At 44.7% G+C, this 144,179-nt stretch overlaps 5 protein-coding genes and 1 pseudogene across 9 annotated transcripts in view; 1 reads left to right on the top strand and 5 right to left on the bottom strand.

Moving 5' to 3' along the window:
- Window positions 1-50,778, bottom strand: part of yjefn3 (YjeF N-terminal domain containing 3) — a 76,152-nt gene extending 25,374 nt beyond the window's left edge. Inside the window, exon 1 of the mRNA XM_083647872.1 lies at window positions 50,688-50,778. Within this exon, the coding sequence (XP_083503998.1) occupies window positions 50,688-50,746 (59 nt within the window). The 5' untranslated portion in view covers window positions 50,747-50,778. The remainder of the gene's footprint in view (window positions 1-50,687) is intronic.
- Window positions 11,771-13,980, bottom strand: LOC310786624 (tripartite motif-containing protein 16-like). The gene has a single exon (XM_083647861.1). The coding sequence runs from the start codon at window positions 13,919-13,921 to the stop codon at window positions 12,542-12,544; it is 1,380 nt and encodes a 459-aa protein (XP_083503987.1). The 5' UTR covers window positions 13,922-13,980; the 3' UTR covers window positions 11,771-12,541.
- A 10,322-nt stretch (window positions 50,779-61,100) lies between the features above and the next one.
- Window positions 61,101-62,750, bottom strand: LOC310786053 (NXPE family member 3 pseudogene; annotated as a pseudogene). The gene has a single exon. The product of its transcript is annotated as an NXPE family member 3 pseudogene (transcript).
- Window positions 62,751-77,278: 14,528 nt separating this feature from the next.
- On the bottom strand, window positions 77,279-114,018 carry gatad2ab (GATA zinc finger domain containing 2Ab). Of its 2 annotated transcripts, none has more exons than XM_083647856.1 (11): window positions 113,889-114,018; window positions 87,950-88,255; window positions 83,119-83,245; window positions 82,537-82,668; window positions 82,201-82,272; window positions 81,888-82,004; window positions 80,746-80,934; window positions 80,268-80,517; window positions 79,701-80,128; window positions 79,113-79,362; window positions 77,279-77,724 (listed from the first exon to the last, which is right to left on the bottom strand). In XM_083647856.1, exons 2-11 carry the CDS (start codon window positions 88,240-88,242, stop codon window positions 77,591-77,593), a joined length of 1,992 nt encoding a protein of 663 aa, XP_083503982.1. In that variant the 5' UTR covers window positions 88,243-88,255; window positions 113,889-114,018; the 3' UTR covers window positions 77,279-77,590. The 2 variants fall into 2 exon arrangements, with proteins under 2 accessions (XP_083503982.1, XP_083503983.1); XM_083647857.1 differs by lacking the exon at window positions 113,889-114,018 and adding an exon at window positions 94,177-94,189.
- A 3,683-nt stretch (window positions 114,019-117,701) lies between these two features.
- On the bottom strand, window positions 117,702-128,934 carry LOC310786621 (MAU2 chromatid cohesion factor homolog; the record flags this gene model as incomplete). The annotated part of the gene is made up of 18 exons (XM_083647858.1): window positions 117,702-119,418; window positions 119,580-119,707; window positions 119,865-119,955; window positions 120,269-120,380; window positions 121,821-121,898; window positions 122,047-122,096; window positions 123,634-123,717; window positions 123,841-123,906; window positions 124,847-124,924; window positions 125,478-125,581; window positions 126,250-126,340; window positions 126,489-126,635; window positions 126,913-127,068; window positions 127,362-127,389; window positions 127,558-127,652; window positions 127,927-128,022; window positions 128,264-128,347; window positions 128,701-128,934. The coding sequence occupies 18 exons, from the start codon at window positions 128,932-128,934 to the stop codon at window positions 119,344-119,346; spliced, it is 1,797 nt and encodes a 598-aa protein (XP_083503984.1). The 3' UTR covers window positions 117,702-119,343.
- A 1,133-nt stretch (window positions 128,935-130,067) lies between these two features.
- On the top strand, window positions 130,068-138,121 carry LOC310786629 (mitochondrial coenzyme A transporter SLC25A42-like). Of its 3 annotated transcripts, none has more exons than XR_014553229.1 (9): window positions 130,068-130,338; window positions 130,738-130,841; window positions 132,884-132,995; window positions 133,229-133,254; window positions 133,852-134,009; window positions 134,564-134,680; window positions 135,488-135,639; window positions 136,104-136,824; window positions 136,855-138,121. XR_014553229.1 is itself a non-coding variant. In XM_083647868.1 (9 exons), exons 2-8 carry the CDS (start codon window positions 130,806-130,808, stop codon window positions 136,427-136,429), a joined length of 927 nt encoding a protein of 308 aa, XP_083503994.1. In that variant the 5' UTR covers window positions 130,068-130,338; window positions 130,738-130,805; the 3' UTR covers window positions 136,430-136,473; window positions 136,563-138,121. The 3 variants fall into 3 exon arrangements, 2 of the variants coding, with proteins under 2 accessions (XP_083503994.1, XP_083503993.1); XM_083647868.1 differs by having other exon boundaries at window positions 136,104-136,473; window positions 136,563-138,121; XM_083647867.1 differs by having other exon boundaries at window positions 136,104-138,121.
- The last annotated feature ends 6,058 nt before the right edge of the window (window positions 138,122-144,179 follow it).

Genomic DNA, 144,179 nt, shown 5'->3' with positions numbered 1-144,179 from the left:
GGATCCAGCAAAGAGCAAAGACAGCACACCACACCCTGGCATAGAGGAACCTCTGTATCTAATATACTGTACTCGGTGTACTGTATTTATCATTCTATTCAAAGGTTGCATGTCAGCATTTTGCCATGAGCCTTAACTAAATACACACTGACACAGCACAAAAGTGAACGTACAGAAAATATAATATACTGTAAGATGTACAACATTTGCTCTCTAGGCAGATTGGTTCAATCTAAATGAGTTGAGGTAGAAGTGAGAGCATCATTGTGCGTGGAATAATTGGAATCTATTTGAAGAGACAGTTAGGCGTACTAATGCTAATGGTGCATTGCATCAGTGTCTGTCTGTGAGAGCCTGCCTGTGTTTGTGTCAGCAAGCCAAACGGGGCTGCTGGCATTTACCTGTGCCAGTGGAGCAGCAGCTGTCTGTCACCCACAGCTCTCCTCAGGGTTCTTTCCTGACTCACTGTGAAGAGTTGATCTTTGGAAAGCTCTGCACGGTCCACAGGGTTTACTTTCTATTCGCTGTCTGCTCTCAGCAGCACCAGCCCTCCGTACACTTCCCCTTGACCTACATTGATTCCGCCCTGTGGATGGGCTATTTGGTTTGCTCTGCTTTAGTATGGAGAGGGGCGATTCAATAACACACACACACACACACACACACACACACACACACACACACACACACACACACACACACACACACACACACACACACACACACACACACACACACACACACACACACACACACACACACACACACACACACACACACGTACGTTCATGGTGCCATTGCCATTGATTCATTTCGTTACCTACAGAAAAGAAATTTTCTTTCCAGCTTTCCAGCTAAGAGCGAGGCGCTCTGGCCACAAGGGAGCAGCAGCGAGCATCTACAGGACAGTCAGTGAGACTGATGATAGATGGCTGCTTCATGTCACGTCATCTCTTCCCCATCGCCTGCTCTTATGATGATACTCATTCACCTTAAACTAACCTGAAGCGTCAAATAAGTTTAGAAGTACTTGGACATTTTAGAGTTGGAAAAACCCAGAGAATCCTCCAGAGCACCAAAGGAAGCAGTCGTCCCTGACACTTGTGTATGTCGGCGTGCAATGCTGTTTGCATCTACTGTGTGTGTGTGTGTGTGTGTGTGTGTGTGTGTGTGTGTGTGCATGCGTGTTCAGGCTAAAGCCGGTCTTGAACACCACCCAGCCGCTCAGATGAGACAGTAGCAGGCTGCTGGGGTCCCTGAAGACAGAGCCAGTTCATTTGTCTGTGCTGTGTTCTGCGTGTGCCTGCCATGTGTCACCTCTGCTGCAGTGCTGCTCAACTGTGATCACATCTCCCTTAATGAGTCTGTTCACCTTTACACTCCACACAAGACAAGAAGAAGGTTTAATGACCCCTGTGGGGAGACTGGCCCACTGCAGAAGCAAATTGGAAAATGATACAGCAGAGAAACAAAGAATAACAATAACAATGGAGAAAATGGTGGTTATGGAAAAAAAAATCACAAACAATTGTCACAAGCACTAGAGGAGAGCGCATAAGTCACACCCTCTTGCGGGTTCACCATGCGGCCTAGGGAGTGTCATTTCCCATTCATTCTTCTGTAGACGTTGCGTAAAAAGAGTTTTACTTGGACAAACGAAGCAATTCAGCTATATCCAGAATCACGAGAGACCATAGAACATTTCACTCAGAACCCCCCCCCCACCCCCACAAACAAACAGAGGGACATGCTCTATGTTCTCTTGTGATTCTGGATATAACGGAATCACTCATTTGTCCAAGGAAAACTCTTTTCTTTTTTCTTTTTCAGGATTTTCCCAAACATCAATGGAAAAATGAATGGGGAATTCACTCCTTTAGGCCCCATGGGCAACCTCGTGATGGTGTGCCATTAAATAGATATTTAGGGAGGGAAGTGTGACAGTTGAGATTATAGCAGGAAGAGGGTGTGCAGACTAGCAGCAGTAGTCACTACTGGGACATCAACATGAAATATGTCCCGTGTGAAAGCACAAAAATGACATTTAAATGACGAAAAAACATCAATATAAGTGTATGGATGCAGAAAATGTACCAATGTTGTTGGTATTTTGTATAGTTCGTATAGACAGTGCCAGCGACCTGATGTCTAAACATTTGAGTTAAATTCTCTCTCTCTCTCACTCACACACACACACACACACACACACACACACACACACACACACACACACACACACACACACACACACACACACACACAACAAGGGCAAACAATCCCATAAATAGAACGTACAACTACTCGGGTTATGATTGCTGATTATGATTATGATTGTGATTACTGATTATTATTATATGCTCATACAGTTATACATGCACACACACTTTGAGGAGATGAACAAAATCAAAGGCACACACACATAAATGCAACATACACACACACAACAGCGCTCTCCTACAACATCAGTAGGACACTGTCAGATACAGCTGTACCCACACAGAATATTAAAATACCCGAATGGCACACAAGCACCTCAATCACTACATGACTCACACACACACACACACACACACACACACACACACACACACACACACACACACACACACACACACACACACACACACAATCCTGCTAAGGAACATTGTCGCCAAACACTGTAAGGAGCATCAATATGTTCAAGTGACTACTACCCAACCCAGTCACCAAGACAAGAGCTGTCAAAAGGGAACAAAGCCTCAGTCCTGAGTCCTGGCCAATCGCGGTGTTTGACTGAGCTGCGTAGGCGGGCGTAGGGCGTGGTCTGACCAAAACTGCAGTGGGTTCCGTAATAACGCGTCTCGCGTTCTCAGTCTGGAGCATTGTGAAAGAGGTTTGTGGAAGAAACTGCCCATACCTGTTGAGACCCTCCCCCATGGTTTCCCCACGGTGGGCGTGACTTTTGAATGTCGTTTTTTTTTCATATATTCTTTATTGTACAAAAGTTCAAATACAAAGGTCGAGCAGGATTCGAGGTGGGAGCCGTCGAGCAGCGAGGGAGGTCCGGTCGGCGTGGTGGCACGAGCACGAGGGCCAAGAGGTCGGGGAACACGTCGGTCGAAGAGAGGAACATTGAGGAGGGGGCGGAGCCCCGAGTCTGGAATCTGTGTAATATTCTGTGAGAGGCAGCAATGTGCCGCACGGCATCCAGTCTGCAGGAAAGCTATTAGAGGAAGAAGAAGCAGCCACCAGGACTCATACGTAGGGTTGCCAACCGTCCCTTAAAATACGGAATTGTCCCGTATTTGTAAACAAAAAGACGTGTTCCGTATTGAACTGATACGGGACGCGCTTTGTCCCGTATTGGAGAAACAATGCAGTGCAAAGAGTGATGGGCTATTTGTATTGAGTGAGAAACTCCGTAGCCGCTGCAGCTGCTCTGCCCCTCAGCCTGTGTGGTGTCATGTTACGTTCAACTACCCTAGAATGGCTTCTCATTGATTGTTGTGAGTCACGACCAATGAAGCGCTGTCAGCGTTGCTAGATTCAACTAAACTCTGACGACAGCACATTGAGTAAGCTTACAGCTGTTTTAGCCTATTAAGAATAAGAAACTTCTGTTTTGTGACGCCCAAATACAATTCTTGAATGATAATCTAGCAAGAGGCTACGTGCAAAAATGCAAAAACTGATCAAATTCAGGTTTGCTTGTCTTAATAATAATGGGTAGGCTAAATGGTTGAAGTTGAAGCAATTGCAGTTATGTGATTGTTAATAATTCCACTACTGACTGCCCCCCCGACCGTTCCTTATTTCCATTTCAAGAGGTTGGCAACCCTACTCATTAGGGCTGTCAATCTCCCTCTATAATCAAATTCGAATTTCAGTGCTTTATACATTTTAATATTCGAATTATATTCGAATATTTTAATTAATTTTTAATTGAATTTAAAAAAAAAAAAAAATTTTTTTTTTGGTCTGAGTGAATTGTTGTCTTCTCTTATGTTATGTTCTGATTCTAAATATAGCTGAATCTTTGGGTTTGACCAAGTAAAACTTTTTCTAAGCATTTTACCAAATGTAGATGGAAAAGTGAATGGTGGATGAATATTCAAAATAATATTAGGCTTATCACAAATAGTCCAGCAATGATGTTTATTTAAGAAAACATGTTCCTTGTACAATGTACATACATTCATTGCATTAGAAAATAGGTCAGATAACCAGAGCTTAGTTAATATTCATCAGTGATGTATTGGTGCTGTCTGAAATGCTAAAATAAAATAATTGATAATAAAAAAAGACACAGCCTTTGTTTGAGCTCCTTATCAATAAACAAATAAGTAAACTTTGCCAAAACAACAATGAGCCATGAACAAAAAAAAATCAGTCACGTATTGCACTTAAGAGCTACATGTTTACATTCAGTATAGCAGCTTCAACAGTCAACTTCAGTTAACAATGAATTAACATACATTTTAAGAGCTACAGGTAGGTTTACATCAGTATAGCAGCTTCAACAGTCAACTTCAGTTAACACTCTTTTCTTCAAGTATGTTGTCAGAACTTGTCACTGTTCTAGTGTTCTAAAAAAATAAAAATAAAAATTAAAAAATTAAAAAATAAAAAATTAAATATTCGTTTTAAAAAAATAATAATTATCGAATTTCGTTCATAATTATTAAATTCGAATAATATTCGAATATCAAAATTCGTTTCAACAGCCCTACTACTCATACGCCTTCAGCTTCCCACCTGCAGACATGGCCGATTGTGTCTGTAGGAACATCTGATCTGACCAATCCGAGAATTGAACCCTCGTCTCTGCAGTGTTAGGCGACTGCTTTTACCTCTACACTACCCAGACGCACAGCTCAGAAATGTTCATATCCTACATATCCATGGATTGCAGAAGCCTACAATGCCGGCATTTTATTCTGGCAACCAGGCTGCTAATATAGCCCACGTACGTAGTCTGGAGTCTGGAGCATCCCTGTGTCTCAATCCTCTATTTATGGAGAGACGAGGAATAATACTTCCACAACAGTCAGAGCTGAAGATAATAGATTTCTGTCTTTCTAACAATAAAAGGCAAAAAGAGCTATCTATCAACTTTCCCTCCTTCCGCCTATCCAGCAGGATCTGCTCCAAAGATAAGACAAGAAATAAGTGCACGTGTCACACGCTCATTTCTAGGGTGGAGACTCTGGAGACGATGCGCCATGGGCAAATCTTTTGAGGGTGTGACCAAACTCATGCCGAAATTCGGCACTGCACTCTGTTGGGTCCACAGCAGCGCACCCCCAATTCTGAAGTGGATCGGACGAATGGTTCTCCAGATACATGAAAGCCATGTTTTGATTGGTCGAATTGCACAAAATTCCACACTGCACTACCTTGGGTCCCCAGCAGCGCACCTACAAGTTTGGGGTCACTCAGACAAACGTTCCCAAAGATAAGGAGCTGGAAGGGATTGAATTGCTTGAATCAACTTGACGTTCTTTGCACTTGTCATGCAGACCTCTTGTTAGTGGAACTAAATCAGATCAGTGGGGAAACAAGGAAGCGCGGAAATCTGATTGGCTGATGGCTGCGGGTTCAGCCGGGGCCAACTTTTGTCAGCCGACTTTTGTTGGCCGACCAGATTGATCACTTAGAGCTTTTTGAAGCAGTGTTGCTCCCAGGTGAATATAGACTGTACTGTCCTGTCCTGTCCTGTACTGTACAATTGTTGACTTCAATCAATATTTTGCCATTTGTGGTGATGCCAGTAGGATATTAGACTAGTGACTTGCTAAACAATGCAGTCTCTTCTTCTTTTTTCTTCGTCTTCTTTCATTTGCTTAGACTGCCATGTGGGTGCCTGAGTAGGAGGTGGGAACTGTTTGTTTTTGTTTCCCCCTGTGTCAAACTACTGAAATAAAACATCCAAAAATAAAGGACTATTCCCTAAGAATGGTTTTATTGGCATGTTTCTTCCTACCTCCCATCCTCACGGTCTGCCCCTTTGTTCTTTTGTTCTGTCCTTCCTTCCTTCCTATTAGCCGTTGCAGATTTACTGCTGCGTGTGTGTGATTAACTAACCCATTCCCAAAAGGGTAAGAAGCCCATATGTTTGTGAGTGGAACTTGTCTGTTAAAGTGCTGGTTGGCAACAGCTAGGCAGGCTCCTGCCAGGGAGAGGACAGAAAAATAACAGCGTATCCACCACTTATCAGGTCCTCAGCCATCCTCTCTGCTCCTCTCCTTCAGTCCTCTCTGCCATTCACTCTCTCTCCAAACATCCCTCCACTTCTCTCTCTCTCTATTCTATGTCTCTCTCTGAGTGCCTCTGACTGTTAATGATTCAGCTACATGAAGGAAATGAAGAACCACCTCATATACATAACACACTGCAAAGGAAGAAGCCATTATTTTTGTTTCTCTCCATTTTCATATCTAAATGGCCGGCCTTCCTGCCACTGACATCCGTCCGCTTCAGCTCATTCAGAACGCTGCAGCCCGTCTGGGTTTTCAAACAACCCAAATTCTCTCATGTCACTCCCCTCTTCCGTGACCTTCACTGGCTTCCCATCTCGGCACGCATTAAATTCAAAACACTGGTTCTGGCCTACAGGGCAGTACACCAGACAGCCCCTCTGTACTTACAATGTATGGTCAGGCTCCAAATCTCTCACCGTTCCCGCCGCTCCTCCACCAGTGCAGGACGCCTCGCCCCTCCTCCGCTACGGGGGCTCAAACGAACCTAAACTAAACTTTACCATTATTCCTTCAGAAGTTGTAGTTGTCATAGACTGTGTTGCATAGTTGATTGCTCTATTGCTGATAAAAATATGTTATTGTAAGTCGCTTTGGATAAAAGCGTCTGCCAAATGACGTAATGTAATGTTAATAAAGTAACAATCTGCATCATTTCCATGAAAATGGAAATGTCTAATTTTGTTACTCTCTATTATCAATTGATAGAAGAGGTTGTTAGGGTTAGGGTTAGCCATTCATGAATGACTAGAAATCCTGCGCGCTTCTTTCTAGCTGCACGCTCACACATGCGCAGTTAAGCAATGTCAAAATCTAAAAAGCAGATCACTGTTCCAGCTGTTAGGTTATTACAGCATAGGCCCAACCCACACCCTCCTTGAACATGCGTACCAAATTTCACGCAATTTCGTCAGTATAGACTATAGAGGTTTTCTTGGGGGATTTGAAGCACCCCCTACTGGTCAATCAAACAGCTATGCAGACATGGTCGTTGATGATATTTGAACATGTTCACAAAGTTTTGTGATGACCGGATAATTGGTCATGAAGTTATGATAATTTAGCTAACAGGCCACGCCCTCTCACAAATAAAAAAAAATATATTTTCAAAACGACAGTACAGTAGTAGATATCAACGACCTTTTAACAAATTGTAATCAGATAGGTCTGTCGTGGTGATCGGTCAAACATGTAGGAGATGTTAAAAAAGGTGTTTCTCAAAACTTCCAAAATGTCTCAAAAAACTTCCAGGTGGACCTTGAGGCAAATTTGTAGAGCAAGGTCAGCTGAACATCTATAAAACATTTCATGAAAATCAGACTTAGGAAGTTATGGCCTTTCAAAGTCGGGAATTTTAACCTTTACCTCTAGCGCCCGCATCAGGCCGATTGGGGAAATATGAGCTACAGTAGTAATGGTTACAATATCTGTCATTGGGGCAAATTTGATGTCTCTGTGATATACCAACTCATGGGGATTTGCTCCAATGTGGACACCTCAGTAACTGTTCGGGACTGACTGAGTGACTGACTGACTGAGTGACTGACTGACTGACTGAGTGACTGAGTGACTGACTGAGTGACTGACTGACTGAGTGACTGACTCACCCGATAAACATTCTAAATGTGCCAAATGTATTTCCTGTTGCAGTGTTTGCTAATGCATTAGCTGACAGTGACAGGAAATAAACTAGGGTCCAAATTGTTCCCTAGCGACAGAATTCGTGTGAAACAGTCTATAACCACGGCTTCGCTACTGGGCCGCCGTGGTAGAAATCAAGGAAAGAGACATCACAGTATATGACCACCCTACAGTATGTGACTGCAACGTGATCAGTGTTGTGCAAAAACACTAGAGCAATGACCGCTTATCACCAAAGGTGTCACCAAAATCTCATAGACAACCACTTTAAATGTCTCGTATATCAAGAATACCTTCCACTGTGCATCACATTATTGAGGTTGTGGCTTGTGGAGGCTGGCATGACCTACTGGCAGGGACACTCCAGGCCGTGCTACGCCACTTCAGCTGACGGCTGCCATACCTGTCACATGTCACACCACTGATTCGCTCGTCTATTTAAAGGCCTTCACAGTTCACACACTTCGCTGATGAGTGCGTTGCTGATAAGTACGTCGGTGATGTGTGAAGCACATGCAAAATGAGTGTTATGATGTCTGTCTTTACTGCGTTGAAAGCATGAGTTAGTTTGGAGATGTGTCAAATGTCAAACTCTGACTGGCAAATTGGTGTTCAAGTTCAAATGTGTTTTTCACAGCGCAAAGTTGCCATAAGGTACAAAATGGCAGTAGGGGACCCTGCACGCATTTTTCAATCTACTTTCCTCTGTTCCTTTGTCCCCTCTACATCACCCAACCCAACCCGCTATGCTTTCCCTCTATCTTTCATCTCTACTTCAAGTTCAACTTACAGAACTATAGGCTACACAATGCATATAGACTACAGTGCACTCAGTGCATATACGATATACAGTTATGATCTACAGCACAATACACAAAAACAACACAATATACACATGATAACATTACATGTTATATAGTAACAAAGTGCGGTGCATATGGTTCAGCTGTTCTGCCTGGGGGAAGAAACTATTTCCGAGATGGGTGGTGTGTGATTTGATGCTACTTTGATCGATCTCACCTTATTTCTCGCCTGATTTTACCTCTTCTATGCTCTCTTTCGATCGACCACCCTCTCATTCGCACCATCATTTCTCATATCAAACCTTACTTTCATTATTAGCTTGAACATAATCCCATTATGGGCACTCAGCCCAGCTAAAAGGCTCTTGGTCATAATTCTGCTGTCTCACTGCTGAAATAGAATATTACAATTGGGCATCACTTAGAGAGGAGATGAGGTGGTCTTTCCTCCATTAAATCTGTATGATTGTAAAGGCAGCATCTAAGAGCACCGCCTCGCTCTACCTGGCTCATGTTCTATTAGCATTATGGCTCATAGTTGCTGATGGTTAGCTTCCTCCTGCCACTTTAACCACATTAGCCAGCAGCACCGTGGTTCCTGCATTACATTGCTGGCTTGCTGGGGAAGCTAAGCAGGTCAGGGGGATCAGTCCTTGGATGGGAGACCGTCTGGTGCTGGAAGTGGTGTTGGAGGACCAGTAGGAGGCGCTCTTCCCTCTGGTCTCATGAATAATATCCCTCCCCAAGGCCCCAGGGCCTGTGAGTGAGAACCATCCTTTGGATGAGACGTTAAACTGAGGTCCTGACTCTCTGTGGTCAATAAAGATCCCATCGGCACTTATGGCACGAGTAGGGGTGTAACCCTGGTGCCCTGGCTAAATTCACACACAGGCCTTCTTTCCATCATGGCCACCTAATCATCCCTTGATATCTAATTGGTAGAGATGCACAATATATATCGATCCGATAAATTACCGGCCGATATGGGCTATTTTATGCTATTGTTAATTTTTCCGATGATTACATTTTAGCCAATAAATAGAGCCGATAATACAAAGCCAACTTTGCTTTGCCTTAGCAGCGCAGCTTGTTGTCACGCTCATGACGTCAAACAGCTGGGCCTGCAGTTACAGCCTAGAGGCAAAACATGTTGCCGCCATGTTGCCGGTGTGGCTGTTTTTCACACTTTTCAGTTGATGACAACGCTATCGCATGTTCCGCAAAGGTTTCGAGATGAGGGGAAAAGTCTGAGCTGGCATTACTGTACGTCGTTAAACCAAACTTGGCGGGGAGGCAGCGGGGTTGGTTCGCGTTAATGTTAGCTGTTAGCTAAAGTTAGCCTTTATAAGGCCCAGTCCAGCAGGATGCCATTGTAGCACTCCCCACTCCTCGGGCAAACAAATCGCTTGTTGTGACTTAACATACTGTTTGTTGTGACTTAACATACTGTTTGTTGTGACTTAACATACTGTTTGTTGTGACTTAACATACTGTTTGTTGTGACTTAACATACTGTTTGTTGTGACATAACATACTGTTTGTTGTGAATATTAGTAGTAGTAGTAGTAGGTAATATTAGTAGTAGTAGTAGTAGTAGGTAATAGTAGTAGTAGTAGTAGTAGGTAATAGTAGTAGTAGTAGTAGTAGTAGTGTTTTCAGGCATGTGAGTGTGTAAATTAGGCATGCATGAATCCATGTCATCTCAGGACACCTTTCATCATTTGCTGGAGTGGAATTTGACAAGGAGAGAGTGCAGAGTGGGTGGTAAGAGGGTGAGGGATGTGGGTGTAGAAACAGTTCAAAGTATAGAGAACAGATATATCCAGCTTTGTGTCTGTGGCTGTGCCTGAGACATGCCTCAAATGTATTTACATTTCAAACAAACTAAATTAAACTACTGCTGCTCAGAAAGTAACTACAACTAATTCTGCCAGCACCAAACATAAATCTAAATGAGTTTGCCACTCTGAGAGGCACCGCACATTTGGAACATGTACAGAGAGAAATCAGCATCAATGAAGGACTTTCTGAAAGACTCACTATTTTTGTCTTAAAGATCTGAGATCCGCCTCCAGTCCACTTTGCAATCTTCTAAAACATGTTTGGGTTTTGCCAAGACCTTTTAAGAAATCTAGGGCAATAACACTCATCTGCACTGTCTGTAATATTTCTTTATTCATATCTCTTTATTTTCTTTGCACTTCTCTTTATTTTCTTTTAGATGTGATTTTGGCCTTCTTCAGTGTTGTGACAACACTGAAGAAGGCCTTCACTCCTCAGTGTTGTCACAACACTGAAGAAGGCCTACGCGCCGAAACTTGTTTGTTGCTGTGCTGCTGCCCCAGACTAAGGTATTAAAACCTCTAAAAGGACTTTTTTTGTGTGCTGGCTTTTCTGTTGTGACTTGATATTACATGTGCCCTGCACCGAAGTTGCATAATATTTTGGAGTGTGCTCGCTTTTCACTTTTTTCCTTAGATTAATAACCATAGCACTGGGAGCGAATTTTTATGTCGGGGCCCCCCATTATATTCTCGGCCAACTCAACTGATCTGGGAAGATGCTCTTCATCTAGAAAATGTAACATGACCAGATGGCAGATCATATTTATCCATCGTGGATGAAAGAGGCTTTGACTGGACACTACTAAGGTGCGTCTGCAAGTAGCAGTGAGAACTGATATGCTTATTTGATCAATAGTAGCCAGTATTGGGGAAAGTGAGTTTAGACAAGATATAATTATTGAGAGAAAATGCATATGAATTCACTCACAAAAGTGCGATTGGAAGAGGAAACCTTGGCCGAGCTAGGGGGGATAAGTTTCTTCAAAAAAATTAGGTGGGTAAAGATATCTTTGACTATCCTCCTTCAGTCTCTCCATGTAAAGAATCACTTCATTCATACATTTAACCAGATACATTAACAACAGGATTGTCAATCATCACTTTCAATCTTCACTAGTGGACACTGCTAACTGCTAACCCTGCTGCTTCTTTTGACTTTTGGTTCAATTATTATAGCAGCTTTGATAGACTTCCCGAAGTGAATAGAATACTTTTTCATTCTTGGAATGACAAACTTTATTGGTCTTTGCAAACATTCACTTTGATCACACATCAAATCACTAAATCCTGGTTAAAAAAACAACAACTCTCGTTCAATATTCCCATCTACATATTCACTTCATCCACACAAGTTAAAGCAGTATGTCAGCAATGTGGAGGAAAACTATGAATCATCTCCCCAATGATTACAATAATAATGATTCCATTTGTAGTTCAATTTTCTTAACAAAGTTACAAGTGCTGGGAACAAAATCAACATAATTAACTAACTATTCAGCTATAGCCTAAAAGGAAGACGTCTAGTGATCTCTCCATTAAGGCCCATGCAGTGGAACAGAAACAGCAGAAAATATGACAGCAACAATGCAATAAAGCTATGAACTATATAGACCACAACACTTTACATTTTCAAATGAATAAATGACATGTCTGTTTGGATACTTTCTATTACTGACTGATATAACACACAAGTTATTCAACCTATATCCAGTTGATGAAATATTTTTATTATTTTTCCTCTGCAGCACAGGAAGTGATGCATTTTACATTCCCGGTTTGTTTGGAATAAACAGAAGAAGAAGAACTGGGTAGGTATGATGAGCAGCACCACGGCTGAACAAACAGAGAAGAGAAATTCAAACTGCATCAACAGAAAATCCAAGCTCCATAACTCCACCCACACTGTTTGATTGACAGGTGATCTCTGGGAAGGGCAATGCATAGTGAGACTAAGCAACAAAGATGGAGACCCCCCCCCCCCCCACACACACACACACAGACACACACATTGTTGGAGCTAACACAACACAGCAGTGGCTCCAATAAAACCATAAAGCCAAAATCCAGCATAGAGAGGCTGAGTGAAGGTGGTCTGGACTCTGTGGAGGAGAGTCATGGTTTTAGAGATGCTGTAGAAGGACAGAATACCTCCTCTGTGATCCAGGTACACTCCTACTCTGGAGGACAGAGGGCCTGAGATGGGAGTATTGACGTTGTTATGGCTGAACTGGCAACTATTGTTGTAACAATATAATGCCCAAGACGTGTCATTGTATCCAAATACACATTCATTAAAAGTCCCTGATCTGCTGATATTCTTATATGAGACTGCTATTGAAACTCCGCCCCCGCTCCACTCCACCTCCCAGTAACAACATCCAGTCAGACCCTCTCTACTCAGGACCTGATGCCTGTCGCCAGTGAATCTGTCTGGGTGAGTAGAATAGGACCTTCCCCTTATATATGTTGCTTTTCTGTTCCCCTCAGATAACGACACGCACGCGTTTGCCGTGTTTGGATCCAGTGTGATTTGATGTGAATATTGCAAGAATTCAGCTCTGGTCTTGGGCTCTGGTTGTGGCAGTAAAACATCCACTTCAGTCACTGTCAGTGAGATCTTAGGCCATTCCTCTGTCAGAATGCCCTGTAGTTTATCTCTGACCTCTGACATGGCCGCAGTCACGTCCTCAAAATGGCGCAGAGCGCGGGTATTGCTGCTGGGTGAGTCTGTAGATTCACTGAGACGTGCCAGCGAGGGGTAACTGTGTAGAAAGTAGATGTGATCTTCTGTGTGTGAGAGCTGCTCCAGCTCAGCGTCTTTCCTCCTCAGCTCAGAGATCTCCTGCTTCAGCTTCTCCTGAAGTTCTTCAACCCGACTCGCTTGCGCTTTCTGCTGGGATCTGATCTGCTCCTTCACCTCAGAGCTCCTTTTCTCAATGAGACAGACCAGCTCTGTGAAGATCTTCTCGCTGTCCTCCACTGCTTTATCAGCAGAGAGATTGATAGCCTCCACCTCCTGTTGAAGCACCTTCACGTCTTTCTCTCTGTCCTGGATTCTCTGCTGGATTTTTTGCCGACTCACCCCGAGCTCTTCCTGCCTCTTGGCCCTTTCTGCTGCAGCTGAGATTGCGTCGTGGACAGGAGGAGCAGCTTGGAGTCTGGTCTTCATCAGGTCCTCCACCAACTCTGCTAACATGGTACTTTTCACCAGGGCAGGCCTTGGTGTGAAGGTCTGTCTGCACTGGGGGCAGCGGATATCATCTTCATCCCAGTATCTTTTAATACAGCTCATGCAGTAGCTGTGCCCACAGGGAATAGTCACCGGATCCCTCAGTAGATCCAGACAGATCGAACAGCACAATTTTCCTCCGTCCAGCTGAATTCCTCGCTGCGCCATTTCACTTCTCGTGACAGTGACTATCAGATCGTTTCATTTGCTCTCAACAGAAGAAACAAAAGTTGTGCTCCGATCCAAACCAAAACACTGTTTCCTTGTCTTCATGCTCATTTGCTGATAGTGAATGGGCTTGTCAGCTCTTGTTGCACTTCACAACATGTTGGTCACACCCATCTTTACACTGGCAGATCTGTGACAGGAGAGGGAACAGGAAATATCTGGACAGAATGGAACCGGCTGTGTGCTGTATGAGACCAGGAGGAGAGGGAGGGGCTTATCAGGCTTTGTTTCATTCCAGGAAGAGGAGCGGTGTTAAAGAGGCAGTGTGTGCTTAGCTCTACAATATGAATATTACAATATGAAGTGAAGAACATGACAAATACAGAAGGAATGGTTCAACTTAGGATCAGTCTCTCTCCCTTTATTCGCGCTCACCTTTTTTAAAGGGATAGGCCAACTTTTTGGGAGTTTAGGCCATTTGCCATATTGCCTATATTAAAACTAGAATACATGGCTTTATTCTCAATCTGTGTGCAGTACAAAGTAACTCTGTGCGAGAGCCCTCACTGCTAATAGCTTAGTGCTACAATGGCAGTCTATGGGATTTTTGCCTACTCCCGTTCAGTCGCCCAAAATGCACATTTCCAACAGCGCCAAAAACACTCACATGTACATGTTGCAGTCATCAGTAGAGTGCATGCGCTGTGTGCAGTCATCAGTAGAGTGCATGCGCTGTGTGCAGTCATCAGTAGAGTGCATGCGCTGTGTGCAGTCATCAGTAGAGTGCATCCGCTGTGTGCACTGTGCAGTGTGTGGCATGCAGGGCAGTGCAAGTGTTTTTGGCGCTGTTGGAAATCTGCATTTTGGGCGAGTGAACGGGAGTAGGCGAAAATCCCATAGACTGCCATTGTAGCGCTAAGCTATTAGCAGTGAGGGCTCTCACAGAGAGTTTGTACTGCGCGCAGATTGAAAATAAAGCCCATGTACGTTCTAGTTTTAATATAGGCAATATGGCAAATGGCCTAAACTCCCAAAAAGTTGGCCTATCCCTTTAAGTGCAACTTTAAAATAAAGTTCCAAAACCTTCTAAGGGCGCTTTCACACCTACCTCGTTTGGTCCGGACTTTCAGACTTTCCAGTTTGATCCGAACCAAAATGACAGGTGTGAAACCTCCCACGGACCATGGTGCGGACCAAAGACAGAGTCTTTGATCCGACCAAAAGAGGTGGTCTCGGTCCGGACCAAGCTGGACCAAGGTTCGCTGCCTGTGCAGTGTGAAAGAATTTTATTGGAAGGTTCGCACTATCGGACCAATTACAGGAAGCTACAGCTGACTTGTCACTCGTCACGTTGCCAGAACAGGAAAACAGTGGGAAAAACGAAGATGAGCTGCGGCAGCACATGGGGTGAGGAGGAGACCAGATTTCTAATCGAAATATGGTCGGACGACTCGATCAAAAGTGAACTGGAAAAAATGCATAAGAATAGCGAGACTTTCCAGGTGGTTTCGGAGAGGATGAGCGAGGGGGGTTGTGAGAGGACGGGAGAACAATGCCACCTGAAGATGAAGAAGCTGCGTCAGCAGTACAACAAGGTGCGCGATGCCATAATAATGCTATTATAATGACAACAAAGTGGATCTGTTCATTCATTGTGGTGTGTAAACCTGGTGTAAACAAGGAGCAAATTCCTTGGAGCAGTTCCGGGACGCTGATGTCAGACACACGCTCATCCACAAGCCAATCAGTGGAGACGCAGCCCACGCAGGTGATGACGACAGGACGTAGGTCTGTCATGTTAAAGTCCGCTGGTCCGCTGGGATCATTGCAGTGTGAAAGCGAACCTTACTGGACCAAATGTATACAATGTAACAACAACATGAGTTTGGTTCGGAGTCGGACCTTGGTCCGGACTTTTAGGTGTGAAAGGGCCCTAAGTGGCTTGTGGAAAATTGAACAGTAAAACTATTTAGAATGGTGTGCGTGCGTGCGTGTTTGTTTGTGTGTGTGTGTGTGTGTGTGTGTGTGTGTGTGTGTGCGTGTGCGTGCGTGTAACGTTATGGCTTCGGTAGCAGGAGCAGGCGCTGAAGCAGCAGGAGTGTCTCATAAACAGTCACAGCTGGCAGGTAGGGGCTGGCCTAGTGGCTCCATATGCTCCTATTCTAACTGGCCAGCATGGGCTTCCTCATGCTGCTCAATTCTTATCTAATCATAATGACACGATTGACTTTGTGTCATGTCTCCTTGGGCTGTAAATTAGGATGACGCCCGCGCGCGCGTGTGTGTGTGTGTGTGTGTGTGTGTGTGTGTGTGTGTGTGTGTGTGTGAGAGAGAGAGAGAGCGAGATCCACAATCACATCCATACGATTGTCTCCCGTAACATCCTTCTTTCAAGTCAGGCTTGATTCATTTAGCCATCTCCTCATGTTCCCCCATATCCGGTACGATGAGACAGACCTCCTATAGATGCTCCCATCCGGTGCTAACTGCAGTTCACTTTGATAAATCATCTCATCATACACCTGGAACACCTGTAAATGATGGACACGGATCTCATTTACCTTAGGCCACAGCTGCTGGCAAGCTCATTTCCTGGTTTATTAGCCGTGTGTGTGTGTGTGTTCAGATGAGCCAATAAATAATGTTCAGTCAGTGAGTCAGGTCTACTTATCTGCGTATAGAGGCCACGCGGCCACTCAGCCTAAAAATACACCCATTGCCCGCCTGCTCACGTGCCTAACGCAACATAGAAGGTCTACACAGATCAGTCTAATTTATGTGCAAATCATAACACAAACAAGACATAGACACAGGTGATATCAACCCAGTGCCCCCTCATTGGGCTTGAATCATTTCACCAAGTGATCCAGATCATCCACTGATAGCCTCTTTCAGCACCCTGCTTTAAGCCCACGGCTCAGCCTGAAGCCAGGAGCCATCAGTAAAACAAATGACAGGCGTGTCTTGTCGCAACCCATTCATTTCCACTGAGCCAGGTCCCGTCCTCCAGGAGAGCTAACGCAATTTATATGGCCACTGTTCTGGACACAGCAGACTGATGACCTGAAGCTTAATAACAGCAATATATCAGCTGGCCTCTGGGTGAGGAGGAGCAGCTTGTCTTTGGAGAGGGCTTCTGTCCGGATCTGGCTTTGATATGAGGCCAGCCTCTCTGTGCCTCTTGACTTCTCTCTCATTCTCTTTCCACTTTCCAGCAGTCGGGCTCTAAGGATGGCAATGTCGGCTGTTCAGTCGGTTGCTCTGTTCACCACATTTGATCAGAATACTGTATTATGCTTTTCACATAGTAATGATATGACTATCACTTGAAACTTTTTAAATATTATAGTCACTTCATAGGGAGTCGAGTATCAACATTGGACTACAGTATCTAAACAAAGTGGTACCAAACTGAATTGTCCACTTCTATAGACCCTTTTCCACGGGGGCCATTTTGTGTCGAAAAGGCAGGGTAAACACAGGTGCCAGCAAAACTCTAATGAGGGTTTCCAACGTCCATGATTGTAAGTTTGAAACACTCATTACTGTTTTGCTTGCACCTGTGTTGTTTACCCTGCCTTTTCGACACAAAATGAAAATGGTCTATTCCATTTCAGCCATTCCGCATGAATGGTTACAGACGCAGCCTTGTGAGCAGTCCAATTCCCCAAACCAAGAGTGGAAATCTCTGTGGGAAACATGAGGAAACCCCCCAGTTTCCTCCTTCAAAAGTGACTGTCAAGGCACTCGATCCCCAACTGTTCAAGTGAAGGTGCTTAGTGCTTAGTGGCCAAGATTATAGACTGTTATTCCTTCATTGTGTCACATTTTTGGGGAGCTGCATGCTGGCAGCGCAACCCGTGAGGGCTTTGACACGCAACCGTTAGTTCTGCACAATGACTCACAAGATGGCTGCTCAGTGCTCACTATTACACATATGAAGCCTGCGTTAGTTCATTCAAGACATGATGTCATAGGCTACGCCCCAGCTGTACCAGCTGACAGCCTCTGTTTGGTTCACCGTTTAACCAATTCTCCAATCACAGTCATTCTCACAACAAGGCGGTCCGTTTAAATATGGCAGCCTCTCACTCACTGATCTGTTCCCCACCTTGCTGATCGTTGCGGCTGCTGGCAAACGCTTTGCCCCCTCCACCCCAGCCTCCACCTTTTAGATCAAATGCTATCATGTATTGTAGCTCTGGAGTCTGCATGGCTCAAAAAATGAACATGTTCCCATGTCTTGCTTTTAGGCTCCCTCCTTTTACTTCTATGGTTTAAATGTATCTGGAATATTTTATTCCCATGGGGGATTCTGCTTGCTCTCCCTGCTCGGCGTAGCATGCTGCTGAGCCGAGTTCAGGGAGAATTAAATTAATTAAATATTAAATTAAATATTAAATTAATTCTAAGAGCGGAGCCTTCAACGCCAAACATAATTGTATGCATTGTATTCATAATACAATAAATGGTTAATTCTATGACTTGAGTGTTCTTGAATGAACTAATGACTCTCACAAGATGGCTGCTCAGTGCTCACTATTACACATCTAATGACTCTAACAAGATGGCTGCTCAGTGCTCACTATTACACATCTAATGACTCTAACAAGATGGCTGCTCAGTGCTCACTATTACAGATCTACATAATGACTCTCACTAGATGGCTGCTCAGTGCTCACTATTACAGATCTACATAATGACTCTCACTAGATGGCTGCTCAGTGCTCACTATTACAGTACACATCTAATGACTCTCACAAGATGGCTGCTCAGTGCTCACTATTACACATCTAATGACTCTAACAAGATGGCTGCTCAGTGCTCACTATTACAGATCTACATAATGACTCTCACTAGATGGCTGCTCAGTGCTCACTATTACAGATCTACATAATGACTCTCACTAGATGGCTGCTCAGTGCTCACTATTACAGTACACATCTAATGACTCTCACAAGATGGCTGCTCAGTGCTCACTATTACACATCTAATGACTCTAACAAGATGGCTGCTCAGTGCTCACTATTACAGATCTACATAATGACTATCACAAGATGGTTGTTCACTGCTCACTATTACAGATCTACATAATGACTCTCACAAGATGGCTGCTCAGTGCTCACTATTCCAGATCTACATAATGACTCTCACAAGATGGCTGCTCAGTGCTCACTATTACATATCTACATAATGGCTCTCACAAGATGGCTGCTCAGTCCTCACTATTCCAGATCTACTGCTATGTCCAACCGCTGCAACAGATAGATCCTTTGTCTTTGTCAAAATATACCGTAAACACACCCTAGAGAAAAGGGTAAAACAGGATGAATCAGACCATAATTACTCTTTTCTTTTTCTCAGAGGACCAGGTTTGATGCTGCTTACATCATGTTATGTGTCTTTGTCAACAACTGAGAACAGAGAAGATAAATGAATTGTTGGCAGGTTTGAGGAAATAATGCGTTTCTAGTTGTAACCGAGCGGTCAGTGATGCAGCTGTGAAAGCTAGCTACCTTAGTACTTGTTTACACAAAAACGAAACAGGAAATTGTGGAGGTGTTGTTATTTATGGCTTATTATGTCATGATTTTCTTTGTCTAGTCCACTTGAGAGACCAAATTGGGTCACATGTGGCCCATGAACTACAATGAGTTTTGATGCCCTGCCTTAGACACACGCGTTTCCAAATGGCAGCCCTGCCATAAACACAAGCTTTGTGAAGCTTTGTCAGAGAATACAATTGAATAGAATACAGCAGACAGAGAGCGTTATTCAATTCTATGGTAATTCGAGGCTGTCGTTCTCTGGCATTTAGCAACCCCTCACCCTATTGGTGAGCTTACTGATGCAGTATGCCCGTGTTTGGCATGGCCAATGCTGGCATACTTTTTCAGACTGTTCTCCTTTCCACATCAGCAGGTTTTGTGACTGAGGTATCCGTTATTCAGCCAACAAACAATTTGCCATCATTGTGACTCTCTGTTAGTTGCTTCATACTTGCTTTGAAAACTCATATAAAAGATGATTGCCAGACCTCTTTTAAAGCCGGCGCATGCAGCTTATTGCCATTCAATTTAATATGACTCACCTGTGTGTGTAGTTGCCTTTATCAAAAGGATTTAGTTGCTACAAAGCAAAAGTCACTTTTATTGTTTCTGTGTAGGTGTGTGGCACTGCGATAAAGGCGAAGAGTGAGAAAGACGTCTGGCTGGCGAGCGAGCGAGCGAGAGAGAGAGAGAGAGGCCTGCATTACCATGGTAATCTAAGAAACTAATTGAAGGATGGAGGAGGATGTGGAGATGCAGCGGAGCAGAGAAGAAAGTGACACAAACAACACCTCAAGCGTAATTAACACCTCTCTGCAGACTCCAGGGGAGACAGAAAGACACAAATTCCGCTAATAGAAGCTTGTTGTTATGAAGCCGACTCAGAGCTCTCCTCAGTCCACGCTGCTATATGGAGCTCAACAAATACTGTGATCCCATTGGCTACAAACTAATAGCACCATAATTGGATACCAGTATGTCTGTGAGAGATGGTGTTTTCATCAGTGTGCGAGAGCTAACATTACACAGCCATGTGGCTAATGTTAGCTGGGGGCTGAGAACTCATCACCAGTGAAACCAATTAAAAGTGAATCCCATGGTGTTTGCTGTGTTTCACACTGGCCTGTACTCCCATGACGCTGCTTCTACTCACTTGGCTCCAGATGTCATGGCTGCTTAACTCAGTCATGAGGCAACAGACTGCTGGGGAAGATATCAGATGGAAACATTGTCAAGGAAGAAAGAAAATTGAAAATAAGAGGAAGGCACAGAATACGCAGAGCATAAAAAATTTAGTTGATAGCATAGACTCTGTGAAAAAATTGACTTGATAGCATAGACTTTTTCATTCAGATTTTTCATGAAGGAGTCAGATTCAACTCACGTAGTCAGACCCACCGTCAAAGTCAGCAAGCTTCTAAGCGACGGAGGGTCTGAATCACAAGTCTCTGAATCACACGAGACTTCCGGCGGCTCCTAGCAGATGCTGCAGGCGAAATCTGGTTGGCTGGGCTGTGACGGAAGTTATGTCATACACCGCGTCATACACCGCGCCTCCCATATTACAGTCCGACAAGGAAACAGGATACATTATGATAATCGTAGTTTATCTCTATTGTCCGCACTGAATGATTTGGAGCAAAGAAGACAGCCAAAGTTTGCAGTTTTAGTTGGCGTGGTGGTGGTTTGAGCCATTTCAATCAAGTTGATGTTTTCACCCGGGGTCTATTTAGCTGTTGCACACATTCTGAATGCACCACCCACGAGGTCCGTGGTCGGTCAATTCATATGTTGTCTTGTCATGTTTGTCTTGGGGCGCGGACGTTAACCACTTTTGAGAGTTGTGCTCCAGAGGTAGCTGGCACTGCGAGACTAGGTTCAACTTGTGTCTACAAAGATACGTTGTCACTATTCTTCATCACTGTTGTCTCTCTTACATAATGCATCATGTCTTCACAAACACATGTAGGCTGATAACTAGTTACTGACCCAGATGTACAGACATGATGCAGATTATTGCAGAATCTGTTTGTCAAGAAAATGCCTGTGCATAGGAATAATTCTGTTAAATAATCATAAATAATCTTGTTAAAACTATACTTTTACAACTTGAAATGTTTTGCATGTAACATAAACTATGTGCTGTATAAAATCTGGTTTGAGTAATTGATTGTGTGATTTAAATAACATTCATTCACCTGCTGACCAAGCTAAACACCTGGCATTTCCAGAGAGACCAATGCCTTTAACATATAACATATAAGACATTTTTCCCCATAGTGGAAGAGGTCTTCGGAGGTCCAAAATGACAGACCCAGACCTGAATGGACCCGGGAAATTTGTGCCCGGGCCCGAATGGACCCGTCTATTATTAGAAATCTGAGAGCCGGACCTGGACAGACCTGGACGGAGTCACTTCTTTTTAATGGACCCGAGAACCATCCGGATCCGGGTCGGGTCCTCGGGTATCCGGGGTTCCTGGCATACCAGAAGACCTCTAGTAGGTTCAAGTGCTAATTTTTCTGATAAGTTTGTTTTTAATTAGTTATTTAATGATATAAAAAGGGGTGATTTGACAGCTGTGACAGCCATTCACTGGGTCCACTGTCAGAGACCCGAGACCCGTGGCAAACTGACCCGGACCAGACACGGAGTCACTTCTTTTGAATGGATCCGGGTCTCGGGTCCTCGGGTATTCAGGCACACCCGAAGACATGGAAGCCATTGCAATTTACTGCTATGTGTGGGTTTTGCTGATAGTTTTGCGTTTAATTCTTACCAGTCATTTCATAAGAAGTAACTACTGTAGGGTTTAGACAGGACAGTTCAAATTCAAATAACATTCATAGGGAACATATTCTGGTGAGCAGGATTTCAAATTACCTCTGTTGAAGTTACGTTTTTGTCTGTCAGCAGGATATCTCAAAAAAGTATGAATGGATTTGTAATTGGGTGGAGAGACAGACTTCGGGCAAAAGCTGATTTTCTGCAGGAGTCCCAGAGGATCTTCAAGTTTAAAAGTGAAAATTTTTGCTTCAGGTTAATGCGACCGCTAAAAGCTTTCAAATTGCAAATTTGCATGCATTGCATTCACACACCATGGCATCCATCAATCCAATTAACGTTACATAATTAAAAAGTGGTTTTACACTGCTGTCAGTCTCACCGGTCTCTCCCGTAGGAACACTCATTAAAAATCTACATTCTACCTTCAGAAGTCAGTGAAAGTCAGTCAGAAGTCATTTTCCATCCACGGAGCTTTGCCATCTCACCTCTGTCTTCACACACAGCTCTCACTGCTCCATCTCCTGACTTGAGCTGAAGGTCGTGCTCCAGGACCTCTTCATTCAACCAATAAGGTGCTTCTACGCTTGGCAGCTCACTCAGAGTGTGTGTGTGTGTGTGTTCCTGTCTAGTCACTAGACGTTAGACTTTAGACTAGACTCTAGTGTGTGTGCACATAGACGCCCAAGAAAATAAATAGAACCAATTTTATGACTACAGAACAGGAACATGACTAATTCAACTGTCCCAAGATGAAACACACATTTCTTTCTACTGAGGCAAAAACAAAATAAGTGTCTGTTTTTTCTAAACCTGAAAACGCTGGAGGGACGGATGACGTTATGAAACGACAAGGCACATGATATCTCTTGTAACTCTTGCATCTCTCTCTCTCTCTCAGCTGTGGCAGCTTCTTCTTCCCTGCCAGCCTCTCCCACAGGGGAGCAGTGAAGCAGGTTCAGCAGCTGTCACATGGAAGACTTATAGAGAGCCCTCCAACTAGGTCTATGAATCACCAGAGTCTCCACAATACGATATTATCACAATACCACAATACAATATTATTGTGATTTTTTTTTAAATATTGAGATATATTTCATTTCAAAGGGGGGGGGGGAACATGAGTTCCAGTCTGTTCATATCACTTCAATCATTTGTATTGTTTAAAATGGGATTGTCAAGTAGACAGACTGACCAACACTGTCATAAAAACCTGTCATAAATGTTGCATGTACTTGACAATTTATTGTTCTTAGTTGTTAAAATGATTATCGCTTCAGCGAGTGTCCTCATCGCAGGCTCCCAGGTCCCTGCAGGAGAGGGCGGGGCCTCATCACAGCTAGCTTCCTCCCCCGCACAGCTGATCTCTTTCATTTGTAGCGATCTCTCCTGCTTTATCTCTTTCATTTGTAGCGATCTCCAATAAAGTCTGTCTTTCACACACACACACGCACGCACACACACGCACGCACGCACACACACACACACACACACAGACACAGACACGCACGCACACACACACACACACACAACACACACACACACACACACGGTTCACTCCCACTGCACAAAATAAATATAGCCTCCGTGCAAGTCAAGTCTGAGGTCTCTGTCTGTCTCTCTCTCACACACACACACACACACACAGCGCACTGTGTGCACCGTGTGCGTCGTTACGGATTTGGTGGAAGCGAAAACAGGCTATTTGAAAGAGACTATTACATCCCCATGATCATCACTTGACCATTAATATGACAAATAAATAAAATAAAAAGGGGGAGAGCACAATAACCCATTTGTTTGTATATGCACATTTGCAAAAGGCAGTGCCTGTATGTGTGTGTGTGTGAGAGCAGGACACAGTCCTAACTCTCTCATCATGAGTCAGACAGTTGTCTTTCTCTGGCCACTCTTTGGAATGCTCCATTAAGGAAGGCTAACTGGGTCAGTACAGAACATAAAGCCCACTAACAGCCAAGAGCATATTAATGAGTAACACCACACCACACACCACAACGCCACAGTCTCCCTGCATCTCCCACCCTCTGCCTCTGCCAAAAGTCTCCACACCCAGGGGGGCTTTCTCTGACACAATGCATCCACATCCCACGCACATGCATACATGAATGCACACACGCGCGTGCGCACGCACACACACACACACACACACACACACACACACACACACACAGAGTGTATAATTGATGAGTGCAGCAGTAGGGGGGGGGCATGAGAGAGACCAGGGACCGATCGCATCTAAACTGGCATTCGGCCCACCTTTCACAGCTACTGTGTGTATATGGATGCATGCCAGTGTGTGTGTGTCTGTGTCCTTCTATTCTCTCTCTCACACGCACACACACGCACACACACACACACACACACACACACACACACACACACACACACACACACACACACACACACACACACACACACACACACACACACACACACACACACACACACACACACACACAGACACAAACTCATACATATACTGGTAGGGTAGCACTGCAGGTTGCAGGGACAAATCAGACAGAGATGAGAAAGAGAGTATATCTCCAGAGACACTTGATGTAAAAACAATGAAGATACAAAGAGTAAAAAAAGGGAGGGGGGTAGAGAGAAGAGTCTGATAGTTATGTTAAACCTTAATGAAGATGAGACAGAAAAGACTCAACAGAGGCTTGAAATGTTGAGTGTAAGTCAATCACACAGACAGCAACTATTCCCAAAGTGCTAAAAACCCAGCCACAAAGGCACAGGTGTTTATCACTGTATTAATGTGCATTCCTTTATAACTGGGAACTGGTAATCTTATGACTTCAAAGGTCATGAGCTGGGACGGTGACGTCACCAGAGCTGGTATTTCCCATTCCAAACACGTAGGAGCCTCAGCAGGCCGGACCTCAAAAATCCAAGATGGTTGCGCCGTGCAACAACAGTAGTTATAATCGTAGTAATGTTGTTTAGCACTTCTGTTTTGTTTGTGTTTCACTAAATCAGCTGTACACACAGCACTGCCTAACATCTATCTGCATGGACAATGTTGCTGCAGTGTTTGTATGCTCAAAATGCCGTGAAATGCCATGTTATCAACTGTTATTGCTAACAATGGCTAGCCTGGCTAGCGACTGGATCTGACCAATGAACAGTGAACTTCCCAGCTCAAGTTTTCTGCAAATGGAACGCTAACAAACGGATATGACGTCATTTAGCCTCCACATCCAACTTATTTTGAGATAAAGGAACACACGATAACTCCTCCTACTTGTAACAGCCTCAGGATTTCAGAAATGTGGGTTAAATGCCAGCATGTGTTCAGCCTCAGCTTCCTTCCTGTGACAGAAGAGTTTGTCTGCTGGAGGTCCTTGTGTTCAACCTTAACCTCCAGCTAGCGCTGGCTTTTACACAGCCTGCCTGTACTCCCGCTAACAGACTGCTAACTGCACTCACACAACCAGCTTGACAGGCTTAGCTATAATGTATGCACAAGTGGCATTTCCCATGCATTAAGATGTCACAAGCTTGGGGGGAAGGGACGGGGGGGGGGGGGGGGGGGGCAAGGCAGAATGTATGTGAGGGTTGTTGGCTTTCAGAGGTGAAACAGCTGGAGGGGGGGGGTGGGATCTCGATGGAGAGACCCCCCACGAAGAGCCTGGCTGCGACGCACTTCCCTCCCAGCTCAGACCCATGTGACTCGTGAACCACCACGATCCTCTGTTTCCCCCACAGGCTTGATTCACTACTCGTCAAGCTGTTGTTTGTCTGCCGTGCACTTTCCACAGGTGAAGAGGTGCGTGAGGACCATCCTTTGAGCCTTTAATGAAAGCCAACTTTCCACAAAGACAGCGCTGACCCCTCCGATGACATCACAAGTGGTTTTTCTATACCCCCGATCATTTTCGCACCCACACGGAAACGAATAGAAACAAACGCAAGGACAGCGCCGTGTATTTTGAATATTTGTATGCATAACGAAGCATGTGATCACCGCTACGCTATTAAATCCCACTCATGTCTGACTCATCCTATTACAGCGACCTTCAGCGTGACCCTGGAGGGGAGAATGTTAACGGCAGAGGAAGTGACCTGTGCTTCTCCTTTATTGCTCTTATTTTTATTTATTTTTCCTGCTACGTCTTTTTATGTGTCTAACTGCACTCTTTATTATTGGTTGCTATTGGTGTTCTACTCTAGTGTCAGAATGTTAACTAGTGGTGGTGCATAGAAGCCCCTGATCGCAGAGGGAAATCTAGACACAGAATGAGGACGGTGAATGACAGTTTGTTGATAAAGCAGCATCATCCTGGAAAAAACTATGTCTGGCTCCAGGCACCAGCTGTGAGCAATGCATACCGGATGAACTCTACTGCTTAAGGTGTGGTGTGTGTGATGTTTATTCACGGAGATATGCCAGCTGAAATCAAATAAATGGGTCACCATCAAAGGGCCCTACTCCTCATGTGACTGTTATAGCCAAATATGTGCCAATCCCCTGGCTCAAGCAAATTGCAATGCAATCCCCCCCCTTCCCACACACACACACACACACACACACACACACACACACACACACACACACACACACACACACACACACACACACACACACACACACACACACACACACACACACACACACACACACACACACACACACACACACACACTTCCAACCCCCTTGCTCGGACCACACACCCATCTTCGAACTCGGCCTTCATTAATCTCCTCAGGGGAAAAAAGACTAGGCTACACTAAAAATGTAAATGTAAAACTAGTTTTTTACATCATCTCTGAATTGAAAAAGCAGGTTGTGTTTCAACAATTCAAGATTCAAGATTCAAGATTCAAGATTCAATTATTTATATATTGTGTGTGAATATTATTCAATTATGAGAAGGTACATATCTCAAATTTCCAAGTGAAGAGGGATGAAATATTAACATTTTACTTGTTTATTTGGTTCACATCACAATAGAAAAACAGAAATACCACCTCGCGGTTGTATTTCTCCGTCAACAAGTCAGCAGTCTACATGCATGTCTGTCCGGACTCGTACAAACACAAATACCTGCTGGAAGCCCACAGCACAGTGGTGTGGCCATTCAGCCTTATGGCACTTTACCATAACAACATGGCTAACCATTTTCAACATGGAAAATGTTCCTACCCCTACCCACGAAAATCATCCACATCCCCCCAACCACTCCCTCTACCCACCCCTCGAACCCTGACTCTCTATGACCTTCCTATCCAAAGCTATGGCCCCTTTGCCATAGCCCCACCCCTTCCTTCACCACAGTCCTTCCCACCACCCAGAGCCCCCATCCACTCCTTCTACCCACCCCTCGAACCCTGACTCTCTACGACCTTCCTATCACTAGCTATGGTCTATTTTCCCTAACCCCGCCCTTTACTGATCACGCCTCCCTCCCACCACCCACCATTGCCTGTAAAAAGAATGGACATGGTTTGGAGTTCTCTAGAAGTGAAGATTACATAACATAAATACATGGTTATCAGGTTTTTCCCTTTCTCTCACATGTCTACCTACCCTCTTACTCCCACTCCAATGTCTCCTGCACCCAAAACATCCAAAAGTCCATCTGGTCTGCGTTACATAAAACCTGACTATTTTAGTGCCATCACACATTCATCTCTTTAGTCTCCCATAAGCTGTGGAAACCCCTGGGCTTCATATTGACTCATTATTACCTTCAGTGAGTTGACAGAAAAGCAAAGGCTAAGAGCTGGAGAGCCTCATGTTGAGTGCATCTCTCTCTCTCTCTCACTACTCCCTCCATCCCTCTCCCCCTCTCTCTCTATTCACTCTCTCTCTCTCTCTGGTTATGATTACATTGGTTGTTTTCAATGATTCGTAATGCCAGGATGCATTGAATGACAAGCTTGGATGCGTAAAAATTAAATTCTGCACGGGGGAGAGCAAGCAATGCATACACATACCGGTAGCCATTTAAATAAACACAGCGACAAGAGGCTCCATTTTCAGACCAAGACTTTCAGATGTGAGCTCATACAATGCAAACTTTAGAGTCAGATCTCAAACATTACACTGAATGAGAGCTGTATATCTTCTGTTTTTCTGGCTGGCTCTGACATTTTCTCTCTCCCCAGGCTTATGATTGGCTCTCTCTGACCAAAGATTTCTTTTCAATTGATTGTTCATATTCTGTCTGGCTCGCCAGTTCGAAGTCTGCACCGCCCGCCCCACTGCCTCACTGCAGGGGGATCCAGCCTCAGCAACTGTCCATCAAGGAGGAAAGACCTTGCCAGCAGCAGGTTTAAAGCTGAGACCAGTAGCCTGTACTACGAAGCTAGTTTAATGCCTTATCCGAGTAAGTTTGAGTTTAAACCTGGTTTAGCCGTACCACAAAGCAAGCGACCAGGTTAGCTTCAGAGGATAAGATCAAAATCCATGAGAGACCCATATAATATCGGCTCTCTGGAGTCACTCACCATTCATAAGATCGCCATATGAAAAATAGATTGCAGTCAACTGAGAATAGAACAAGCAAAACATTCGTGGCTCTGTAGGCTACATAATTAAATTAAGCCTACTTACCACTTTATGTCTTAACAGCTCAACGATGCGTGGAGAAATATGATCACTATTAATCACCGCGGCGCATATCATGAACGGACCCTCAAATGGAGTGAGGGTGATATTCTCCTACATGCCAGAAAAGCCTATACATATAATATAGATATTAGTTTAAATATGGGATAGCCCCAATACTAAATATGCAGGCTATTCTTGCATCTTTCAGCTGGAACTGTGTCCTGTAGGCTGTATGCCAATATATGAGCAAAAATAGGCTAGTTTTTATCAATGATAACTATGCCCGCATCGTCTCAATTCAGTTCAGCAGTTTTCTCTTTTATAGTAGGCTATTAGGCTTTATACTAGGCTATTTTATATATGAATTATTCGATCAGTGCAACCACACACATGAGTGATAGAGATCATTATTCATTGAGCATGCGTTTCTAAATCTATGGTCTAAATAGGCTTACAGATTGTGGAAATGTATAGACTGAGATTACACTTTTACATTTGTTGCTGCTGCCTGTATCAATGCAGCTGTATCAGACAGAAATCGCTGATCAAAGTAAATCAAATGACTGATGTGAATACAAGCTGCTGCTTTAGACAGCCCTTCAGCAGACTATCCAACGCGGATTTTCATTCTGACATTAAATCGCGGATACATTAAATATCCGCAAAAATCTCTGATCACACTGTGGCTGCGCTGAATGAGGAAATGGGTGTGGAAATGGGTGTGGGCGTGGATCAACTCAGCTGTTCATAATGTGATTGGCTAGCGCACCTCTTTCGCGTGGACGCGCGCCTGTGCACGAGCGAAAAACGTGCGCGTGCACAGGCAGATCCCAGGTCCACTTACCTAGTAGAAAACCAGCGTCGTAGTATCAGTTAACTAGATAGCTTTGATCCTGTTCAGTCAAACCAGATCAAAGGGACTTATCGCGGATCTGTTAAACTAGCTTCGTAGTACAGGGTACAGGTACTTTAGTATGGTGGGTAGAACAGAATATAAAGTGTTGGGTAGAATTTCAATTCAATGCTACAGTATGTGCTTTAGTGGAGTGACTGTTTACAAGAACAAGAACAATCATCAATTAACCAACATTTCAGAAAATGAATCCCCTCCCATGTGTGTGTGTGTGTGTGTGTGTGTGTGTGTGTGTGTGTGTGTGTGTGTATGTGTGTGTGTCTGTGTGTGTGTGTGTGTGTGTGTGTGTGTGAGAGAGAGAGAGTGAGTGAGTTAGTGAGTGAGAAAATGACTAAAGATGACGAACATATAACATTAATCCTGTACTTATTTACATTTTAAATTAAGTCCTGCATCCACTTCAAGGGGCAGACAGTTGTCTCTATGGGCTGAAAGCTTGTTTACTGTATCCACAACTTTTGCCACACCTCATCAGTGATGTCATGGCCTCATCATCAGTGATGTCACGGCCTCATCATCAGTGATGTCACGGCCTCATCATCAGTGATGTCACGGCCTCATCATCAGTGATGTCACGGCCTCATCATCAGTGATGTCATGGCCTCATCATCAGTGATGTCATGGCCTCATCATCAGTGATGTCAAGGCCTCATCAGTCACGGCAGGTATTTGTCTTCTGCAGCAACTTTGGAATCAGCCGCCAAACAGAGATGAGTGATCTGTTATCAGAGACACACCCCTCTATTCGCTCTTGTTCCCCACCCCACTTTTTCACGTCTTTCAAAATTGTTTGCTATAAGCAGAGACTGGCAGAGACTGGCTGGAAAAGGCGTGTTTACACACTGTTTACGCATGTGTTCGGCTGGGCTATTAAAATGAAGCTCAGATGTGATATCAGTAATTGTGTAATCCACCAGTGAACAGATAGGAGGTGTATTTAACAGAGTTGGCAGCCAGGGTGATCTCCGTCAAACAACAACAGAGTATATAAGAGACTAGTAATTTACATAATGAAAAAATCAGTGACAGTATTCCCCCGTATGGGAACAGAACAGAACAGAACCACAATCACGAATCAGTAGAGCGTGCGCGTGAACCCAATTATCAAAAATTGGGAAAGCCTTCCAGACTGCCTCTAGCGGCACGCACGCACTCAGACACACACACACACACACACACACACACACACACACACACACACACACACGGCCTGCCTGCCAACACATATCCACATAGACACAGTCACACTCAATTTCGATTCTAAAATACAAATACACTGACACAAATGCAGACACACGCAAATACAAAAATACACAAAGATAAAGTTGAGATAGTGAGAAGATAAGCAGCGAAGCGAGACAAGTAAATTGAGGGCATGCAAGTCAACTCCAATTTATATTATAGTCCTATACGCTTTTATATTATCTTTCTTCAATCTCCCACTGCCAACTAAATTTCATTTTCAATTATTTATTGGCAATTCCACAGACAAAAAAACTTTTTCTCTGGCACAGATGAACACCATATATTGCGATAGAGGTTATTCTATTAACTACAGTATAGATCAATCTGAATAAATCCCATCTACTCCAATCAGTGTCACATCCATAACACATCAACTTCAACTTACTAACTGGAGCACGGCAGGGTTGTGTGAGCTCACCTCTACACTTTACTCTTTACAATATTAACACAGGCTAGTATTCATCAGTATTGTACTTTCAGATGATACTAGCGTTGTCTTGGTTAGGCACCGAAGAGGATCCTAGTATTCATCAGTATTGTACGGATAGATTAGTGGAGTGGTGTGAAGAGAATTCACTTATACTTACTTAATCCAATGAAGACACGGCGTCCAGGTAGTGCAGTGGTAGATTGCCTCCCTACCAACATGAGGTTCACAGGTTTAAGCCCCCGTGTTACCTCTGGCTTGGTCGGGCGTCCATACAGGCACAATTGGCCGTGTCTGTGGGTGGGAAGCCGGATTAAGCGTATGTGTCCTTGGTCGCTGCACTAGTGCCTCCTCTGGACGATCGTCCCCACCGCCTGTTAAATTGCGCGATCCTCCCACACGCTACGTGCTGCCAGTGAAATTCCTCGCTGTCAGGTGAAAAGATACGCCTGGCAACTGGCTGCACATGTATCGAAGGAAGCATGTCCTAGTCTACAGCTCTCCCCAGATCAGGAGAAATCCATAAAAACTTAAAAAATCCAAAGAAGACTCAAGAAAAAAATTTTGGTCTTCCAGTGAACTTGTATCCTCTACTGTCCATAACACACAGATTGATCAATTTTCCTCCTATAAATATTTGGGCATCTATGTGGACACTGGTTTATTCTGGACTGGAGTACACAGATTATATCTATAGCAAGGTACAACACATTTACTTTCTTAGGAGACTAAGGTCATTTCCTGTTATTGTTTTTCCAATCTATAATACAGAGTGTTATGCAGTATGGAATCAGTGCATGGTCCAGTTCAGCTTAAAGCTCGACTGGTTACGTATCTGCTCAAAGACTGCGGGGTCAAACGCTTGAGTCATGTTTTCAAGCTGCATTTACTAAAAGAATGTTGTCTAGCGGGTAATATTACATCCAACCCCTCTCATATTTTATTTAAGGAATATCAGTTTTTGCCATCAAACAGAAGATTGAGAGTCCCACAGGCTCGACTGAACAGACGGCTAAAGTCTTTTGTTGCTCAGTCTGTCAAACTGTTAAATTTGAGTGTGATCTCAAGGCCTCACTGGCTACGTTCACACAGCCATCCTTAGTGCTTGAATCTAATCTTTTGCCCCTAGTGTTCCAGCACTGAATGTTGAAGGGAGTGATTACATTGATGCACTGCAGCCACTTATTCATAATGTCAGAATCAGAATCAGAATCACTTTTATTGCCACAGTATGCAAGTTACATACGAGGAATTTGTCTTAGTGTCTGTATGCAGCGCAGCGGTCACATCAATATACAGCGATAAGAAGTAGGAAGATAACTAAAGACAATCACAAAGTTGCAAGTGCAATCAAATCGAGTAAATCAAGTAAATATATACAATATGTACATGACTGGTGAAGTGTTCTGTGGATGATAAATATGAAAAAGAGATGAGAATTACAGACTGAGTTAAATAGACGTTAAATAGGCAGTGGATTTACATGAATTTACAGTCTAAGTTAAATAGGCATTAAATGTGCAGGGAATTTACATGAATTTACAGTCCCAGTTAAACAGGCATTAAATTAGATACGAGTTCCAGTTTTATGTGTGGGGGGGGGGGGGGAGTTCAGTTGAGTTTAGGAGGAGGTAGTGAGTTTGCGTGTGGGGTTGTTGGTGAGGTCCTTGGCAGAAGGGGTTTCCGGGCCTTGTTGGTGAGGCTGATGGCGGTTGGGAAGAAGCTGGTCTTGTGGCGGGTGGTTCTGGTCTTGGCAGACCTCAGTCTCTTGCCGTGGGGGAGTGTCTTAAAGAGTTTGTGGCCAGGGTGGGAGGGGTCAGCCATGATCTTGCGAGACCGCTTCAGTGTCCTGGCTGCATGCAGGTCCTGGAGGGATGGCAGGTTGCATCCGATTATCTTCTCAGCGCAGCGGATGATGCGCTGAAGTCTGTTAATGTCTTTGAGAGTGGCAGCAGCATACCAGACGGTGATGGAGGAGGTGAGGATCGACTCAACGATGGAGGTGTAGAAGTGCACCATCGTGGCCTTTGAATTTATTCAGTTGCCGCACAAAGTACATCCTCTGCTGTGGGGGAAGGACTCCACAATGTTGACTGGGGAGTCACCCAGGGTGATGGGGGAAGGTGGGGCTTTGTTCCTCCTGTAATCCACAATCATCTCCATTGTTTTTGAGCATTTAACACCAGGTTGTTTTGAATGCACCAAGTCACCAGATGGTCAACTTCCTGTCTGTATTCCGACTCATCTCCGTCTGTGATGAGCTGTATGATCACCAAATATTGCACTTTCTTGTCCTGTTGTTCCACTGTATTTGCCTCGTTTTGCACTGTCCCTTTTATGTGAAAAAAGTTTAAGCACTTTAATGCCAAAACAAGTTCCTATATGTTACATAACATAATGGTGAATAAATGATATCTGATTCTGATTCTGATTCCTATGAGGGTGGTATCGTCTGCGAACTTCAGGAGCTTGACGGACTGGTGACTGGAGGTGCAGCTGTTGGTGTACAGACCGAAGAAGTAGGGAGAGAGGACACCGCCCTGGGCAGTCCTGGTGCTGATGGACCGAAAGTCAGTGATGTGCTTACCCAGCCTCACGTGCTGCTTCCTGTCAGTCAGGAAGTCTGTGGTCCATCTGCAGATGGGGTCGGGCACGCCCAGCTGGGAGAGTTTCTCCTGTAGCAGGGCTGGGAGGATCGTGTCAAACGCAGAGCTGAAATCTACGAACAGGATCCTGGCATAGGTTCCTGCATTGTCCAGGTGTGTGAGGATGTGGTGGAGGGCCATGTTTATTGCATCGTCTACAGACCTATAATTGGCTCTGTAGGTAAACTGTAGGGGGTCCAGGAATGGGTCTGTGATGGATTTGAGGTAGGACAGGACAAGGCGCTCAAAGGACTTCATGACCACAGAGCGATGGGTCTGTAGTCTTTAAGTGCCGAGGGCCTTGCCTTTTTAGGGAGGGGGATTATGGTTGAGGTTTTGAAGCATGCTGGTATGTGGCAGGTCTCCAGTGAGGAGTTAAAATGTCTGTGAATACTGGAGCCAGCTGGTCAGCACAGTGCTTCAGGGCAGAGGGTGATACGGCATATCACCCTCTGCCCGTGATATGTCTGATGTAATAATGTTGTAGTATTTGTTCTGTTTTTTGGTTACATGTTTTGTTACTTATGTGGAACATAAAACAAGAAGAATATTTTGATAGTAAATTGAAATCAAATCAAAATCACATAACACGCATTACAGTCAGTCGGCATGCCATGCCGGGGTATGGTTTCTATGGCGACTCATGTCTACAAAAAAGATGCAAGTACTGAGCTCCCACCCCCTCTGGATCTTATGCTTTTACTGGTTCCCACCGCCTCCTCTCTTCCTGCTGAATAGAGGCCCTCTCTCACTCTCTCTCTCTCTCTGTCTGTCTCTCAGTTGATGTCTTTCTATCTGCATCTTTCTCTCTATCGCTCTCTCTCTCTCCACATCGATTTCTCATTTTCTTTGCGGCGGAGACGTACTCAGGCAAGTGGCTGATGGACATCGCTCCCATTCTGTCAGCAGGAGATGACTTCATTCCGGTGGCGTTTCCTCCACATGGCTTTGACCCCTGCTGTCAGCGAGGTCGCACGTGTCGCCCACAGCACCGGGCTGCAGCTGCGGGCGTCATTTGGACAGGGAGAATTCAAGAGCTTCAGTGAGACTGTTGTAGGCTAGGCTGAGATATAGCTATATTTTGGTGGCAAGATTCAAGATTCGATTAATTAAGTAATTAGATTACAAATGAGGAATTTGACTTCGTGCAAGTACACGGCACAGCAGTCACATCAATAGTAGAAGATGAAACAATGGAGACAGTCGGCATGTGTGGGAACGCCCACCAAATGTTATACGGCTGGCGCGCGAGTGGGGTAAAACCGCCCATATATCTCAATGGGCTGACTCACTAAAGGAAGGTGCTGCGGCTCTAAACTACAGGTTTGGGGATTCTAAAGCAGAACACAAGACGTCTGTTCAGATGTGCGTTTACTGCGGTGGTCAAATCGCCGATCGTGTCTGCCTGGGCTGGGCTAGCAGCTAAATTCTAACTTTGTTGAATGGATAGAACGGGGGATTTACCCCACCCTGACCACGCCCCCAGCCAGGCTGAGCCAGCTAACCCAGCGTCTATGACGAGACATCGCCTCAACCTATACAGAAAAATAATCTCAAATGATAAAATGCAAAGTAAAAAGTCCTTTAAAGTCACATATAATGTGGAGAGGCTGTGGTCGTATTCCAGGTGTTGCTGCATTACGACCTCATGGAGCGTATGAGTTGGAGGACTTGTTGCCCATGGGATAATGTCCGGGTAGGGGGAGGGAGGGGTGGTGGACCTCAGCACGTTAATGAGCGGATTGTGCTCAGGGGCACCTCTGGTGGGGGCTGGGCGCGAGTGATAAAGTCTGATTTGTGGGGACTTTTAGGTCTCGAAGAAGTGGATGGCAGTTGGGAAGAAACTGTCCCTGTGTTAAAGGGGAGTGATAAAGTCTCATTTGTGGGGACTTTTAGGTCTCGAAGAAGTGGATGGCAGTTGGGAAGAAACTGTCCCTGTGTGGAGAGTTTCTGGTACTGCCGGACATCAGTCTTCTTCCAATGGCGACGAGGACCTTAAAGAATGTATGACCTGGATGGGAGGGGTCTGCCAGGAATTTCCAAGAGCGCTTTAGCGTCCTGGCAGTGTGTAGGTCCTGAATGGATGGCAGGCTGCATCCAACCACCTTTCCAGCACAGTGGATGATGTGCTGCAGTCTTTAGACGTCCTGCAGCAGCAGCAGCAGCATACCGGGTGATGGAGGAGGTGAGGATGGACTCGACGGTGGAGGTGTAGAAAATCACGTTTTCAAACCACATCTTTGGCATTTTGAACTTCTTACATAAGGGACATAAGGGAATAAAGCGGCAGTGAGGACATTATTTAAGCCTTTCTCTTTCCTTATCCGTCACTATTCACTGATGGGACCATTGCAAGAATGTGTAAATACATAAACCTTTAAGCCACATCAATCTCCCTGATTGAGTATTCTGTCAGTATTCTCTGGAGATTTAATGGATCATTGCTGTGTGTTAAAACCACTATTGAAAACAAGCTTACTGATTTACTGAAGTCCCACGGGTACAAATCACAGCCAGGGCTTGAGAGCAAAGCCAATAGACAATTACAACAATCAATTTCTCACCCACGCCAACACGTTATGCAAATCAATAATGCGAGACTAGACTGGAGCTCATGCTGTCTTTAGAGAAGCAATGAAAAAAAACAAAATTATTTTCCCTCCAGCAGCAACACAATAAACAGCAGCCAGTGGTATGAAATGGCAAGCTGTGTGCCGTCTCTGCAGCTAAATTCCACTAAAAGTTGTTCATCAGTCAAGCACAAAGGTTTTTGGGACGACAAGCAGAGCTTACAGATGTTGAGCCAGAATTATTGGCTGCGATAAATCCAAGGTCTAAATATTTTAGAGAGCCGCCCCAAAAAGGACTGGGAAGCGTTGTGTGTTCCTCAGCTGTCCATGTTGAAACTTGGCCCTCACTGTTGTCATGGAAATAGAAGAGCGAGGGAGGGCGGACAGGGGGCAATCATAAGAGCTACTCATTAACCCCCAACTGTGTGTAACCACCCTCATCACACACACACACACACACACACACACACACACACACACACACACACACACACACACACACACACACACACACAGAGGGATACAGTAATGTGTGGGTCATCGTGGTTTTCACACTATAGAGAGGCAAAGTGGAACGTCACTTCCTGCTTCTGTACCAGAGATTTTCATCCGCCATTTATTTTCCCATAGACATTTCGTAAAATGCTTATAAAATAGTTTTACTTCGTCGAACGGTTCAGCTAACGCTATAATCGGGAGAGACCATAGAACATTTCACTCGGACCAAAACTTTAAAAAACAACATTGAAAAAATATTTTCTTTAAACCCGCATTTTTTTTACGTTTTGGTCCCAGTGAAATGTTATGTGGTCTCCTGTTTCTAAATATATCTGTACCGTTTGGTTTGAACCAGTGAAACTATTTTTATACGCATTTTACGAAATGTGTATGGGAAAATAAATGGCGGATGAAAATCTCTGGTACAGTGGTGAAGCAGAAAGTAGGCGGTCACTTTGCCTCTCTATATGACTGAGCTGCGACACATTAGAAAATATTACACCAGGAGAATCCACGACGAGTCCACAAACGCAGTCGCACACCGGCTTTATTCTTTCTAAACACATGCTCACACAACAACATGAGTCATTTATTTTACGCAATCCCCCTTTTTTGCAGCAGCCATTTTGTGTCTAAAAGGCAGGAAGTAACATAGGTGCAAGCATAACCTTAATGAGGGCCCCAGCACTGGAACACCTCAATGGATTGGAAGTTGGAAACCCTCATTAAGGTTCTTCTTGCACCTGTGTTACTTCCTGCCTTTTAGACACAAAATGGCTGCTGTGAAAAAGGTCAATCGGCAGAGTTTTCTGCTATCTCAAATATTATTTCGGGTTTCAATAGATAATAGAATGATCTTAGTAAACATCTAAGATTTGCATAGCTACTTAATGCTTTTTAAATGTGTTTTTTGGTTGTGGGGCAGCAGAAGCACACACTCCTTCTCTCTCTCAGTCTCTCTCTCTCTCTCTCTCTCTCTCTCTCTCTCTCTAACAGTGCTCCACGGACAGACGGGCAGCTGTCTTTGAAAATGAATGGAAGTGAACGCAGACGGCATACGGACAGACAACACGGATCAGTTTGTCTACAGCCACGTCGTTTTGTCTCTCCCTCCCTCGTGCCTCTCACCTTTCCAAATTTGGCTCGGTGTCGGTGGCAACATTTCAAACAAACACACACATAATGACACTGTATCCTCTTTGCAGAAAATAAAGACTGTAAATAAGCACGCGCACACACACACACACACACACACACACACACACACACACACACACATATATATACGGTGATTAAGATAATCAGATGTCTTTGCCTGGGGTAGTCTGTCTAACGCAGTGATCTTGCTGCTAGTGTGTGTGTGTGTGTGTGTGTGCACCCGTGCGCATCACCATACAGTATCTCTTTGATGAGCATTTACCAGAGTGAGTGGCCTGAAGGCAGGGAAAATAAAAAGTGAGGGTTTTCAAGAGATCCTAAGCTCCCACAGCGCATTCAGCCGCCATCAAAGAGACAGCATCGATATTCTGCTCACCCCAATCCTGCCAAATCAATCACACACACACACACACACACACACACACACACACACACACACACACACACACACACACACATTTCCAGTGTAGAAGAAACCACACCACTGTACCACCTTGGTTCTCATTCTGGCAACAAAATAAATGTCTCATCTCAGCGTAATAATGTTGAAGTTATTTTTAGCACCACCCTCAGTTGCTGCCGGTGGGTGAGGAGGAGCCTGACAAAAAGAATGCATCATGGCTACTGCTTTGGTTCAGAGATGCCTCATAGGAGTGCAGAGCCCACAGAGCGTTCCTCCACCCTAACCTCCATCTGTTCCCTTTGTTGTTGTTGTTGTTTTTTCATATTTTATTTTATAATTTTCAGAACATAGAAAAGAAAAAACAGACTCAGACAAAAAACAAAAACAAACAAAACATACATATACCAACATTAATATTACAACATGGAGCTACCAGCTGCATCAAGTTCCTATGTGCTTGTAAGAAATGTGCGTGGAATCCCATGCAAGGAGTCCATGAGAAGTCAGCTGAGCAAGTTACTTGTCGCTCTTAACCTCATCTAAGTAGGCTAGAAATGGGTCCCAGATGATTGTGAATTTCCTAAATGAATTGGTCCTCAGGAACCGGAGTCTCTCCATATGTATAACCGAGACCATGTCCGTCAGCCACAGCTGAAAAGGAGGTGGAGAGGGGGACTTCCACTCCTTCAAAATGAGTCTCTTGGCGATAGTCGTCCACTGCGTCAGAGTGTTCCCTTTGTTGTTAATAGGAGAAGGCCTGATGAGGAGCCCCGTGTTCCAGAGGGGAGAGGAGAGTGCAGACGAGGAGGGGGCCACGTGTTCCAGAGGGGAGAGGAGAGTGCAGATGAGGAGGGGGCCACGTGTTCCAGAGGGGAGAGGAGAGTGCAGACGAGGAGGGGGCCACGTGTTCCAGAGGGGAGAGGAGAGTGCAGATGAGGAGGGGGCCACGTGTTCCAGAGGGGAGAGGAGAGTGCAGATGAGGAGGGGGCCCCGTGTTCCAGAGGGGAGAGGAGAGTGCAGACGAGGAGGGGGCCACGTGTTCCAGAGGGGAGAGGAGAGTGCAGACGAGAGGAGGGGGCCACGTGTTCCAGAGGGGAGAGGAGAGTGCCGATGAGGAGGGGGCCACGTGTTCCAGAGGGGAGAGGAGAGTGCAGACGAGGAGGGGGGCCACGTGTTCCAGAGGGGAGAGGAGAGTGCAGACGAGGAGGGGGGCCACGTGTTCCAGAGGGGAGAGGAGAGTGCAGACGAGGAGGGGGCCACGTGTTCCAGAGGGGAGAGGAGAGTGCAGATGAGGAGGGGGCCCCGTGTTCCAGAGGGGAGAGGAGAGTGCAGACGAGGAGGGGGCCACGTGTTCCAGAGGGGAGAGGAGAGTGCAGATGAGGAGGGGGCCCCGTGTTCCAGAGGGGAGAGGAGAGTGCAGATGAGGAGGGGGCCCCGTGTTCCAGAGGGGAGAGGAGAGTGCAGATGAGGAGGGGGCCACGTGTTCCAGAGGGGAGAGGAGAGTGCAGACGAGGAGGGGGGCCACGTGTTCCAGAGGGGAGAGGAGAGTGCAGACGAGGAGGGGGGCCACGTGTTCCAGAGGGGAGAGGAGAGTGCAGACGAGGAGGGGGGCCACGTGTTCCAGAGGGGAGAGGAGAGTGCAGATGAGGAGGGGGCCACGTGTTCCAGAGGGGAGAGGAGAGTGCAGACGAGGAGGGGGGCCACGTGTTCCAGAGGGGAGAGGAGAGTGCAGACGAGGAGGGGGGCCACGTGTTCCAGAGGGGAGAGGAGAGTGCAGACGAGGAGGGGGGCCACGTGTTCCAGAGGGGAGAGGAGAGTGCAGACGAGGAGGGGGCCACGTGTTCCAGAGGGGAGAGGAGAGTGCAGACGAGGAGGGGGGCCACGTGTTCCAGAGGGGAGAGGAGAGTGCAGATGAGGAGGGGGGCCACGTGTTCCAGAGGGGAGAGGAGAGTGCAGACGAGGAGGGGGCCACGTGTTCCAGAGGGGAGAGGAGAGTGCAGACGAGGAGGGGGCCACGTGTTCCAGAGGGGAGAGGAGAGTGCAGACGAGGAGGGGGCCACGTGTTCCAGAGGGGAGAGGAGAGTGCAGACGAGGAGGGGGGCCACGTGTTCCAGAGGGGAGAGGAGAGTGCAGATGAGGAGGGGGGCCACGTGTTCCAGAGGGGAGAGGAGAGTGCAGACGAGGAGGGGGCCACGTGTTCCAGAGGGGAGAGGAGAGTGCAGACGAGGAGGGGGCCACGTGTTCCAGAGGGGAGAGGAGAGTGCAGATGAGGAGGGGGCCACGTGTTCCAGAGGGGAGAGGAGAGTGCAGATGAGGAGGGGGCCACGTGTTCCAGAGGGGAGAGGAGAGTGCAGATGAGGAGGGGGCCACGTGTTCCAGAGGGGAGAGGAGAGTGCCGATGAGGAGGGGGCCACGTGTTCCAGAGGGGAGAGGAGAGTGCAGACGAGGAGGGGGGCCACGTGTTCCAGAGGGGAGAGGAGAGTGCAGACGAGGAGGGGGGCCACGTGTTCCAGAGGGGAGAGGAGAGTGCAGATGAGGAGGGGGGCCACGTGTTCCAGAGGGGAGAGGAGAGTGCAGACGAGGAGGGGGCCACGTGTTCCAGAGGGGAGAGGAGAGTGCAGACGAGGAGGGGGCCACGTGTTCCAGAGGGGAGAGGAGAGTGCAGACGAGGAGGGGGCCACGTGTTCCAGAGGGGAGAGGAGAGTGCAGACGAGGAGGGGGGCCACGTGTTCCAGAGGGGAGAGGAGAGTGCAGATGAGGAGGGGGGCCACGTGTTCCAGAGGGGAGAGGAGAGTGCAGACGAGGAGGGGGCCACGTGTTCCAGAGGGGAGAGGAGAGTGCAGACGAGGAGGGGGCCACGTGTTCCAGAGGGGAGAGGAGAGTGCAGATGAGGAGGGGGCCACGTGTTCCAGAGGGGAGAGGAGAGTGCAGATGAGGAGGGGGCCACGTGTTCCAGAGGGGAGAGGAGAGTGCAGACGAGGAGGGGGGCCACGTGTTCCAGAGGGGAGAGGAGAGTGCAGACGAGGAGGGGGCCACGTGTTCCAGAGGGGAGAGGAGAGTGCAGACGAGGAGGGGGCCACGTGTTCCAGAGGGGAGAGGAGAGTGCAGACGAGGAGGGGGCCCCGTGTTCCAGAGGGGAGAGGAGAGTGCAGACGAGGAGGGGGCCCCGTGTTCCAGAGGGGAGAGGAGAGTGCAGACGAGGAGGGGGCCCCGTGTTCCAGAGGGGAGAGGAGAGTGCAGACGAGGAGGGGGCCACGTGTTCCAGAGGGGAGAGGAGAGTGCAGAAGAGAGGAGAGGGCCACGTGTTCCAGAGGGGAGAGGAGAGTGCAGAAGAGAGGAGAGGGCATTTTCTGAAGGTCATCTCAATCACATTCAATTTCCAATGACAAGTATCTAGCTGCTATTTCTTCATGAAACTCTAATCAAAGCCTGCCTGCAAGCCCAACATACATGCGCATGTGTGCGTGCACTTACACACACTAATGCCCTCTCTCTCTCTCTCTCTCTCTCTGTGTGTGTGTGTGTGTAAAGCTAACAGTCAGAGGCGTGAAGGATGAAAAGCGGATTAGACTCCAGTCCACACATAATAAATAGGTGAGAATCAATGAAAGAAAATCCAAGAAAAATCAAACAACCTTGGTTTACGTCAAACAAAATATCATTACCATAAAACACACACACACACACACAAACAAACAAACACGCGCACACCCACACGCACACACATACTCAGTGTGATGGACAGGTGAAATAACAGTGTGAAGGACAGGTGAAATAAAACAACATAAATAATTGATGTTTTCGGTCCCAATTTCAGCTGTCAAATATTCAGCACACAATCTATTACATCAGACGTAGGCACAGGCTGCTCGCTCTCTCTCTCTCTCTCTCTCTCTCTCTCTCTAGCCTCTATCTCTCTCTCTCAATACACACACACACACACACACACACACACACACACACACACACACACACACACACACATCACACACACACACACACATACACATATTGTGCTTCTGGTGTTGTGTTGGTCATCAAGTTGAAAGGGATTAGGGTTAATTCCAGGCCTTCAGTTTGTCATAACAAAATCTTACTGTAATATGCTGGGTAAAGACTCACCTACTGTACTGTAATCCATCCCACAATAAGCCTGCCTGCATGCGTGCTCATATAGTAAACCTCCCTCCCCCCCCCCCAAGACCTCAAGAGAGGCTCTGGCAACAGACACTAGAGCCCATGGGTTTGAGCCTCCCTGCTAGAGCGCCCGCCTCCCCTGCCAGAGGCTCCCAGTTGGATCCCAGCTGCAGGTGACATTTTATCTGCCACCTCACAACCATACCATGCCAAACAAGGATCACACTCCGCATTCTTCACCCACCTCACCTCAACACCCTCACCCCCCTCTCCCTCACACACACACACCCCCCACACACACACACACACACACACACACACACACACACACACACACTCACTCCACCCCCCCCCCCCCCCACACACACACACACGCTGCCCTTTCAAACATAGCAAAGGGAGAGCTCTCACGGCTAATCGGACTTTAATGGCGGAGGTAAATTATGGGCAAACCATTTCCTGGTAGCAAATCATCTCGCTCCTTGTCCTGGTTCTCCTCCCTGTTTGCTTCTCTACCTCTCTGTGCCTCCATCGTTAATTTGGCCCTATAAATAAATGCCTCAGTTGTCACACAAATGTAAATGGAGCTGCCAACATGGGAATTGGTGGCAGCGGAGCTGGAAGGAGGGAGACGAGCCCAGAGCATAACAATAAGCCCCACGCATCACAGCCAGGGACGGACAAACATGCAGACAAAGCAGAAAGAGTCCGACAGCTCAACAGGCTGGTGGGCCGGACAGACAGACAGACAGACAGACAGACAGACAGACAGACAGACAGACAGACAGACAGAGAGACAGACAGACAGACAGACAGACAGACAGACAGACAGACAGACAGACAGACAGAGAGACAGACAGACAGACAGACAGACAGACAGACAGACAGACAGACAGAGCAGCAAATGGATAGACAGGCAGGAGGCGGAACAGTGATGGGCAAATAAGGGGTGGGAGGTGGAGAAAAGAGACAGGACAGCCATCAGCGTTGGCAGAGGCGGACGGAGGGAATAAATGAGATAGGATTCAGATCAAAAAGGAGGAAGGGTGGTGTCTCACTGAGGTTAATTAAACTTAGCAGAGCATCAAGTGTGAAATCGACATGACATATTGTGCTAGTAGATGTTCCAGCATTATATGATCTGGGTCCAAAATTCAAGGTAGCTGTCAAAAAATGATGACAATGAGCCCATAGAAAGATACAATACAATACAATACAATACAATACAATACAATACAATGTTTTTTTATGTACCAAGGTATTTTTCATCAAGCCCCCATTAGGAGACCATGAAGGTTAGTTGACACAACAAAGACTAGGGACAACACAGCACAGCCAGTGATGGTGAGAGAGGAGCACGTCTCTGGTCACAGAGTGTTAACAGCAGAGACTGTAAAGACCATTGACCTTTAGCTGTGAACCGCTGCTGACATTTAGAGCTTATCTCCTCCTTACAGTACGCAGGTAAGCAGCCCTCACGACACGAGGCACGCCGCTGGAGTGGCTGGGCGGGGTCTGCACTTCAAATACACACAGGAAAAATAAAGGTGCAAAGTGAAAATGGTTATGCCAAGTGATGCCATGGAAGAACCATTTCCAGTTCCACAAAGAACCTTTTCTTGTTCTTCTTTGGGATATTATGGCTCTCAATTATGGCTCTTAATTTTTTGTAATTGGATGTTGGGTGATGGCATACATAACCAATCAGGGAGCGGACTTTGTTTCCTTTTGTTTAATTGATCTCAGAGGTATAATTGAGCATAAATGCTCTGTAATTAAGTACAGTTATTGTATGCTAATGCTTTTCCATCAAAAACACTGGGTTAAAAACAAACAAGTAGCATTTGTAAAGTAATGCAATCTCTATGTCATGCAATCAAAATGCTTCTTTCAAGGGTTTTGCTGCCCCACAAACACATTTCTGGGACAAGCACTGTCCGTAGCTATTGTCCTATCAGTGTGCTGCTCTCATTCATCCTATCAGTGTGCTGCACTCACTCATTTCATTCAGAAGAAAAAGCTGTGAAAAACCAGCGTATGAGAAGAGAGAAGGGCCAGATGGGGAAAGGGGCGAGATAACAAGCTAGTCCAACCATCAGATCCATTTTGTGGTATCTGAAATTACTATTTATAAATTATGCCGGTGGCGTTTTCTGTCCCTTCTTATCGTGCACTTCATCCAGCAATCTGTCAGTGCTTTGTCTGTTTCTGTCTGCTCTGCACAGAGGCCATCCACAATTTGGTGACACAAACATCCTAGTGACTAACGCAACAAGACAGTAGATCCAGACCAGCAACAGGCCCAACGACTCATCTCATCCCAATCAGCAGGGCAAGCAAAGTTCACAACATCCGAGCGGAAACCACTGTGTGTATGTGTGTGTGTGTGTGTGTGTGTGTGTGTGTGTGTGTGTGTGTGTGTGTGTGTGTGCGTGTGTGTGTGTGTGTGTGTGTGTGTGTGTGTGTGTGTGTGTGTGGAGACAGACAGCAGTGTTAATAAGTGTGTGGTGTATGGGATGGGTTTGGACCCTGCTACAGTCAGATCCACACAGCCTGCACATTATCAAGCTCAGCCAGCAGGGGTGCCACCACCTATTGTGAATTTCATGCATTAGCTAAATTGGATTCTGCTTGCTTCTGGCAAATGCATTTTTCACACAAGTTCTATAATAATTGTCTATGGGATCCCTGAGCAGCTTTATCAAAGCGGTTTCTAGCAGCCAATGTTAGCTCTCATAAATACATGTCTTTAGCTCACGCGTCACGGTGCAAGAATCAGAATGATCTTCATCTAATCTTTCCATGTTGGCAGTCTTCACACCATGCTCTTGGTTACCTGTTGCTATGACGATTGCATGTGAGCTGACAAGTACATTGGTGTAAAGTAAACCATGGCTACAAATTAATGAATGGATTTACTGTATCTAAGACAGTTGTTAAAAAATACAAATTAAATGAACAGATAAAATCCATACACCGGTATTCAAATTGTTGAGGAATAAAACACAATAAAGTCCATGCATTGTTTCCATTGTGGTCCTCGTTGTATACATCGGTTCATTTTCAGTCAATTATTGCTTAAAAAATGAACCATTATGGTAATAAATTGAAGGAATCAGCTGAACACATACACCAGCATGTGCATGTGGCGACGCAAGTCTAGTGGTGAGAGAAGCTCTATAATCTGTTATCCCTGTGTGTATGTGTATGTGTATGTAGCCCTGATAGAAGCTCTATAATCTGTTATCCCTGTGTGTGTGTGTATGTGTATGTGTATGTAGCCCTGATATAAACTCTATAATCTGTTATCCCTGTGTGTACATATATGTGTATGTAGCCCTGATATAAACTCTATAATCTGTTATCCCTGTGGTATGTGTATGTAGCCCTGATAGAAGCTCTATAATCTGTTATCCCTGTGGTATGTAGCGCTGATAGAAGCTCTATAATCTGTTATCCCTGTGGTAATTAGCCCTGATAGAAGCTCTATAATCTGTTATCCCTATGGTATGTGTATGTAGCCCTGATAGAAGCTCTATAATCTGTTATCCCTGTGTGTATGTAGCCCTGATAGAAGCTCTATAATCTGTTATCCCTGTGTGTATGTAGCCCTGATAGAAGCTCTATAATCTGTTATCCCTGTGTGTATGTAGCCCTGATAGAAGCTCTATAATCTGTTATCCCTGTTTGTATGTTGCCCTGATAGAAGCTCTATAATCTGTTATCCCTGTGTGTATGTAGCCCTGATAGAAGCTCTATAATCTGTTATCCCTGTTTGTATGTTGCCCTGATAGAAGCTCTATAATCTGTTATCCCTGTGGTATGTAGCGCTGATAGAAGCTCTATAATCTGTTATCCCTGTGGTAATTAGCCCTGATAGAAGCTCTATAATCTGTTATACCTGTGTGTATGTAGCCCTGATAGAAGCTCTATAATCTGTTATACCTGTGTGTATGTAGCCCTGATAGAAGCTCTGTAATCTGTTATCCCTGTGGTATGTAGCCCTGATAGAAGCTCTATAATCTGTTATACCTGTGTGTATGTAGGCCTGATAGAAGCTCTATAATCTGTTATCCCTGTGGTATGTAGCCCTGATAGAAGCTCTATAATCTGTTATACCTGTGTGTATGTAGCCCTGATAGAAGCTCTATAATCTGTTATCCCTGTGGTATGTGTATGTAGCCCTGATAGAAGCTCTATAATCTGTTATCCCTGTGGTATGTGTATGTAGCCCTGATAGAAGCTCTATAATCTGTTATCCCTGTGTGTATGAAGCCCTGATAGAAGCTCTATAATCTGTTATCCCTGTGTGTATGTAGCGCTGATAGAAGCTCTGTAATCTGTTATCCCTGTGGTAATTAGCCCTGATAGAAGCTCTATAATCTGTTATCCCTGTGGTATGTAGCGCTGATAGAAGCTCTATAATCTGTTATCCCTGTTTGTATGTAGCCCTGATAGAAGCTCTATAATCTGGTATCCCTGTTTGTATGTAGCGCTGATAGAAGCTCTATAATCTGTTATCCCTGTGGTATGTAGCCCTGATAGAAGCTATATAATCTGTTATCCCTGTGTGTATGTAGCCCTGATAGAAGCTCTGTAATCTGTTATCCCTGTGTGTATGTAGCCCTGATAGAAGCTCTGTAATCTGTTATCCCTGTGGTATGTAGCCCTGATAGAAGCTATATAATCTGTTATCCCTGTGTGTATGTAGCCCTCATAGAAGCTCTATAATCTGTTATCCCTGTGTGTATGTAGCCCTGATAGAAGCTCTATAATCTGTTATCCCTGTGGTATGTGTATGTAGCCCTGATAGAAGCTCTATAATCTGTTATCCCTGTGTGTATGTAGCCCTGATAGAAGCTCTATAATCTGTTATCCCTGTGTGTATGTAGCCCTGATAGAAGCTCTATAATCTGTTATACCTGTGTGTATGTAGCCCTGATAGAAGCTCTATAATCTGTTATCCCTGTGGTATGTGTATGTAGCCATGTGCCTTAATTGACTGCCAGGGTTATTCTATTTAATAGCCGGCCCCAATCAAGCTGTGGAGATCACAGAGCTTGGAGACCGGGGCGAAGCCTCTCGGGTGACAGTTAATCTGCTGCTCAGACATGGAGCGCATGGAGAGGAATGTAAAAGCAGTCTGTGTAATGAGTGTAATGATGTACTGTATTAAGAGCACAAAAAGGAGCGTCTGGGATAGAGTTAATACATTAGGTACATACACAGAATGAACATGGCAATGACACACAGACAATGATGGGCATCGGGAGATTGGCATGGTTAAATGACGAAGCACGACTGTGAGCTGTAAATAGACGAGGGACAGCTAAGGCTCTTCATGGGAGCAACTGATATGATTCACAGAAACATTGTGGTATGAACAATGCAAAATTCATCCAATAGGCCTTACAGAATCAGTTATACATTTAAATGACCAACCAGAGAATTGGCTACATGCTGAACATTTTAAGCACATCGTTCGATTTGGCGCCGTGCACTGAAGGAACTAAACTACTCATCAACGCTGCTTCCTGTGAGTGACAAGACGTCCCTTCCCATTTGGATTAATAAAGACAGGAAGAGAAATTCCCTGTGTCCTCCAGACTAAAGCTGTAATCTTACCATTGTCTGACAGCTCACACTATATCATTTAACATTCCTCTCTCTCTCTCTCTCTCTCTCTCTCTCTCTCTCTCTCTCTCTCTCTCTCTCTCTCTCTCTCTCAATTCAATTCAAAGGGCTTTATTGGCATGATAAGGTGCATCTTACATTGCCAAAGCATACATTGGCAGTTACAAAGAATCAAAAACAGAAAACAAGACATTTTGTTACCCAGTAACATAAATCACAAAATCTGAAGATATTCAAAGAGGAAGACAAAAGAAAATTAAATGGAATGTGATAGTATAGAATATAATATATATATATAATAATCTCTCTCTCTCTCTCTCTCTGTCCCCCCTCTGTCTGAGCCGTGTGGTGCTCCTCAGGCAGCCAGGAGCAGGTACACTACACTCACCCTGGCACACGTAACAAACTGATTCAACATCTGATCTGAAGATAGTCAGATGAGGCGAGGGCTGTAATCAGCAGCCTGGGTCCTGATAATGCCAAATTAAACATGGGCCTTGCTGATTCAATAAGCCAGCCTATATTAATATTTGTAATTCAATTTTCAGCTTCACTGGGGAAAAGGAGCAGCGGGAGACTTCGTAAACTGACAAAGAATGGTAGGAATTCCTGGGCCTGGGGGGCCTGGGGGTAGACAAAGGCATTTCTATGACCATCATCATCATCATCATCATACCACCATCATCAACATTGCCAATTGGGTAGATCTGTCTTCTCTCTTTCATCCACAAACCTGCTCAGGTTAAACAGACAGATGTGACTAAGCTGCTCAGGTTAAACAGACAGATGTGACTAAGCTGCTCAGGTTAAACAGACAGATGTGACTAAGCTGCTCAGGTTAAACAGACAGGTGTGACTAACCTGCTCAGGTTAAACAGACAGATGTGACTAAGCTGCTCAGGTTAAACAGACAGATGTGACTAAGCTGCTCAGGTTAAACAGACAGGTGTGACTAAGCTGCTCAGGTTAAACAGACAGGTGTGACTAACCTGCTCAGGTTAAACAGACAGATGTGACTAAGCTGCTCAGGTTAAACAGACAGGTGTGACTAAGCTGCTCAGGTTAAACAGACAGATGTGACTAACCTGCTCAGGTTAAACAGACAGGTGTGACTAAGCTGCTCAGGTTAAACAGACAGGTGTGACTAACCTGCTCAGGTTAAACAGACAGGTGTGACTAAGCTGCTCAGGTTAAACAGACAGGTGTGACTAAGCTGCTCAGGTTAAACAGACAGGTGTGACTAACCTGCTCAGGTTAAAGAGACAGGTGTGACTAACCTGCTCAGGTTAAACAGACAGGTGTGACTAAGCTGCTCAGGTTAAACAGACAGATGTGACTAAGCTGCTCAGGTTAAACAGACAGGTGTGACTAAGCTGCTCAGGTTAAACAGACAGATGTGACTAAGCTGCTCAGGTTAAACAGACAGGTGTGACTAAGCTGCTCAGGTTAAACAGACAGATGTGACTAACCTGCTCAGGTTAAACAGACAGGTGTGACTAAGCTGCTCAGGTTAAACAGACAGGTGTGACTAACCTGCTCAGGTTAAAGAGACAGGTGTGACTAAGCTGCTCAGGTTAAACAGACAGGTGTGACTAAGCTGCTCAGGTTAAACAGACAGGTGTGACTAAGCTGCTCAGGTTAAACAGACAGGTGTGACTAACCTGCTCAGGTTAAACAGACAGGTGTGACTAAGCTGCTCAGGTTAAACAGACAGGTGTGACTAAGCTGCTCAGGTTAAACAGACAGATGTGACTAAGCTGCTCAGGTTAAACAGACAGGTGTGACTAAGCTGCTCAGGTTAAACAGACAGGTGTGGTGATGGAATAGAGGAGGCAGAGGTCACTCACTGAGTTACACTCCACAGGTTATGATGCACAGAAAGTACAACTTATGTATGTGCAGTACGCTGCCTGAAGAGTCTGCTCATTGTCACTGTGGGTCTCACACGGGCGCACAACCTCCAGCGAGAAGAGCGCTGCGTGCCCCTCTGTCTCTCCCTGCCGCCACCTCTCTCTCTCTCTCTCTCTCTCCGAGATTAATTGATTTGTGTGGAGTCTTGTGAACTAGTATGATTTTATATCCACAGAACGGAACAGAAATAGAATAGAATAGAATAGAACTGAGAGCATGAGAGAGAGAGACAGAGAGAGAGAGAGAGATGCAACAGGAAGCCATCACAAGTAGTGTAGATGCGAGGTCCTGCTCTCAGGTGCCTACCTGAGGTAACGCAGTGGTTCAGTGGTCTCAGAGTGGGCTTGAGCTGAGCTGTGGTTCATCTTGTCCGTCTCTTTTCACCCAGCAGGAGTCTGCAAACAGGAGAAGGATGAGCAGCAGCGCTCCACAGAAAACACTCCCGGTGCCTCTCTCTGACTCTGACTCAAACACTGTCTATTATCTCTCTGCTCAGGAACAGACTGGCAATCTAAATGGGCTTTTGTCCTCTTTCTTCCTCTCTCTCTGGCTCTTGATTGGTTCAGAACACTGGAAGGTAATTACTGGCTGTAATTGCTGGCTCTGTAAGTCTGTATCTCTTCTTCTCCCCTCCTCTCTCGCTCCGTCTCTGTCTGTCTGTCTCTTTCTCACCGTGGTCCCAGCTCATTCTCTGATAAAACCAGCTGGCTCTGTGTATCAGCTGCGCGAGCTCGCCGGGGCAGCCAGCCAATTAAGAATCGAGGAGGCATGGGGCTAGCCTGCCGATTGGCTCAGGCTGCCGTGATCACCGCCGCTCATCAGTCAGGGTGCACCCACCCCCCCCCCCCCCCCCCCCCCCCTTCCTCCCCCACCTCCCTTCAAACACACACACACACACACACACACACACACACACACACACGCAAGCACACGTACTCCCTCCCCCCTTGGTGGCTAAAGGATCTCTTGATGGGGAATCTAGAGCAAAGCACCAGAGTGAGGAAACACTTGACTGCTCGCTGGATCACAAACACGACAGCGACACCTTTCATCTGATGGAGGAAAGGTCAATGTGAAGCACATGAGCAAGCTGACATGACGACCCTCTGGAACACCTGAGCCTGTGTAGTGATCTGCAGTGCTGCTGTGCAACACAAAGAATGAAAGATGAGCGATATTAATGGGATTTGATGAATAGACTTTGATGCATGAAGACTGATGAGATGGATTTGGGGCAGCTGAGAAAAACTGTACTACTGTATCATGAATACACACTAACTTACAAATACATGCAGAAACACACACACACACACACACACACACACGCACACACACACACACACACACAGCACACGCACACACACACACACACACACACACACACACAAATATAACATCACAGAGAGAACCGGTGGCTGCCAAGTGCTAAGGAATTAAAGGGACAGCTCACCCTAAAATCCAAAATAGATATTTTTCCTCTCACCTGTAGTGCTATTTATCCATCTATATCGTTTTGGGATAGTTGCCTGAGTTTTGGAGATATTGGCTGCAGAGATGTCTGCCTTCTCTTCAATACAATGGAACTGGATGGCACTCGGCTTGTAGTGCTCGAAGCACCAAAAAAATACATTTGAAAAACTCAGCAGCATTGTCTCTTTCCAGAAATCATGACCTGGTTACTCAAGATAATGCACAGACTTTGTTGTGATCAGTTTCATGTAGAAACTATTTTCTTTTGCAGTCTCATGTAGGAACTAGCTAGCAGCTAGTGGGTGTAGTTCGGTCAAAAGAAAAAAAGTTCCTCCATGAAACTGCTCATAACAAGGTCTGTGGATTATCTGGAGTAACGGGGTCATGATTTCTGAAAAGAAACAATGCTGTTGAGTTTATCAAATGTATTTCTTTGGCACTTTGAGCACCACAAGCCGACTGCCATCCAGTTCCATTGTATTGGAGAGAAGGCAGAAACTCTGCGGCCGATATCTCCAAAATTCAGGCAAATAACACAAAACGATATAGATTATAGATGGATAAATAGCACTACAGGCGAGAGGGAATATATGTTTTGGGGATTTTAGGGTGAGCTGTCCCTTTAAGGTCATAAGTGGGTCATGGCAAAACACAATAGCCCCTGTCTGTCTCTGTCTGTCTGTCTGTCTGTCTGTCTGTCTCCCTCTCTCTGCCTGTCTGTCTCTCTCTCTCTGCCTGTCTCTCTCTCTGTCTGTCTGTCTGTCTGTCTCTCTCTGCCTGTCTGTCTGTCTGTCTCTCTCTCTCTCTCTCTCTCTGTCTGTCTGTCTGTCTGTCTCTCTCTCTGTCTGTCTCTAGGTGGGTTTCCATCATTATATATATGAAGAGTTCATTTGCAAAAACAGGTAAACGCCATTCTTAAAATGAACAAACAACATCTGTTTGATACTCCCTGGAGTGCACATAGAAAACATTATTGAGGTGATTTATGTGGAAATTATCAGATGAATATGTTATCTGATTGATAATAAACATTTCCCAAAAATAAATTAATTACAGTATCAATACATCAATATATGAAATAAAATGATAAAAAATCCAAACGGAGATACCTGTTTTTGCAAATGAACTCTTCATATATATATATATATATATATATATATATATATATATTAGGCTGCACAATTAATCGTATTTTCATCATCATCGCAATATGAACATGCGCAATAAACACATCGCAAAGACTGCCTGAAATGCAATGAATAACAAAAGTGGTTTTATTTACATGCGTCATGCATTCCCACTCAGCATCTGATCATTTTGTGTTGTGTTGTAAATCCAGCATACACCTTTCCCTTGCAACAGTGCGCGCCGCACTGGGGTCTATGTTAGCATTATTAAAGCAGAAAGACATAGGAACTGTAGCTAATATGCATACTTTAATATTTGTTTATTTATCGCAAGTCGTATCATCATCGATATATTGAACAATGTTATCGCACATCGCAGATTTTCCTCATATCGACGTGCAGGCCTAATATACTCTCTCTCTCTCTCTCTCTCTCTCTCTCTCTCTATATATATATATATATATATATATATATATATATTAGGGGTGGGGGAAAAAATCGATTCACCTAAGTATCGCGATTTTTAATGTCACGATTTTTTGGATCGATCTTTTATTCCAGAATCGATAATCGCAAATTTAAAAAAAAAAAAAAAAAAATTTGGGTGCTTGCAGTCAGGCCACTCACTGAACAGCAGGCCAGGCGCCGCCTACTGGTTTACTAGTGGTTTTATTACTTTATTAGTTAGTCTGAAGTAATAATTACACTTCAGGGTTAAAGTGGGTGCATCTCATTGTAAAATTGGACTTCAAACGGCCCAAATCTGGCTTCAAACGGCCCAAATTTCACGCGCGTTGGCCCATATCGGCCTGGCCTGCTTGGTATCTAATGCCCGGCCTGAATTATGATCCCAGTCCGCCCCTGTTTTTAACTATATCGCCCAGCCCTACTCATGATATATAATATACAGTCTCTAGTGTATGATTCAACTTTTCCCATGTTCTAATCTAGTGTAAAAAAGCAAACAAACTGAAAAAAGAAAAGAAAAAAATAAACAAAAATCGCAATAAATCGTAATATCGAATCGCAATAATCGTAGAATCGCAATACTTAAGAATCGCAATATAAATCGAATCGGCACCCAAGAATCGTGATAGTATCGAATCGGGAGATAAGTGAATCGCCACAGCCCTAATATATATACCGGTATATATATATAGCATTTGTGATTTTAATATTGTTGTTAGTCTGTCTCTGCCTCCACTAGCCACACAAAAGGACACACACCCCTCACCCCTCACCGCTGCCCACAGCCCCTCCTCTCACTAGCCACTATAGCATTGAGCTGGGTTGTTGCTTCAGTCAGCAAACAATGCTAAAGTAAGGCTGGCAGTGGCTTTACATGGTGAAACTTTCACGCAACTTTAGTTGGTTGAAACTGAGGTGAAACTAAGTTGGAAATGATTTAATAATAAATAATAATACATTTATTTTATAAGGCGCCTTTCACGGCACTCAAGGTCGCCGTACAACAAGTAAAAACAGTTACAAAAATACAATCAAAACAGTTAAATTACATGACAGAAAAAGCACAGAGCTTGCAGCAGAGCAACCAACGGGAAATGTGTCTCAGACATACGCCTGCCTAAACAGGTGTGTTTTGAGGTTTGTTTTGAATGAGTTGATGGCGTCGATGTTCCTGATGTCGGGGGGAAGGGAGTTCCAGAGGCGAGGGGCAGAGCAGCTGAATGCTCTTGCCCCCATGGTGGACAGACGGGCAGGAGGGACAGTGAGGTTGATGGAGGAGGCAGACCTGAGGGACCGGGTGGGAATGTTGAGGTGGAGGAGGTCGGACAGGTATGGGGGGGCGAGGTTGTGGATGGTTCAAATGATTTGCATGGTCTAAAGCCCTCTGCAACGCACTTGAAACTTGTCTGAAACTCAGTTGTAACAGTTGGAAAACTCTCAACTTTGTGAAACTAGTTTCATGCAACAGCCAATCAAAACGCTGATAAGTAGGCACTGATGGCTCTCTTCCTATTCTCCAGGACAGCCATAATGAACTAAAGTAGCCAGCCAGTGGCAGAAGAAAACCTGATACAACACATCTGAATTGATATTATGTCCACCTAGAAAACGATACAAAATAAGATACAAGGATGCAAGTTACAATGAATGACACTCCCCACTTGATACAGTAATCTATTGTAGCAAGAGAGAGAAAAGGAAAAACAATAATATGACAGATGAAACATTACCAATCTAGTCTCGACACCAGACCCATGAGAGTTCTTACGCTGATACACTACGTTACTGCATGCTGCAGAGCTCTCTCTGGGTCTGGGACACTTTCCCTCAGAGGGCTGGTTATGGGAGGGAACCGTTCACTTGGCCAGTCATATGCCAGTGATGGCTTCAGTCCTCTCCAATCAGTAATGACTTTGTGATCAGACAACACGGGAGGCGCAGCCCATTTGCTCTCTCATCGGTGCCACGACCTGTCACTCCTTCAATTTCAACCCGCCTTCACAACCCGTTCTCACTCCGAGCGCGTAGCATATTGACGCTTTGTCCCGTCACTTGTGCGTCGCTTGTTACTAACATGGTACCCTTGAGCGACACATGAAACGACTTGGGCTTTCCGACTAAACTCAATGCAAACCCATGGAAGTAATCTTTGACACTTATGGCAACTGCTCCCTCATTAGCCTAACTGCTCTCCCATTAGCCTAAACCTAACCTCTCCCACCCCCCATGCCTAAACCTAACCTCCCCCAGACCCTAACCCTAACCCTAACCTCTCCCACCCCCATGCCTAAACCTAACCTCCCCCAGACCCTAAACCTAACCTCTCCCACCCCCCACGCCTAAACCTAACCTCCCCCCAGACGCTAATGGGCGAGCAGTTGACTAATGGGCGAGCAGTTAGGATGATGGGGGAGCAGTTGCCATAAGCGTCAAAGATGACTTCTATGGGTTTGCATTGAGTTTAGTCGGAAAGCCCAAGTCGTTTCATGGGTCGCTCAAGGGTACCATGTTAGTAACAAGTGGCGCATAAGGGATGGGACAAAGCGTCAATATGCTACGTGGTCGGAGTGAGAACGTGTTGGCCTTCAAAACCAGCAGTGGCTGTTAACTGGCACAGACTGCGTTGTGGAGCGCAGCGATTCAATGTAATAATATTTGAGTCTGGGGAGAGACTATTACCAATCTAGCTAGCTGTTTTAGTGAAACAACCGTTGCATGAGACTTGATTCTTTTTTAATTGCTTTGGGTAAATGTCAAGTTGCATAAAAATAATGTTTCATACAACCAGCAACTAGTTACCTGAAAGTTTCACCGTGTAAAGCCAGCAACTGCCAACATCCTCAGACAACTGCCTGCTGGTGTTTGTCCGTGTTTGTTGGAGAATGTTTGATTGGTGTGCCTTGGGCTTCACGTCAAACTTGGGTATTGTATTGAAGTTTCTAGTATCGTGACAACCCTAATTTAGGCAAATACTGTTAGTTTTATGAAGAAATATGCATAGCCTAGCCTATTGCCTCTGCTATGGCTGGGGACTTTATTTACTTCAATAACATCTTCTACATCTGAACATCTTCATTATTAAGTTGATGTATAACTGCATAGTACCTTAATTACTCAAAATAAGTTGACTAAAAATGGCAACCATATTTTCAGTTTCGGCACCCAAAAGCTGATGCCATGGTTGCCAGCCTGGCAACTACTTTTAAAGCCCTGTCGAATTAACCTGTTGGGTGTGGGATGCTGATACATAGTCACATAGAGTTGCAGTGGGCTTGGAGGACTGTTGGTGAACTCTGCCACCCAGTGGACTTAAATTGTCATTTCAGCTAAAACCTAGTGCCTACCTTTCAAAAAAATGGTAGAAAGGATTGAAGGCTTCTGAATGGGACCTAATAAACTAACAATATCTGTTGACTGAAAAATATGATTTGGTTAATGTGATAGCAGGCCACACTGTAAGACTTACAGGGACAATTCTACCTTACATGGATGCTTTCCTAATGTGTATTTCCCACATAGGCTAAGAACGCAAAGTCAAATAAGTAAGTCATATTACTCTGAACTCCTTAAACCAAAGACAATTGTCATTGTGTTTATATAGTTTACTGCACAGTATCTTTAGCGTTGTGCTGATATTTTACTATATACAATTATGTCATTATTATGTCAGGGGCGAGGGAGTTCCAGAACCTTGTACCAGGCCCAGCATGCAAGAGGTGGCTCAACACTGCTGGCTGTAAAAGGCCTGTGATCATAAAGCTGTGACACTCAATCAAACTGAAGGTGCAATCAAAACATCCTACTGTTTGTGAAATGCTTGGTAGGCTACATGACATGAATGGAGGTACCAGAGACCGGTTATTAGATTGTTTGTGAGAGTTGGTGTATTCAAGGCCAGATTAGTACCCTCGGGGGCAGGGGCGTCGCTAGCCCTGGGCTTCCGGGTCTAGAGCCCCGGATGTTTTTTTCCCAGCCCCGGAGGTTATGAACAGCCTCTCAAGTCAGTGCTTGCAGCGAAACCCCCCTCTTTCCCCCGTCGAGTTGGTTTTTCCCATGATGACGCATCATGGAAGAAACCAACTCAGTCAGAGTGTACGAACCCCCCCAGTAACTCCTGTGAAGGTATTTTATTAAGGTACACGCTTCCTGTAAACCTAAATTCTGATGGTGCCGTTTTTGTATCATATGGTACTTTTATTTTGAAACTTAGAGCGGACGTAGTGATGTTATATCTACGCTACTTGACGCATGGGCCGCGGAGCCCGGGCTTGAGCCCGACCTACTTTTGGGGAGTTGGACCATCGTTGTGCAGAGAGACTTGCATGTGGCAGCTGCCCTGGAGCGCCTGATTCTGTCTGCAGCTGAAGGGGAAAAGGTCGGTTTCCCGTCTGCTATTCTGTGGCTCTACGAGAAGGATTTTAATGTTGACTCTCTCGGCACACAGCTTGATATGTTGCCAGACACAATCAAGCTTTTCGAGGAGGGCGAGGAGGAAGGAGGCAAACCCCTAACCGTGTCATCTGTTGTGTCAGCAATGAACAATAAACCTGTGGCACAAACACTCCTGCCAGATGTACACAAACTGTTAAAGTTGTTTTATACAATCCCCGTGTCGTCTGCCAGCGCCGAGAGGTCTTTCTCGTCCCTCCGTCGTTTAAAGACCTATTGATTGATATATATTATGTGATCAACGACCTATATGCGATCAACAATGACACAAAAAATACTTAATAGCCTGATGTGCGGCCATACACACAAGGACTATTTGGACAAAGTGGATGTTTCGGTGATTGCAAGGGAGTTCGTCCAGAGCAACGACAAGAGGACGCAGTTCTTCGGCAGAATGTAAAGAGATAGAGAGAGAAAGATATGGGCATCATTTCATCTTCCGCTCAATAACAAGCACAATATTGTTCTTTATTATTGTCTATTTGCTACACAGCATTTCAATAGATGTCTGCAAGATCCGATTCCTCACTCAATTTGGTTGCACCTTTGGTGCTCAGCCATTGCTGTGATGATTTTGCTCTGCATCTTTTCCATGTTTTTTTTCTGTCGATGACGTTTCATTTTCTTTTGTTAATATTTCCTTTGTCTGTTCTTCCATGGTGGCTATCGCTGCTCATGCCAACTAGGTTACTCAGTTCTAGGCTACGCAATTCTTCTTCTCCAAAGAAACGGCTGTGAAACAGCTGGGAACAAAACACATCACTATCTAGGTGTGCAAGAGGAGTTAGCATCTCAGAGCTACTTGACACCGACTGTTTAGAGGTGTGTTGTATCTTGTGAAGAACAGTCTGTCTACAACATCCTATACTTTGGAACACTTTAATGAACCATTTGGTGTGGCATACCCTCCCTCACCTGTGAGGGTGCGAGGCCCTAATTGTTCCTGGGAGCTGATTCGACAAGCAAGGCTCCAGCGATGAAAAGGCATGATCGCAGTAATTATTGATGACAGCAATAAATATAAATGATCGGGTATTATGTTAAAACTAGGTGTAGGCCAGTATTGTCTAGTTGTGATTTAGTGTTCAGGGGGATGGGGGCTGTTCTGAGCTGCCGTGGGTCCTGACCACCTGACCGACCACACACGGGGTCCGGACCATGGTCGGTGCGTCTGTACACTGATCATAAGACGAGGAGGAACACTGATGGACCACGTATGTGACAGACCACATGACCGACCACACACTGAAGTGGTCGTGACCATGGTCAGTGCGTCTGTACGCTGTCGCTGACTGCGATGCAAGGTTTCTACAAAGCTGTCATGGCATTATTTTCCAACTGAGCTGAGCGGCCTGGCAGAATGAGTTTGTCTTCGTGGCTGAGCTGACTGAGGAAATGTGTTAAATCAATTTAAAAAACTCTATTCAAAATTATTTATCTCCCATGCATATCTAAAAATTAATGTGTCTAAGTTCTAGCTCTTTCCTCCTGTCGTTCGTTCAGGGTGCCCTAGATTAACTTACATGGTATTTTGTTGGCTTTGTTGTGGCACAGGGGAATTCTTGCATCCATGTAATCACACAGACTTATTCCTGTTAATTCTTTTATTCTCTTCACTGGAATTTTCCCATGTCTCCTTTATGTGCATCATTTTCCCATGGTGCAGCCGAGGGCAACACAAGCACTGATCATAAGACGAGGAGGAACACTGAGTCAAAGAGGTGTGCCTGGCAGCATAACCCGTCTCCTGGCATACTGGTATGCCAACCAGAATATGCAGGTCAGATGGGACAATAGAGTATCCACCCCCTTTGGTGTTGGTAATGGGGTGAGGCAGGGGGGGTTACTCTCCCCAGCTCTATTCAATCTATACATGGATGATTTATCTGACCAGCTAAATCACTGTAGGACTGGTTGTATGATTGGTAATACCTTAGTCAACCACCTTATGTATGCGGACGATTTGGCCATCGTCTCGCCTAGCAGTGCTGGGTTTCAACAACTATTGAATATCTGCTCCATCTATGGTGTCAAATTGGATGTAAAGTACAATGCCAAAAAAAGTGTGGTTATGATCTGTAGAACTAAAGGGGACAGGGATCTCACTTTTCCTGCTTTTTATTTGTCTGATAATGTTTTGTCTGTCTGTGTTAAAACTAAATATCTGGGTCATTTTATGACAGACCAAATGTCTGATGATGACGACATGTACAGACAGCGCCGTATGTTATATGCCCAGGCTAACATGTTGGTTAGGAAATTCCACTTTTGTTCTGAGGAGGTAAAGATAAGTCTCTTTAGGGCCTACTGTACCCCTTTGTACACTGCCCCCCTGTGGGTTAAGTATAAAAAAGCTAGCCTCCACAAACTCCAGGTTGCATACAATGACTGTATGAGGATTTTGCTGAGAAAACCCAGGTGGACTAGTGCAAGTGAACTGTTCTGCCATGCAGGTGTCAGCACTTTTCAGGCACTTTTAAGAACCTTGATGTACAAATTTATTGGGCGTCTAAATGTCTCTCAGAACTTGAATATCATGCTACTAACCAACCCTGGTATTAGTTCTGTCAGATACCAATCACATATGTGGAAGTTTTGGTATAAGTGCCTTTTATAGATATACTGTGTATTTGTGTGTTCTCTGAATTGTTGTCTGTTGTTATATCTGGACCCTGTGTCTGCAAATAAAGTTGATGATGATGATGACTGACGGACCACGTATGTGACAGACCACATGACCGACCACACACTGAAGTGGTCGTGACCATGGTCAGTGCGTCTGTACGCTGACTGCGATGCATTAAGAGGAGAAGGAACACTGACGGACCACATAGCCTACGTGACTGACCACCTGACCGACCACACACTAAATGGTCCGGACCATGGTCAGAGCGTCTGTACGCTGACTGACGATGTGAGGAGAATGAACACTGACGGACCACACTGACCACCTGACCGACCACACACTAAGTGGTCCGGACCATGGTCAGAGCGTCTGTACACTGACTGATGCATTTTGACGAGAAGGAACACTGACGGACCACGTGACAGACCACACTGACCAGCTGACGGACCACACACTAAGTGGTCCGGACCATACACACACACGCACGCACGCACGCACGCACGCACACACACACACGCACACACACACACACACACACACACACACACACACACACAAACTCACTACCTCCTCCTAAACTCAACTGACCCCCCCCCCCCGTGGACAGATGTAGGACAAGATAACGTCTATCATGTTCTTGATGATGGGGGGCTGTGGGTGCAGGTTATGGGGCAGGTGGTGGGCGAGCACCATGTCCCAGGCATCCACCAGGTGGACATTCAGACATTTGAACACGGCCCGGAGCACCTTGTCATGCTGTAGTGCATACCAGTCACTGGTGAACAGCGCACTGATAAGCGAATAGTCCCTTGGATTTGCGGTCCGAATGACCACCAGCGTGTCGGGAGCCCTGTGCAGCAGCCGTTGCACTGCCCTGCGGATGCCCTGCAGCCGTCTGAGGTACACCTGGATGGGGAGAGAGCTGAAGTGGGCCCAGATGCTGATGACCACAACAGAGTGGCTGCCTCCAACCAGGCTGTCCAGCTCGTTGGCGATGTAGCGCACCTCACTGATCTGGATGTTATTCCATTGGAGTGGAAGGCCGTGTACGCGCCACTTCACCGTGATGTTGCGCGCGCTGTCGATGGCCATGAGTGGTCCGAAGTCCTTCAAGGTGTGCAGGTCAACCTGTTTCAGGTCTGGCAGCACAGAGTCGAGGTGTTCAAACCACTGTCTGATGGTGGAGTCTCCATACATGTGGACCACCTTGTCTCTCAAACACTCGCTGATGACAGCAGCGTTGTTGAACTGGTGAACTGTGATGTCACCTAGGGCTCGCCACATGCCCTGGTAATAATATCCAGAAGGTTCAGGCTTCAAAACACTGCTCTGCATCTCTGGATGAGCTTCCTCCTTTGGCAACACAGTGACAGTGTCAGACCCTGAAGCACGAATGAAGACTTTCATGTTGACTTTACTTTGGAACAGTTTCTCCTCGTTGGCCATAAGATATTGAGTCATTTTGTCGGTTCTTCCTTTGTAGTGGCTGATCCTGTCGTCGCAGTTCAGGTTCTTGGGCTTGTAGCAGAACCACGGCTCCCCAGTGTGCAGGTCGGTGTAGTTGCACAGCGGCTCCTGGGTCGAAGGCAGGTAGACATTACAAACCGTGGTTTCAGAGACAGATCCTGAGCGGAAGATGCTCTGAAAGAAATTCCGGTAAGGGTGGTCCCTGGTCAGCCTGCGCAGCACTGTGACGGCCTCACTGGGGTGTTCCAGCATCACCTCGACCTGCGCTCGTCCCTCCCACAGTAACGGGAACACGGCGGTGTAGGAGCCATCCAGGTGGTCCACCACTCGCCCGGCCACGCCCGCGTCGACAACCCGGTCGTGCAGACGGGTGACTAGGAAGTCTCCACCGAAACTCTTGGGATGCCCCTGGACGTCCCGCATCAGGATCCGAGCCTCCAGGTGATCGCCCACACGCCACTGCACCCCCAACCCACTTGCTGGCAGGAGGGTGAAGGTGCTGTGGGTGGCATCGCTGACTCGCTTCAGGGAAACGGGTGCAGCCAAGAGTGGCGCGTCAGGCCAAGCAATGGACTCCAGCAGGAGGCGCTCCTCCAGAACATCCTCAGGCATATGGCACTGGTAGCAGGAGCCTGCAGTAGTCCAGGACGTGGAAACTATGTTGATTTGATTATGAAACGTTAGGCAACCAGTCCTAAGCAGGATAGTGATCAGCAGGCTGGACAGCACCAGTAGGATGAAGAAGGCGACATTGGTCTTCATGATCACCGACAAGCTGGAGGTTGAAGCAGGCCAACAAACTATATTCAGGGTCAGAATCAACAGGGTAAAGTCAGTGTAATCTTATAGGCTTATATATTATAAGTCTCTCCTAGGGGTGTCATGATATTTCGTCGCACGATATATCGCGATATCGAAACGTCACGATATCGATATCGTCAGAAAAAAATTATATCGTAAATATATTGCTCCTGAATAATAATAGAACAAATTTAGCAGAATCAAGATGCATGAGTGAGGGGGTAGACTACTACTGGCATGGCAAAACAGGTCAAGGGGTACATAAGATTACATAAGTTTAGGGACCATTGAGCATGAGTTATTTATGAAATAGATTGTATACTTTATTTTTCTTTCACCATGCAACAAACATTTAGTTTGTGACAGTGTGACACATTCTATTGCAAGAGAAGCATTAACGAAGTACAACTATTTTATAAGCATTTTATGACATCACTGATGATGTCACAACTTGTGACTAAAAGACACTGCAAATTGTGATTAACACCGCCCGCCCTTTTAACATCTTTTTTTTAGCCCTGCTTTTTCCCGTTTTTGATTGATTGGTCACAAAAAGTGACAATGATTTGATTAATTCATGCTTGCAGTGAAGCCAGGGCCCCACTGAAAAACTGCAGAACTTTACAATTCACATGATAAGCATTCATGATAAGCAGTGCTCTTCTCTTTCTACTTGAGGCACCCAGAGCGCTCCGTCCAAAAACACTCGTCTTTGCAGAAAGGTAGACAGCTCAAAAACATTCCGTGTGGACACGGCCCTACTCTTGCTTGCCAGACTATCTCTGTACCAGCGCAGGAGAGTCTGGCTCCTCTTACTCTCACTCTGGTATAGCGCTTTGCAATCATCCGCTGAAAGAAAGCAGGCTGGCTTTACTGCACAATCTAAATCTGGATGGATTGTAATAAAAGCGGAGCTAAAATCCACAAACAGAAGCCTTGCATATGTTTTATCATCTTCAAGGTGTTTCAATAACCGGTGGGTCAGTGTAGAAATCGCGTCACTAGTTCCACGATTCCTTGCATAAGCAAATTGATAGGGATCTAGTGATTGCTCTGTTTCTTTCCGGAGCTCCTCGGTTAAAATTCTCTCCAGGGATTTAACCACATTGGAGGTTAATGCAACTGGCCTATAATCATTATTCTCTAATGGACAGGACTTTTTGGGAACTGGCACTATAATTGATCTCTTCCAGATATCTGGCACCGTATGGGTGTCGATTGACATCTGGAAGAGACGATGGCATGCTGGAGTTAGTTCCTCCGCACATGTTTTTAGGAGGAATGCACCACAATTACATGGTAAAGCATTCATTACATTATAGCATTCTTTTGAGAGCATTTGAGAGCGGACACGTAAGGAGCAGAAATTTCAGGCCCTGCCCTCTGGCTCCAGGTATAGATTAGGTAAAGACTAACATGTATAAGCACTCCTTTACCCCCACAGCCATTTCCATCCTGAACTCAGGTCGGGGGAGGAGATAGCTCTTCCTAAGTTAGTTGCTGTTGCTGTGGCTGTTTTTAGGATGCATTATATGCCCTTTACTTCTTGTCAGGTCGCCATTGTAAATAAGAATTTATTCTTAATAACTTGCCTGGTTAAATAAAGGTTAAATAAATAAAAATAAATAAACTTCTGGTCCCAAATGGTCATTTTTAGCACTGTCCTTTCATTTTTTTATTAATTTTTTTATTCTTTTATGCTTTTATACTTTTTATCGTTTCTGATCCTTTATCTTCTATTTTGGTCTTAAATCCTATTGTTTTTATCGCTGTAGCAGATGCTACCGAGTTCAGCGTATATTGTGATTTTGCACATACAGGTTGGTCAGTGAAGACTTCTTGTTGTTTGGCCTTCTAGCCCTCTGTACTCAGGTCACCACCCTTGTATTGTATTGTATACGTCAATTGCACTTTTTGTATGTATGGCTTATGCTGCAAAACCAATTGCCCTTCGGGGACATAATAAAGTCAACTTGAACTTGAACTTGAAATGGATTTCCTTTCGCTCTGACTGAAATGGTCTGCGCCATTGGGGGAGCTTATACCCGCAGCGGTGCAGCCTGCTTCCAGTGAGTCAGACTAACACGGCCCCCCTATGGCTACAATCAATCAATCAATCAATCAATCAATCAATCTATTCTGTCCTGGCTGATACATCTATCGTTAGACAGATAGCGAGCATAAGACTATCGGCACTCCAAGTTGAGTGTGATTTACTGAAATCTCGTTTGTAAAACTGCAACACCAATATGAGTGTGTATACATGCACACAATAAACGGATAACTGAGAATAATCAGGTAACTGGCAATAATCTGATTTCTGCGTTTACATGCACTTAGTAAATAGAGGGAACTCACCTCAAAGTGTATGAGTGGTCATTGACGGCAATGAATAAAATCAAATAACAAACTCAGCAAGACCGACGGCTTCTCAGTTACAGTGGGTGACAATATTGTCACAAGGAAAGATAAAATTACATACCTGGGTTCCATCCTAGAGGCAAATCTTTCCTGTGACAAAATGGCATCCAATGTAATCAAAAAAGTCAACCAATGAACTAGATTCTTGTACCGGATCTCTTCTCTGGTAAACAAGAATACCCTGAAGACTCTGGCAGGAGCACTCATTCAAGGGTACTACGACTATGCTTGCACCTCATGGTACCAAAGCACATCAAAGGCGCTAAAAACAAGATTACAAACATCACAAAACAAACTGGTCAGACTACTACTTGACCTTACTCCTAGAACCCACCTCACCCCTGCCCACTTTGACTACCTAGGATGGCTTAGAGTAGACGACAGAGTAGAGCAACTTGCAATGGGCCTGGTCTACAAGATACACTACACCACACAGGTACCCATGTACATGTCGAATTACTTCCCAAAGGTCAGTGAGTACCACGCCCACAACACCAGAGGGAGTTCCACAAACCATGTGCAACCCAGATTCGGCAATCGGCACAAACAAGGGACTAAACACATTTTGCAATTATGCCACAACAATGTGGAACGCCCTACCCACAGCCGTAAAAAGATGTGCATCCCTACCCACATTCAAAACCGCTCTTAAAGAGCACCTACGGGAGGCTGCAATTCGAAACTGGCCACCGTAAATGTCCAAACCTAAACCCCCCCCCCCCTCTCCTAATAGACAGTCTCCTCCCCACCTTATGTATTATATTTTCTCCCCACCGTATGTATATTTTTTCTCCCACCCACCCACCCCCTCCTAATGTACAGTCTCCTCCCCATCATATGTATATATTCTCTGTTAGGATCTATGGGTAACAGTACTGTATGGAGCAGCTCGGATCCAATGATGCCTTTTATTTAAGGTGCAAAATGGTCAGACAACGTTTCGACGTACATACGTCTTCATCAGGTCTAGACCTGATGAAGACGTATGTACGTCGAAACGTTGTCTGACCATTTTGCACCTTAAATAAAAGGCATCATTGGATCCGAGCTGCTCCAGACTTATTCTTTTAAGTATTATTGCGTCCCTCCTGTGATGCACCGGACCTGCCAGTTCCTACAGCTGAAGCGCAGTTGGATCCTTCACTTTTAACAGTACTGTATATTTGCATATCGTATATGTCACAAATGTAACAGTACTATATACCTGTATGTCATGTAGGTCATGCTGTATGTCATGTATGTATTGTATTAGGGCCCTATGCCATAAATGTCATGATGTCATGTATGTTGTGTATGTCATAAATGTCACTATGAATTGAAAATGGGGGACCCTGATGTAAACAAGACAAACGTCTTTCTCTGGTCTGCATCCCCTTGACAATTGTGTGTATTGAGCCGTACTGTATTGTACCCAATCTGCAATCTGTTAAATAAAGTTTTCATTCATTCATTCATTCACCTGATGACTCAGCAGTAACCTAGGTGTGTTTATGGGTTTCCTCATAAACTGATAACGGCTTAAAGTTAGCAAAACTCTCTCCCATTGTAATTGAAATGGCATGTGTGCTATGGATCATATTTGAGTATTGTCAGGATGCAGGTGGTAGTTTAGGCCTTGGTTGTGCATAATTTGTTTTCCTTAATGTGTTTGTGTCTTTCAATCTTACCTCCAGATGTCCTGCAGCTGTTGATCTGTAAAGAACAGGTGCCCCCTGAGCAGCAGGACCAGGAGCCCCCACACATTAAAGAGGAGGAGGAACTCTGGACCAGTCAGGAGGGAGACCCATCGCAGACCCACTCCTGGACCCCCTACAGTTTGCCTACAGAGCCAACAGGTCTGTAGACGATGCAATAAACATGGCCCTCCACCACATCCTCACACACCTGGACAATGCAGGAACCTATGCCAGGATCCTGCCAGATTTCAGCTCGGCGTTTGACACGATCCTCCCAGCCCTGCTACAGGAGAAACTCTCCCAGCTGGGCGTGCCCGACCCCATCTGCAGATGGACCACAGACTTCCTGACTGACAGGAAGCAGCACGTGAGGCTGGGTAAGCACATCACTGACTTTGGGTCCATCAGCCCCGGCGCTGCCCAGGGCGGTGTCCTCTCTCCAGCAGGGGTTGTAGCCATTTCAGTGGTCTGTACAGACCATTGGTCTGTACCACTAGGGGGCGCTAAAGCGAATGGTCCGGACCAGTTGGTGTGGTCCGTCACTGTACCACGGACCACTGGTGTGTGGTCGGTCAGGTGGTCAGTGTAGTCTGTCACGTGGTCCGTCAGTGTTCCTTCTCATTTTAATGCATGGTCAGTCAGCACAGACGCTCTGACCATGGTCCGGACCACTTAGTGTGTGGTCGGTCACCTGGTCAGTGTGGTCTGTCACGTAGGCTATGTGGTCTGTCAGTGTTCCTTCTTGTCACAATGCATCAGTCAGCGTACAGACGCTCTGACCATGGTCCAGACCACTTAGTGTGTGGTCGATCAGGTGGTCAGTGTGGTCTGTCACGTGGTCCGTCAGTGTTCCTTCTCGTCAAAATGCATCAGTCAGCGTACAGACGCTCTGACCATGGTCCGGTCGATTTAGTGGGTGGTCGGTCAGCTGGTCAGTGTGGTCTGTCACGTAGGCTACGTGGTCCGTCCGTGTTCCTTGTCATCTTAAGGCATCGTCAGTCAGTGTACAACATCGTCAGTCAGTGTACAGTGGTCGTGACCATGGTCACGACCACTTGCCTTGATGTGTGGTCGGTCATGTGTGCCTGTGGTCTGTCACATAGCCTACGTGGTCCGTGTTCCTTCTCGTCTTAATGCATGTCAATGACCATCATTGTTGGGCAGTTACTAAAGAGCACTGCAGGAAGATAAGCTATAGAGGGAACACTGACCACACAAGGCGGAGGACCACGTAACGTACGTGACAGACCACACTGACCTGACCACCTGACCGACCACACACGGCGTCCGGACCATGGTCGGTGCGTCTGTACAATGATCATAAGACGAGGAGGAACACTGACGGACCACGTATGTGACAGACCACATGACCGACCACACACTGAAGTGGTCGTGACCATGGTCAGTGCGTCTGTACGCTGACTGCGATGCGAGGTTTCTACAAAGCTGTCATGGCATTATTTTCCAACTGAGCTGAGCGGCCTGGCAGAATGAGTTTGTCATGGCTGAGCTGACTGAGGAAATGTGTTAAATCAATTTAAAAAACTCTATTCAAAATTATTTATCTCCCATGCATATCTAAAAAATAATGTGTCTAAGTTCTAGCTCTTTCCTCCTGTCGTTCGTTCAGGGTGCCCTAGATTAACTTACATGGTATTTTGTTGGCTTTGTTGTGGCACAGGGGAATTCTTGCATCCATGTAATCACACAGACTTATTCCTGTTAATTCTTTTATTCTCTTCACTGGAATTTTCCCATGTCTCCTTTATGTGCATCATTTTCCCATGGTGCAGCCGAGGGCAACACAAGCACTGATCATAAGACGAGGAGGAACACTGAGTCAAAGAGGTGTGCCTGGCAGCATAACCCGTCTCCTGGCATACTGGTATGCCAACCAGAATATGCAGGTCAGATGGGACAATAGAGTATCCACCCCCTTTGGTGTTGGTAATGGGGTGAGGCAGGGGGGGTTACTCTCCCCAGCTCTATTCAATCTATACATGGATGATTTATCTGACCAGCTAAATCACTGTAGGACTGGTTGTATGATTGGTAATACCTTAGTCAACCACCTTATGTATGCGGACGATTTGGCCATCGTCTCCCCTAGCAGTGCTGGGTTTCAACAACTATTGAATATCTGCTCCATCTATGGTGTCAAATTCGATGTAAAGTACAATGCCAAAAAAAGTGTGGTTATGATCTGTAGAACTAAAGGGGACAGGGATCTCACTTTTCCTGCTTTTTATTTGTCTGATAATGTTTTATCTGTCTGTGTTAAAACTAAATATCTGGGTCATTTTATGACAGACCAAATGTCTGATGATGACGACATGTACAGACAGCGCCGTATGTTATATGCCCAGGCTAACATGTTGGTTAGGAAATTCCACTTTTGTTCTGAGGAGGTAAAGATAAGTCTCTTTAGGGCCTACTGTACCCCTTTGTACACTGCCCCCCTGTGGGTTAAGCATGCGCGTAGCCACGGGTGCGCTAGGGTGTGCAAATGCCACCCAGACAGGCCACTGGCGCACCCAAAAAAATGGGGTAAAAAAAGTGTTTTGTTTTGTCTGCAAAACACATGTCAACGCTGTCATGCACTGTGTCCAACTGTCCGCTGCCCTATGTGCCCCGGAGCATCATGGGAAACTAGTTAAGCTGTCGTCCACGTAAAGTAAACAAATGCACGCACAGCAGCAGCAGCAGCAGCAGCAGCGCCAAATCAAGAAGACATGAAACAAAGCTCGCTTTTAAGCTTTTTCGGCAAAGGCAAGAAACGACGAGGAAGAAGATGACTCGTCGTCACCCTCCCCCTCAACAAGTGCGGATTGTAGTGCACCCGACCCGTTCCCGCACCTGTATTGGTGGTGTACAGTGGAGAACAGACAGATGATGATGAAGAAGATGATGCAGCCGAAACAATGACGTTAACAGCGGGGAACGCAGCCAACAACACACCGGAGGTTTGGGGCCAGAGGACACTGACGCTACAGATCTCTCTGCAGTAGACGAACATGCCAACCACATTTGCGTTCTTTCCCGACTAGAACACTCATTGGAAAAAGTAGGTGAGACTTTTTTGAGATACTAAACAAAGTGGTTTTACATGTTGCCAAAAAATACAATTTAATTGACTGCTTCTACCTGCTAATAATGAGTGCGAAAAGGAGCAAACAACACACAAATATTCCTCTAAATCTGGTTTGAAAAGACCCAAAAAAAAATTTGGCGGCGGCCACCAAATGGTCCGCCCCCTGGCACACCCTGGCTTTCTGTGGCACACCCAATGAGCCGAGTCTGGCTACGCTACTGGGGTTAAGTATAAAAAAGCTAGCCTCCACAAACTCCAGGTTGCATGACTGTATGAGGATTTTGCTGAGAAAACCCAGGTGGACTAGTGCAAGTGAACTGTTCTGCCATGCAGGTGTCAGCACTTTTCAGGCACTTTTAAGAACCTTGATGTACAAATTTATTGGGCGTCTAAATGTCTCTCAGAACTCGAATATCATGCTACTAACCAACCCTGGTATTAGTTCTGTCAGATATCAATCACATATGTGGAAGTTTTGGTATAAGTGCCTTTTATAGATATACTGTGTATTTGTGTGTTCTCTGAATTGTTGTCTGTTTGTTATATCTGGACCCTGTGTCTGCAAATAAAGTTGATGATGATGATGACTGACGGACCACGTATGTGACAGACCACATGCCCGACCACACACTGAAGTGGTCGTGACCATGGTCAGTGCGTCTGTACGCTGACTGCGATGCATTAAGAGGAGAAGGAACACTGACGGACCACATAGCCTACGTGACTGACCACCTGACCGACCACACACTAAATGGTCCGGACCATGGTCAGAGCGTCTGTACGCTGACTGACGATGCGAGGAGAATGAACACTGACGGACCACACTGACCACCTGACCGACCACACACTAAGTGGTCCGGACCATGGTCAGAGCGTCTGTACACTGACTGATGCATTTTGACGAGAAGGAACACTGACGGACCACGTGACAGACCACACTGACCAGCTGACCGACCACACACTAAGTGGTCCGGACCATGGTCAGAGCGTCTGTACGCTGACTGACGATGCGAGGAGAATGAACACTGATGGACCACACTGACCACCTGACCGACCACACACTAAGTGGTCCGGACCATGGTCAGAGCGTCTGTACACTGACTGATGCATTTTGACGAGAAGGAACACTGACGGACCACGTGACAGACCACACTGACCAGCTGACCGACCACACACTAAGTGGTCCGGACCATGGTCAGAGCGTCTGTACGCTGACTGATGCATTAAGAGGAGAAGGAACACTGACGGACCACGTGACAGACCACACTGACCACCTGACCGACCACACACTAAGTGGTCCGGACCATGGTCAAAGCGTCTGTGCTGACTGACCATGCATTAACTCATTCACCGCCAATGACGTCTTTGACGTGTTATCAGAAATAGCCCTCCCCGCCAATGACGTGTTTGACGTGTTTTTGTTTTTATTACTGCAGGGCGTAGTTTAAACACTTCCCCAGCCTGTCACATGGTATCAGGTCCCTAGCATCTAAGACAACACGTGAACAAACACATACCGCAGCTGTTGTTTTGAAATTGAGCAAGAGGAAAAGCAGAAAACTGGTAACGCTTCCTTGTGCAGACAGGAGAAACGCCATTGAAACGCGCCTCGGCGCGCTGCACGAGCTGGAGTCGCCTTCCTCTGTGCCAGCCGGGAGAAAGTAATCAAGAGATGTGTTTGATCATCGGAGGAATGAGGAAATGATCGATCAGTTTGCGAGGGCGGTGAGGACGTGTTGAATAGCCGAGGGGAAAACGGGAACGATCAGATAGCAGCAGGGAGGATATGACAGGGAGACATGGACGAGGACGGGTGCAAAATAAACACACAACAGCAAGGCACAAGGCAGAAGCGGCATTCACAGCAGCCCGCTGTCCTTTCTCAAGAGCTATTCAGTTCATGAAATCGCTGGGCTGCGTGCCCTCCAGTGTTGCTCCTGGCCAATCCCAGCGCCACAGGGCGTGGTTATTGCTTATCCTATGTGGGGTTAGAAATCTAAAAGGGGGATCGGGGATCGTGTGTGTGTGTGTGTGTGTGTGTGTGTGTGTGTGTGTGTGTGTGTGTGTGTGTGTGTCTGTCTGTCTGTCTGTCTGTCTGTCTGTCTGTCGGTGTGTCTGTCTGTCTGTCTGTCTGTCTGCACACTCACACCGAGTAAACTGTATTGTTGAATGTAAAAAAAAAGCACTTCATGTGTATATATATATATATATATATATTTTTTTTTTGTCATTTGTGTCCTAACGAATAATATTTACATGTCTGATGTCAATACAGTTCAAAATAAAAGAATTGAGAGTGAGTTCTTCCTGAGATTGTGCCCTTTTACAAAAATTGCCTTTTCTCCTGTTTATTTTCTCAGGGAGAACTTTTGGGGGAAAACAGGGTGTATATAAATGGCTATAAGTAGAGTACAGAACATGCTAAAAGCTCACTTTTTTTTTCCTGGTGAACCCAGAGACGTACATCTTCATTTTGAGGTATTGCAAATCACTCTGGTGCTAATAGATAATTTACTGTGGGTCTTGAAAGATGACCAACAATTATGAAAATCTTTGGCCTGTGCTAAATATTGGCAGTCCTAAACTGGCGGTGAATGAGTTAAAATGAGAAGGAACACTGACGGACCACGTGACAGACCACACTGACCTAGCCTAGGTAAACCCAGCCACCACGTGACCTGCTCTCTCAGTTCCCAGTCACTATCACACATAGTGACTGAGAACAGGTCTGAGAGCAGGTCACGTGGGGGATGGGTTTACCCAGGCTAACACTGACCACCTGACCGACCACACACCAGTGGTCCGTGGTACAGTGACGGACCACACCAACTGGTCTGGACCATTCGCTTTAGCGCCCCCTAGTGGTACAGACCAATGGTCTGTACAGACCACTGAAATGGCTACAACCCCCTCTGTGTTCACTGAAAACCACGGGAGGAGACATCACATCACCAGGCAGGATACTGATACATAATGTGACTGACAAGGAATGGGTTAACTGTAGGCCTACAACAATGTAATCCTATGGTCCCAGGTTTGCAAAAGCCAACATAAACTCAACCCGACTTCAACAAAGCAGCAGCATCACACACACCAGTGATGCCCATATAGTACCGCATTGGCAAGTGGGCCTCGTGGTGATGCAATACACATATTATGCAAACAGTATATAACTCATTCACAAAATATAAAGCAAAACACAAACAACAGATAAGTGCTGCTCAATGCACACGCACAGTCAGCATAATCAAAAAGTTCTTACCTTTAATGTTAGCAGTTCTTATTTCTTGACTTTTTGTTAGAAAAATCTGTGAGCAGGTCCTCATACTCCATCTTCTAGCGTTAGCTAACCTTAATGCTGCTAGCTGAGGCTGTGCAATGCTGCTGCCTACCAAGAAAGATGTTTCTTCCAGGTTCTCTTCTGCGCGGGTACAGCGCGAAACCAATTGTGAAGTCTGGCAAGCGAGACTACTTCTTAAATTTGTTTAGCATTTTTGCAAAAAAGCTAACGTTAATTTAGTCTAGTCAGTGGGACTTTTATTATTATTATCGTTGTGGCCGCTTCTTTCCTTTCTTTTCTCCTGCCTCGCGCACGCTCGCGCACACTTGACCTGACCTCCTCATCCTGACGACCTGATGATGCTCCGTTCAAGTGTTGTCTGAATAATCGGAAAAAGGAATGTCCCAATTGTGAAAATCAATCAGACAGTGCATTGCCGTTTGCTCACCAGTCACCACTTGCACAGACCAATAACAATAAATCATGAGAATCTTCTTGGAAAGCATTTTTATTTCATTCTGATTAGCCCGGTTAAAACCATCCGTGAACTCGGGGGTTGGGTGTATTTATCTTTGGATTGTATGCATCAACTTAAATGGCAACCAGTAGAATGAAAATCACCTGATTAACTAACTTTGTGATCTTGACTTATGAGTTAAACAAGGTACCATTTTGGATGTGTGTCAAGCGGCAAGTATCCACCAAATCATGTAAATTGTCCAACAGTCCCTGTGAACATGTCATGACCATGTTTATTCTCTGTAGCACTAGTGAAATATGAAGATGGGTATTTCAATATTTCACCCTATTTTTCCAACAGAAATGGACTTGCTAAAGTTTTTCTGTATTTTGTAGAATTAACTGATTCATCAGATAAACATCAGATAAACAAAGTGATTTAATTGGGTATGAAGTATAGATTCTCACTAGTTTTGTCTTCACAGTAGAAAGGGCTGAACCTCATGATCAGTTATAGTGTGCACTGCACACTATAACTGATCATGAGGTTCAGCCTCACACCTGCACACTGTGCAGATGCGTGTGTAATATTCCAATGTGACTAGATGTAGAAAAGTGAGCATGTGTTCACTTCCAGACTCTCAAGATTGTCTTCACCAGCCGGTTGTGATGTAATTGCTACAAATGGCTACAAATAGACGAAGGTCACAAATTGTAAAACGATATGTGGAATCATTAGAGCTGAACAAAAAAAAAAAAAATTGAACTTCATAATTTCCAAATTGCTGATGCTGCAATTGACCAAAATTGGGGTCTCCAAAATGGTTTTCTGAACAAGTTATTATATAGTATTGGTGAAAACCTTTCATCATAGTCAAACTCAGTCAATTCTGCAGTGACATCCTTTTCTTTTTTCAAAATCCCTTTCCTTTAAAATGTCAAGTTATTAAAGAAAATGCATGACAACAAAAAAACCTGTGATATGAATTTCAGTTTAAATTGTCAATACCGTTCAGCCCTATCAAACATCATGAATAAATACAAACATGCATGAGGGGTTAAAATTAGTTTTATTATTACTTGATAGAGCAGGGGGGGGGGAAATCCAAACAAACAATTATGTCTTGTACATCGTTTTCTATTCCACTTGGGATGCAATGCATTCAAAAGAGTGCTTCTATCCCAGGGAATGGGAATGGTGTTTTTGTTGTCAAACAGCAGCAGCAGGCAGTAGTCAGGACAGCACAGGGTTACATTGAGCAGGGCACAACATTGTGGGCTCATTCCAGGCTGTTGCATCCACGAGAGAATGTACAGACAACCTGGAATCTTCCCACTGCTACTTTCAAACAGAAATACAGAACATCTTGAGCATTTCAAATTAATCGAAACTTTGTTTATAGTCTCGTATTTCCATCGGTAGTGCTGCGCCATCCTGAATGTAACCCAGGTGTATTGCTATACACCCCAGGCCAGGACTTGGAAAACGAATAGGGGGCTAAACCTCAAATGGCACCCAATTGCCTAATGCAGTGCACTACCTTTTGGTACAGAGCCTGATCACAATGGCCTGATCGCACTCTGTGAGCTCTGGTCTGAAGGTGCGCAATACAGTTCAACAAGGTCTCAAATCTTTGTAAAATTCCATTGGTTTAGATGATCACATTATGAACATATTATGGAATCAAGAATGGGGTGATAAAAAAGCAAGACTGCAAGTTCTGGTTACAAACCCGGGGATAATCGACAATATTGCTTGAATATAAAGGGATGAAGCCGGGATTGGTGTAATGAGAAATTAATTGTTGACGGGTGGTTGGCCTCATCTGTACCATGTAGGTTCTGTAAGAACAGACAACATCCTACGTTAGTTAGTATGACTGATTTTATCTGTTGAGTGAGTTTGCATTATTATGCATATTGCTGGCAAAACAGAATTTTGAGAAGAAAACATTTTTAAAAAGCATCTGCATAAGAACTTGATTTACCACTTAAACTCAATACATTAAGATTTGATCCTTTCCAATTTGCCTCATTTTTATCTCTACTAGGCCACAGACACATTGCGGGTATGATCGGAGTGAAACTGGTTGATAAAGCAACTGGACCACCTCACTGGCATCAGAACTCATATTAGAACACATGACTTAGTTCTTAAATAAGGAAGTTCCATACACAATATACATGGGGCCTGTCACCGTTTCACATAGGACATACTGTATTTCACCACTAGCTTATCCTGTGCTGCTGCAATCTGTTAAAAATGCACTATGGCTCACATGAAAGGCATATCGCTCATTTCAAGGACCTGACATCGATCATACACACTTCAATGTAAAAGAAAGACTAAGAGATCCATGTCCTGTGTTGCTATAGGGGTTTTTGCATAACTACATTCTGAAAGCTGTCCAGCTTGTTTTAGACCAATTAAAGGGTGCGTAGGAGCCACTGGACACACAAGAAAAACTTAAGTGAAGATCCATTCAAACTTAGGGCATAAGCATATATCTTAACTAACATGACCCTATAAATAAACCCAGAGACAGAGTTTTTCTATAGAAGAAAAATAATGCACCACAATCTATGACTAAAAGCAAAACAATGTCATAAAATATGACATTCCTTACACCCCCTCTGCTTAGCGTGAATTCATCTTTATATCCAGAGAGGGTTCAAATAAACTAGAAACCTTCCAGCAGAAGGGATTCCATTTGGGCTCCACTAGTTCTTTGGAAGGTTTTTTACAATATTCAAGAAGAATAGTCCTCCAAAACATATGGTCCGTGTTTTTTTTAGATTAGTCAGTGAGTGAAACCACAATCTTGTTTTATTCCTCTTCATTTTAGAAAAAAACAAAGTCTTTAAAAGTAGGCCACAACACGGAACCCAGCAGATGTAAAACCACCTCAACAGTAACATTAGCCTGTAAATTCAGGCCTCGACAAGAGGCCACTTCCAAAATATCAGGGAGCACAATATCTCAAACACAGTATATGACTTACAGAAGAAAGAAGACAAAATCCTAACATTCAGCCGTACAAAATAATCCAACACACCACATCCACTTCTCTACTTTACACGCTTGTAGGTTAGCGAGAAGAGGCAGTCCCTGTGTGCGGATAGAGATATTTTTTTACAGTTCTTTTTTTTATTATATTCAATTTTGCAAAGCTGAAGCAGTTCTTAGTATTTAGTGGATGGTCCCTCGACGCTCAACCACAATCCCTGCAATGAGGTCTTCAGTTAAGTTGGGTTCTGCCACCACATGTGCCTGAGTCTGACTGTCTCAGACCGGAGAGGGGGAGGAAGTAAGGCCAATCTTTTATGGTGTACGATTTGACTTTCTCCCTGCCTAAAACCAGAGCAGGGTAGCTCCGTGACTTTGTGACGACTCCCTCTCGGTGCAAACAGGAAGTTCCCGCTGACATACTGGGAGGCAGAGGCGATGTCGCTGGAGGGGTTTTAAATTGTATGCATCCATGTCAGCACCCACCCCCCCCCCCCCCCCCCCCCCTCCCCCCCCCCCCCCCCCCCCCCCCCCCCCCATCCCAAGTTGCCCAGATTCTAGAGGAAATATTCCTTGTATCCCAGAAACCCAGGCGGTCGCAGCACAACTCCAAACTGGGATGAAGGGCTCAGGCGAGGAAAGGAAGATGGCGGCAGAAAGAGCAAAAAGAGGTTGAGAGGCTTTTTTTCTTTCATTTTTTTTTCTTTTCTTTTTTGCCCCAAACATTGGTCAGAAATTATTCTCCCCGGCATCATTTTGGCAGGAGGCAGAGTCCATTGTTAGATTGATAATGAGAATGTCTATGATTGATATTATTAATAATGACAGGGGTGATGGTTACTGTGGGAATAGGGGAACAAGGTTGTATTATTTCCATGTGTTGGCTGTCTGGGAGATGGAGCGGGAGGGAATCATGTCCAGCAGGTACTCTCGCTGACGCTCGACAGCAGAGGTGGTCTTATGGGCAGACAGGCTGGGGTTCACATAGGCCATGGTCACACCTGTCAGGAAGGAAAGAAAGAGACCAGCGGTCAACACGCGGGAGACCTCAACATCAAGCTCTGCTTTTGCATTTAAATGGATCAAAGATTCACTCTAACAGGAAATATACTCTTTGACCAACATACAATATCAAGAAGAGCCATCATCATCAAGTGAAGGAAGGAGGCAGAGATGGAAGAAGGAGAGCAGGGGAGCCCAATACATCGATCACGATCGACCGGTAGATCGCAAAGGCCGTGCTAGTAGATCATGTGCCATTCATAAAAACAAACCAGCATTTTAGCCCAGAGAGACATGCCTGCAGCTATCAGGCTGCCCTGTGATGATGACTGTCAGGGAGACAGACAGAAAACTCTGCCTCGCGCTGCAACAACAAACTTCACGGTACTTTGGTGAACCTGACGGTTTTCTGACAGAATTATGTCGACTTTGCCAACTCTGAATACAGAACGAACAGCGACGGACGGTGTTAACTTGCCCCTACCTGTAGCATTAGTATCCAGCAGCACTGTTCAACACAGTCCACAGAACATAACGTTAACTTGTTTCATAATCCTTGAAACGGGAGTGATTCCAGACTCGATGAGGAAAACGTTTTGTCAATGAAAATAAGCCTCAGTAAAGAAATAATGCTGCTTTGCTCTGTCCCTGCAGCAACATTTTTTTTTTGTCTTTTAAGTCGAGCCAGTGACGTGTGCAATGTATTCTGGGTGTTGTAGTACGATGATCCCCCTTAGAGTGATATGGGGAAAACTACAGCTGTTTTCTCTGTTCACAATTAAAAAATAATAATTGGACATTTCTACTACATAGGTGACCTAATTTAAAAAATCATCACATTCACAATGACGAAATAGGCCTTCTCAGGAATTTTACTTATTTATGCAAAAAGTAATAAAATAACTTTTCACATCTTTCATGGCATGCCTTTAGTGTTGCACCAGATTATGGAGTAGTATCGATCGATACCCATCCCTATGTAAGGTACATTTGTTAATGTATTTTCATCTTCTTCTTTTTTGCCAGGAAGGGGGGCATATTGAGCTGGTCATTTGAAAAGTAGCTCGCGTGGGCACCCCTGGTGTAGAGCGAGATGTACTAACTCCATGGAAAACCATTTCACCACTCAATCTGCAAAAACTGCACCTCTTTAGGGTTTCATTTCTGGAACGGATCAAAGAGACAGAAAGATACAAGGAGAAGCAGAAAGGAATAGTACAAAGACAAAGCCCAGCCCGAGGGAATGGGAAGAAAGAAGGAGAAGTGAGGAGTTGAGTGTAGGGAGAGAGGAATCCCCCTTAGGAGAAAGTGACAGACTCCAAGAGGAACGGAAGGGAAGAACGGGCGGAGTGCGTTCTCAGGCTAGCCTGGTCTCAGGTTTATCTACCTGTGTGACTGTGCCCAGCGCTCTGCTTCCTCCAGGCAGCCATGTTGCCCTGGTTACTGCTGCTGCCGGCGGCCACGGCGCTGACCTTTGCCCCCTGCTGCAGCGGGCGTGCTGCAGCGTGCTTACCTGGCCTGCTGACCAGCGCGGCTGCTGTCACCGCACTCTGCAGCTGAGAGGAGGAGGGGAAGGAGTGGGCCACACCCCGAGAGCTCATTGATGACTGGATGCTACGGGACAGCTGACCAGGACTCTGCAGAGAGAGCAAGGCAGGGGGATACAGGGTGCAATTTGGACACGTTAAATTATGAATACATTTTGACTAAACACAGACACAGGAACTGATCAGGCAGAGCCCTGACAGGTGGATGGAGGGGTAAAGACAGAGTGAAGATTCTGGGGGGGGGGGGGGGGGGGGGGGGGGGGGTGAATGGAGTGGGAGAGCAAATGGGAGTGTGTGTGTGTGTGTGTGTGTGGGGGGGGGGGGGGGGTAGTAATAGCAGGGCGAACCGGTACTGCACTAGTATTTCATTTTAATAAATTATATTATTTTATTAATATTGGTCCAGTAGCTTGAAGGTAAATGCTAACCTGCTTAATGGTGGAGTGGTGGCGAGCCATAGGCGTCCCTCTGTGTTGCTGCAGTTGCATGGCAGCCCTGACCTGTTTGTACTGATGGGACACCAGCACATGCTGCTCACTTTTGGACAGCGAGGGAGAGTGAGAGGTGGGGGTTTTGGAGACGGGGGAAGAGGATGATGAAGAGGCGGCGGCCTGCTGGAGGATACGCTGTTCAATCTCCTGCTCCTGTTGAAGCGCTTTAACAAAGGCTGCCTTCAGCCGATTGGTGTGTTCAGCCTTCAGGGCCTTCTTCTGATTGGATGACATACATTGGTCACAGAGGACGGTCCCAGCCTTCTCCAGTCGCCAACGGGAGGTAAAGTCTGTCTTACACTGGGCGCAGGTGTACGGCTCTTTGGGAATAGAGTTGGCCATTGCCGCAGCGGGGCCCAGATTACCTGTGTGATGAGAACAGGAAAGAGAACTTTCAGACAAAAGGTATACCGTTACTTAAGGCGATAAAAGCTTCACTCGCTCGAGTTTGGCCGCACGGATTATCCTGCAGAATAGCTTACCAGAGCGCAAAGATCTACCTACCTCTGCCGTGCATCTCTAGAAGTTTTTGCACCACCTCCTCTAGCCCCAACAAGTAGATAAACTCATTATTGGCTGCTGAAGGCAGGAAGTTGAACTCGGGGGCAGGTGGTTTGGGTGGAGGGATCTCTAACAGGGTCTTCTCCAGCTGCTTACGCAGCGCAAGCTTGGCGGCCGCCTGCCGAGCGGCGGGGGACTCATTGATGCTGGAGTTGGACGACACTGAAGAGCCCTTTAGGTTGGTCGGAGAGGCCTGGACACAAGCACAGAAAAGATGAGCAGGCGGTATAGTGAGAAGCAGCTTCACTGCCTACACCTTTGATAAGGCTGACCATACAGAGATACATTCATTAATAATACATTCATAATACAGATATGAATCGCTCGACTACATATCTATTCTGAGAGTTGGCAACTATGAAGATGGTGCTCCAGATGGGCGTGCACTGTGCAGCGTGTTTACGTGCATGCTGTGTCTCACCTGAGAGATGTTGACCATGACGTTGCTATTAGCCACCCGGATGAGTCCCTGCTGGATGATCCTCTGGCCCTGCACCTGGACATTGGGCACCGAGGCCCTGGGAGCCAGCAGCAGCGGAGGGGGGCCCGAACCGCTGTGCTGCTGATGCTGGCGCAAACTGGCTATCTGCTGGGGAGTCACCGCAATGGGCTGATAGCAGGCAGCACACAGGCAGGCCAGAGCAGAAAAACAGACATCACAGAGGACAAAGAGCCAGAGGCATGAGGAGATCAAGCGTGGAAAGTGAAAAGTGAGGAAGGGAGAAGCAACAGATAGAAGGAGAGTGGTGATATAGAAGAGATGGTGTGAATTAGTCGAAATTCATTATCACTGCAAAACTGGGACATGTAAGCCTACTCTATAAAACAGTTCAGTGAGCCTTCTTTAAAATCAAGAAGGTTTATCAAGAAAAAATAACATTTGCCAATTTAAAAGTATTTGAAATTAAAATACTTTCTCATTAGCAACGATTTAAATTAGTGGGTAATTCATTGTCATGATGTCAGCAGTATCTTCAATTAGGGATGTCACCGTGTACACGTGTAACTGGATAGTAAATCATATCCGTTTAGAAAAATCAATAACCGACTACCCGTCTTTTTTTTTGTCCTTTTAAATAACGCTTTTAAATAAAGTTTTGACAATGATTTTACTGTGTTTTGGACTCGCAATCATTAATTTCTTATCAAAAATAAACTGTTTAGAAGTTTTCTAACTTTAACGTTAGACTAATTAGTGCAGTAACGTTGCACGTAATGGACACATGGCCCATGTGACCGCGGCGGTCACAATGTAACGTTAATAAAGCGGCAGGGAAACCAACGAGGGACAATTTTGTGACTCGAAAACTCACAACATTGTTCCAGACACACAGAGAACATCGCTGCCGTCTATGGGTTTGGGAGGTATTTGAATGGCGACAGTGCCCTCTAGCGATTATATAGTGCAAATGCGGTAAAAAAAAAAAAAAAAAAAAAAAAGAACGACAACAGGTTAACCGGTTAAACGCTGCCAAAAGGTCCCGTGTACACGTTTAGAACATGTTGTAACCGTTGACACCCCTATCTTCAATCATACAAATGGTTGGGAAGTCCGGCACTGACCTGGGCTCCTCTGACCAGGGGTGGCATGACCACCTGGGAGTTGTGTTTGGACGGGACATGTTGTCCACCCCGCACCAGTGGAGGAGGGATCACAGTGCCGGAGCTACGGCTCGACACCTGTAAACACAACAATATTAGCAAATATAAAGGACACGTATAAAGAACATTCAACATCATTATGCTACTAAGTGCAGTTGAATTTGTATTTGTCATTGCCACAGAAAGGACACCTCAACTGGCCCCCGACTTGTGTTACACAGTACAGGAGAGTTTGCAGAGACGCTGGGTGCTTGTAGTTAAACGCAGTAGCTACCTGGAGGGGTCCTTTGCCTGATGGGATGCTACCTCTCACCAAAGGAGGCGGCGTAGCCACAGAGCCAGTGGACTGGAAAATAAGAGTGTATATAGTCAATACGTTTTCCTGCGCTTGAGGGGGATGAGCAAGCAGCATGCATTCATGTTTTAATGTTTCCATTAAGGATGTCATCAGGACAACAACAAAAAAGGGGAGAAAATCAAGAAAACGTGGATCCTTGAGAGTTGTGGCCATAAAACCTGAAATCACATCTGTGTTGCACCGATGGGTTCCCATAGCGTACATCTCCAACTCACTCATAGCATACATGTGTAAGGTTTATCTGTGCTGTACCTTTTGTACAGTGCTCTCCTTCTGGATCTGGCTCTGTCGTAGTTTCTTCAGCAGCACCAGCTTGGCCTCTTGGAGCCGCAGTTCCTCCTTCAGCTGTTTAATGAGGCGCTCCCTCTCCTCAGGGCTGCTCTTCTACACACATCACAACAAAGAGAGGGGGTTTAGGAGGCTCTTCTACACACGTCACAACAAAGAGAGGAGCTTTAGGAGGCCTCATATTTTAACTCCCGCCCCCCAAACGGGATGGTCTGTTTATCAGACAGAGCTGACGTGACAAGGCTGACCAGGTTGGTTTGTGACAGATGGATCTCACCAATCCAGCTGAGGACAGATCAGAGTGCAAAATGCAGGCACAATTCTACTCAATGTCAGGAGTGAACTGGTCCAAACATTATGCCTTCATAATGAATCCGTCAACAAACGTCTGCATGGCAGTAGGGAGCATTTGAGTGTGACAGACAGCCATCAATTTATTCTGTTTTGTCTGCCTGCCTGGCAGCACCCATCATAACGTGGGGATAAAGACTGGATAAGAGATCAGATTGTGTTGTGTGCAGCAGCGTGCAGATTCAGTTCTCTTACCATGAGTTTATCTGTGTCCGTCTTTGTGAAGCAGTGGCCATTCATGAGGGGACTGGACGGCTCATTGTCCGACAGCACGATCACATCATCCGGCGACGATGGGGGCTGGCACTCTCTCTTTATGTCACTGAGGGGGGCAAGCAATCAAAGAAAAAGCCAACTTTATTAGGAATACAACTTATTAATCAACCCCATTGTGAGACTACTCTATTTCGAGCTAGATGTATCACAACAAGCGTCACCAGACACACACTTGTAGTTTTGTCTTATATCCAGTAGATGGCGATGTGCAACAATGATTTTCCCTTGACCGTCACAGGGCAAATGTGTAATGGGACACACAAGACGACGAGATCCAAGAGATCAATAGTGGTGTAATGGCGGCAGGGGATGTGGGAGTGAGGCGAGCTCGCTTCACCGCCTCATCTCCACTGAGGGGCAACACAGACGTAGACCTCCTACTCCCTCCTTTCCACCAGAGGTGGCAAAAACTGAGTTCAAACTACATGCCAAGGGCAAATCAATCATAATGGATTTTTTTTTTAGGACAAGAAGGGGCTTCCAAGCCTAAGTTAAGATAAGGAATCATAACTTATTTTATGAATTCCTACACACTGAGGAGAACACAAATGAGCACCGGTAAGCTATGTAACCATCAATCTGGGGAGATGGTGAAGACTGAAGCACTAGAAGAGAGAAGTCTCAGTAGTAAGGAGGACCAGGTACAGGGTGGAAAATGAGGTAAAGTGAGGGAGGTGATATGTGATGGTATGCAACAGGAAGCGCTTTGAGGGTTAATACCATGTGCTGGCTTTGGTGGGGTGGGGTTGAATCAATTCAGGTCCCTAACATTTGGCGTTACGCAATGAAGTAATGTAGGTGAAGTTAGTTATATAATTGCTCAGGAACCGTCGAGCAAGAGGCTTCAGGCCAGGGTTGGGTTGGGCTTAGGCCCAGTTCAGCACCCAGGCAGGGCCTCAACCCTCTCCCTACCTCCCTGGCGAGGCCTATAAGGCCTATAAGGCCTAGCCAGATGGGCACAGCCTGGGCCTCCGCTCTCCCCTCCCTCCCAGCTGCGGACACCAGAGTCGCAGAGCTGAGCGGAGCAGAGGTCCGCTGGAGACACTGGAGAGGGTGACAGTGTGGGGGAGGGGAATAAATGGCCAGGAGCCAACCTATTGTGTACACTCACTCACTCACTCACTCACTCACTCACTCTGTCACTACTTCACTCACCCCTCCCCCACCCTTACTTACTCGTTCATTCTTTATTCTCCAACTCACTCAAGTCAATTCTTCACACCATTCTTCCCTTTACACACTCACGTCTTCAAACACTGTTCTGCCCTATCCTCTCCTTCCAGACACCATTGCTTTATGACTTGTGCAGAGACGGAGCAACAGAACGGCCAACAACTAACTCTACGTGCAAACCTAGCATGGGCAGCTCCAAAGCTATGTGACTATGTGATAATAACCATGTCTTTACATTTGCCAGAATTGTCTCATTATGCAAGATGACAACATACCACAACATACATCTAGCTAGCATCACAATGTTGATACTTTCCCCACCTGTAGTTAAAAATAAAACACACACACACACACACACACACACACACACACACACACACACACACACACAAACAATATCAATTCCTGGAACACTACAATCATGCTTCTACTTCCTGGGAGGGACTTCCCTGATGCCTCTTCATTCAAATATAGAACCAAGCCTAATGTCCACTAGGCATTGTTTGAACACTCAGTGCCATTAGAGAAATATGACTTTGAAACCACAGCTGATGCCTGAGGAGGGCAGCAGCTTTTTTTCATGCCTGGCTCTGAGTCTGTTTACATTCTGCCAATAATATTACAAACGACATCTGACACAGCAGTGGCAATAGGAGGGGATCAATAGCTTTCTTATCATCATCATCACTCATCGTTCATAAAGTTAAAATGCTAATCATGCAGATCCCAGCCTCTCTGACAAACTCAGATGGACTGACTTTAGTGGCTTATCAAGATGTGGTGTTTGCTACTAACAGCTTACACAAGCGTCACAACAACAACCCGCACCAGCTTGGTTACGTAAGGTCCAGTGCGTCTGCATGCCTCGGCTTCACACTGACTCTACTACAGTCGTGATGAATCAGACATTATTGGCCGCAGTGGGCTACTCCATTGACAATACGGCTCCGTCAATGGCGTACAGTCCTACGAAGCATCACCAAGCATCGCAACTCATAGGGAAGAGGAGTTGGGGGTCAAACAACACATGCTGGGGGCTACACGGGAGCCAAAGGTGACATTTGAGTGAACTGGTGATTATATCAACACAGATCAAACACACAGCAACGCACCCGACCATTTGAGTAACCTCTCCCTTTCCTTCTCAATGCCATCACCTCTCAGTGGGTGTATTTATCACTCTACCAAACACATCACATGACATCAGGCATTTCTCTGCGTGGTCATGTGACACACCCACCACCCCCCCCTGCTAGCCCCTCCTTCCTCTAACTGCTCCTTCCAATGTGGAAACCATGGCAACGGCCAGTTGGAACCAGTTTGTGACACATAGCCTTCATTTTGTGTGAAGTGTGAGGCAGAGTTCAGGTGCTGCCGAGGGAGAAAATGGAGCCCGGGCCTCGGGAGCCTCAAACTTTCCAAAATGGGGGCAGGCCACCGACAAGCACACATCCACTTCCTGTGTGACTCCTGTCAGACCACTAGCTAGTGCAAAAGTAGTAGTGGTGAGAAAACTCCAGCAGACACAACTCCACGCACACTCCACGCATGCTGCACGAATCCAAACACAAACAAGTATTCACATTAATCCATATACTTTTTTTTTTTTTACACACAAATGCTCTGCTTCAGTTGTCAGCTTGTCTCAAGTTTTGTCTGCCATCCAAAAATCCTCCCACTACACCCAAATAAGGAATCGACACAAATTTAAGCATCACCAAATGTATTGCTCCAGGCAGCACACTGATGCTGCCATATCTTTATTTTCACATATACAAACTATAGGTGTTAAGTGCTTCAACGCTGAGAATGGTGGATTTTGTCCAGTTGGACATACTTTTATGACTATAAAGGGTATAATTTGTGGACAACGTTGTCTGGCTTCCACTACTAAGACCCATGGTAAAGGAAGATGCGAGGACAAACTAGGGATGCCGAAGACTAGTCATCCCTAGTCAGTTAAACATTTAAACGCCCACTCCCTCACTAGTCGGCACGAGAAATACTCGTCGGTTAAACGATAATTAAATGATCATAATAATGAACAATGCGGGCGGGAGCTGTTGCATCTTTACCAGCCACTACTGTAGCCCGCCTCCTCATGCCCGGATGTAAACAAACCAGACGTGTGTTAGAGGGAGTGGAGCAGCATTGGCTGTAATGTAGTGGAAAGGACCGGAAGGGAGAAGGCATCTCATAAAACCAGCACAGTTTGGCAGTATTTTGATGAAGTAAATGAAAATATGGTTGTATGTAGGCTGTGTCAGATAAAACTGGCTTATAACGTTAACCACTCAACCGACATTCAGCACAGGCATGTGGACGCGCAAGGACATGTGGACACTATGGCATTGCGAACGTGTTAGCCAGACAAGCTCACCCATTAGCCACACAAGATAACACAGCTCATAGGCAATGAATGGGCCATTCCTTGACTGCACAAGATGCTTCCACTCAACTTTGTTTAACGCAGAGGCTTCCGAAAGTGAAATGGACTATATTTAGCCTGAATACACGGTACAGGGGTGAGTTGTTGATGTTTTCTGATGTGCAATGTTCATAACAGTGCAAAATGTTGTGAATATTGACGATTATGACGAACGTAATTAACGTTTTAAATGGCTCACCATTAAAATTTCCGTTTAAACGTCTGGAAAATTAGTCGCCACCGGCATCCCCAGTACAAATTCCCTTTCCATGCAAACTTTACATAAATGTCATGTCTCTCTTCTGAGCAACAAGACGCCTGCCTCAACACAGGAACATCCCAAGACATTTCCTAGTATTAACTCAAAAGCTCAATATAGACGGATTCAACTCGACAATATAAACATTATAAATTGCCCCCAGCTCACTTCCTGTTGCAATGTTTGCTAGCACAACAACTCAGTGGTGCCCAATGTGGGGGTCGCAGGAAGGTGGGTCGCCAGATGATTTCCAGATTGTGTGAAAGAGATCTAAATAATGTGTGAAGTACAGAATGTGTGAAATACAATGCAAAAACTATTTAAATAGCACATTTTAACTATAATAGTTAGGTTTTGTTTACTCTATTTAGTGCATATGTGCACAAACTTTTGTATACTTCAACAACCACCTCCGGGGATAGTGGGGGCCTCTGGTACCGTTTATTTTGTGGGTCGGGGGCTGAAAAGTTTGGGAATGCAATAACCTTGCAATAACTGACAATAAGCTAGCTTCCAAACTGTTCCACAATTGCATGAAAACCGTCATATATATGGTCTATCATTATTACTCCATAGAACAACAAGGACAAACAGAACATTCATCCCCACATCCATTGGACTAATAAACGGACTCTGACACCCCCCCCCCCCAAGCACCACCCACCCAACCCCCTCCCCTAGCCCAATCTTGTGATGTGTTGACGTTGCCAATAACTGTTGTTGTCTTGTCTTGTGCTGTTGTCTTGTCTGATGCTCTTGATGTCCTTTTTGCCAACAACCATGATGTACAAACCAATTTTCCTAACGGACAAATAAATACTTCATTCATTCATCACCATCTTGGTGAATAATGGCTAAATCAAACCCTGTGACATTTCTCCTCATCTTACCTCTTGGATGTGCTCATGTCGACAGGCTCGTCTCCAGTCTGCACCTCCACCTTGATGGTGGCCTTGACCTCCCCAGCCTTCAGCATGCTGGCTGCCACTTTCACAGCCTGCTCACTCTTCACCTTCACGCCCTCCTCTCCAGATGCCACCAGGGACAGGGGACCTCCAGCTGGGTCGCCCTTCTCCAACTTCACCCGTTTACTGTCCATGTCCTCCGGGGACCCAGGGGGAGCTGTATCCCTCTCCAGGGCCCGTTTCTGGCTGCGTGTCTGACGCACTGCCTCCTCCGACATGGCTGCTCTCTCCCTAGAGGAAGACAGAGTTAAGAATACATTAAGTTTACAGAAAAAGAAACCGCACAAAATAAACCACTCACTTAAACTCATGACTATATGCATACACAAAGACAGAGCTGGATACACAGTTTGGGTCAGAGATAGTCAAGATGTTTAAAAATAAATCTGTTATTGAGATGATCACTGGATCTCATTGCATAACATCCATCTCTGAGGGACGTAACCCAGCTACCAAATAAATCCGTGTAAACCCAGGTTTTTGAGGGAAATGGCCTATTTCAAATCATGCAAACACTTTAATTGAACCACCACCATAATTGGATCATTCACAGTGATTGGGTAGATGAACATGTAGCCAGTGTTCCATTTAGTTGGCATTTCGAGCTGTAAAAGGGACAGCCCCGAGGCTGAGGTGTTCAGGCGTCTCCTGTCTACTGCCAGTGTCCCAGATGCTGACCCAAATCTCAGTCCTTACAGTAATAGCACAGGATGTTGAGACCCACTTGGCTTTCTGGGAAAACCTATTACACAGCATAATAATAATAATAATAATAATAATAATAATAATAATAATAATAATAATAGAATTAAAAAGGGGGGGCAAAATCACACAAACATTGAGCAAACATTTGCACGTAGAAGTACAACAACGTGGGATTCGTATTCGGATGGGTGTGTGGTGGGGTTACCGTTATCAGATGAATGGATAATGAGTCATTGGCAACATTTTTAGGCCTATCTCCCAATTTAGCTGAATGGTTTTGCTCCTTCAGATAGTGAATCATCATAGCCGTTTATAATTATGTATGTTGTATTATGATTATTTTATATTTTTACATGTTGTTTGTGTTTCTGCTGTTCTGTTTTAAAACATTTTGAAAAATGCTGAATGAAGCTTGCCTTGACGCCTAAACTTCAGAATAGGCAAGATGTGTTATCTAAGTGGCTTTAAAGGGCCTATATTTTGCTAATATAATGTATTATTTTATTGATGGCCTCCACTAGAGTAGCTTTGCATGATTCATAGATTAAAAAAAACTCGTTTATCTTGTACTGGCTCTCACGCGCCCCCCTTCAGTTCACCCTCTGTCTGAAACGGACGGACGGACAGATGGACAAGAAGTACCCCCTGTAGTAGTACCTCCACGTACCCCTAGGGGTACGCATACCCCAGTTTGGGAACCCCTGATTTAGGGTGTCAGTACAAGATTCAAGAACCACACAACACTAAAATACATTTTTGTAGGCAGATCTTAAAGTTTTGGATTTCAGACACTGTCTTACGTGTGCGTGCGTGCATGCGCGCGCGTGCACAGTAAACCTCAGCACCTCTGCAAAACACATGCACACTACACTGCTGGGGGAAATGCTCCCAGGGGAAACAGTGTGGTGATGCTGTAATGGTGTGGGGAATGTTTCCTTGGCACACATGAGGTCCTGCAGTAGCAAATGACTGCTGACCAGGTGCACGCTTTCTTTCATGGCCACAGTGTATCTATTTTTCAAATGGATACTTCAGGCAGGATAACATGCCATCCATGTCACATTGTGTCTCAAGATGGTTCCAGGAATATCAGAGACTTTAGATCGCTCGCATGGCCTGAGCGAACTCCAGGACTCAACCCAATACAGCACATAGGGGTGAGGCGCCGTGGGACGGGATGTTCGCAGTAGGAATGTGCCACTGAAAAATCTGCAGGAACTGTGTTATGCTATTGAGTCAACATGGAGCAAAATCAGTGTGGAATGCTTCCAGCTCCTTGGTGGATCTCTGCCTCGAAGAATTCATGCTCTTGTGTTGGCAAAATGGAGCCCCATAAAAGAAAAACAGACATCAAAGCCTAATTGATCGTCCATTCCGGGCTGAATTGGACCGTCTATTCAAGAGAGATGGACGCCACAAACACACCATCTTGTCTTTCCGACGCCGACTCAAGGTCTTTCTAGTCCGCTGGACCGCTGTGACGTCATCACAGCAGCTCCACATGACCCTTCCCAAGATTCCACGAGAGACACAAAGCACTTCCCTGAAAACCGGTTCAAACTGGTGTGCGGCTGAGAGGAGGCTGGGGCAGGTTTAACCCCTGGAGAGACACAGACTGGCAGAGGGAAGGGAAGGGAGGCGAGACGGGGAGGCCACAGACGCCTCAACAACACACGGAGGAGGGAAGGAGGAGGAGGGAGGAGGAGCAAATGATGCCATCGCCGGGCGGACATTCCAAAACACGTGTCTGCCAGACGACAGGAGACTGGAAGCATCATTGACACGACTGACTTCTATGGAGGTCAAACCACACCACACACTGAGAGACTTCAAAAGCCAGCCAGTCATCCAAATCCCCCCCCTTCATGATATCCGATACTCTTAAACGAAGATGAACGTTCTTTCAATATTCTTTGAATACGATAACATTGTAAAACATCTGCTCTGCCACCCATTAGGGCTCGCGAGATTGATCGGCCTCCCTAATCTAGTACAGTAGTTCACCGCCGGGATAACAATCTACACAAAAACAGATCAAGGGCAGATCGTGGAAATCGCAATTCAGCATTTTTCGCCAAATCCGTATCTGCAGTACGGCTGCAGAATGAATCAGTCCTCCTGATCATCCACATGTGTTCATTCAGCCTAGGCCAAGGTTTATTTTTACTCCAGCTAGTGCACACGCCACAAACCCTGAGCCTTTGCAAGATGTAGAGCATAGCAATAACTAAAGCAACCAAATCATCCAAAACAAAACAACCGCTACAAAGCCAAAACATCCAGTATTGCGTGTGTGTGTGTGTGTATGTGTGTGCTGATGGTACAGTAAGGATGCCCAGTGCGTGTGTGTGGGCCTCCGAGACAGCCTGCACTGGCAACAAGGACAGAGGTGCCCTGCTGTACCATCCCTAGACACAAAGGCCATCTATCTGCATGAGATGACAGCTTGTGTCTTGGTGTGTGTGTGTGTGTGTGTGTGTGTGTGTGTGTGTGTGTGTGTGTGTGTGTGTGTGTGTGTGAGCGTACCATCGGCCATATTGTGTGCGCGCATTCTCCACGGTGCTTCAGAAACCACAGTTTACCTGCGAGCATGACCGTGGGAACGGTGGCTGCAGACAGAGTGCTCTAACTGTAACAATGCTGCGGTGAACTCTGTCAGGGTACAAAAATGACTGTCAGCCTATGGGACAGTGCAGCGTCAGATCTGTATGTCACTACAGAGCTGCGATAGCTGGCAGATAACACCTAGCACAGCCCTCTCCAAGGGACCTCTCCTCGGTGAGGTGCTACCGGTGTTGTGTGTGTACATGCAGGTCTCCAGGCGCATGGCTAGTGTTGTCCCAGGAGAGATGGATGGCATCATGAATGCAACGCTCAATGTGCTGCTGCTGCTAAGCAACAGTGAGGTGGAAACCTAATGGAATTGGGGTGTGTGTGTGTGTGTGTGTGTGTGTGTGTGTGTGTGTGTGTGTGTGTGTGTGCGCGCACATGCGTGTGTTTTCCCATAGAATTCGAATCTGTTTGTGGTGGTGGTAGCCAGGTGGGTTGTGTGTGTGGGGGGGGGGGGGGGGGGGGGGGCTTGAGTGTCCTATTACTATTGTATCAGGGTAGGGTTGCACAATTTAATTGAATATTAATCATGATCAGGATTTTGGCTTCGCACAATCATGAAAACAAGAAAATCAAACTCGAGATAGAAAGTGCCACATTCCGTTTAGCAATGTTGCTCTGGTTTTGTCTTGTGTTGTAAATGCAGCACACACCTTTCCCTCACAGTGGTGCGCTCTCTGCTCTGCCCCTCCTCCGAAGCCCAAACACAATGTGGTGACTTCGTTGTCCTTTCAGCCCGAGGCCACACGTTTATTTTTCAAACATCCTTGGTCGACTTTTTTCTTTTAGTTCAATAAATCCATGAAGCCAAAGTCAAGTAATGGTGTTCAATAATCGTGATGTCGATCAAAACAATCGTGATTGTTATGCCGAGTTCTGCGTCCCCGCCACCAAATGCACCTCATCTCGCAGGAGCACGTTGTAATGATTTCTACAGCAACGTACCGTTTAAAAAATGATATCATCTTCTTTGTGGGTGTTCATCATCAATGATGAGAAATGATCGCCTTATGTAGCCACGCCCACTTGACCCACTGTGTCACCACTTCCTGTTCAAAACGCCGGCTGTTTTTCACATTATGAGTCAGACTAGGTTTATGAGTCACAGGACGTGTCAACACAATCACAACTTCCGATTGTGTTTGTTTACACTTCCTGTTGGTCTCTCAAGACAGACTGTCTCTTCTACATAAGGTGATTATAGTTTATGAAAGTTTTTTCACCATATTTTGGGCGGTTTTGTCTTAAATCTGAGGAGTAGAAGTGAGCTGGAGGATGGGGGTCTTCACCTGTGAAGTGAAGCACCACCACTCATTGGAGGCCATTTTATCATCGGCACCACAAGAGCACCAGAGTGTGTGTGATGATCTGGGCTCATTCACAACCACCGGGCTAAGAGATGTCAGAGGCTCACACACACCGACAGGTGGAAGTGAAACGCATGCAGGAGAGGAGACTCAACTGGAGAAGGCATCTTAGCTACATGGAAGTCTATCTGAGCAGCATAGCCATCTCAACACAGGAGTCTATTCCAGCCCTGCCACTCAGACTGACACATGAGAGGGATGGATGGCAGAAGAAACATGGCGTCAATGCTTCAAGCTGTCAGAAGCAGAGATAGTGAGAGACAGCTCAGAGGTGATGGCAGGAGACAGAGGGGGGACAAGCAGATATAACACAGGTGCAAATAACCTGCAAATAAAACATGCGAAGTCTGAGGGCTATTCTTTCTCTGCCTAAATACAGTCCTGAGAACTCAAGTCTATGATCGTTGCCTCAAACCAAAATGACTGAAATGGGCATACTTTTCAGTGTTTCCCCCTAGAACATTTTTCAGGCCTGGAGGGATTTCTAAACGTACCCCGACCGCAACGGTGAATGCCCTCGCTGGCGACATTAAACTTTTAGCTAACCTGTTCGCATTAGGGATGCACCGATATGTAAATTTTGGCCGATGCCGATAACCGATATTAACATTGCTGTTATGGCCGATAACCGATATTTACCGATGTCGATATGATCTGTATAAAACCACATTTTTATGATCATCACATTTTGTACATACTGAAAAACACATGTTAACACTGAATTTGAAAAAGTTATGCATTTCTTTATTTGCAAAGCCTTTGGAAAAGCCCATAAATCATAGATTTACTGCATTATTTCATATCAATGTGAAGAATTTGGCTGATAATGATAACCGATATTAACATTGCAACATCTGACCGATACCGATATGACCGATATGTTAAAAAATGACCAACATCGGCCGATACCGATATGATTGCCGATATATCGTGCATCCCTAGTTCGCATCTACAGTATGTTCGCAATGGTATCCCAAGTATCATCGATGCGATGCGAACAGTTATATTATGGGATGTGCGTTTCCCAGGCAACGACACACGTTAACACGTTTTGGAACAGCGCCGCACGCTGGCACGATGCTCCTGAAGGCAAAATGCTTATTGTTTGTAATAATATGCCATAAAGGTTTATTGAAATTTTGGGGAGAGCAGGAAAAAAAGAAAAGAAAAAAGGGGCGGGGGCATTGTTGGCCTGGCGGGCCCGCCAGGCCTGTAGAATGGTAGGGGAAACATTGCTTTTTCTCCAGTAGCATTTAGTCAGGCTCAAATAAAAACCTATCTTGTTTTGAAAGAGCAGGAAACGACGAGTCTAGGACAGCATCGGGAATATGTATTTGAGGTGCAGGCAGTCGAGCGAGAAAAGGACCGTGAATCAATCAGTGACAGTGGCATTCCTGACAGAGCCGATGCTGCTGCAGCTCCATCCATCCAGCCTGTAATGACCTACTGAGACTGACACAACAATCTCACCAAGAAGCCTGGCGTGTCCATCAGCAGCACCAGCTCGTCCACCGGGGGGACGCCTCGGAGGAGGTGCTGGCCCAAACTCGGCAGTAGGGATGGGCATTGTAAGGGATTTAAATACTCGAGTACTCTCCTTCTGTTATGAAAGAGTACTCGAGTACTCCCCCCCCCTCCCGGGGAACGACACACACACATGAAAGATCCTAAGTTTGGCTATGTTAAGCAGTTACCATTAGCATTCGCCAAATGCCTGTGATGAGAGCAGGGGTGATCTGCTTTGTATGGGGCTGTTCACAGCAACTTCACACACATTACCAATTTTGCATGGAAAAAGCGCTGCCTGGTGCACTTTTTAGTTTTTACAGATTGACTGTGATAAGGTGATCCGGTGTTAGCCGTTAGCCTACCTCAGTAAAAGTAACTCCCAATACATGTCGGTAATCATTCCATACTGCTTCTTGATCACTGTTAAGTAAATCCACTTATTAAAAACTCTGGTGTTCTGCCAAAAAGTGATAACTGCAAACATGATAACTGCAAACAGTAATAATGTTCGCTAACGTTAACCGCAAAAACCACCAACAACATCCGAGTGATGGTCCCCGCCCGTGGTGAAACACGGAACGTTTGGCTATGGTAAACAAAGTTACTGTCAGGGGTCCGTTAGTCAAAGTGGTCCGTCCGAGTAAAAAACATCTAACGTTACCATCTTTGCTTGCACATCTATATATAAATTGGCCATGAACGGAAAACAACTGCAATCAAATCTTGTTTATTTTACATCTGCTGAATATAGATTGCGTTAATATACATGGACGTCTGTGTTGCTGGCGATTCGCCAGACGCTGTTAACGTTAGATCGGCCATTTTTATAGGGGAGGGGGGTGGGGCGAGTACCCGGACAGCGGAAACGGTACTCGAGTACTCTCGTTACAAACGAGTACTCGAGTACCCGAGTACTCTCCCCCATCCCTACTCGGCAGCCCCTGGTATTGAGCAACCATCTCAAGAGTAGCCCAGTGCTGTTCTAGGATCAGTTTTGCCCTTCACTTAATAATGACAAATGACGAAAGGGGAGCCATTCCATGATCCTGGATCAGCGCTCCATGCTCAACGAGGCTTGGCAGGCCAGGCACTGATCCCAGTCCTGTATCCATGTCAGAGCAACAAGCCTGCCAGCCTTGTCACGTTACAGCTCTCTGATTCACACTACCCCCCGCGCACACACAGCCCACGCTGGAGTCAACGAGGAGGGTGACAATCCACCTCAGAGTTGACAGTCAGCTCCATTTCACATGGAGAGGGGGGGGGGGGGGGTGTTGACACTTGTCAGGTTTGCAAAAGGTGACATACAGAAAGTGGCAAACTGTATTAGAACAAGAATCACTTCTACAATGGATCTAAAAGACGAGCTTGTTTGACACACCTCTCATCTTACTGGATGGATAGCAGTGACACAATGCTACACGTGTATACACAGACATTTACATCCATTTGCATCATGCTGGTGACATACTGAACAAGCAAGTTCTACATTATAGAGCTTATTGTGCGCCATTGTAGTTATTCAGCCTCACAAACAGGGTCCAACATTAACTTTTTTGTCTAACGGCCAAATGGCTAGTGAATGTTCAAATATGGGCGCTTCTTCCAGTGTAATCCTCCCAGCCCCCTCCCCCCCGTTACGTTGCTGACACGGACACAACATAGCCCGTCTGCGTCTGTAAACCATGTGTCAAAGCTGCAGGCAAAGGGAGGAAATGCGCCGAGTACGAGCGCCACAGACCCTCTGCCAACAAGTAACGTTAACAACCAAGGTAAGTCAATACAATCTAGCAGCTACTTGCATATTTGACCAGCATTTGGCTGGTGGATGCCAGAAGGTGCCAGTTTTGGATCATGCTCACAAAGCTACAGCACATCACTTTTTTACATACTATCCAACAGATAGGAAAATGAGAAGAGGGTGATAGAGACAGCAACAGACAGCTTGTTATTACTGATCTGTGCACGTTCTCCAGAGACTATGGAGGAGGAGGAGATACATGTTGTTATTACTGATCTGTGCATGTTCTCCAGAGACTATGGAGGAGGAGAAGATACATGTTGTTATTACTGATCTGTGCATGTTCTCCAGAGACTATGGAGGAGGAGGAGATACATGTTGTTATTACTGATCTGTGCATGTTCTCCAGAGACTATGGAGGAGGAGGAGATACATGTTGTTATTACTGATCTGTGCATGTTCTCCAGAGACTATGGAGGAGGAGGAGATACATGTTGTTATTACTGATCTGTGCATGTTCTCCAGAGACTATGGAGGAGGAGGAGATACATGTTGTTATTACTGATCTGTGCATGTTCTCCAGAGACTATGGAGGAGGAGGAGATACATGTTGTTATTACTGATCTGTGCATGTTCTCCAGAGACTATGGAGGAGGAGAAGATACATGTTGTTATTACTGATCTGTGCATGTTCTCCAGAGACTATGGAGGAGGAGGAGATACATGCCCCCCTGCTGTTCCTCAGAATAATAAGGCCGAAGGGCAGAGAAGATCTTTGCTAGAAAGAGGAAGGGCGACGAGTGAGGGAAGTTATCATCTATTGCCTAATTGAAATCGATGTCAAAACTCAAAATGTACAATGTCTCATTGATATATAATAAACCTCTTCAATTTCTAAATCATAGATGTTCACTTTCCCTGCACTGAAACACCTTCATAGCAGGCTTGCAGAGATCAATACATTTAACACATTTGCATTCCTTGTCTGGTTTGTGTCTGAAATGAAAGCAGAAAAAACCCTCCATCCATGTTGATAGTATTACAGGAGCAGATGGACTTGCCTGAAAGCAGATGTAAATGCTGTGAGTGTGACCTGGACTGACACTACAGGTCTTGGTCTGTCTGTCCATTGTGGTCCCTGTAGTTCATAGAGAGCAGCAGATCAATGCAGAAGGCTCATCCCCTCGGGTATAGAGGGCTAGCCTCTCTTCTGCAGCAGCACTGTAATGACGTCACCTCACCACCGGGACTGGACCCAGCCAGCTAACGCATTAACAGCCATTTAAAACACACTGAGACCTCGGGGTTCAATGTGGGGGGAAACGACAATTATATTGTCCAATAAACGCAATACAACTATGGATTATTATTGCCCAATAAAAAAAAACAAGGGAGCAACAAATCCTGTGGACTGGACCTTTTGATATTGAATGAATCGCTCAAACTGCCAAATTCCTTAATGGCAGATTATATGACTAGATGATGACTGTAACTGAAAGTCCAGTTGATACCTACTCTTAATCATAAACGCTTCCTCCTACAGCTCTGTTTATATTAGGGGTGACATCATCTCCTACGCACAAACAACTGAAATGTTCAGGCGATCCAAGAGTACACTCCTCCAAACGCCTTCCCTTTGGGATCTCATCTAGATGAAAAAATAGACTACCTACCCTAATCTGTGCTCACCAGGCTAAAGAGTGGGGGCAGGGACCAGCTGAGGAGGTGGCACGGTTGGGGGAGGGAAATGGGCTCAGAGCGTGTGCGTGTGTGTGTGTGTGTGCGCGTGTGTGTGTGTGTGTGTGTGTGTGTGTGTGTGTGTGTTGCTAGCTGTGCCATAATCCAACTGTACCCAACTGAAAAATACTCTTCCTTGTCTTCTCCCTCTCTCTCTCTCTCTCTCTCTCTCTGTATCTCTCTCTCTCGCTCACTCTTCCTCCTTCCCTCTACCCCTCCCTCATTCTTCTGCTGTCCGCTGGGCCAGCCTTGTGAGTGTGCCCCTACTGGCTGTGTCCTGAACGCCAAGGGTTAAGCCCCTGCCATTTTAACGCCACTGACAGATCAGACCATTAGGGTGTTACCTAACAAAATGGAAGCCTTTAACCCTGAATGTGCCAGACTGCCTGTGCGCGCGCGTGTGTGTGTGTGTGTGTGTGTGTGTGTGTGTGTGTGTGTGTGTGCCTGCGTGCATGTGTGTGTGTGCGTGCATGTGTGTGTGTGTGTGTGCGTGCGTGTGTGTGAGTGTGTGTGTGTGTGTGTGTGCGTATGTGTGTGAGTGTATGTGTGTGTGTGACTGTATGTGTGGCTCCACCTGGATTCTCCCTCAGCAACGTGACAACGACAACAGCAGTAGCCCAGGAAGTGCAAGCCAGACTTTTGCACGTGATACATACAGGAATGTATATTACACACACACACACACACACACACACACACACACACACACACACACACAAAGCCAGACGGTCACATTAAAAAAAGAACTGGGAAAAAAATGGAAACAAACACACAGACAGCGACATGCTTGCTAATGTATAGTCCACATACCGCCACGTAGTCCACATACCAAAGCAGCATACAAACTATAAGCACAGGGATTTGTCTCACCCCACATTTCCTCTGGCTTACACTTACAAACACACACGCACACACACACACACACACACGCACGCACGCACGCACACACGCACACACACAAGAAAAGACCTAAGCTACTTAATGCTTTTTTGAGGAATCAATTTATACAACACACCACTAACAACAGAATCATCATCATTTGCTGACCCTCATCAAATGACAGAATAGCTACATTAAAAAGGTGCTTAAACACTGAGCAGCCGAGTCAAGTCAACCTCCTCCAGTTGTTTTCCTGAGCCTCTAATTACAAATATCTTTGGCTATGTTTTCAACCACAAAAGCTTACTTGCTATAAAAAAGCAATAGCTCAATTGTTTAAAATATCCTCGACAGGGATAATCTCCAATTTCAGACAAATTGCTTCCAAATGTCTATTATTGCATGGGCTAAATCCTGTTTAAGCAGAAGCCCGTTCCCACATATAGACTTGAGGCTCAGGACACACGCAGACTCAGATCACATTACATTTCTTGGAAATGGTAGCAGGAAGTGACCCGGGTGCAAGGGGGAACGAGAGCCCAAAGGGTGGAGAGGAGCACAGTGTATACCACACCAGACAAGACATACATTACATCATGACACTTTTGTCCAAAGCCACTTACTTGTCAACAGTAGTGAAACCGACTGTGCATGACGTAGGGCTGTAACGAAACGATATACCGTTTGAAGGTGTGCCGTGATATCAAGCAACCACGCTTATCGTAGCGTCAGCTTTCCCTGTAATACCGTGACCACGATATGTTGCACAATATGCATGGTGCCGCACAAAACTACAAATAAGTTCATAATTAATAATAGAGTACCACAGGGAGGGATGACGTATTTTTGTAGGCTTACCCAGAAGTCCCAGCGCTGACTTTTGGAGCGTTTTCTGAAAATCGCGTTTAAAAAACCACATTTAGGTTTCAAAAGTCAGAAAAGTGCTCCTCATTTGTGAAGATTATCTTGCTGAAGACAAACCTCGCTGTTTCATAAACTTTGGTTAACCACAGACCTTATTTTATGCATAACTGAAATTCCCATACAAAAATCCCATTGACTTTTACACCGAGCCAGAAGTGTTAGCAGTAGACATGTTTTCTGGACTCAAACATGTGTAAACCATCTCATATTAGTTTCAGTTTCACTTCAATAAAGCCAGGTTTGGAGTATGAGCAAAGATTGCAAATAGGGAGGAGCAGTCTGGTGTAGTGCCCTCCCTGTAGGAGAGGTACCAGAGTCTTGAATTTGATGCGTGCAGAGATGGGAAGCCAGTGAAGCGACCAGAAGAGGGGAGTGACGACGTGAGAGAATTTCGGTTGACAGGCAGCATTCTGATTGAGCTGTAAAGGTCTGATGGCAGAAGCAGGCAGCCCGGCCAGAACAGAAGAACGTTGCAGTAGTCCAGACTCCAGGCAGGAGATAACGAGTTCCTGGACCAGGAGTTGTGTCGCTTCCCTCATTTAAAAAAACGGTTGAATTTTGCGGATGTTGTACAGGGAGAACCTACAGGAGCGGGTAGCGGCTGCGGTGTAGGCAGAGCAGGACAGCTGGTTGTCAAGCACATCACAGCTGAAGAACACAACACAGGGTGAACTAGGTCAGTCACCTTTTATTTTGAGCTCGGGTCAGCAATCACAACTTTCATGAAAACTTCAGCAGGGTAGAGTTTGATCTAGGCCAGCCAAGCCATTGTGCTTATGACCTCAAAGTACATAAGAGGCGTTTAAAATGGAGGTAGGTGCACTCAGAAAATGCATAAGACAAAACGCCATCAGCAAACAAAGGCAACAAGAACAGCTGTAGATGCAAGGAACTAAACTGTTTTAAGAATATAATGTTGCAAGCACTTGTTCTGCTCCCTAATGATAATGACAATTCAATGCCAATTAAGTTGTGGACCAGTGATGTCATTCATGCACAAATGACATCACTGGTCCACAACTGAACTCAGATCAACTCTCACCAACTGTCAAATTAAAAGAATGCCTGCAAAACTGTTTACAGTATACTACTGATTTTGTAATGATACAAAGCTGGTTGAAAATCAGCGGAGTGTTCCTCCTTTCATTGGGCTAAGTTGAGTGGCTCCTCCTCCTCATCTCAGCTGCCTGCCTGTCTCAACCCACCATGAGCACGAGGAAGAGCTGCGACGCACAGTTTCAACTTTAAGTGAGTTGTAGCCACATGTATATGCAGCGCCCGCGGCTTAAAGCAGACACAAAAGTGTTTATATATCTAGGCTTCTACGTTTTTATACGTTAGGGGAATATGGGAATATGCAATATCTTGCTGCTGTGGAAATAAAGCATTTGATTGAGCAAAAAATGCATTTGGTATTGTTTGGTAAATTTGGCATTTGAATTACAATTAATCGATTGATTGATTGTTAACGTTACCGATGATCGATTCAGGAACGAGCTTAAAATTGACATCTCTAGTGCATGACAAATACTGCCACGCAACACACACATTTACACTTAGAGTTGCCGTGGTTACAGTGTCACTGAGGTTACGCGATCACGTCACACACACCGCAGAGTCAAACTGATCACTGCATGCAAATGAGCAGAGGCGCAGATAAATGATTAGAAACGCGACTGCGCTAATACAAGGGCCAGGCAATGTGCAATGTGCACATTAGCCCATTAACTGAAAACAGCAACAAAGAAGCGCAAATGTCTGTCGTGTCCAGTGGAGCTGAAAGTGTTGGTGGCAGGGGAAATCCCAACGAGAGAAGAGTTTTGTGGAACTGTGGAACAACTTAAAGTGCATACAGTCGGGCAGCACAGGCGCGATTTAGTGGAGGTAAAAGCGCTGGTATATGAGGAGGTGAGCCAAAATGCTTACCACAAATAATGCCAATGAGGAGCCTCAACTCCTTTTGAAGAGAGAGTGAGGAGAGCCTGGCTGATGCAGGTACCAGGTGTGGGAGAGATGGAGAAAGAAGCCGCGCACACACGCCTCTCTCCACTGTCCTAAGAGTTATTAATCAAGAAGGAAGTGAGAGTTAATATTACCGACACATGTTTTAGCTGCAATGTTTTTTTTTTCACTGCAATGTCACGGACATATTGGCTCATGAGTGTCAGCAAATGCAGAGAGGAGCGTGCATGTTGTCTGTGTTTCAATAACGAATGCGTCCTTGAATGACTTGCAACTAACGATTATTTTCATTATCGATTAATCTGTTGATTATTTTCTCGGTTAATCGATGAGTTGTTTGGTCTATAAAATGTCAGAAAATGGTGAAAAATGTCATTCAGTGTTTGCCAAAGCCCAAGATGACGTCCTAAAATCTCTTGTGTTGTCCACAACCCAAAGATATTCAGTTTACTGTCATAGAGGAGTAAAGAAACTAGAAAATATGCACATTTTAGAATCTGGAATTAGAGAACTTAAGCTTAATTTATACTTAGAAAGTGTCGCTCAGCACATGGTCGCAGACGAAAAAGAAAGTGTCGCTCATGGTGTTGCATTGATACTTCAGTGAACGTTCGCCTCAGTTCAACGGTCACGTGACACTCGAACGCTATAAGTGCAGACAGCCAAGAGAAGAGAGGGAATGCACAGTGAAACCACGTCGGAGGGCAAGATGTAACGTACTTGGCTGCAGCCACGTATAACGATACACCAGCTCAGTGGCCTTGTGGTTTGAGTGTCCGCCCTGAGACTGGGAGGTTGTGAGTTCGATCCCCGGCTGAGTCATACCAAATGGCTCATTTCCACCACATATAACAGCACAGTAAAGCTCTACTCGACCTGGTCTTACTCATCTCTACTTGATATAGACTGTTTCCATAGCAAGTTTACTCGCCTCCGCCCACACCTGGTCATCATAGCGACCGCATATCTGCCCTCCGCCCATAGCCGAAGTAGGCTATAATGTATAACGTTAAAATTAAATCCATACACAGAACGTTTAAACTGTTTATGAAATACTGGTGCCTCTAAATGACCTACAGTGTACATGGGCAAATGTGACAATCGGCTAGGAGAATGGATATCACTTTGTTGTTACTCAAACTCACATGCATGCGCAGCGCGGGGGACGGGAGTTGCGCTACAGGGAGAAGGGAAGCCTCTACCCTGGCGGCCTCTCACCAGGCAAGACCGCGGCTTCACTAAACCCCCGCCACCGGCCTAGCGGAGCCAACGCATCACACAACTACAAAGGGCTTCCCGAGGAGCGGACTTTTTCTCTCTCGAAACAATTGAAAACCACAGTCACGTTAAAGCTGAGCAAGGAGATCGATTTTATTTCACCAGAGCCGAAGGCAGCAACACAAAAGACTGATGGAAATAACATTAACAGAAGAGAAGGTAAGCCCCACTAAACTGGTATCCAGCATTGACAGTCAGTAGATACAGTAAACACAATTCTGCCTGACCAATCAGGAGAATGTGGAGAACAAATTTCACACACTCAGGTATGTGACAATCAGTGGGACTTTACCTTTACCTTTACAACCACACAACTCACCTCTTCTCTCTCTGGGAAATTGGTCACGATGTGATTTTCACAAAGTCATACATCAAGGACAGGCTGATAAAAATAGCGGGGACACGTTCATTCATTTCAATCGAGCGAAAACCAAAACAAGGAGGTCAAGCGCGTGCCGTCTATAAAGCCAATCAGACTTGCGCGACACTATGTGACGTAGTCAGCGACACTAGAAAATTGCACTAGGTAGCAGACACCTCTCGGTGACACTTGAAAGTGTCGACTCAAGTCCTCATTTCTGTCGCCAACGGTTTCAAAAGTGTCGGCAGACAAAGCATAAATTGGGCTTTAGACTTTTCTTTTCTTTTTACGGCTGCACGATATGTCAAAAAGATCATATTGCGATTATACTAACAGATATTGCGAGTGCGACTGTAGTAGTAGTAGTAGTAGTAGTAGTACTTTATTGGCATATAGCAGTCCGTAGGCTGAATTAATTACCAATTTACAGGTTAAAATGCAGACATCGGCACAAGTTAAAATTCAAAACAGCACATAACTAAAATAGGACTTCAGGCATAGACAAGAGCAAACTAAATCAACAGGACATGTTATGGGATAATATGTTGGTTCAGGAGTCTAGTCAGATATGGTATGGGAGAGTTCTGATGGCGGCGTGTTTTTGTGAGGGGATTGTTCAGTTTATGACAGTTCCGGGTTATACGGCCAGAGATCTGCAGACTGTGATATACGATACGATTTTAGTGGGAATGGTAATTTTTTTCATTTTTACTGAATTAAAAAAAACTTTTACTGGGGTCTACTCTGTACCAAACAAGCATGTTCCCGTCCATCTAGAGAATATGATTTGTAGGCCAGGGCATCTCTGTAGCACCAGCAGCACCAACATGCTTCATTTAATGCTGTGTTGTTGTGACACATTTTATCTTGATCAAATAAGTGCAGGCTCCTGTGATTTGGATATTGCACATGGCCATATTGCGATTTCGATTGCGACTCGATTAATTTTAAGGCTTCGCTAATTTGTGCGGTAAGTAAAAAATCAATAAAGGGAAGCTGTATTTACACTGCAGCCGTGTGGCATGGAGGCAGGCAGGATTTACACTGCAGCCGTGTGGCATGGAGGCAGGCAGCCGTGTGGCATGGAGGCAGGCAGCCGTGTGGCATGGAGGCAGGCAGGGGACAGTTAGTTCCCCCCTTGGATACATGCCTTGATGCTGCATCCATCCAAGTGGCTGTCCTGCCTGCCGCACTGAGAGCTGCAGAGTTGCCATGTCAGCAGCACTGCCAGTTAAAACACTGTGGAGGCCATTGTCATTCACTGACTGGAAAAACACAACAATAGATGATCACATTCTAAAGGTGTGCTATATATAAGTGGCTGCCAACATAACAGTATATGATTACTGTAATAACCAAGTTATAAAGGCTTACACAATATGTGTGTGTCAATTTGCAATTGATCTCACGGGGTTCAACAGCTTTCACGCAGATAAGCCTTGGCTTTATGACGTCAGGCCGTCATTATTAGTGACCAATCTCAACCGCACAGCTCATAAAACAAGAAGCAAAACTTGTTTTGCGTGAGAGGGAGAATTCACTCTTTAATTTATCTACCTCATAAAAAGTCATGAGTCCATATTAGGGCACTCGCCAAACACGACACAGTTTCTGACTTATTCATCAACATTGTTAGCCATATGGCCTACCAGGTGGCTATTTCCCTCAGGAATACCATGCACACCTATACAATGACGCATGGTCAGTCTCACATCTCCATGTTGAAAGAGACAACAGCGTTTCATTGGGCGTGAGCCACACTATAGCTACACAGTCAGTAACGTGTTTCAATTAAGCTTTTATTAATTAATTAAGATTAATTAAGATTTTTCGTGTTATTTTTTATTTTTGCTCCAACTGAAAATTTTTATGGTCACTCACGATTCAATAGGTCACGGTTTGGTTCCAGTTTTAAAACTCGTTATATAAGGATTTTTCCAAAATGTCTATGGAGAAATGAATGGGGAACTCTCTTCCGGGGCAGGAAATGTCACGTGACTGCTAAGCCCTATAGTGTTGATTAGTTTGTGCAGTTGAAACCTTCGAAGAGGTTAGCTTTGTTGAACCAGATACCCAACTCATCCATACATGCATCTCAAACTGTGTTAACAGACAAACTGTAAACTTGGTACACATAGTTGAGTCAATATGAGGTCCAACAGGGTAAACAAGAAATGGTTCAGTCAATTAAACACTGGAGGATTCCTCTCCCTCTCACCTTTGAGAATTGCCCGAGGGCGTAGGGTGGGACCCCACGGCCAGTACAACTACTACAGTCCTCAGGTATTTAGCACACTACAAACAGAAACTGACACACAAACGTTTGCGCAGAAATGTTCACATTCTGAACATAACTAATACGGTCTTCTCTGTGGACACAAGACTACATGATTTGTCAAACAAACATCATCCTGTTACTTGGCTGCCTTCAGAAGCAGGTAAAAGGCCTCGTTCAACGGTGGCAGCCAGTATGCAGCAATCAGTGTCTGTCTGTTCAGTTGTTGTTCAACTATCCAAAAATGTCCCATGAATTAAAACAAGAACAGGGGAAACTGACCCTACTGTATATCATGTTCTTTCATCAAACATTATGCAAACTGAAAAGCACAATATTGTTTACCAGTCATTGAAGAAGGTAAGATGAAAACTAATTTGCAAATTGCAATTTAGCTAGGCCTTTTCACTTGCTGCTGTGGCTTTCACTTTTGCATCTAGTTTGACAATCAAGTAGCTATTGAAGGCAATTGCTCTACTACCTCCAACATACAAAATGCCTGACTGAGCCTAAACCAAGATGCTACAAACAGTGTTCTTGAGGACACTGCAGTGGCAATAGGGCTGTGCATTAGTGGGCAATTATTATCGATATCATGAGACTAAATATAGTGGTGGGCCGTGGAGGTACTGCAGGTGGGATGTCTGGGGGGGAAGGGGGGGGTAAATAGGCGGACGTTCTTGGACGAATACAAACTACCACTCTTATGACATCACTGATATCACAATGCACAATTGCCCAAGTGACATCACTGATGACATCACTTCCAGTTGAGTGACATCACTTCCGGGACAAAATTGAAACAGAGAGAGAGATGCCCACTTGCCCCTTACAGTATATATACAGTATACTAGGCTCGATTCCTAGTCACCCTGCAGCTCGCCGAGCTTGCCCTGCAGCTCGGACACTGCATGGCCTCGCCCGCAGCTCGGCTGCTGTGTGGCCTCACCCTCTCTCTCCCCCTCAGTCTCTCTCCCCATCTCAGTCTCTCTCCCCCTCTCAGTCTCTGCCTCTCCCGGGCTAGCTAGCACTCGCCCGCCCTGCAGCTCGCATACGCAGCTCGTACGCTGCGTGGCCTCACCCGCAGCTCGGCTGCTGCGTGGTCTTGCCTGCCCTATTGGCACATGCAATGTCTCCCTCTCTCTCCCTTAGTCTCTCACCCCCTTTCTCAGTCTCTCCCCCCTCTCGCTCTTTCTCAGTCTCTCTCCCTCTCCTCTGTTTCGTGTGCGGGCGTGTGTGTGTTTTCTCACTACGCAAGTTTGTTCTGCTGGCCTGACGCTTGGCGTGCGAGCAAACTGCTCAGGGAGGAGGGAGGGGAAAGAGCAGCTGAACGGGTTGGAGGTGATGTGTACGTGTCAATGGCTTAATTTTAATGCTTACCACATGCCGTTTAGCTGTTTAAAAAAAACTGCATAAGCGGCAATTTTGATTTAAAAACAGGAAAGTGATGTAATTTTCTGAACTTACTGAACCACTGTTATATTACCGTATTTGCCTTTACCCACTTAAAAGTCATTATATCCACCTTACTGATGATTATTTATAAAAAAAAATCTGATTGCGTAAATATTTTATGAAAACACCAATAGCGTAGTAGTCATCCCTAAAATATTGTCGCAATATCAATAAACGTATTTGGTCAAAAATATTGTGATATTTGATTTGAAAACAACAAATTCGAGCCGCCCCGGTGGCTCACCTGGTAGAGCGCGTACCATTAAGGCAGTGACCCAGGTTAGAATCTGACCTGCAGTCATTTGCTGCATATCCTCTCTCTCTCCCTGCTTTAATGTATATATATATATACGATATACTGTCCAATCGAATAATGTCAAAAATGCCCCCCCCCCTCCACTGACTCTAGCCCAGCTCAGTGTCAGGAAACCCAGCGAGGCGACTTGTTGTGCGGTAAGTGAAACCTCATTATTTCCTGTTAACCTGTTGACAATGACGGTGTACAACAAGCAGCCCAACCAGGGAATCAGAAGCTAGCAGGCTGTCATAAATCACACCTAGACTTAATATGACCTGTTTGTTGGATTAGTTTGACACTGCTAATTGAAAACACTTGAAAACACTTGAATCAGAATCACAGGGCGTCCAGTTAGCGCAGCGGTAGATTCCCTGCCTACCAACACAAGGTTCACAGGTTCGAGCCCCCCGTGTTACCTCCGGCTTGGTCAGGCGTCCATACAAGCACAGAAACCGGATTAAGGAGTATGTGTCTTGTGTCCTGTTAGGGGGGAGGGGAACTGGGGGGAATAGCGTGATCATCCTCCCACGCGCTACGTCCTGCCGGCGAAACTCCTCGCTCTCAGATGAATAGTGGCTGGCGAGGAAGCGTGCTAGTCTACAACTTTTCAAAGATCAGCAGAGGGAGTGGAGCCATGCCCGGGACACCCTAACAGGGAATTGGCCAAGTGCAATTGGGGAGAAAATGGGGGGAAATCTGAAAAAACGGCCAGAGCGTGTTTTAGAAGATGTCATCGTTTTCAAGATGACTCCCTCCTTGTCTCATCCACCGAAACTACTAGCACAATTACTCAGACTTTAGTGTTCCCCCTCGTTTTTGTTTTTTAATCTTACAACACGCACACAGCATTTATTATCCTATATTAAATGACTCAGTGATTATAGAATAGGTAGCCGGCAAAACATAATAAATCTATAGAGGAGAGGCTTTACACAAAATATGGAGAAACCTACATTTATACACCGCATTCATTTACTGATCCAATATGTGCCTCGTTTTAGATTTTGCATAGGCTATTTGTGTAATATATCAACATTACAAATCCGGGGCGTCCCAGTGGCTCACCTGGTACCACAAAGGCTTAGTCCTTCGCGCGGCCGACCCGGGTTCAGATCCAACCCGTGGTCCTTTGCCGCATGTCATACCCTCTCTCTCCCCACCTTTCCTGTCTGCCTACTGTCCTATCAATGGTCCTATCCAATAAAGGCAACATGGCAACAACAACAAAAAAGTCCATATGTGAAGGAAAACAACCAAATCTAAAGGAAACCACACTGTTATATAAATCACCAAAATTACGGTAGTGTTTTTTCTCTCTCTCTCTCGTTATTTTCATTTTTTGGCTGCCGGACCAGTGATAATATAGAAGGGGACAGTAAAACTCTGATCTACTGGCCAGGTAGGCCAGTGAGGAAAAGATGTGATGTTGAACCCTGGCTTGTCCACTGCTTGACTGCCCATAGATTTATAAAGATATGGTTGCTGAGACAGAGGATGCATTCACCACTAGCTCTCTCACTAAATCACAGGATAAATGACACATTTATTTTTGGAGACGAGAATAAAAACACTAGTAAGTCTCTCTCCCTCTGTAGCTCCTCATCTGGACAACTACATTTCTTACTCGACCACTTTTAGCTGACCACTACAGCAACGCAGTGACTGATCTGCCAAAGCCTGCTCAAATCTTGTCCAATGGAGGAATTTCAGAGCGAAAGACTGGTCTTGAGTCAATGCTTTCTGTCCCTTTGGGAAACAAGGCACACTGTGCAATAGAGCAAAGATGAGGTGTTGGCTACACACACATGAAGATGCACTCATCTTCATGTCAATCCATTTTGGACGCTACAGTTAACTTAGGTTACAAATGTTTTCTGTGACATTATTATAAGGATAACTAAACACTGATGACAAATTCTTTATGAGACTTGAATTGATTCACGCATGTTGCCATCTTATACCATTTTATATGAGATTTATTTCTCAAAATAAAACGGTATCACAAATCATCTAGAGTGGAGCAAGTTGACTCGGGAATCTCTACTACGGATGAGAAGAATCTACACCAGTGGGAGGAGTTGTTGTTGTCGTTTCTGTTAGAAGTGGCTTCTCTACCAGTTCATTCTTTTCTCTTCCCCCTTGAGCACAACTCTCATTGGTTGTTGCCAGGATCACTTTCAGATTTGAGTCCTGGCGAGTCTCAAACGGCATCACATGACATGAGCCTGGCCAAACTAGGCTTGATGAAATGAAAAACGTTGAAATAAAATCTTGTCAGGCTCCCTCCCGCTCAGGAGTGGTCAGGAGAGCCACAGCAGACGCACGTTCACACTACAGCACATTCTTGACCACCGGGGCGGGCGGTCTGGAGTGGACGGTCCACTTGGCCTCAGAATCTGCATTAGAATCAGCTACTGTGACTGTGACCGAGCCTTGACACGGCTTGGTACCGTTTGGATTTTATCGATACCGGTTCCGGTACTGCTTATCGATACCGATACTTTTCGACTTTTCGATGCAAAAAATAAAGCCATGATGACATGATGCGAATAGATTCAACAATTATTTTGTTATTACTTATTACAAGTTCAATTCCTGAGAAGGCCTACTTCACCGCTGTGAATATGATTTATTAAACCTAATCCACCTATGTAGTAGAAATATGCAATTCTTTTTTTAATTGGCGCCCTTTGACCAGAGAAAACGACTGTAGTTTTCCCCATGTCACTCTTAAGGGGGAATCATACGACAACACCCAGAATGCATTGCACACGTCACTGACTGCCTGAAAACTCAACAAAGTTGTCTGCAATACATCTCTTTAGTGGGGCATATTTTTCATTTACAAAATGTTTTCTTCATCGAGTCTGGATAAATCACACCCGTTTTGAAAGGATTATGAAACAAACCAGCGCGCTGGAGTTAAGTGGAGTTTGTGGACCAACTTTATCTGAATGGCTCAGTCTGGATGCCTCCTATCATAAAACGAGTTTTCTTCCAAATATACCACTGATGTTTTAAATCTTTGTTTTAAACCTGCCGCAAGCATAGTGACAAGACAGAAGTGTGTAAACACGCAACATCAAACGCCTGGTGCCATTTTGTCAATATTAGGGAATGGTAAAAAAAAGAAAATACCGATAGCAGCACCGAACATCCAGGACCTTATCAATAATACTCCTGCTACCGACCAATCAGGAACCGGTACCAAATAATACCGGTGCTCGATACTCATCCCCAGAGCCGTATAATAGAAGAGTCCCGACATCTCCATTCACTCCAATGGACCCGTTTTTTTCCAGGAAGTAAGGTACTGGAACTCTTGAGTAAAAAAAAGCAGCACTGTCGAGTTGCAGCAAAATAGACAGTTTGTGTTGTACTTTGAAAGGGTTTTTCATCCCTTGACTCAAATTGTATCTTATCAGCTTTATTTTAGCATGCAAAAGTAGCGCGAGACCCATTCCTGGCTGTTCATTGGCTAATGAGTCTCGCATTTTGGTCCTCCGCTGACGCCACTCTCTCTCTAGAGGACACTACTCATCCCTACTCTGCTTGGGCTCACAGTCTACCACAGACCACTGACTACAGTGCTGAATGGTGCCCCACAGTGCGTTACACAGATGCCATTATGATAACGCCTCAGCCACACATGTGGATGGATGAAACAATAAGAGCAAGCAAGCTATAATACTACTCTGCAGAGAACTGTGGCCTGTGTGTTAGGTCTTCACTGTGAAGCATTAGAGCAGGTGAGCATGAAAAGACTGATCCATGAAATCCTTTAATATCGTTTCTCATAGGGCTGCCCTCAACCAAACATTTTCTCAGTTGTTATTTCAAGCAATTCATCTGTGTTAGTTGATTAGTCGTTACATATCCTTGGTTCTCCAGCATGTAGATCGGACAAATGGTTGTCAAGATATGCATTGTTCGCACACACGAAAACAAGGACACACACGCGCATGCACGCACACACACACACACACACACACACACACACACACACACACACACACACACACACACACACACACACACACACACACACAAAGCTTCCTTGCTTTGTAGTTGGTTTGATTGCATCAGAATCTCAGTCCAGCCAGGTAGCCACCCTGGTCTAATAACTGTTTCTTTGTTTTTTTTCAATTTTTATAGAATGACATACGAAGAACAAGACAAACAGGCTCAGACATAGGAAAAGAAAAAAAAATAGATACATCATTGACATTCATCTTTACAACGTGGTGCTGAGCCGCATAAGGTGCTGTGCTTGCAAGAGACAATGTGCATGAGATACCACGCAAGGGGTCCACGAGACACCACCCCTGACCTCAGTCACTTGTCATTCTTAACCTGGTCAAAGTAGGCCAAAAACAGCTCCCAGATAGTTGAGAACCTTTTGAGCGAGTTTGTTCTCAGGGACCTGAGTCTCTCCATCTGTATAACAGAGATCATGTCCATCATCAGCCACACCTACGCAAACCTGCACCGCTTACTTCAACACCTGGGTGTGATTTTTCTTCTTCCTGTGACTAACAGACTAATGAAAACATGGTTGACTAAGACTCTTCTCATCGACTAATTCCCTAGTTTCTCAGGGAAAAGCATATCTTAGTAAAATTAGTTATATGGCCCATGTTATGTGTCAAAGCAGTAAGAAATAAATGGGATCTCCACTTTAATATCTATCAGATCCATACATGGTGTTTAATGGATATACACAGTAACCTAGATAATATATATTAGATGAACAAAATGCAATTACGAAAGGGGGTCTGAAGCCTCTTAATTGTGCAGTAGGAGGATACTTTCATTATTCCACAACATCATGATTACACTACTATTGCCAAATACCTGCAACTGCAGCACAACTTGGGGGCAGGAGGTAACCCTATATATATATATATATATATATATATATATATATATATATATATATATATATATATATATATGTGTGTGTGTGTGTGTGCTATACATAGACAACATCCCATAAAGAGGGACCTACAAAAACAAAAACAACCACAACAAACTTCTCAATGGCTCTCCCTTTGTGGTGACAGCGCGCAAATGTACTACATACGTACTTTTTCAACCTTATTTATGACAGGGGTGGGGATCTAGCGGGTGGCAGAAAATACAGATGTATCGTTGAAAAAAGTTGCAACCCTGATGCAGCAGAACAAGAGCGGATCTCAAGTCAGTAGAGTCATGCCTGTCTGGTCACATCTCAGGAGGGTTTTTCACAAGAGGCACCACTCTTCCGGCAACTCCATGGCCCATCATAAAATGCAAAGCGACATGTGTCCCCCATCACTATCTGAGGGTGTTTGCTCTCAATGGGGGGCACTTGCATGGCAGAGAAAGGGATATACTAACACCGCTGTTCAGCCTAAATACACCTGGAAGACAGGTGTATGCAGCCCTATCAAGGTGTCCCCAAGTTCAGTCAATTTGATGTTAAGCTAGAAGAAGGGTTTATAAGATAAGGAACATTTTTCCTCTATTCCATCATTAAAAGGTTAATGATTCAGGCATAGCTCACAATGAGGCAGAGCACATGTACATTTGAATGCCATATATATATCACAGGGGTGTCTTCAATAATAGTCGCAGAGCATGCCTCGAGATTTGAGGGTAACTAACATTATATTATATAGAAATGAACTGGTACTAACGTTACCATTACCGGAGGCATAATATTATGGGAGATAAAGTCGTCGCTGAGTTGTCTGGCTTTGAGTGGGTGATACGGTTCGTGGACGGACAGACACACCGTGACGGAGGCACCACCGTCCACCATTACGCCTCCATAAAAAGGCTTTTCATGGCTGAGCTAATCTGTCAAAGTTATGACATCAAGCGCTCATTAAGCTATAATCATATCCATCCATAGTCAAGGAGAAACAGTCGGCTTTACCATATCCGGTAGTAAGACGTTTATATCATATTCATAAACTTTAGTGATGCAACTTTGCCCAATAGAATACCTCTATCCAACTACCATCAACAACAACAAGCTAACTTGGCTTGCCAACAACAACCTGTCCATCTGTCCAGTTACAAAACCAAGAGCTAATGCTAGCTAACAGTCATTCATGGTTATCAGCGGTGACGTTATATAGATAATACAAAAACCATTGAACGTTGGAACATACACACCTTGAACTACAATGATGATATTTAGCTAGAATCCCAATACTTGTCCAAATAGCGATACACGACAGACAATGAAACCGACCCCATGTCGGAGAGCCGCTTGTGTTAACAGGCTAGCTAGGTAGCTAAGTTAGCCTGCTAACGTTAACTCCCTGGACACTAGTCTGGCCAGACAGTCGCTTCAGATCCACAAATAATCACACTTAATGATATAACAGTTAACGTTACACAATCTGAAAGTTTTGTCTAAGAGCTTCGTAGATTATTATGGACAAGTAAAATGAAGAATTGTCATCTGATTGAAGCATCATGGAACAAGTTATACTTGTGAAGTTAGAGTTAACGTTATATTGCTCGACTTTCTGAGGCGGGTTGTTCTTGCCTTGGCAGTCGGTGCTCGGTAGTGTGTGTGTGCGTTAGCTGAGGGCGACACACAAACCGTACCTTGCACATTACGTTAGCTGTTAGCCCAAGCAGATCAAGCTATGCTAGCTTTAGCTGGGCTAACGTTAACGTCTGGAGAGAGAGGAAAAAAAACTTCCCCTCGTCGTCTTAATTACATTGATTTGATTAGTTTATATGTTAATTGAATATGTGAACTTACAGATTATAGGAGCAGCCTGGCCGACTTCACCCAAGTTTTTAATTGTTTTGACGTAGTATTTCAGATAGCTACACCCGTAATTCGCTGAAAAAATCCCGGGGATCCCCTCTCTTGTGTCCGCTGCCACTCCGGTTGCCAGATAATGTAATGAGCCACCACATGCGGCGTCATGCTGCGTTCAACATACCTCGGAACTGTGGATTTTCCGTCTGCTGCTAAACTCGAACGAAAATGCTGCGTTCAAAAACATTCGAAACTATAATAACAGGGAAAATTATAAACAAGGAGAGGACAACTAGTTCAGGAAACAAAAACATGCCAACTGAAATTGTTCAATGCAAACTTCATCATTTAATCAGACAGCCTCTGTTCACATTACACATACATGGCTTGCAGGCTGTCAAACAAACAAGAGCAGAACGTTACATCCCGCCCCCTTTTGTGCAATATAAATAGCACATTGTTGGATGACATCACAATTCAGTCTAGACATCACTGAAGATGTCACAATGTCTGACAGCATTGGTTATGGCATCAGTGATTTATGACATCACTGATGATGTCACAATTAGCCATCACTGATGTCACAATGTCTACGATGACATCACTGGGTGACATGATGTCATCATCAGTCAGTGTGGGTATGACTGTAACTGAATGAATCTGAGTCCTCGTGAGTCGTGAGTGGTAGCGAGTAGGTTGGTTAAACTCACTCCCCCATATAAAGGCCCGTTAATCAGCTCCGCCAATGGAGCTGGCTGTCTTGGTGCAGTGGTTAGCATGTCCTCCCGACAAGCTGAAGGTCGGCAGTTCGAATCCACCCCTGGGCAAGCCCTTAACATGGGTTGCTGCAATTACCACCAACACAATGCCGTTACATGACATCATCAGTGCGTAAGTCTGCTATGACATCAGTCACCACTGGCCACACACAATTCATGTCACCATGTCTAAGTCACCACTGGCCAGCAGGCTGGGCACCACTTGACGATTGTGGGGCATGACGTCATCAGTGGGTAAGACATCTTCAGTCACCAATGGCCACCACTCGATGTTCTGAGAATGCTCAGTGGGTATGACATCATCAGACAGTCACCACTGGCCACCACTTAATGATGATGCCACCACTCAATGATTGTAGGGCCTGACATCATCAGTGGGATGACATCACTCAACATGGGGCATTACATCATCATTTGGTATGACATCACTCAACGATTGTGGGCGCAACATCATCAGTCGGTGGTGTTTGCTCTGTTGATGGATTATGGTCCTGTGGGGCGCCGCCAGCCGCCCTTTTAGATAGGCTATATTAGTAAGATTGGCACTCCATGAAAATAGCATTCACAAAAAGTAAGGTAACACTAAATATGATTTTTGCACAACTTTTGAGTACCCTTATAACCAGCTCCAACTTGGGTACCTTGCAACCATGCCCTTTTTGCTGTTCGATGATTCACCCTTTGCATAAACTATAACTTACATTAATTGAAAGTTGTATTTATGCTGTGTCTAATAAGCTAGTCTAGATCATTTCAATATTTATCTACATTTTGTAGCCAAATTTAAATCTCAGTATGAGCACACACTCCACAGGGAAACACTTTCAATATTGAGGTGATATAGGTCTCCTGTGTATTACGTGGCACAGGAATGGGGGAATAGAAAAGAGGTGCCTGGGTCCAAAATGTATGTCACCATGGAGCAGGCCCACCCACACCTATCCCTCGGAGCCCACCTATATTGTGATTGGTATGGAGAATGACCCTTATGATTATCATGATATTGATTTCAACCGTATCGCCCAGCACCACTACAGACCCTGTTTATTCTGCACTCTCTTCTCCCCCTCCCTCCCCCCTGTTATCTTCCTCCTCCCCCTCTCTCTCTCTTCTCTCCCCTCTCCCCCCACCATTCTCTCCACCTCTCTCTCAACCCCTGCCTCCCCATCTCTCCCACCCTCTCCCACCTACTCTCTCTAATATAAGATTGTTCAATCCTGTTTATTGATAGTGCTTAGCTAGACTTAGCTAAACTTCTATTCTCTTTAGGGCTATCTTAAACCCAGCCTTCAACGTGATGTCACAGGCTATGCCTCAATGCCTGTAGTGTAAGTTTCTTCATGACTGATAGCACATAGAGGTCACACGGAGGCTGGGTTTACCCAGGCTAGGGCTATCTACAGTTAAACTTGACTTGACTTGACCTGAGACCACAGAAAAACCTGAAGCAGAAACAGATGGAGACACAAGTGCAAAACGTTTGGCATTTGTGTCTGGTGTGCCAAAGACTGCATGTGCCAAACCATCCATCCCCTGCCAGCTCCCCTAGATTCTTACTACCTTTTGACCGCATCATGGAGGGCCTGCTCCTGAAGTCTGCCAAAGGATAGAAGTACATCTTGGTGCTGATCTTGGGACTACGCATCCCGGTAGGCGGTCCACGCAGAACAAGTGCACCAGGCAGCTTGTGAACTGGTGCTGCTGTTCTACAAAGTGGGGATTCCCATGGATATACTCACTAACAATACGCCCCTCTTTGTCTCCCAGCAAATGGCAAACCTGTGCAAGCTACATCACCTCCAAACATCATCTACCACCTGCAGACGGACAGCCAGAGAGGTTCAAACCCTGAAGAGATCGTTGCAGACGGTGGTGGTGGATACCTGGTCCCTCAAGCTCGAACTACATCCTTTGCCATCCAGGAGGTTCCACAGTTGTCCGCAGGCTTCTCCCCATTCAGGCTGCTCTATTTAGCCTGATAGTTGTGCTGTGGCAAGGGAGTCATGGGAGCAGCCTTCTCTTCTCTCGCTTCACCACTCACTCAGTAAACATGTCCAGGAGATAAGGGTGTGAAGGTGGGGACAACGCTCTTCACCACTGGGGTCCCCAGGGATCCTCAGAGGTGCAGATTCTGCACCCTCACAAAGGTTTAGGCTACATGGACATTTCAATGAACATTTTGAAATTCCGGCCCGTTTGGAGGCAGTACAAGGCCAATCAACATCATGACATTTTATAAACTGAGCATATCCAGGCTGCACTGAAAACAAAGCCTACAAAATTCTTTGAGTAATTATGTTAGTGGTTCTCAAAGTGGAGACTCTCAGGGCTACGAGGCATACCTGAGAATGTTCCAGTGGGTCCTCGATAAAGAAAAGCGTGGCGTTAATTTCACTCTAATTTTATTCCCTAGACAATTGCACAAGAGAACAGTTTTCCTAATTAGTGACTTCACTCTTCTCCATTAGGCTATGCCACCTAGACAGTTATGTCATTCTGGACTATATCAGATGTAAGAACAAAAACCGTCTCAAATGGGGAAGCCTGGGACAAGACCTTAGCACAAAAGGGAGTCCATGGCCTAAATGGATCACTTATTTGGGGGTCCTTCACATGAAAAGGTTTGGGAAGTCATGCATTACATCACCTCTCTATTTTGGTAGGAAAACAGGTTATGTAAAGACAAGCACAGTCTGGCAATGTGCCACATCGCAAAAAAAATGTCTCATGATCTTGCATGTTTTTTTTGTATAAGCATGAAATGTTTTGAGCTCATTTGCTCACGCAGGGAGTCAACATTCAATCAACCAGTGAAACAGAAATCTAAGCCACATGATACCATTTTGTGGAGTTTGTGCCATTGTATAGACTATTCACTTGTGCTTTGCACTTTGACAGTGCCACTTTCCTGTTGTAAACCACTTTGTAAAATGTTTTGATAGGTGCCATACAAGTAAAGTTAATATAGGAATAATAAAAGCATATAAAGTTTGCACACTGATGAACAAATCAGCAGCAAATTACCATTTTAATCATATTTTTATTGGAAAATTGTTGAAAACAATAAGCAATAAAAACAGAGGCATTGGATAGAATATGGCCAGTAATCAAGCTTAAACTGTGTCCTAACAGAGTGCCTTAAATACCAAGCATTGAGTTTGATTTCTACATAGGATAGCTAAAAATACATATCACACTTTACTAAATTGACTTTATAAAATGTCACTGTACAATAAAGGTTCAACAAGTTGCAAATCTATACAAACATACTGTAAAGAAAACCAATAACTATAACTATGAAGACAAATTAAAATATTACAAAATAAAATAAATTTGCTTTTTGAATATCTGAAGATTACTATAAGCTCCAAAAGCCTAAACATGATTTGTAAAACTAAATACATGAACAGGGATTCATATATTATGGAACTTCAAAAATATACAGGATTTTGTGTGTTTTAAAAAAAAGGGTGAGTGGCATCTCTCAGAGCCACCAAATGTTATAAAATTTTGAAGTATTTAAACATTGCTCATTGATAGGTGACACAACAGAGGCATCTTCTGGTCCATTAAAGAACTGCACATAAGGGACTAAGTACAGTCCATCTCTAAACAATGTACTGTAGTCAGTGTAGGAAATTATCCAGGGGCAAGGGCAAAATGCCCCAAGAAATCTAAGAATGACCCTAAAACCCATGATCAAGGGGCAAAAATTGCACCAAGATTTTTAGTTTTATTTTCATTCCCATCACTATTTAAGTTAACACACTTAGCACCTGCACGCTGGTTGCCAGAACACACTCACACAAACTGCAATGTTGTTCACACTACGCTTGAGCAAATGTATGCACCAATGAATTTTTTTTAAAGTGACCCCAACATTTTGTAAATGCCCCCACTTGTTAGACAGTGGGGGCAAGAATATATTAATTTCCTACACTGGCTATAGTTTCCAATCTAGCATCTTACAGCATGCAATTCAATTGATTAGTTTGTGAAAACACAGGACAAGATGTGTCTCTCCAATGTGGATATTGTGTAACAAATTATCTACCAAGTGTTCGTTTTTAGCAACTCAGGCCAGCAACAATTGTACAGGGAGCCCATATCAGTAACTTCCATGCATGAGGAAAAATAGCATTCATACAAAGAAAAGCCAAGCTGTCAAAATATTTACCAACAGTTACAAAAATATCAACATGAATAAATTAATTTCTTCTACATTTCTTCTACTGCCCCTGTATCTATCCCCTTTATTTTCCAATGAAAGGAAGAGAAACCTGGCTAATGCATTGAAGGGTTCTCGACATCTGAGGCAAAGAAGCCCTTGTGTAGGTCTCTGTGTGTCCTTAATCACCACTCCAATGAAGTGTGTCTACCTCTGCCCCTTTACCCAGCAAGCATCCACGAACAGCCAAAGTTTAGAACAGTAGTGGCAAATCTTTTTAGAGCAATTATTAACAAACTGACTATTAGGATGCCATTTCGAGAAGCTCATAAAGTGAAGGCCCCAACCACGTGAGTCTCATGTTCAATGAACCACGTGAGCCTCATGTTAAATCCGCTCAAATCTTGACTACAGTGGGTCCGGACAGCAGGTTATTGGGCATCCATCTGTTGCATGTGATATTATGTACCAGCTAGCGTCATCATGTGTGAGACAGAAGGGTCCCTCATAGCAAGCTTGCAAGGCTGGTGGTGGGGCCATTCTGGGCTTGGATCTGGACAGGAGGAGGACCATCGGTCCACTGAAAAACAGACACAAAGACAATGTAATTATGGTAATCCAGAACACAGACGCAGCCGAGGCAAACAGAGCAAGTGAGAAATTGTCAATCCAGTCAGGCAGTGGAGTCACAAGTGATAATGGGGAGCAATGATGTGTAAACTTGGAAGCTGTTGTACATACACTGATGAGGTTATGCTCAGGGAGGCTGCAGGCAGCAATGTGGTCTTGCAGCAGCTGCTGAGAGAAGTTCTGGTGCATCTGGGCTGCTTCATGGGCATCCATGGTGTTCCCCAGGGCTTTGTTCAAGTCTGCAAATACAACACAGAGTCAAAACCTTCCTTCAACTACAGCTTGTTTATCTTGTTGGCATCATAGATTTTGTACCGCAAGCCACAATGTGACGGAAAATCAGGTCTTTTGTCAATAGTGGACAATCCTGTGTTTTCATCCAAGTTCTTTATGTACCTTTCAACAGTGCTGAAGACCAGAGCTGAACAGACATGTCTGGGATCTTGCTGGCCAGCTGCATGGCTGGTACAACCATGTTGTTACTTTCCTGAGGAGAAGATGACAACTTGTCAGAGAACAGTGGTAGAGAAACATCACAGACCAGTGAATCTGGGCGAGGATCGCACATCAATGAAAATGACAGGATGAAAAAGAGATTTACATTCTCTGCACTGCCTTGACAGTTTAGTAAAAAATATACTTTGTCAACAAAAAAATATGTTTAAATAGAAGTGATATAAAACAAAGTAGACTGCAATCCGTTCATGTGCCTGGGAAGTAATCGCAGTGTTTGAACCCAATTCATAATTTGGCGGCGCCGGCGACCGAGTGAAAAGTGCATGTCAGGTATTGAGTCTTACTCTGTGGTTTCCCAGCACATAAAAGATGTGGCCCAGCAGAACCAGGGAGCAGGCAGTCAGTCTGTTCAGGTCCTCGGCGTTGGACATCTTCAGGGTTTCTCTCAGGAAACGTCTGCAACACAAAAAGTGAGAAAATCTGTCTGAGGATACTGAGGACATGCATCAATGGGGGTTTACCGCCTCAGTTTTACAGTTTATGCCATTTTGGCTCCACCATCTGCATCTGAACGAGGATGCGAACTAAAGTGACAGATACCAGGGCAGACGGAAAACTCAAACATCTAAAAGGTGACTGTCACCTAAAGGTGACTAGTTTGCATCCCTGCGCGGCGATTCATAAAAGCACACCGCTGCACAATAATTTCACTTGCTCTGGCAAGGCAATATGGTAACTGATTATTAAAAAGTTTCATAATAAACCAAATATGGTAAGTTGACAGCGTTTCAGTTGACTGTGTTTCAGTGCTGTCCTTGTAAACAGGTTTACCATATCTTCTCCCAACAATTTTGCCTAGCATGACGGGAATTGCCTGGGTCCAGACCTTCAAATCTGCCCACTTCACGGAGTTGAGTTTGGCTGCTCTTGGTCTGCCATCGTCATATATGCAAATAGATTTTCTCCGTTTGACACCAAGGCTGAGCCAATGAGCGCCGAGGGCGACTAACAATTGGCCAATCAGTGTCAATAAACAGCCCAATGGGCGGGACTAAGCCGTTGTCACGCGCGGTTGTGAAGACTGCGCCGAGGAATAACAATGGTTGCGACCGTTCTCTGCTGTCGAGGCTGTTTTAAATTGATTACAAGAACCAATTACTTTGAAATCCGAACGGCACACTGCTTGGAAGGCATTTATTCAAAGGGGAGATGTGTTTTTTTTTTCATTCCCCTGACTGCAGTAACTAACCTAAGATTCAGGCCAATATAGTTGGACTTGGTCTCTAGTGATTGGTTGGAATTCCCCTGGGGCGATCCCGCCATAGAAATACCTCAGAGTGCAATCTCAGACTAGAAGATGGAAATGAGTATACGAGTTGACAATTCACTCTGAATATCAAGCTAGGACACGACCTCTTCTCTTAATAATGCTGCCAAGAACTCATACTTTCTTTGCCTTTCTGGCATATCTACTTTGTGATGCATTGTGCTAGCACATGGGTGTGGATGATCAGGGGGGTGTTTCATATGCAAAACTGCATTTACATATTGATTTTCATTGGCTTTCACTTGGGCCACCGTGGACGATAACACGCAAAGTATCTCTGTAGCAGCAACATTATGAATCGCCTCAAATTCCTGCGCTTCAGATTTAGTGCTGCAACAACGAACGCTGGTACAGCTGAGTTTTATGACTACACATCACAGTGTGGACCATACCTTCACTATTCATAGAAAGTGCTCTCAATGCATTTCCATGTAAGGGAAGAAAACATCACTTTGATAAGTTCAGGGTGTGTGTGTGTGTGTGTGTGTGTGTGTGTGTGTGTGTGTGTGTGTGTGTGTGTGTGTGTGTGTGTGTGTGTTTGCAAGAAACAATGTGTGCAGAGTCCGTACTTGGCCTCATTGTAGCGTCCTTGGAAGAAGGACAGGAGTCCCCTGATGTAGAAGGCTGCAGCACGTAGACAATGGGAGCTGGATCAGAAACAGAGACAAGTGGTTCAAATTAGATTGTACAGGAGTTTAAAAATATATATATTTGTATTGTATAGATATATTAGCCTAATTACATAGTGAGAAAGAAAACATGCACTGGTGTTTGGCATTGTTTTGTCTATTTTACCTGACTGGGAAGTTGTGGTCTGGGTTTATTCGCTCTAGGAGACTGTACAGCTGGAGGAGTAATGAAAAGGAAATGAGTTGAATGAGTTTGAATATTAGGCAAATTCATAGTTCACTCTGAAGTCTCCTTTTAGGGGAGGGGGGGTAGGCTACATTCCCTTCAGATGGTCATGCTATTTGTTTCTGTGGAGTAGTCTAGTGGTTCTCAAATAGGGGTCCAGGGACCCCCAGGGCTCCTTGAGGGGGTTCCAGGGGGTCCCAAGCCAAAAGGGGGGTCATTTATTTTTGCTATAATGCCATTCATAAGTAACACAATGACTATTTTGGTCATGGGTTTTATACACTTTCTGTAATAAAACATCTAAAAGCATCAATCTTATTATCATATGGGGGACCGTGGGAAAAAACCCTATCAAATGGGGGTCCGTGGACTAATCTTTGTCAGTTTAGGGGTCCTTCATGTGAAAAAATTTGAGAACCACTGGTCTATGATATGTGTGAATAAGACAATCAGACATGTGTCTGGCGAAATCATCTCCATGAAAGCTGAATGGATGACTAAGATCACTGTGAAAGCACGTATGCAGTACAACCACAAGACCACTGGATGTTATGTACACTGGAGGAAAGCAAACAGATTTTTATAAAAAAGTGAACATGGAGTACATAACAAAGATACACTACTCCTGGAAAAGCTGCCACTAACCAATTCTTGTTGAAGTAGGAATGCCCCTTAACTCTTATGGATGGACGATGAATCGGATGAATGTGTACTTGTTAAAAAAACAGCAAGACCAAAAACATGCTGGCCTCTTGGATGGACATAATTTGGTCCTCTTGGTCCAGTCTAGTAGTAGCAAGTGCAGATGTAGACATATGGACTCAACAGAACAAGCAGAATGGCTAGTGACAGTTGGGGGCTGCTGAACTAGGGCTGTCAAAGAATATTCAATATAAAAATTAAAAGAATATTTGAATATGAAAATATTCAAATGTATTATTATTATTATTTTTTTTTTACATTTAACCAGGTAAAAAAAACTGGCCAAGAGGGCAACATAAAAACATATATCATTTTCCTGGTTTAAAAACATTACAAAAGTGTAGGCTACTACTGTATTAGTACTGACTGAATAAATATTTGGAAAAAAAACTATGTTTATGTTGAAATAATAAAAATGTTTATGTTCAAATAAATATACTAAGAGTAGTTATATAAGCTCTCTGGTTGTATTGGTTTGCCTTGCCAGGAACGCAAAAAAGAAGAAGTATTCGAATATATTCAAAAGAATACGTTTTGTTTTGAGGGAATATTCTAATACAATTTTGGGCCAATTTTGACAGCCCTATGCTGAACACATACACAAGGGAAACAGGGCACATACTGCATGCAGCCCGTCACTAGTAAATTGTCAGAAACATGGACTGTACTTGTGTTGCACTTCTAACTGACCAGTGCCTGGATGCACTGAATTATTGAATAACCCATGACTCAGATCAAATCAAGTGGTGTCTTATTTATGCATAACTATTTCAAGACTATTCTTTCCTTCATGGTTTTACTTCAAAGATGTGTTATTAAACTAACCTCCTGGTGTCTGGTTCCTTCCCTGATGTAGACGCTGGCCAAGTTGGTTACAATAAATGTCCATAGCTCCTGGTGCGTGGTGAGCTGTAACACAAACCCCAATTAGCACATACAATACAACACAGTACAATACGATACAATACAATACAATAAAGAGCTACATCCAATTACATTTGAACAGATATTTGTAGCCAACTAGGCACTCACCCGCAAGGCTGTGGTAAACTGTGCCTCTGCGTTATCCATACAGTTCACTGAGATGCAATACAGACCCTAGGGAATGAAAAGAATGTGTGTTACTTGTACCCGTTATAGATGTCAATTACTCACTGAAATACGGATGGGATTTCTTAAGAGCGTTTTTTTTAACACCATACACATTACCCGAAAGACAAAAACTATAAACATTTATTGTGCATTTTGATTACATTTTAGTTGGTTTAGTCTAATATTGTTCTTTTTCACAAAGTCCCCTTTTTATTTTTGTTTCCACTTTAAGTTTATTCCAATGTTTTTTTTACATCTAGTTTTTGTCTTAAAGGAACACTCCGTCCATTTTCAACCAGCTCTGTTCAGTACAAAATCAGTAGTATATCCGAAAACTGTAAAGAGTTTTGCACTCATTCCTTTAGTTTGACAGTTATTGAAAGTTGATTTGAGTTAAGTTGTGGACCAGTGATGTCATTTGTGCATGAATGACATCACTGGTCCACGTCACCCAAATCAACTCTCACTAACTGTTAAACTAACTGAATGCCTGCAAAACTGTTTACAGTTTTCGGATATACTACTGATTTTGTAATGATACAAAGCTGGTTGAAAATTGTGTTCCTTTAAGTTTCAGCTCACAATAATAACCTTGGTTCCAAAACGCATGCCTGTGTAGGTACAGGATCTACTCGGCTTACAGATTTGGCTCGCCCTAACGGATGTGCTCAGCTCGGGGTCCACAACGGGGTCTAACCCTAAACCTAACCCCTAACCCTGACCCTGATTCATATTTTTAATGTCCCTCATGTATGATAACATCAGTAGCTTAGCGTTAGCTAATCTAAAACTGTCGACCATTTTACCCACGTTAATCCCACCACATGCCTGACGTACAGCCAATCACAATGCTGCCCGAGCTGAAATTGGACCCGAGCCGAAATTGCACCGACAACCTGCTGCATGCTCAGTTGTACACACAAATGTTGAGGTTGAAAATACTCACTAATAGCGTGTGAAGCTGGGCAGCGTGGTTGGTGAATAACCTGGGGGACTGTTGGCACAGCTGACACACCTGGGAGATCTGGAGGTACAGGACAGAAAGTCGTCAGTGTTCACATTTATGCTGTTCCTCATTTTATTAATAGATGTGGCAAAAGCAAGCTTTCCAGGTGGCTGCACTTGAGGACTATAAGCCGCGGGTGTTTTAATGGTATTTTTTTTATTTTTTTTTATTGTGTTTTAATGTTTAATTACCATATGTAAGGGTTCATGCACAGAGGGGATTGTCGGGAAAGAGATGGCTGTTCCCATTTATTAACATTTCAACAAAACAACATAACACAACACCACCTGTGTTGTTTTTTTACAGTGCACACAGTGTCATACAGTGTGGTGAAAAGAGGGCAAGAGAGGAAATTAAAACTTATTATAGTTATATAGGATTTATAGTTAGAAAGAGTGCTAAAAAAGAGAGATTTTTTTTTTTTTTTGGAAAAAATCCATAGATAAGCCGCACCGTTATATAAGCCGCAGGGGCCAAAAAAGGCCAAAAAACGGGAAAAAAGGTGCGGCTTATAGTCCGGAATTTACGGTACTTAAAGTCAAGAAATGACCATGGATCAGGAGCATTGTACCTCTTGTAACGCAGTAGCCTTGTGACCTGTGACGAGTCTACACATGATGATGTGCTCCAGTAGAATGACTTGGAAGGTAGAGAGGATGGGGCTGCAGTCCAACACTGGAACAACAGACAAAATGGAGAAACAGCATGAGCAAGCGGTGTTAAATAGGGGCGTCCACACAAAAAAATCAATTCATGTAAGAATCGCGATTCTTATCTTCCAGGATTCTGAATCGATTCACAACTCCCAACAATCAATGATTTTTTCAATTTTATTTTTAGCATAACTTATTTTTCTTGAAGTCACTGAGAACTGAGAAATACTAAGCCGTTTTTTGTGTGCAAGTTAAGCATGAATAAATGTTATCATTTGTCTTAGGTTTGCCTTTGTGTGTGCTGTTTACATTAGTGCAATCAGTTGATACTATATATATATATATATATATATATATATATAGTATACACTTTATTCTTTCATGCCATAATTTGCTAAACCGCCTTTCTTCGCACACAGCGGACTTGAGTAGATCCTGAAATCTCCTTATGTACTTAATCGAGAATGAATTTTGTATCAGGAATAATTTTGAATTGAGAATTAATTGAATTTGAATAAATTGAATTGTGACCACAGGAATCGGAATTGAATCAAAAGATACCCAAAGATTCACACCCCTAGTGTTAAATATTCAAGCTCTCTTCAGCCCAAAAGCATGGCTCCACATTGCAGCTTCACTCATATTGAATGATTTTTGTGGAAATGCACAGGGAAAAGTGGAATAACTGACTTTTTAGTTTCTCAAGCTGCATGAGGGCCTTGTCGGTGTATTTCTGGGCCTTCTCCAGATAGCCTGCCTGCATTGAGTGCATGACCGTCACCTGTAAAATGACAGAATATACATTTAGCATAGAGAACCAATTAGCACAGTACTTCCTAATGCAGTCGAATGAATGTGTTAAAAACAACATACAGGAGACGATAACTTTCTGTAGCTTTCAGGTGGACCAGGAGGATAGGTAGCATTACCAAATATACGAGGACACACATATGCTCCTTCGGTAGCCAGTGGAAGAGGTCTGCTGGGTTGGTGGGCAGGATCTCGTCATCGTGGAGTGTAGAGATCGTCTGGATGCACTGCTGCAACTGCTTCAGACACGGCTTCACACTCTTCACCTGGGAAAAACATGACAATATATCCTGTCTCAGCCTACTGCATACTCTCATCTTCTTTGTTTATGTGCCAAAGTTTCCAATAAACTTTTAGTTGTTTTTGATAGCTAGATAGTTAAGCCTTTGTGGTACGCGTGCTACCAGGTGAGCCACCATTGCCCGGCCATTACAAATTCAATATGGACCCTCCTAAGCTGATCAACAATGCCCCCCCAGGCGTTTAGGAACATCATGTCCTCCCTCCTCTGCTTTTCTTAACCCTGTCAGACTGGATTCACACCTGTCCAGCATCCAGGTAGTGTGTGACCTGCAGGACCAGGAAGAAGACCCTCAGTGACTCCTTCTGGATGGGGTTTCCCTGCCAGTTCTCCACGATGGTCCCGCACAGCGTGAGCAGAGGATGCACCTCCCCCAGCTTCCTCTCCATTAGCAGCAACTGGAAGATAAGAAAACATCGGCATACTCAGTATGTGTTATGTTGCGTTCACACCAAGAGTGAAAATAGAAAATAGAAAAGACAAGTAAAATAAAGTGTTATTGTGTTGAAAGAATGAAAGCGTGGCGATTGTTCATACTGCCAAATAATTACGATACTTTTACACCAGAGTTACCATAATAAATATCCTTACTTGAGCATGGTGAATGGAAACGGTAGAAAAAGGCATAATAATACAGGTGCGAAAAAGGTTTAATTTTTTTAATTCCCAAAAAGTCAACCAGAAGACTCACCATTCCTTTACTAAGGAGAAACAACGCCCTGTAAAAAAAGAGCAGAGACATCAAGCCAACATCAAGTTAATCGAATCAACCAATATATTAATGGCTGTACTACAGCTGTATTGGTGGCCATGTTTAATAACACTGCCTCTAAAAGCCTTGTGGGGGGGTAGGGGGGGAATCAATAAAGGGAAAGGACAAAATGTACCTGGTGTATTCTGAGCCAACTACTCTGGCGTACTCCGCTCCAACACCCAGCAGGTCACATGCTGACACCAAGTCTTTCTCCAGTGTATGAAGTTGCTGGAGGAGATAATGAGGCAATAAGTAATAAGACACACACCTAAAAAGACTATTTAGACACAAGAGCCAGGTGAAATCTTCCAAAGACATTAACTAAGAGAAGCTGCGAGCAAATTGGTGTCAGAAAAGCTTATTACAACAATACCATTATGGTTGTTGTGCATCTCTTTTCAAAGTACTGCTAGCACTGCATCTGAAAATCAACTGAGTGAGTAAAGCAATGCAATAAAGTGTCTATCTATGCTCATTGGGACATGTTTATATTAACACACACCGCCAATTGGAACAGCAGCCTGCAATGCCAGTAAGGTGTTTGCTGTGATATCTGGATGGCCTTCCGCAATAAGGGCTTTGCAGAATCCACCAAGTTCTGAAAATGAATGAACAGAAATGAACGATATGAACAACTGTTTTGCAAGAAGCAATAAACATATCCACCCTTTCTTTCTGACACCAGGATCATCTCCTTACATAAAGTTAAACTTAAAGAAATCTTACATAAAAGTGCAAGCAATATTTATGTATAAAACGTTAATTTACAAAAACGTGTATTTCCAAATCCAAAGCTTGGCAAACCAAATATTTCAAAAAATTCATTAAAAAAAGTTTACCTGTTGGCAGAAGAGTTCTGACAAAATACTGGCAGCCTCAAATTTGACATCTTCAAACTGAGGGACCTGCTGCGATATAAACCACTGCAAAAAGAAAATAGATACAAAACAAACATGTTAGCACTAGCAGTGTCATATTGCCAGACGTGCATTCACTTTTAATCAGAAACTTTTCCATAAAGCGCCTTGACTTGACTTGGCGAACACCAGTAAAGACAGCGAAAGCGAGCGACTCGGATATTCAATAATAAAACGGTAGACAAACGGAATGCTAATTTAATCTAGCATTTCAAATTTCTCTAAATAAAAGTAACTTTCGACACGGGACAGCTATTTTAACACTTCCCCGTGACTGATTGCGCTGGCTATGGCCTTTGCCCATCCCCTCCGCTGCCCCATCCCCGCTCTTTCCCAGAGCGGCTGTCCCGTCTCCTCACCGCCTTCTCTAGGTGGCTGCGGGCTAGCTCGCTGTTCTTGGTGTGGTGGTAGAGAACCGAGCCCAGCTGGAGGTGCGTCCGGGCCTCGATCCTCTGCGGGGGCTTGAACTGAAACACGGCCTGGAGACAGTGCACACAGAGGCGGATTTTGGGCGGACTAGAGGTTCTGAAATGCTCTGCAAAACCGAGAAGGGCGAGGTACCAAGGCTCCGGGGCCTCTACGTTTGACGCCATTTTCCCCCGACAACAACAACAAGTTTTTCAGCGCTGTGGCGAGAGAGTCCAGGGTTGCCAGGTTAGGTCGCGTAGAACCCTCGACAAAGGTCGTGTCTACTCACTCAAGTTTTATTTTGGTGATGTAGCCTACACTAATCATCTTCAATCAAATGTGGAATTATTATGGATAAGATTTAGAATATGTGTATATACGTATTTGATAGGGCCTTTGTTGAAATTAATTACAGAAGAAGTGCATCTAGAGCAGAGGTTTTCAAATTGGGATTTGGGCCACCCCAGGGGGGCTCCAAACCGTTTCAGGGGAGGCTCAGTGAATGGAAGTGAAAAACATATTACATTATTATTAGCTACATTAGTTATCAAAAGGAGATCACATCGCATATAATAGCCTATGTGTGTGACGCCCAGAGTCAGAAACAAATACATGCCTTATTCAGACAGACCTTTTTATATAGCCTATTTGATGTAGTCTGAAGTCAAACAATATCAGACTATCTTGGCTCAATTATTGAGTGTCTGGGATCATTAAATAACACAATCACGATCCCATAGGCATATAGGAATTGTCAACAGGTGGGGAGGGAGTTCCAGGCTTTGTCTGAGGGCCGAGGGGTATGGAAGAGGCCCACAGTGTCAGACTTTGAGTTTGAAAACCTCTGATCTAGAGCATTGATTGACTATATTGTATGTCACTGATCCAGAGCAAATAACATTCAGAAACCTTTGTGGATATTTTCTTATAATGTACCTGAAACCAGGATCACACATTACAACTGCACTGGCACGGCTCCTGAACCGAAAGTTAGACAGAAGAACTGTCAGAAATTAACATGAGCGCCTCCAACTGAAACATTTTACTTTCATGATCCATTGTAGAAGGCTATAGTTGCTCAGTGAGTATGAGGAGAACACTAAATGAACAGTCAGGAAAAGCATCAATCGCTGCAAATAAATTGTGACGGCTCATTTGGGCACTAGCCCCAAACTGGCAACCCAATGTTGTAGCAACCCTCGCGATATTTCATCATAGTAACGGGATGTTCATGGGTATTGTAGTCCAAAACACATAGCATAAGCATACAAGCATATAGGTTGCCCTCGATCGATAAAGCCCTTGAAAAGCCCAGCCAACCAGCAACTACAAGGCCGGGGGGGAAAATCCTCGCAGACGCGTCTAAAAATAGGCAACCTTCTCCTACAGCGGCGTTTCCAATCACCTTCACAGAAACGTCAACAACTGCGTGAGACGTTCAGACACAACATAGCCAGCCAGCGTGTTGCTGCAAGACAAACAGATTGACCAGCTTCCAGTGAGCAAACAAGAAGTGTGCAAGAATCTGGGTCGGACAAATAAATACCAAGCGGATTTTGCAAACACGGGCTTCCGTCTTTTGGAGGAAGGTAATAAATCGCAGTCTGTTAACAAAGAAATTATCTTGATTTAGTATTGCTACTAAGTTGCCACAGGCCTGTTTGATTATTATTCTGATGTTGTGGTGCGCACTGCGCAGTTGATTCATTTGAGGTGTGGCAGAAGTTCGTCCACATCTGTTTTAGTTAGTTCATTGCATTTGAGTATAATTAGACAAAGTATTTAGTGCTTTAGGACAAAATAACGCTGAATTGCACAGTGAGGCTTCCAATAGGTCATTGTATCTTGTTGTAATGTGATACCATGTTTACAGTGAAGGCTGCTTGTGTGGCAGTGCGACATGGCGTTCTGTTCCGTTGTGAAATAATGTGTCTTTAATTGTCTCCACTTCTTTTCATTATGTTTATTTGCATTCTGTTGTCATGCAGAGGTTCCCTGTCTCACTGTGTTGAGCTGAATGACGGTCTGAAAGCCTGATTTTCCGTCAAGGGCACATATGGCCCAGGACCACCACCAGAGCCCCCTGCCAGAAGTGAGTGCTGTTTGTTCCACTTATTTTGACAGTGGTATGCAGTGTGTTTTTAGGTCAAGTTGTCACAAGTCTAGAACACCATGTTGACGTTTGAATCATTGCAGTAGTTCTAATTCTAATGCATTTGAATGAGATGTAAAAGCTGTTAAAAATGTAGCCTTTGTGCTACAGATCTTGAATATCAGTATGATTTCATGATATTGTTCAAGTTAAGTAAACCACATTGTATGGCCCTCGGGCTGTCAGGGCTATTCTGGGGCTGTGGTACATGCTTGCTTTCGAGTACATGCCACTGTCAGAACTTTGCTCTAAATAGCAGGAAGGTGCCAGGCCAGCAGCAGCCGGGTCAGATCAGACTGTCTTTAGTTTACTGAGTTATAGGCGACATTGACAGAGGAGACTCATGACAGCTTACTCTAGCACCATAGGATGTTTTTCTAGAGTAACCGTTTTCAAATGATTGAAATAGTGAGTTTATCAGCCACAAAGTAAACCCCCCCCCCGAGATAAATGAGTTGCTTTTTATTAAAAGTTTGCTGAATGGATCCCTGTGAGCTAAGTGAGGTAGCTTGGGGATGGAGTGAAATGCAAAATTGGAGAGTTGCTATGTCATTCCCCACCAGCAATACTGCTAATCTTCCCTGGAGCAAAACACCCAACCCTCAACTGGTCCTCTGGTCAATTGGACAATTACCCAGAATAGAAGAATGTGGTTGTTTTAGGCAGCACACAGGTGTAACGGAAAAAGAGCAGCTGTCCTCAGTTTGTAGCTATATGCATATTGGTAAATTGATTGTGTGTATAAATAATATTATACTGTGTATGTAAATGAGAAAAATCCTAACCTATGTCCTTAATCTAGGTCACTGAGTAAACAAACACCAGTCAGGTGGACTAAAACCTGTTGTATGCATTACAATACAGTTGCGAAAGACCCTGTTTGTTATTCATGCCAAACACTCCTTATCAGCTACTGAGACTGTTTATTGGGTCCAACGTGCCCTGAACACACACCCACACACGCATACGTGCTATAAGGGGCGGCTGTAGCTCAGGAGGTAGAGCGGGTTGTCCACTAATCGCTTTGGATAAAAGAGGTCGGTGGTTCGATTCCCACCTCCTCCAGTCTGCATGTCGAAGTGTCCTGCCAGCACCCTGCGTGGTAACCTGCCACCATCGGTGTATGAATGGGTGAATGTACCTACTGATTGTAAAGCGCTTTGGATAAAAGCGCTATATAAATGCAGGCCATTTACCATTTATAAGGAAGTACAGCTCGGTGTTCTCATCTCATGTGATTCTGATGTTGCACATGCTAAGTTATGTCACCTACATTGTTGACGGATATACTGTACCTGGGAGCACTAGTACTGATAAGCATTATGTGCTTAGCTGTACCTGACTCAGAATTCTGTCCATTGAATCAGATTTAGCTGTTCAATATGAATATTCAACTATTCTTTCTTTTTTATAAGACTCTGTCAATCAGAAAATCCATTGGCATGAGCTTTTTTGATTTGTTTGTTTAATTGGGAGTTACGGTATCAATGAGGATACCTGTACCAAAATAGGCTATCACAATCTATTGGGAGAAACCAAGCAATTCTATGTAAAATCAGACATTCAGCACCCCCATATAGCTGGAATGGAATGATCCTTGTTTTGCCATTATTCGACTGTGAGATTGGCATTTGACTCAGACTCCTTCGAAGGAATCGTTGACTATTTGGGGTCACCCCTTCTACGTGTGTGTGTGTGTGTGTGTGTGTGTGTGTGTGTGTGTGTGTGTGTGTGTGTGTGTGTGTGTGTGTGTGTGTGTGTGTGTGTGTGTGAGGATCAAACTTCCCCATAAAGAGAGAAAAATATGGAAAATCTTGCTGACTCAGCATTTTATTGGTCATAACTTCCTCACAGAGCTTGAAGCTTGAAGCTTAAGGGCTTGCCGTTAGCTTTTTAGTGGTACCGGTTTTGGAACGAATGGAAGTTGATGCAATGTCCTCACAAATCTTGCAACACAAATGTGTGTGTGTGTGTAAAACCAGGACTTCAGGCAGAGATGGACGGTGCTGGACTCCCTGCTGGGTGGTGCGTTTGCTGGAGCCGTGGCCAAAACAGTCATCGCTCCTCTGGATCGCACCAAGATCATCTTCCAAGGCAAGCACAAGGCTCCATAAACAGGATTTACAAACACATAATTTCTAGAGGCTTTCTGTCAATTTGAATTCTGTTGTTGATGTCATTAGAGTAAATCGTGTCATGTAACAGTTGGAGTTTGCCCCGACCGTTGTAACAGTGCTTAACTAGCTGCTAATCCTATTAGTAGATGTTTAGCCTGTATACATGTTGTTTAACTCTTGAGTTTCTCTTTCTCCCTTTATCTGTCACAGTGTCCTCAAACAGATTCTCTGCCAAGGTGAGTGCTCTCTCATCAATCAATCAGTCAGTCAGTCAGTGTCTCACTCCGTTTTTTAATTACTCACTGTACCTCAGTCACTCATGAACTTACTCAAGCTCCTAACTTTGGCACACCTGGGGCCGTATCCACAAACATTCTGAGTCCTCTCAGAGGGTTAGCAGCAGATGATGCAGATGTGTGTCCTCAATAAATGTCTTAACATTGTGATGACTTCATAACAATAGCATTACGGTAATGTGTATTTTCTGCATCTTTCAGCCATTGTCTCCCCTCCTTAAGAAACTCCTGAGCTCCTAAAAGTCCCCCTGTCTACTTTTAACAGTTTTCCACCTTAAGAGCTAATATGCTTTGTGAATAGCTTTTATCTTTACTAGGACTTACTTAGTCTTACTTTTAAGGGGGAATTCTTAGAAAATGTCCATCACTCTCAGAGTTTTCTCAGAAGTTCACCACGAGCACCAACTCTTAGTAGTCGGAAGTGTTGTGGATACGGCCCCTGATTTGACACTTGACTGTACAGCAGGAATCTCTTGAATGTGTTCTGATGGTTAGTAAATAAAAAGCTAAATGTCGCCCTGCGCTCGCTGTCCTCAGGAGGCCTTCAGGCTCATCTACTGCACGTACATGAAGGATGGGCTGCTCAGTCTGTGGAGGGGCAACTCTGCCACCATGGTGCGGGTCATCCCCTACGCTGCCATCCAGTTCAGCTCCCATGAACAGTACAAGAGGTTACTGGGCAGCCACCAGGGGAAGTGAGTAGACAATAATTGACATAGCAGCTCTGAACAGTCGTTTGTAGAAGACACCCTGCTGGAAATGACTTAAATGTTTAACCGGGCAGCCGCTGCATGTGTTGTGATCTCTGCTACTTGTTTGATCTTGTTTAGTTTGGTGATTATTGATGCACCAAATGTCTTTCATTAGTCATTTTATTTGTTGTTATTGTTGGAAAATGATCAATCACGGGCAGGTGATTTTAATATCAGCATGCAGTCTAATAACCAATATCATACTGAACTTTCAGTATCATTCAAGTCTCATTCAGTCAAAAGTTTAGACACGCATATTTTAGAATACCGTAATAATAGACATCAAAACTATGTAATAACACAAATGGAATTATGCAACGACAAAAAAAAGTGAAACCTTTAGATCAAAATGGCTTTAAGTTAATGACAAACGTACTTCAATCAGGTGTGTCCAAAGTTTTGATTGGCAGTGTACATATTTTAATTACATTATAATACTGTTGTACTCCAGACACACATGCTAACATGTAATTGAATCTGTGTTGTTCTTGTTTCAGAGCTCTGCCTCCCCTCCCTCGCCTCCTGGCCGGCTCGCTGGCTGGCACCACCGCTGTGATCCTCACCTACCCTCTGGACATGCTGCGAGCCCGGATGGCAGTCACTGCCAGAGAAATGTAGGCACCCACCTACTGTTACAGTCCCACAGCACCCACTGCTAAGAGCCAAGGGATTCCCCAGTCTCTAGTCCCATTTTCTTTTATTCTGATCACAGTAAAAGGGACAAATATAGAGCAATTTAATACACTAAATGTCACAAATTTGCCACATCACGGGTGTCCGGGTAGTGCAACAGTAGATTCCCTGCCTACCAACACGAGGTTTGCAGATTCGAGCCCCCGTGTTACCTCCGGCTTGGTTGGGTGTCCATACAGGCACAATTGGCCGTGTCTGCGGGTAGGAAGCGAGATTAAGGGTATGTGTCCTGGTCACTGAACTAGTGCCTCCTCTGGTCAGTCGTGGCGCCTGTTCAGGGGGATGGGGGGGAATAGCCTGATCCTCCCATGCTCTACATCCTGCCAGTGAAATTCCTCGCTGTCAGGTGAAAAGAAGCTGCTGATGACTGCACATGTATCGGAGGAAGCATGTGCTACTCTACAACTCTCCCCAGAGCGGTAGAGGGGGTGGCGCAACGACCAGGACAGGGAATTGACCAAGTAAAATTATGGAGAAAACGGGGGGGAATCTGAAAAAACTTGATTAAAAAATAAATAAATAGCCTCATCACATTGGTTTGATATTTGATGATATTTGATATAGAAGGGGATGTACTCTATATATCCCCTTGTACTCTTAAATCAAAGCATAAAATGTACTTCTTGTGTACTTCTTGTAAGTTGCTTTGGGCAAAAGCGTCTACAAAATGAGATCATTGTAATATATAGTGTGCCTAATGTCTTACCTGAGGCCCTTTTCCCCCACAGGTACAGCAACATCATGCACGCCTGTGTGCGAATCTCCCAGGAGGAGGGTGTGAAGACGCTGTACAGAGGCTTCACCCCCACCATCCTGGGTGTCATCCCATATGCAGGCATCACGTTCTTCACCTACGAGACCCTCAAGAAACTACACGCAGGTACTGAGCATGCTTCTCGCATTCAGTGGTGATCTATGTCAAATTTACACACACAGAAGTTAATTTTCTGTTACAGTACACTCACTACCGGTCAAAAGTTTGGACACAAGCATTCTTCTTATTTTGTACTGTTTTTTACATTTTAGAATAATAGTGAAGACATCAAAACTATGAAATCACACAAACGGAATTATGCATGATGCCAGTGACCAAAAAAGTCTACAAAAATCACAACTAGTAGCCACCCATTGCCTTGTTGGAAAGATAAAGGCTTTAGAAAGGAATTCATACAAATTTCAAGGTCACAATTGCTTTAAGCTCATGAGAAACAGTGGAATCAAGTGTGTCCAAACGTTGATAGTGTATACTGTGTAAACTCTCCTGTTATTGACTCAAGAGATTCAACTCTTTCTCTGACGTAGTTTCCATCCTAATTTGCTGCCATTCTTGCCCATCCTCTCCAGAGAAGACAAAGAGTCCCGCGCCGCACCCCCACGAGCTCCTGGCCTTCGGCGCGTGCGCCGGGGTGATCGGACAGTCGGCCTCGTACCCGCTGGACGTGGTGCGTCGGCGCATGCAGACGGCCGGCGTCACCGGCTCCACCTACAGCACGATCCTGGGCACCATGCGGGAGATCGTCACACAGGAGGGGGTGGTGCGCGGGCTGTACAAAGGTCTGAGCATGAACTGGGTGAAAGGGCCCATCGCTGTGGGCGTGAGCTTGACCACGTTTGACCTCACACACAGTCTCCTGCACAAACTGCACCGGACGGGCTGCTTCACCCACTGAATTAGTGACGGAGGAGGACGCAGTGACGGTGACAAAAATCACAGGTGAGACCGCCATGTGGGAGGCACGGTCAAGCCAGTCACAGAGAGACTATGAATGTATGGTAATAATAACCAGCCTGTCCACTCTGCAGGGCTTCAAGGGAGTGTCTGTATGTGTCGACATCGGGATAGCGGATCTATCTTGTATACAGCTGCACAGTATTGAAAGATTGGGTAAAACGCACAAGGTCCACACTCATCGTCCCTAGAAGATCTTTGTCAGCTGAGTGCGAGGACAAACAAGTGTCTTTAAATGAATCAGTCCATGGGCGTTTGTCTTGAGGTCATGGTGCCGTGACGTCACCGTGGTGCCGTGACGTGACCGTGGTGCCGTGACATCACCGTGACGTCACCGTGGTGCCATGACGTCACCGTGGCCCTTAGAGCCACTGACTGGAAATGTGTGGATAAGGACACTGGTTGCGTCATGATGGATGCATGTGGAGAATTTAGTTTTGTGTTAATTTGTGTTAATACAATAATGGCCGCACAACATTTTATCTTCAGCTTTATTTCAACTAAACGGTATCGGCGAAGAAAACAGTGTTTTAAGTGAGTTTTATTGCTTTTATGCTTTTTTTATTTGATTTCAATTGAAATTTTATTTTTTACTTGAATTCTATATCTCAGTTTTCTTTCTTTTGGATTATTTCCAGCAGCGTGATGGTTTAGCGTTAAATGCTGTGTGAGAGCAACTCGCTCATCATTAGTGTCACCTAATATAGCCATCCCTAATAAGGAAGTGATGATGTCATGGTTTATGTTTTAATTCTCTTTTTATTGAGGTGCCATGGTGGAATGAATGGAGATGGATGGAATGAATGATTGTGGGTCAGAGATCATGCCAGCAGGCCTGCACTGTTTCTCTGTCTGTTGTAAAGCACTGAGGCAGGGGCTTTTCAGAGTGGGATGCGGGCCTCCCCAGGGGGGCTCCAAACAGTTTCAGGGGAGGCTCAGTGAATGGCAGTGGAGAAAAAATGTATATACATTAGTTCTCAAAAGGAGGTCACATAGAATAGCCTAAATGTGTGTGATTTGGTTAAAGAGATCGTTCAGAGATATGTAGTTTGGGGGAATTTACTGTTTTTCCCACTTTCCCAGAGTCAGAAACATCTAAATGCCAGTACAGACAGACCTTTTTATGTATTTGGTGTAGTCTGAAGTATGTCAACAGCAATACCAGGCTATCTTGGCTCAATTGTTGAGTGACAATGAAATCAAATAATATAATCGGGATGGGGAGGGGGAATTTGTCCACGTGTCTGAGGGGAGGCCCACAGTCTCAGATTTTGAAAACCCCTGCGCTAAAGTATTGTGGTAAGGTTTTATATTGTCTAACATATGGAGGCAAATCAAGTATATGAGAAAAACATCGATACATATTTCAGATATTAAAATATGTGCATATTATCTAAGATATCCTTTATATTTCTTCCTGTGCTCACTTTGTTGTGGAGCCTCTGTCTGTGATGTCCATTGCCTTTGCTTGATAGTGAGGCACTGCTCACGTGAAAAATCCAGTTATGCCAAAGCACTCACCTTTATAACTGAGTTTCATGTGAAATAATGAGTCTTCATACTTTAATTGCTAACCTACAGTTATAAAATGCAATATTTCAAAGATCTATACATGTACTGTTGTTTTCAAGCAAAAAGGACTACTTGCAATAATAATAAAGGTGTCTTATCACTATTGAGCAATGAGTCAGTTTGTCCACTTGATGGAGCCATGTTACAGGCAGTCTGTCGCAAAGTGGGGTCTGGGGGGACGATGGCCTTGAGGGGGTTCCAGGGGGTCCCCATCAAAAAGGCTCATTTATTTTCACTACAATTCCAACCACAAGTAACACAATGACACAATGTATGACTATTTTGATCATGGGTTTCTTAACACTTTGTGTGTAGTAAAACATCTAAAAGTGGACTGGCCCTCCCACTCTCCTGGCCCTGTTATGCAGGAGCATGGTGTTGGGGTTGTTAGGCTGATTGGGTGCACTCATTGGGCTTAAGAAGACGTTCAGACCATTGTCTCACTCCCACCTTACTGATGCACCTTTTGTTCTGTTCGTTTGTTTTGTAGTTTGTGTTGTCTAGTCACACTAGTCTGTGCCTTAGTTTTAGTTAATAAATGATCTAACTTTTACTTTGATGCATGACTCGCCTGATAAGTTACAACCCGGCTCAAGGAAGTAACATGAGGTAAGGCACATGCCAAAGTAAAAGTTAATACAATAATTTATTAACTAAAACTAACCCAAAATAACTGCCAAAGTAAAATTGTATACAATAATTTATTAACTCAAACTAACGAAAAACAACTAGACAAACTACATTAAACAAAAAGGTGCATAGGTGAGGAGGGACAGAGACTGAAGGTCTTCTAGCCCAATGAGTGCACTGGGCCCAGGTGCCCAATCAGCTTAACAACCCCAACACCAGACTCCTGCAAGACAGGGCCAGGAGAGTGGGAGGGTCATCACAAAAGCTAGAATTCTATCAGATGTGCACTGTGGGACGAAATCATATCACATGGGGGTCCGTGGTCTAATTTGTGTGAGTGTACGGCCCCTTGATGTGAAACAGTTTGAGAACCACTGCCTGAGAGAAATTTGAATTTGAAGGCTTATTAGTTCCAATAGATATTTACTGATAGTGGCCAAAGGACAATTTATCCCTACAATTGTACAACCACAGCTTGGCACATTTTGTTCTGTTTTGAGTACAGATTTTGGTTTAATTACGTTGCTGCAACATCACAGCAATTTAAATTCTGTGTTTGACATTTATTAAACTCAGGGCATTTGCCAAATTTGAAATCCTTAAATAATCTAAGTAGAAATAGATGGCACTATCCAATATGTCATATAAGAGTATAAGTGCAATATATGACATATCAAGTTGATTAAATCATTTGTGAACTGCTTTGGTTTGAGAGAGCAGCCGCTCATTAGCTCCAGTAGGTGGCAGTGGTCAACAGCGGCTGGTCTTCCCTGAGCACCATACAGGACCTTGATGGAGGTTAGTTAGGGCTCTGATCACCTCCTGCCCTGAACTTGACCTTCACTCTGCTCACTGGGACACTTTACTGCCGGGTGCCAGGTCTCCCTGACTCTGTGAATTCTCCATGCAGGTCTGTCTTATTTTCTAATCTAAATGTTGCAAAAGCTGTGTTTGGAAAAAAAATCCTAATCACACACCACAACGTGTAAATATTTGATACATTTTTATTCTTTTTCTTTCTTTCTTTTTTAAATACACAGATATTCTGATGACAAAAATATTCATACTTGGACATTGTAACAAAGACATTTGAAATGAGACACCTAAGCTCAAAAAGATGTTTATGTTATTACAGTATTTATAAAATATCGAAATAAAAGCAATTGATAAAAGAGCCTAATAACACAGTTGATAGCAGAATTACTACCAGAAAAAAAGAGATAATCTTGAAAAACCCCAATCTTAACGTAAACATTTTATTTAATAAGAAAACGCATGAATATAATTTAAAAAAGAAATCCTTCAAATATTGAAATCCTTCTCTGTCGTTCAGTGTTTCACACCTGGTACATTTGATTGAAACAAATGGACGTGTATCACAGCATGTTGGTTATTGCGCATGAGCAGTGAGGCTGAATGTGAAGCGGAGGTGACTGACTGTGTGTGCCATGCAGTCTGTCAGGGCCGCCTCACCCCCTTCCACCACCCCGCCCTCTCGACCAGCGGCTGCGTGCGTGTCGCCTTCCCAGCTTCACGACGGAGCCTCCCACTGTCCTTCCATCTCTCCATCCCTCTCTCCTCCATTCTGCCCACGACCTTGACTGTGAATTGTGGGATACTCCCTGCCACCCGACAGTGTGCAGCCACCCAGCCTGGTAGGCCTATATTGCAACAATCGAAACAATACCACGGCACTGGGCGGGCGATAGCATGGTCGGAGGGCGGGTGAGGAGGAGGAGGAGGAGGAGGAGGAGGGGTAAGAAGATGCTTCTTGAAGGCGCGGTTGCCATGGGTAACCTGGATCTGTGCCAAGAGAGGAGAGCGAGCCATTTGCATGTATTCAAATCTCACATGAATAATTCACTTTGGAGCCCCCGCTGGAACACTGGCAGACAATAGCTGTTCAGACACACACACGCACGTGCACACACACACACACACACACACACACACCCCACACACACACACACACACACACACACACACACACACACACACACACACACACGTACATGAACATACACAATCCTCCTCACAACCCCCCCCCCCCCCCCACATCCTGTGTGGGAAAGGTGAGGAGGTTATGCTGGAGGTACATGGGAATAATGTCTTGCTCAAAAATGAAAATGCGGTTGTAAAGACACAGAGATGCATGCCAGACAGTGTAATATAATTCCGCACGAGAAATTTCGACGCTCTTCAAAAATGTTCAGTTCTGCTCGGATGAGGCCCTGTTTGCCTTCAACACAATAGAGCGCTGCATAACCAAGCGTAGGCATGCAATCTGTTTGACTTTGAGCTCATATTGCGGACGTCACGGCACAGGGGGTTTAGCACAGAGCATATGGTAACACACACACACACACACACACACACACACACACACACACACACACACAAACACATACACATTTTGACAACACCATGCAAAGCCATTGGCCTGGTTCCAGTTGTAGTCACTTTGAAGGCCACGTTAGCAGGCCGTGTTAGCTTCACAAGCACCTGGCTCTGCAGCTTTCATAAATTCAGCCACATTAAAATGCCTTGAGAGACGTTTTATCTAACATAAACGGCCCTGTAAACGTCGCCCCGTAAACTTCCCTTCAAAAAAGGCTAAGAAACGAGGGGGAAAAATATCAAATCGTGCAGCCGTGACAATAAAACTCTCATTCAAGAATAGCTGTCATCCCCTCCATGCGTGCATGCTGATATTTACAAGTGCTACTGGGGACGTCATCCTCTCCCACTCCCACCCTCCAAGCTCCCTCTGCCATAGCTCTGTCTTGTTAATTTTATAAGATCCAGCATATTGCCACTTATCGGCTGGCAGCGTTGTAAAAGCTCTGAGGTCAGTGCATTACGGAGCTGCTGGGCCCCACTCTTCCATTAGAGGGAGTGTGCAGGCTGCGCTGGCCTTCACTCAATCAAATACAGCCTCCAAACGGCTACTCCAAGTGCAGATGAGGGGGCACACACACACACACACACACACACACACACACACACACACACACACACACGCACACATGCAAAACACACAAATGGAGACTCCCTCAATCCCTGGTTGTGAAACTATAGTGCACATAAATCTGAGCACATAAATCGTGTGCACACACATACACACACTGGCACTGGCACAAACACACACAGCACACACACACACACACACGCACGCGCACAGCCCATGCTTGTTACCACTCTGCACTGATTCGAGCCCGGAGGGGGTAACACATTAATTTGCATAGAGTGTATGCATTAAAAGAGAGTAAATGCGTAGGTGTATCTGCTTGTACCACACATGACATTTCCACCACTTGGCATTTGAACAGATTCAGCAGTAAATGAGTTGTAGCTTCCCGATCTCTGGATCAGGTGAGACAGATGAGAGGTGAGCGGTGGAGGCCAGCAGCAGCGAGCCGAAATAAGACCCAGGGAGTAAGGCTGATTTAATAGAGTCCCCAAAATAGACATTTTAAATAGAATTTGTGTTGGTTGGTGGAAGAAATTGGGTTGAAATTAATTTTCACAATCAGTCAGGAAATGAGGTCAATTTTATGGATCTGCCTGTCAAGGTAGTGTCAAGGTCACGGGAAGTTTAAGTTTAAGTGCTTTAATTCAGTGTTGCTGGGCTTTATAATAAGAAACTATTATACAACACAGCAGAATGAGATGAGCTGGTAATAAATGAGCTGATGGACTAAATATGCATGTGACCTCATTTCCCTTATTTTCCAGGCTCTCTCCCCTCTACTCTGCACTGAATGCTGCTGATAGGGTTTCCATTCCAAAATGTTCTATAAGCATTTTGGGGGAGGTGGAATGTTATTTGATTCGACACGTGATTGGTAAATATTTCAAATTGAAACAGGTTACATTCTCTAAAATAGATATTGTTTTGCAAATGGAGGTTGTAAGAGAGTTAATAATTCACAACATTAGTGAGCTGTATTTTCATTTCAGTAATCATTGTGTGTGTGTGTGAGATGTCATCATTTTTTTCAAATGGTGAATATGTCATGTTGGCATGAAAACCTCTATATTGTTCCTCCATCTAATAGCATCCTTTCAGACATGGCATGCAAAGGGAGAACGCCCATCCATAAACATGGATGTATTTTTCCTGGCAGAGGGAAGCGGGGGTGGGTGGGGTGGGGTGCTGGGGCGAGCGGGTGGGTGGGTGGACGGAGGGACGAAGGAGAAGCCTCTGACAGACTTTGCATGAGAATGGCCGGGGTCCTGTGAACCTTCTGCTCCCTGTGTCCACATTCAATAGCACCGCCGCGGTTAGCATGACAAACTAGGCTCCAAGTTCTCGGACTTTCTTTAACACGCCCCCCCCCCCCCCCTCCTGTCCGTGTCCTGACTCCAGCACATCCCCCCTCTTGTCAACCCCTTACCCTCAACTTGCTCCTCTGTGCACACTATGGGCTGAGCCTACACTTTTTATTAGCTGTCTGGGGGGCTACCAAGTTCAGGGGAGCCAGGCGGGTGACCCCTGCACAGTGCACTGCTGCATTATACACACACACACACACACACACACACACACACACACACACACACACACACACACACACACACACACTGCAAGTGGGATGGATTCACAACCTGTAAGGATTTTATTTTCAAAGATCCAGAGCTTTTGAGTTAGCAGAATCGATTAGCCAAGTACAAGCAACATCTAAACTACAGACAGGGAAAACTGGTTTGCTTCATGTTTATTCTAGAGTTATTCTAGACATTGATTTCCTAAACTTTGCCAGCTTCACACTCTAAACATAACATGATTTTGAAGGCAGCAACTCACCGCATATGAATGTGAGAATCAGCCATGTGGCCTTATAAGAACATACACTTTTGCATTTGTGTATGTGGGATGGTACAAAGGCATAAAACATTAGTTTACATTTAGTCCATTCATTTCACATGTAGTATAATCCACCCAATTGTTATGTTGATCAACTATAACATACCCTTTCAAATGGAACAAGCCTGTTTTCTCCTCTGCTCGTATTATATGTCTTTTATCACTCATCATAATTCTATGGAAGCAGAAATATTGTTCAATCTATAATTAATTAGCTCTGACCCGTGTCCTCCTTTGGCTGCTTATGTTGGTGATCCAGGAATAAAAGCTTACTCTAATTGTCACACTCAATGTAAGTCTGTCTGGATAGGAGCATATAAATGCCTACAATGTAAATAGAAATAGTAAACTGGATTTGTTTTGTGAATACAGGTTTTTTCTATTGTTAATCAGAACCGGATAATGGTAACCTAATGTATTATTGTGTTAATCTAAATACACATTTCACTTCCTCCCTCTGTTGTTGGTTGTCTGTTCTGCTCTGCCTATAAGGCACAATTGACGAGATACAATTTAATCAACCAAAATGGGGGAAATTATATCGTAATAGTATTTTGGGGTAATATATGTCAAATTAAAAAGCCCACACTCCGATATAATCTTTTTAATATCCCATGAGATA

The sequence above is a fragment of the Poromitra crassiceps genome (assembly GCF_964638095.1).
Source record: "Poromitra crassiceps genome assembly, chromosome: 12".
Lineage (NCBI taxonomy): Eukaryota > Metazoa > Chordata > Actinopteri > Beryciformes > Melamphaidae > Poromitra > Poromitra crassiceps.
Note: the sequence above shows the minus strand (reverse complement) of the source record. Positions and strands in the feature narration are given on the sequence as shown.

Excerpts from the sequence above, each read along its gene's own strand:
- LOC310786624 (XM_083647861.1), bottom strand. The coding sequence starts at position 13,921 with ATGGCGCAGCGAGGAATTCAGCTGGACGGAGGAAAATTGTGCTGTTCG.
- gatad2ab (XM_083647856.1), bottom strand. The coding sequence starts at position 88,242 with ATGTCGGAGGAGGCAGTGCGTCAGACACGCAGCCAGAAACGGGCCCTG. Across the intron at positions 82,669-83,118 it reads CGGACACAGATAAACTCATG|AAGAGCAGCCCTGAGGAGAG; the intron begins GTAAGAGAACTG and ends TGATGTGTGTAG. Across the intron at positions 82,005-82,200 it reads CAGGCAAAGGACCCCTCCAG|GTGTCGAGCCGTAGCTCCGG; the intron begins GTAGCTACTGCG and ends TTGTGTTTACAG.
- LOC310786629 (XM_083647868.1), top strand. The coding sequence starts at position 130,806 with ATGGCCCAGGACCACCACCAGAGCCCCCTGCCAGAA. Across the intron at positions 134,010-134,563 it reads CTGGGCAGCCACCAGGGGAA|AGCTCTGCCTCCCCTCCCTC; the intron begins GTGAGTAGACAA and ends TTCTTGTTTCAG. Across the intron at positions 135,640-136,103 it reads CCTCAAGAAACTACACGCAG|AGAAGACAAAGAGTCCCGCG; the intron begins GTACTGAGCATG and ends CATCCTCTCCAG.